General features: G+C 47.7%; 1 protein-coding gene and 1 long non-coding RNA gene across 11 annotated transcripts; one reads left to right on the top strand and one right to left on the bottom strand.

Annotated features, from left to right (window-relative positions):
- Positions 1 to 34617: 34617 nt before the first annotated feature.
- On the bottom strand, positions 34618 to 124491 carry LOC143827649 (uncharacterized). 8 transcript variants are annotated; one of them, XR_013227372.1, is made up of 7 exons: positions 120396 to 120973; positions 105705 to 105746; positions 104578 to 104752; positions 73516 to 73993; positions 62518 to 62743; positions 54172 to 58548; positions 34618 to 35255 (listed from the first exon to the last, which is right to left on the bottom strand). It is a non-coding gene; the product is annotated as an uncharacterized LOC143827649 (long non-coding RNA). The 8 variants fall into 8 exon arrangements; XR_013227373.1 differs by having other exon boundaries at positions 34619 to 35255; positions 54348 to 58548; XR_013227375.1 differs by lacking the exon at positions 34618 to 35255 and adding an exon at positions 123622 to 124491 and having other exon boundaries at positions 57242 to 58548; positions 120396 to 120472.
- NR2F2 (nuclear receptor subfamily 2 group F member 2) lies at positions 119201 to 133389 on the top strand. Of its 3 annotated transcripts, none has more exons than XM_077317372.1 (3): positions 119201 to 119719; positions 128867 to 129394; positions 132817 to 133389. In XM_077317372.1, exons 1-3 carry the CDS (start codon positions 119677 to 119679, stop codon positions 133089 to 133091), a joined length of 846 nt encoding a protein of 281 aa, XP_077173487.1. In that variant the 5' UTR covers positions 119201 to 119676; the 3' UTR covers positions 133092 to 133389. The 3 variants fall into 3 exon arrangements, with proteins under 3 accessions (XP_077173487.1, XP_077173484.1, XP_077173486.1); XM_077317369.1 differs by lacking the exon at positions 119201 to 119719 and adding an exon at positions 125099 to 126795 and having other exon boundaries at positions 128846 to 129394; XM_077317371.1 differs by lacking the exon at positions 119201 to 119719 and adding an exon at positions 125103 to 126795.
- The last annotated feature ends 9656 nt before the right edge of the window (positions 133390 to 143045 follow it).

Raw genomic sequence — 143045 nt, 5'->3', positions numbered from 1 at the left:
CAAGGTGTGAGCGTCCGTGTGCATGCACACTTCCTCAGATTCAATGCTATGGAAAGGAAGTGATCAGTTCATAATGATAGGGCAAGTGTGAGAGTAAATTAATGTACAGCCTCATGAAACTGGTTAATAGATTCCAGAGATGAATAGGAAAAGCCAGCAATTTGGACTTGTTTGTAGTCACTTGAGCTTGAATTGCATGGGGAACATTTTGGGTGCAATAAAGATGTCCACATTAAGAGTATTATGAGCAAATATATAATCAATTGCTGGCAGCAATTACCTGAGAACTTCCCCTCGTGCTCCCTTTCTTTCCTCTCAGGGAGGTACCTGAGTAATGTGGATTCATACAATAACTAGAGATGGACAGAAAGACAGATAATTTCTTTTAACAGATTTTAAAAAATAATGTCATATATCTATGACTTAACTGCTATTCCGCTTTTAGAAAGATTCCTAAAATTGGGATATATTCTTCTTCTTCTTCTTCTTCTTCTTCTTCTTCTTCTTCTTCTTCTTCTTCTTCTTCTTCTTCTTCTTCTTCTTCTTCTTCTTCTTCTTCTTCTTCTACTTCTTTGCGTTCAGAGCTTCCTGTGGACACACAAGTGCCCCATCAGATGTAGCTGAACAAAGTTTGGGACACAATAATTTATCATCTCTTTCTCCTCCTTTATTTTTCTCCTCCCCGGTGGAGGTGGAGGTGGAGATCCGGTATGTCTTACAACTTCCCCCCCTCCTTCTCCGTTTTATCCTCACACCAACCCTGTGAGGCGGGTTAGGCTGAAAGGCTGTGAGTGGGCCCTTCCGTGGTAGAGTAGAAACTTGAATCTGGGTCTTCCTGACTCTTGTTCGATGATCCTTCCCCTACAACACGCGAGGAAGTGCAAGGTTCTCCTGGTGTGTTTGCTGTGAATCGTCACATGGTTTGGCCCCTACAACTTGTTTTAGGGTGCGAGAGCTGTGTCAAACAACATATGTGTTATATTTCTATTTAGAGGGAAAGAGATGTTTTTAAAATTCTATAATATGTCATCAAGTCGCTTCCTCAGCTTACATCTTTCTGTCTACACAGTTCATATATTTTGTCTTTCTGATCATTTGAGACAAAGTCAGGTTTCCAGTGTGTAATCGCCGTAGCCCTGATCTGGTTTTCTTTTTGACATTCCTCTTCCACATTTTCTTCTTACAGAGATTACTCTGCAAGGTAGAACTTTAAAAAAAAATCCCTCTATTCTAACCCCTCCTGTCTGCCTGTAAATTCCAGTTTTGGACCAAGTTGATTTTCTAAAATTTTAGAATTTCTCAACATTGGTTTAAATGAATCTCTTTGAATTTCTCCCCAGAACAAATAAAACTTATACAGTTTTAGAAGTTTTATTTCTTTCTCATCATCTTTGTTTTATTCTTTTTATTGTTATTATTATTAATAATAATAATAAACATTATTAGCCATTTTTTTTCTTGAGGAATTCAAGGCAGATTATACTATAATTATTGTAAAAGTACATTTTAAACACATATCATTTAATGTACAATATGTAAAACAATATAAATAAAATAATTCTATAAACACATAAAAGGTGTTTGCTATAAACATAAGGAAAACAGCATTACTATTTAGAAAAGAGACTGAAAAAATACATATTTATTGTTCGCTAGTATCACTAGTATTTCCTGCCAGTTTTTTAGACATGATGGAGCAGCTTTGTGTGTGCTAGTTGGGGGGGGGGGGGTCAGACTAGCATCTGGGGAGACCCATGTTTGAACTCCTCCTCTACCATTAAAGCTGTCCGGTTTACTTTGGAATGGTCCCACAATCTCAGCCTTACCTACCTTGAAGGGTTGTTATGCAGATCTACTTGAAGAGAGGGGGATAATGGAAGCCATTTGGGTCCCTATCGGAGGGAAAGGCAGAATAAAAATGAATCAAATTAAAGTGTAGGGAGCCAAAAGGCTCTCGTTCCAGCTGTTACAAGTATTTTGACCCCAAGTTAACATCTGGGTCAGAGAAAGATAATGAATATAAGCTTCTCAGGGGCTTGGTAATTTTTGGTGTTCCCAAAGACGATAGGATCATCATCATCAGTATTTCTTGAGCATATAATATGCTCTAGTGGGCCCATACCCTAGACCAGGACCAGTTTTCTGGCATGTGTGCCCCCTCCAAACACAGCCCTTCATTTTGTCATTGCATTTTGAGTAGTACCAGTCCTAACCTGGGTAGTTCAGACCAACCTGACCTCATCAGATCTCAGAAGCTAAGCAAGGTCAGACCTGGCTTTGCATTTGGATGGGAGACCTCCAAGGGACACATGGGCTGTGAAACAGTGGCAGGCGAGGGCAAGCCACCTCTGAACATCTCTTGCCTTGACACCCCTACAGGGGTGGTCAAAAGTCAGCTGGGACCCGACCGTCCTTTCCATGCCAAATCGCCTCAATTTGAGAAGACTTACTCAGAAGCAAGCTTCCTCAAGTCCGGCAAGAAGGGAAGCTGGCTAATCAACAATGAAATGCATAAATACTAAAATAAAGTACATTTCCCTCCAGTCGCGATGAATAATGTAATGTGCCTGCCATTGTGTCACAATGCAGCATTCAAAGCTCCAGTCTTCCTTTTGTGATCTCTGGCCGAAGTACTAACCAACTCTGACCCTACTTCGTTTCCACGATCTAGGGAGTCTGCAGGCTAAATTCCGCACACGTTGGATAATGTGCTTTCAATGCACTTTAGAAGTACATTTTCCTATTTCGCACAGGATAACCCAGCTGCAAAAGCTCATGGAAAGGGCCTATATCCAAGGTGTGCTCTTAAAGATGCTACTGGACTCCAACTTTCTCCTGTTGTCATTGTCATTTTAGACCTTCTTCTTGTTAAACCCCAAATCAGAAGCCGCGGGATACAGGGCAGAGCATTAACGGAATGCAGCTGGAGAAATCTGTTGCTCTTTCTCTATCACATACTATAAAGAGCTTTATGTCAGCACACAAAGTAAGCAAGATTGGAGGGGAAACAGGTTTCCTCCTGATCCACAACCGGAGAGTACCCAGGTGCACTTCCATTGTGTGTCTATGAATTTTTTTTTTAAGAAAGATTCCTTCTTTTATTCTTTTCCCACCCCTTGAAATCGCAACTGTATCCTATCGCCTATGCTTTAATTGTAAATAATCCCCAGACATTCTTTCAATGTAAACTCTTTAAGGAGTCATGAATTTTATTTATACTCTCTCTCTCTCTCCTTGAGAGCCTTTAGCTTATTTGCTGTTTGGGTCTTTGTGAAATAACACTCCCCCGAGAAAATCCGTCTCTCTGCTTAAGGAATTAGCCCAGAGACAAAAGGAGAGAAATCCTTAAGCCATGTTTTGTGCGGAAAAGAAATGTTTGACATTTTGGTGGAGAGGCGTTTAGTTTGGATTCATTAGGTCTTAGGGACTCTTTTCTCTTTTTCGGCCTTTCAGTTTCTGTCACTCTGTGTGTGAGTGTGTGTGTGTTTTTAAATTCCCTCCCCCTTCCCCCCCCCCCTCCTTCCCTTTCGGTATTTGGTAGACTGAACAGAATTTGCCGGTTTGTGTAATTAGGTTTCCTACATATGAATAGCAGAACCCAGTCATGTTTGAAATGGACAGGGGAAAGCATCCCCCTCCTCCAACCAGCCCAAACCTGAAACCGCCTTTGTGTGGAGACAAAAACGAGAAAAAGAAAGCAGAAAATAAAGACATTTCTCTGGAGCTACTTAAAGAAGTGTTTCCCAGATTGGACGGCATTCCCCCCCTTGAATTAAATTTAAATGTGTCCTTCATTTTTACACACAGAAAGTTCCATCCCTCACTACTTTCTCCTCTTGAGTAGTATAACCTCTTGGTGGTGGTAGCAGTAGCAGAAGCAGAAGCAGAAGCAGAAGCAGAAGAAGAAGAAGAAGAAGAAGAAGAAGAAGAAGAAGAAGAAGAAGAAGAAGAAGAAGAAGAAGAAGAAGAAGAAGAAGAAGAAGAAGAGTTGGGGTTTTGTACCTTGCAATCCTGAGCAGTTTGGAAATTTGCAAGCATGAATGGACTGTATGATCTTTCCTACTATTTGCTGAAGTAAATACTGAAGATATTTGGAAATGTACTAATCAAGATCCAATCCCAACACTGCCCATTTTGGACATATTCTAAATGATCAAAATTAAGACAGAAGGACTTCTGGCATTTGGGGGACATCGGAAACATTCCTGTCAGGTGCTTATTTTGACTCTATGGTTTCTGTTTTCTGGGCAGTGGGGTGCTAGAGAAATAAGGTCCAGGATTCATAAATGTAATTACTATATTTAAACCCCATCCTTTCCTCTGGGGAACGAAAACTGGCATATCCAAGGATTTCAAGAGGTTTCCCATCAGATCGAAAACGTTATGGTTTCAGCAAAGTTGCTGTATCATATGGCTTCAGACCCTAGCCTGGCCCAGTATTTCTGAGAGAGGCATTATCCAACCAGCACAGTTGAGCAATCTTCATGGCTAGTAGCACCTGATAGACTGATAGACTTATCTTCCACGAATAGATCTAATCCCCATCTAAAGCAAGTTATTCCTGTGGTCACCTCAAACTCCACATTTGAATCACTCTCTGGGCAAAGTGGCATTTCCTTTTGTCCAACCTGAACCTACTGCCCATCTTCAGATGCCCTGGAGTTCTAGTCTTTTGGGAGAGGGAGAAAAAAATATTTGTGCTTTTTTTCCCCAACTCTCTTCATCCCATGCATCATTTTATAAACTTCTTATCGTGTTCCCTCTCTTGTCTAACTTGGAATGTCCCTGACTCTTCAGCCCTACCTCATGGAGAAGGTGCTCCAACTCTCTCATCAGCTTGGTTGTCCTCCCAGCTCTGCAAAGTCCTTTGGAGAGATGGTCCACCTTGAGCAGCAACATGCACCAAGGTGCTCTCTTGAGTAAGGACAATTCGAACCTTGTTCAAATTGTCTCTATTTTCCTTTTCAGCCAGCTTTTGGGAATGCCTGCTCAAAACGTTGGCACAGACACTCTTGGCTGGCACACATTTCAGGACTCATTCCAGAAATGTGTGTCTGAATATTTTCCAACTGACTTGGCTACACCTTCAACATTCCAATAAACCATTCGGAAACTTCGGCTGGTCCAGAATAAGGTAGCCAAGAAATCAAGGGGAGAGTTTGAGTGAAGGGAACGATTAAGGTAACACAGACAGGGCCCTATGGATATAGGAAGGAAGGAAGGAAGGAAGGAAGGAAGGAAGGAAGGAAGGAAGGAAGGAAGGAAGGAAGGAAGAAAGAAAGAAAGAAAGAAAGAAAGAAAGAAAGAAAGAAAGAAAGAAAGAAAGAAAGAAAGAAAGAAAGAAAGAAAGAAAGAAAGAAAGAAAGAAAGAAAGAAAGAAAGAAAGAAAGAAAGAAAGAAAGAAAGAAAGAAAGAAAGAAAGAAAGAAAGAAAGAAAGAAAGAAAAAGTTTTTGCCTGCTGAGCAAGACAACCATAGAGGAGGAGAAGGAAAATTGGATTTTTATACCTTGCTTTTCACTACTCAATGGAGTATTAAAGTGGCTTATAATTGCCTACCCTTCCTCTCCCCAAACAGACACCTCATTGGTGGGGCTGAGAGAGTTCTGAGAGAACTGAGACTGTCCCAGCTGGGGCAGGAGGAAGAGTAGGGAATCAAATCCATCTGCTACCCCAAACTGGCTTTCTTGAGGGAGATGGATGAATCCAGTGGAAGTTTTAAAACCAAGGTGTGAGCTTTTGTGTGCACGCACACTTCATCAGACACACATACAAAAAGCTCACACCTCAAATAAAACTTGGTTAGTCTTCAAAGTCCCATTGGACGCCAACTGTATTCTGCTGCTTCAAACCAACAGTCAACCCCTCTGAATTTCTGGGTATTGAGTTTGTTATCTGCTGGCAATGGCCAAAAGGGGAACTTCACATCAAGAAGAAGGAGGAGGAAGAGGAAGAGGAAGAGGAACTAGTTTCCAAAAGATGAAAGGCGTTTTCCCCCCCCCTACTCCTATTAACAAGGGGAACTATTTGCCACAAAATATATTATGTTTGAGGCAAGAGCTTAGTCAGGCTTAAAGTCTCAGATTATTAGACAGTCATATGCATAATGTGAACACCCACGGTTACGACGGGAGAGGATAAAACATGAATTAAGGATGTAAATTACTGATATGCTGCAGGGCAAAATCAGCCACCAACTGTTGGTAACGGGAAGGGAGGGAGGAATATTTAGGCAAAGGATATTCTTTAATTATTCCCTACTAGCATTCATGTTTTTGATAGATGTTTTCTTGATCGGTGACGAGACCAAACATTTCTTTTTGAACGGTGATCATTAGCGAAACATGATTATTTTGCTGGATGTATCAAGGAGGGGTGGAGCTCTGAGCTGGGAAATCTCTGTTTATAACTAGGGTTGCCAATTGCCAATCTCCAGCTAGGGCAGGGGTAGTCAAACTGCGACCCCCCCAAGACCCACATCCTCACTGGCATTTTGAGGGGGGAAGGAGGAGCAATTCTCTTCCCCCCATTGTTCTCCCTCACTACAGGCCCCCAACTTTTGAGCTCTTCCCCTACGTGGGAGCTCCCATTCTATTCCCTGGCCAGGGCTGGGGCTACATGTCCCTTGGGGTTGTTGGTTCCTCTGCATGGGTTTCCGGATTATCAACAGGTTCCAGAAGTCCCCCTTTTCCACCGACGGTCCAAAATAAAGACGGCTCTTTTGTTTTAATTGGCTGTTATTTGAGAAATGGAGCTCATGATGAATTACAGCACATTTTCCTCCCCATGCTTTGTTGAGCTAATTAGAGATGATGCACGATGTGAAATTAGGAGGACGAGAAATGAGAAAAGATGGAAGGAGATTCCTCTCACTTAGCACCAAGGATCCAGCTTGGGTTTCGACGGGGCTTCCCTCGTCTTTCCGTTGCCTGCATCGATCACAACGAAGAGAACGTTAAAAACCTACAGCGGGGCCACTAAACCACGTGATGCCTACGAATGGACACGGTGAAGGCAGAAGTCATTCAAAAGCCTATGACATTAAGCAGGTTGGAATCAATGTGCAGAGTGCGGGAGCGGGCACCAGCCATCCTGTCCCTGGTCTACAAGCAATCTCTGGCTCGGAGCACATAATCAAGGCACATATAATGTGTACGCACATCACCTTCCTCTCCGTGATCAGAAATGTGGGGGGACAATTCGTGTCTCCCATTGTACAAACATAGCCAGATTCAGATAGCTGTGTTGGTCTGGAGCATCAGAACAAAGCTTGAGTCCAAGAGCACAGTAAAAGGGCAATTAAACCTCTTCCTTATGCTGCATCCTAATTTATTGTACATCCTCTACTGATAAGTATGGACTGCTGATCCTCATTTTGTTTTGTCTGACATAGTGTGCCTGCACATGAAAGCTTCTAACTTGAACAAAACTTGGTTGGTGGTCTTCAAGATGCCTCTGGACTCCAGCTTGGTCCTTCTGCTTCAGACCAACACAGCTCCCCGCCTGAACCTCTCTGAAGAAGAGAGGCCTACACATCAAAGCATACACCTTGGATAAGACTTGCTGGTCTTCAAGATCTGGATTTAGGAGCAGTTCAAGCCTTCAGAGAGTAGCCCTGTGCGGCTGACTTGCCCTCTGTCTTGCAAGCTCTGAAGAACTGCGTCAACTCCAGCAGGACCCTCAGCTCTTCTGGGAGCTTTTTCCACCAGGTGACAGCCAGGACCAAAGATGACCTGGCCCTGGTCTGCAGGGGGCATAAGAAAATATACGGTCCCTCAGATATATTGGGCCCAGACGAAAAATAGTCCAGTTTTTTTTCCCTGAGATTCCAGGCAGATTACAAGATCAGAAAACAGTGCACTAAAAAAGTATGACATACCATAACAATGCAAAAAAAAAAGGCGGGGAAGAATTACAAACTGCAGTAGAAACCAGATCACACATAACAATATATAGTGTGATAAACTACCCCCCTACTCTGTCTATAAATATTTTCCTTTGCCAAAATCAGTTGAGCTATAATTGTCCGATGCGTTATCTAGAGATAGAAATGTCCACATTCGTTTTGAGACTTGAAGGGCTGGCTGGAAGCAACTCTGGGGAGAAAACATCTGCTGGAGCCTGCCTTCTTGATTCAGAACTGCGGAGAACACTTAACCCATGTCTATCCAGGGGAGCCCTTAAGCACATGTAAATGCTTTTCCGAGTAAGACAGTTTCCGAGAATGTAGGCCATGAGCGCTTCTTTCACATTCACTCACAGTAAATCAAAGAGACACCAATATAGACCTTGTCCAAATGAAATATCACATGAGGACATTTTGCCCTTGGTAGACCTCCTGCTCCTGATGGAACCTGGTTGTTCTCAGCAATAGTTTAAACGCAGCTTAATTTACTCCAGAGCAACTACTTAATTGAGCCCATATTGTCTTCCAGTCTGAAGATGCGTAGGATTAGACAAACAGAAGGATCCGATATCAAAAGGTTTAGGGGTTGAGCGCTCTTCATCCCAAGAATGTTCTGCCCACATGTCCAGGAACCACCAGGTCAACATTCAGTACTTATGGTTGCCGATTTCTGGAGAAACCTGATATGAAGAGGTAGATTTTGTTGCGTATGCAGATTATCTGCTGAAGAACTGCTGTATGCTAATGAAGGATCCAAATCTGACCAATGATTGACTCCAGGTAGAACTCTTCTATGGACCAATCAGAAGGCTCTATTAAGGGCCAATCAGGTTCCTTGGCAGACCAGCTCAAACGTATATAAGCTCCATGTGTTTACTGTACGGTATTTCTAGTGGGAGTTCAATAAAAAACTGTTTCTGAAGAAATCAGATTTAACAGATTTGAGGACCAATCGGGTGGAGCCCATTGTGAAACCCAGAAGACATGGCCCAAATTCTGTAATGGGTTCTGTCTGAATGTAGGATAGGTCCCCCATTGGACCAGGAGGTAGTAAATAAGGGGTTCCATTCTTTAAAAACCTAGATAGCTTTTAGATTTTTAGGTAATGGGCTGACCCTGATCTGGTCAGTGCTTGGATAGCAGACTGACAAGGGAGTCAAGAGCTTTTATACAGAGGCAAGTAATGACAAACTGTTGTGGTTATTATTATTATTATTATTATTATTATTATTATTATTATTATTATTATTATTATTATTATTATTATTAGATTTATTAACCACCGAACTCTGCATCCATGCTTGGGGTATCGTCCAACATCTATTTCTGCAACGGTGTTAAAATCAGAATATAAAAACTGTATTAATAAACAATAAAAACTCCATCCCAGTGCTCCATCTCAGTATATTCAGGTGGTTGAGGCCAGATACTCTAGGGCCAGGCAGGTGTAGTCAACCTGTGGTCCTCCAGATGTCCATGGACTACAATTCCCATGAGCCCCTGCCAGCATTTGCCAGCAGGGGCTCATGGGAATTGTAGACCATGAACATCTGGAGGACCACAGGTTGACTACCCCTGGGGCCAGGGATCACCAGGGTATTTGCATCTATAGATCTTAGAGTTCATCTGGGTATACATCGGGAGCAGTGTTCCCTTAGATACACAGGGCCCAGACCACGCAAGGCCTTGAAGGATAGAACTAACATCATGAGTTTGATCTGGAATTCAACCAGAAGCCCACACAGCTGCTGGAGGACTGGTTGAACATCTATCCTCCACGGGGTCCCAGTGACAACCCCCCGCAGCAGCCAGTTAAGAGAGATGTTTCTTGAGTACAGCGTCTTCCTTTAGTGGAAAACTTCATCTGAATCCAGCCCATTGTCAGCCGCGAAAAAGAGACAGCCGAACACTTAGACGGTAAAATGGAGGTCAAGATGTCAACGTTAGAGATCGAACGCAACTTGGAGTATTTCATTTATGAATGGACTATAGTACTCATTAAGCGCTGGAGAAAACCGCTTTGCAATGTTTGCTCAATTGTATTTATCTCAATGGGAAAATCATAAGAAATATCGTGCAGGCCACAGGAGTGGGAACTTCTGTCACAAAGCGAGGAGCCAGGGGGTGACTCTGGATTCCTCATCCTTGCTGTTTTGACTGCCATGACTCCATTTCAATGTCATTGTCTTCCTTCTGCAAACAGAACCGGCGGTTCTTTGTTACCCAGCCCTTTTTCTGCAAAACAGCCACACCATATAAACTGGGCATGTGCTGTGGACCCAGAGTGCGTAACAATTGTAAGCGGTGCAAACAGCAAAGAACCGCAAGTAGTTAATTTTTAAAATTAAAAATATATATATGAAAATCGATTGGAGGGGGGCATTTGCTTCATCTTACTAAAGGCTGTGAAATATGGCTGCAAATTTAATCTTGGCATTTCCCACACACGAAATAACGCATTTCCAGTCTATTTTGCATCTGGATTTTACTGTGGATTTTGCAGTGTGAAATGTCAAGAATCTACTTGCAAACTGTCACTTGGGTGGATTGAAACGGCATCATTTAGCATGTGTAGTGTATTGATTCCCCCTTCAAGGATCGCTGCCTTGCCGTGGCAAGGGGGCTTGCGTAGCTCAGTGAAGCTATGAGCTATGCCGTGTAGGGCTACCCAAGATGGACAGGTCATAGCTGAGAGTTCTGACAAAAGGTGATCCACTGGAGAAGGAAATGGCAAACCACTCCAGTATCTTTGCCACGAAAACCCAATGGACAAGTTCAAAAGGCAAAATGATATGACCCCAGAAGATGAGCCCCTCAGGTCGGAAGGTGTCCAATATGCTACTGGGGATGAGCAGACGGCTAGTATGAGTAGCGCCAGAATGAATGAAGCGGCTGGGCCAAAGCCGAAAGGACGCTCAGTTGTGGAAATAACTGGTGGCGAAAAGACAGTCCGATGCTGTAAAGATTTTTATTCCATAGGAACCTGGAACGTCAGATCCATGAATCAAGGCAAGCTGGACGTGGTCAAATGAGGACAGGAAGGCCTGGAGGATCATTGTCCATGGGGTCGTGATGGGTCGGACACGACTTCGCACCTAACAACAACAACAACAAGTGTATTGATTTGCGTATCAGACTAGGATTTGGGAGTCCCCGATTCAAATCTCTGCTCTGTCCTGGAAACTTTCTGGATGGCCTTGGGTCATTCACCCAGTCTTGGTCTATTCTAGTCTTACGGAAGTAGACAGAATACTGCTCATGCAACCACTATACAACTCAGGGCTTCTGAGGAGTTAACCAATCACAGATTAGAACTGCTGTAACTTCTGGGCCAGTCAAAGGGCCCCATTAATAAAAAGAGCTTTTTTTTAAGAACTACTGCATCTGTATTCACCGAACCCAAACTGAACACCTCCTTAAAAGGATTAAAAGGGAAAAGGGAAAGAACCTATGCTTTGGACTCCTTGGGAAAGTCAGAATAAAGAAATGCATGAAAGCCATAAGAAAACAACGGCCTTGCTAATTTTTCACTTACGTTACACCCCCTAGAAGAACATGAAACGGTCCGTTTGTTCCTCGTTCGTAACCTCCCGGTGGAGAATGCCAAATACCTTGCTTAGAACTTTCTAAGGATGGGCACGGAAAGTTTGGGAGATAACCAAAGATAATAAGATCAACAACCTTCCCAAGAGCGATGTTTACATTCCAGAACGCCAGAAGACCGTTCATTCCGCTGTGGGACAGAATAGAAACGGGAGGATAAAAATTTGCAGCAGTCTGAAGCATCGTAATCTTCTGCTCTTGAGAGAGGGGTCATGTTAACTTGTTGAATCATGTTTATATGTGTAATTTAAAAAAGAAGAAAAAAAAAGCATGTGCCACCATTCAAAACTAACCAGTTCCTAATAGAGAACAATAAGCTAGCTCTCATTTGGGGCATGTATTTCTTTAAAGAGAAGTCCTACGCTGCATTTTACACAAGCTTGTGGTGGGTTAAATAACCCACACAAACACCACGATCTGTACAAACCACCCTCTGAGAATTTTTGCTAATCTGTTCCCAGGTTTTTCTGTCCTGCCTGAAGAGAAGCCTACTGCTCATTTTGGATTTTATGGGTTCAGCTCTGAGGACGGTTATCTAAAAGCGACATAAAAGTCACAGGATGAGACACGTTTTGTGAATGAACTTTGGCCTGCCCGATTCTTACCCAGGAACCTTGGGAGAGTCCTGCTGGATCAGACCAGTGTCTCATCTGGTTCTCCATCCTGGTTCACACCAGTTGTCCTGGAGGGCCAGCAGAAGCCAAGACCTTCTGATATGGTCTCCTAACACTGAATTCCATGGTTTACTGGAACATTTGTCTATAATGGATTTATTTTAAGCTCAAACGCCACATAACCTTTTCTGCTTGGTACTAAGATGGCCTCTCCCTCTATCCAGCCATGGCAGAAGTTGCCAGGTTCAATCCCCAGCATCTCCAGTTAAAAGGACCAGGCTGTAGGTGATTGGAAAGACCTCTGTCTGAGACCTTGGACAGCTGCTACCATTCTGAGAAGGCAATACTGACCTTGATACACCAATGTTCTCATTCAGAATAAGGCAGCTTTGAGTAGTCGTGTTTGTGGGGAAACACCACAAGAATTTTGGGCCTCATGGGTAAAACATTTGCTCCATACGCAGAGGCTCTTAGGTTCAGAAAATGACAGCATCTCTGAACATCTCCTGCCTAGCAGCTGGACAATCTAAGAATCTCCTAACTATGTAACACATATTCCGTGTTATGAAATGTTAGGGGGGGAAACTGAGTCCTGGGGCACCTTGAAGACCAACAAAGTTTTATTCGAGGTGTGAGCTTCCATGGGCACGTATACTTCCTCAGATACAACGTCACGGAATGAAAGTAAACAGTTCAACGTTATAAGTAGAGTGAGAGAGTAAATTAACATACAACATCATGAAACTGGTTACTAGATTCCAGAGAATAATAGGAGAAACCAGCAATTTGGTTTTCTTTATATTCACTTGAGATTGTATGGGAAACATTTTGGGTTAAGTAAAGGGTGTCTACATAGGAAAATGATGTATATATGCAATCAGTTGCTAACAGCAGTTAATTGAGTCCTTGCCCTCTTTCCTCTCAAGCATGGAAGTATTTTTGGGCATCATCTTCTCTGAAGTGAAACATTTGGCAGTCTCACTAAACCATTCCAAACTACATTGTATCATGGTAGTCATAGTTATATTACAATCTACTTGTTGAAATCAGTTATTCCAAATAAGAGAGAAAATATAGAGGGCATTTGGCCTTTCTGGGGTGTTGTTAAGAATGCAGGTTAGCATATGTAGTAAGATAAGAAACCAATGTCCCTGTTGAGTCCTGGGATTCCATTGTTCTGAGTGTTGTAACAACTTGCATTTCAGCAGTTTCCCTGTCCATTCTGTGAGCTGACCATACAAACTGGAAAATGAATAAATACATGTAAATAAATAAATGGGCCATCGGATTCAGTATAAGCAGAGCTGTCTGCATTTTAGCTCAGGTGTTCTTCTTGTACTGGGTCAGCGTTTTAATTAGGGATGGTGCAGGATTCATGGTGAGTGGATTCATGAAATGAACACATCATTTTTGACAGGTGTGATAACTCCTTGGCCGCATCTCCGATGTCCTTGATGGAAGAGCCATCAAGTGGCGGTGCAACGTTTGCCATGTGGCAGTTTTTTCCTTATCCCAGGCAGCCCACTTCTGCACAAGCCCAGTAAGTGACATTGATTCTTCTGCACGGTTGTGGGTGTTTGGGGGCGGTGCATTATTGGTGTGGGAGGGAGTGCTAGACTGCGCCTCCCATGAGGCTGTGGGGAAAGCATGCATGCATGAGATGACCTCGATGGAAACTGAAAGGGAAATGAATGGCTTTTTTAATGGATAATTTATAGAAGCATAGAAGCATAGAGTCGGAAGGGACCTCCAGGGTCACTTAGTCCAACCCACTGTAGAATACAGAAAATTCACAACTACTTGCCCACCACTGTGACCCCCCCCCAAAAAAAAAAACCCCACAATCTCTGGCTAGACTGGCTTGGAAGAATTTCACCTTTCTGATCCCAAAATGATGATTGGCACGTCCCTGGGAAATGGAGAATTAAATCAAGGTTTAAATGTTTGTTTGTTTTTGGTACAGGTTTGATTTGTAAGCCATCCCCAAAAGAGGCAGCATAAAAATTCCTTATACAAACAAGTGAAATATGTTTAATTATATGTGTGTTAAAATGCATAATAATGTTGTCGTACCCCCCCCAAGCTCATCAGATGGGGCAGTATACAAATAGAATTTTTATTTATTTGTTTGTTTGTTTGTGTTTGTTTGTTTATTTAGGGGTGTTTTCTAAAAATCACAGTTTTCCTACTTGTTCTATTTTTTAAAAATTCCAACAAAGAAATAGACAATTAGAAATGGGGAAAAAAGATCATACATACAATTCTGGGAAATGTGGTAGGAGGGGTGGACAATACTGTTACACCTACTGCATTGCTACATCAATTTCTGGTGGGTGGGGGAAGGAAGTAACATTGCGAAGTTCTAGGAATTGTCAGAAATGCCGGCAATTCCTAGAGTAACCCTGTGTTTCTCCCTATGCAGCCAGCATCATCATCCCACACACACACACACACACACACACACATACACACACATACCTGTCTTGGCCCCAACCTTCCCACTGTTTGCCAGTCGCAGCCTGGGAAAGAACAAATCTGTGTGGAATATGGTCAGTTGTATTGTTCTGTCCTACACTGTCCTGTTTGAGTTTGTACAAAATGACCCAGCAAGCAGGTCTGCAAACTGCTTGGGAACAGCCAAACAACCTGTTGAAAAATTGGCTCTCTCCTCGTGGCAGCCGAGCGGAATGGGGACTATGCTGGTTAACATTCTGTCCTCACTAATCATAATATTTCTGAACAAAGTTTGAGTCGGACGGCACCTTTAAGACCAGCTTTGGTTGTCCTGCAAGCTTTGGTTGTCCTGCGACTTAAGCCCTACTCGGCGACCCACTTACATCTATTTTAGTATTTCTGTCAACCTTGTGTGCTATTTGATTAGGAAGGTGGAATGCAAGTTTCCTGTGTCAGTCAACGAAATGACAAAACATAATTATACATTACTTGCCAAGGTGCTCCAAGGGCTTAGGATGTAAATTCAGAAACGTTGCCAAAAATAAATCAACACCTCAATGTTCTTCGTGCCTTCTTCGAAATCAGAGCAACTGTTCCTATCGAGCGTCCCTAGGACTGCATCTATAACCAATTAATTGTGTGACTTTTAAATAGTTAACGAATTTGATTAAGGCCAAAGTCTAAAGATAATCATAGAGTTGGAAGGGACCACATGGGTCATCTAGTCCAACCCCCTGCACTATGCAGGACACCCACATCCCAATCGCTCATCTACTGTAACCCGCCACCCCTTTGCCTTCACAGAATCAGTCTCTCCATCAGATGGCTATCTAGCCTCTGTTTAAAAATTTCCAACTGATTTGGGAGTAAGCTCCAGTGAATGAATCAGACATATTTCTGAGTAAGCCTGCGTTGGAGAGGGCATCAAATCCAATTAAATATGTGTACCAAACATTCTTCTGGAATTGGCGCATGCCTCTCAAGTCTGGTTATTTATTTTGTGATTTATCTCCCGTCCTGCTGTGCAATACAGGAACTCTCTTTGAAGAGGTAGCCCTGTTGCCGTGTAAAAGAAGGGGAAACCCATTTTGTAAGATGGTGAGCACTACCTCCGGTTTTGCAGATAATAGCATTAAAGGTATTTTAAAAGACGAGCACTTTTAAAGCCTCCAATAGATAAGGTTAAGCAATCCATTAAGTAACTATTGCAGTCTTGCTAAACAACAACAAAAAACCCCAAACCCAACTTCTAGAGTGCAAGAGAAAGCCATCCTTACAGCTGTGAGGTATGTTAATAACAACTGCGTTGGAGAGCTTTAGATAAAACGCTTGCTGTGAAATTTTTGACATTCTTCTCTTCCTCATCTCCTCCCTCCCCCCTTTCTTCTCCTGCTGGCTAAGTAGAGAATATGATATATTTCGCTGAAACCAACATGCCGATTTTCAAATTTGTAACAAACCGCCATTTAATAAGTCTGCCTTGACACGCTGTCTTTAATCCCCAAGATTGCACTGTTTAGAAGCTTCTGAAAGGTGATTGCTGTCCTTGAGAGGAGAGAGAGAGAGAGAACTTGAGCTTCAATTGAGGAAACAAGGCTGCATTCCCAGTTTGGCTGAAATTGAGCGGGTGCAAGCGGATCTCCCGTAATTGCTGGCAGATCAGGGAATCTAACATTGGAACCTGAAAAGGTGGTATTTAATTGTTGAAATATGACTTGCCAGCAGCCGCAGGTATTTTGCAACCTCAGGTCTATGCTGCAGTGCCATGGTGTGCGTGCATTATAAATGAATTTTAGCTTGAAGACAAGGGAGGGAGGATACTCAGAACCTCACAAAAAGGAGCCTAGGAAAGGTAGCCAATTTTTGATGAGCCCTTGGGTTGTCTTAGCAGCCCAAATATCCCTAGCTTTTCCTGAGATTACTGGAGATTGGCAGCTAAGCAGGGTTGGCCAAGGTCAGTACTTCAATGCGAGACCACCAAGGAAGTACTGGGTTGCTACACAGAGGCAGGCAGTGGCTGCCTTTGGCTCTGTGCCTAGTCCACCTCACAGGGTTGTTGTGAGGATAAAATGGAGGTCAGGAAAATGAAGTTATGCTGTCCCAAGCCCTTTGAGGGAAGGGCAGAAAAGAAACAAGATACCTTAATATGCACATGGGCGTTTGTTCATTCTGTTCCCTGAGAGAGACCCTAAATATAACCCCTGCCATGCCTAAAGATTTAAGCTTGGTCAAGACTTTTGAGAAATGTGTCAGAGTAAAACAAAATCTGAGACCAGGGACAACTTGAAGAAAATTAGAAAATTAGCATACAGCATACCGAAGATCTTTAATAGATTCAAGAACCAAACAGGTATAACAAGCTTAGATCAGTTCATTTTCAAGTTGGCAGTGAAGTCGCTGAATGTCTGGAGGAATAAATCCTGCCTTGTTTACCATGTGTCCAGACAATAAGAATGTCATCGATATATCACAAAGGTGTGAGTTGGTGGGAGTGTAGGAAGCATTGCTCTAAGTCAGCCATGAGATTCTTAGCACACTGTGGGGCCATGTGGGTGCCCATGGCTGGACAAGCGATCTGAAAGAACAAGTGGGTGCCAGATGTGGAGTCATTATGGGTGAGAACAAATTGGCACAGTTTGGTGGCAAAGTTGTCTGTGGAAATCATTTTACTGATGGCTTGTGATCCATTTCTGTGGGGGGTGTTAAGTATGCAGGGATTCCACAACCGTGATGGCTAAAATAGTATTCTCCAGAGTAAAGTCTGGAAGAAAGTCTATCCTTCATTCCTTCTCCAGCATAACGAAAGGCCATGCTCAGCAATCTCCTTATTCATCACCCCACTCCATTGTCTCTAATCTCCATCCATCCCTGGGCATTGCCGAACACAAGCAAAATTCTCAGGGCATTCTGTATCGGCATCTCCAACTGCTTCAGACCGGTCCCTCAGCAGCCGGCTTTGTCCTCTGTGAGTCATCCACGCTCTTCATGGTAGATTTGTGAAGTTACTCTTTTATCCAGCATTTCCACTCAAAACTGACTGACTCAGAAAGCGTTCCGTCCTTCGTCACGACTTTTTTTTGCTGTAGATAAGGGACACAAATCCCTTTCTAATAGCAATCTTAATTGTACCAGAGAAGGTCAGGGGGGTTGTCTTTTGTGTGTTTAGTTCTTCCTTTGCAGGGGAGGGGAACCTTCCTGGTGGGTATTATGTGCCATTTCTTAACTCTCCTCATCTCATAACTATTTGCATGCCTAGCAACCAACACATGGAACACTTGTCCTTTATTACATTTTCAGCCTGTAGTGTGCATGAATTTCTTCCAGTAAGGTTTCAATATACTTGGATGTAGGTGGATGGGGTAGGAGATTTATGACAACACACTCCTCCTGTTGCATGCCTTTCCCCTCTCCCATGCTATTCTGGAGTTCTTCTGTACCCCTGGAATAGAATTTAGGGTAGAGACTGAAGCTGGAGGAACAAGTCAATAAAAGTCATGCTTCATGCACAGAAACCACCTCCATTTTATCCTCACACCATCCCTGTGAAGTAGGCTAGAGTCAGAATTCAAACATGACCCATGCCCTAGCAGTCCAGCCACCATACCATGCTGACTGTCTTAAGAGATGCAAGATTTGAACCAGGCCCTCCTGAATTTATAGTTCGGTTTAGGCAATGCACTAACATTTCTCGTTGAGAAAGCAAAAGAAGATATGCTTCCGCGCTTTCAAAACATAACACAACAGTGCCCTTTAGCTTGCTGGTGCAGAGAATCTCAACGCAGCGCAGAGAATCTCAAAACACGGAAAGTGAAAGGGGGGGGGGAAGGGCATTGACAATACGATGCAATCTTAAAAATAGTAAATTATCTTGTATCTAAGTGACAGCAATATGTGTTTGTGATTGAGCCAACTGCTGTGCCAGCAAAACTTAATGTGAGGTTTAGATTACTTTAATAGCTTTTGTAAATAAGGCAGTTTTCACTTGCATGTTTTATTTCGTTTGGGAAGGAGAGGAAGTTAAAGCGACGGGATTGGCACCTCCCCCTCCCCCCTCCTCCTTGAGGAAGAGTGCCTGCACACAAAAGCTCCCGCCTTGAATAAATCTTTGTTGGTCTTAAAGGCGCTATCGGACTCAAATTTTTGTGGAGACACGCTGTTAGTGTGTGTGGGTTTGCGTGTGAATGCGCGTGTAGTCAAAAGCTTAATATCGGGCCACATAATTGTGCCCACCCAAAGTCGCAAGCTCTATTGAAATCTCTGGCACCTTTTCAAATGAGCCCATTCAGCTCTGAGGAGCGCATTTCTTTCGAAGGCCTCCCTTTGAGGCCTTGGAGAGAATCAGCCTAGATGGCGAAGCAAGCCGTGGAAACATTCAGAGCTGCCCTCTGCGGGTTTGTGGCCGCATCACGTGCGCCGTGGCCCTTATTTTGGAGGCCAAACTTGGCCCTCTCCTGCAGAAGAGAACTAAGTCCCTTACCTGGATGACCTTCAGCCATCCACAGTTCTTTCAGAGCTCTCTGAGCCTCACCTACCTCTCAAAGTGTCCATTGTGAGGAGAGGAAGGGAAAGGTGTTTGTAAGCCACCTTGAGACCCCTTTGGCTAGTTCAAAGTGGGGTACAAAAAGAGCTCTTCTCTTTCTTCTAGAGAAAGGAGGTCCCTGCAAGGAAGGCAGATTTCTAGGCATGAACAGAGGCCATCCCTCTGTCGGGGCTTTGGTTCATTTGCTTATTAAAACACAGAAAGCTGCTTGGCTCTTTGACCTTCCCCACCCCCTAAGCAAAGGCAAGCAACTGGGTGACTTTTGACCTGCTGTTATCATATGACGGGTGTCTGGGCTGTCCCACCCAACATCACAGCCTGCTGAGGGAGGTCGAGTCTTCTAAATGTTTATGACAGTTGAAAGTTCAGGCTGTCTGTCTTTGTCATGGGTGCAAGGATGCAGGTCAGCCGACCGGGTTAATGAGGTGGAAATTAGGGATCCCAGGCCCCAGGTGGGACCTGAGGATCCCAACTGCCGGGGGACAGGGATCTGTTCCCTTGGAGAAAATGGCTGCTTGGGAGGGTGAGCTTTATACTCCACCGAGATCTCTCCCTGACCCAAACCCTGCTCACTCCCAGCTCTGCCCCCAAAATCTTCACAGATTTCCCAAACCAGAGCTGCCAACCCTAGGAGGGGACAAGGAGGGGACAAATGGCCAAGGGGCTCTTATATGCTGCTATTCTCTATCTGAAAGAATCTCAAAGTGCTTACATTCGCCTTCCCTTTCCCCTCCCCACAACAGACATCCTGTGAGATGGGTGGGGCTTAGAGAGCGCTGATATCACTGCTCGGTCAGAACAGCTTTATCAGTGCCGTGGTGAGCCCAAGGTCACCCAGCTGGTTGCATGTGGGGAGCGCAGAATCGAACCCGGCTCATCAGATTAGAAGTCCACACTCGTAACCACTACACCAAGCTGGACACGCAGATGAGATGGGATTGCAGGTCGCCCTGTGAGCTTCCATGTCTGCGTAGAGAGTCAAATCCAGGTTTCTCAGTTCCTCATCTGACCATGCTCTCTCTATTTCTCTCTTTCCCAAGTCGTTTCTATTCTGAATAGAACCGTTTATTTTTTTTAAGCACCCAGTGCTCAGCCCCTTTGCATATTTAAACTCGGCCTACAGTTCTATAGATTGTGGGAAAGGAGCATAATATAAGTTGCTTTGAATCTTCATTGGGGAGACAGATGGGATGTGACTGAATTAAAATAAAAATAAATCTTTGTATCCTTAAAAAAAAAAATCTGTAATCTTCATTTTGACTGCTGCTGGTCAACAATGCAGGGCTATTGGACATACATTAATGAAACATGATTGGGACCTCGAAAGACAATGTCTCAATGCTAGACCTGCAAGCATCTTGTTGGTGTTTTCTCTGCAGCAGTGAGCTTACAGATCCAACCGGGGGGCAAGAGGAAACCTGTGAGCCCAGCAACTGTTCCGACACAGATTCGAAATGTAAACACGCTGTAGGCAGTAAAACGGTCATAAATTCCTCCACCACAGAGAGCTCCTCTCAAAGGCTGCCTTGGCGATGTAACGTGAAACATGTCAAAGGGAATGTACACAGCCTAGGCGGCACATGTTTTGTGGCTGTCAGTTCTGGGAGGGAAGAGCACATCCGGCTGGTTTAAATAACATATGCAATGCAGCAGACCCAGCTGGTCTGAAGTAATTGGCAGTAATCGTTCTATCTAGGGTGGCTCTCCAGCTGTCTGTGGACTACAATTCCCATGAGCCCCTGCCAGCATAATGTGGCCAAACGGCAGGGGTGGCCAAACGGTGAATCTCCAAATGTCCGTGGACTGCAGTTCCCATGAGCCCCTGCCAGCATGATGTTGCTAGACTGCAGGGGTAGCCAAATGGTCGTTCTCCAGATGTCCGTGGATTACAATTCCCATGAGCCCCTGCCAGCATCTACTCAGACTGGCAGTGGCTCTTCAAGATCTCAGGTAGAGATCTTGCAAGTCAACTCCTGCCCAATCCTTTTAACGAGAGATGCCGGGGATTGAACCTGGGAACTTCTGCGTGCCTAGCAGATGCTCTGCCTCTGAGCCATGGCCCCTCCTATAACCCACCTTTCTCCCCAACAGGGACTCAAAGCATCTGATATCATTCCCCTTTTCTCTGTTCTATCCTCTGGACAAGACTGAATTTTAATATTAAACTTATTCTGTTGTTGTTAGTTGCGAAGTCGTGTCCGACCATTCGCGACCCCATGGACAATGATCCTCCAGGCCTTCCTGTCCTCTACCATTCCCCGGAGTCCATTTAAGTTTGCACCGACTGCTTCAGTGACTCCATCCAGCCACCTCATTCTATGTTGTCCCCTTCTTCTTTTGCCCTCAATCGCTCCCAGCATTAGGCTCTTCTCCTGGGAGTCCTTCCTTCTCATGAGGTGGCCAAAGTATTTGAGCTTCATCTTCAGGATCTGGCCTTCTAAGGAGCAGTCAGGGCTGATTAAACTTATAGCATTATATAACTGTACTGTTTTCTAAATGATGCAAAAAAATTATTTATTTCTATTTCTATTTCTATTTCTATTTCTATTTCTATTTCTATTTCTATTTCTATTTTTATTTTTATTTTTATTTTTATTTTTATTTTTATTTTTATTTTTATTTTTATTTTTATTTTTATTTTTATTTTTATTTTTATTTTTATTTTTATTTTTATTTATTTAGATTTCTATACCGCCCATTTCTTTGCAGCTCTGGGCGGTTTTATTTTATTTATTGTTTGGCTTCTATGCCACCACTCCCAAAGGCTGGTGGCAGTTTACAGTTGAATATAAGCCCATAAAACAATGTTAAAATTCCTAATTGAATCTCCTCCGGTGACAAGTCCCTCCCCCTCTTGGCTCAACCATCTGGAATGGAGCCTCTGGGAGATCTTTGTAGCTGATGACCTTCGTGAGGGGCCAGATCCTCCAAGCCCGGGCTTTAACCAAAAACCTGGCAGAAGAGTTCCGTTTTGCAGGCCCTGTAAAAAAGCTGAGAAAGGCTGGAATACAGTAAATAAATAAATAGAAGCGGAGATTTGAATTTGGGGTTGCCCAGATCCTAGTCCACCACTTTAACCAATACACCATCCTGGCTCTCATTTAGTTTGTGGTCACCTGAGGCATCCCAAGGCAGCAGCCCACTAGGAAATTTTAAGAACTTTTTCTCCTTTGCTGAATATGGGGAGAAATAAAGGTGTTCCCAAATGTAAAAGGGAAAGACAGTTTTCATCTGTGAAATGCTGGAAGGTTTGCAACATATCCATACTGATCTGTGAATTTCCGTTGAGTCTCTCTCTCTGCCACGGGGCTGCTGAAAAAGTCGGTCTGTGTGCAGCTTCCGCACAAAATCGTGACACATTCATCTGTCCCTCCAGGGTCTCTCTAGTGCTAGCAACCCCTTTGCAAAGAGGTCACGACTAGGTACACAGGCTAATACATGTAAATGTAATAAAGGAAACATGGTAGGCATAAACTTCCCCACCGCGGGTGGCACCTCGCCCTTGCAGACCCTGTAAAACAAAAACACATCAGAGTGCCAGAAGCTTTGGTATCTTCGACACTGCCTTTGAAAGATGGAGGTTATGGAACGTACCCATCTCCGAGAACACCAAGCATCCCTCAGGTTTGCCTTCGTCCACATTTGATCAGTGAAGCTAGTCTTTTAACAGCGAGGAGTTAACGCTAGAGTGTGGGAGGGAATTCTTAATGCAACATGTTTGAGAGCTGGGGGGCTACGGTTAAGGCTGCCAGCCTCAAGGTGGGGCCCAGGTATTGACCAGAGTTACAGCCTACCTCCAGACTTTTGAATATCAGCCAACAGTGTGATACAGCAGCTACATTTCTATAAATTGAGAATAAGGTATGTTGTAATACCCTTTGGGTTAGACCTCATTTGGAAAACTGTGTCCAGTTCTGGGTGCCACCATTTGAGAAGGTAATAGACAAGTTGGAACATGTTCAGGAAAGGTTGTTTGAGGGGGTGGAATGCTGGCCTTATGGGGAGAAGTTGAGAGAGCTGGGTCTGTGTCACTTGGAGAAGAGGAGGGCAAGGGGGGAATAGGATACTGTGGTGAACTACCTCAAAGGTAGGTGTGTTGAAGAGGGGGGAAACTTCAGGAAAAGCTGTTGAACTGGGGACCAACTAACTGCAGCTTTACAGACAAGGACTAGTCTCCACCCTTAAATCTTTAAAATATCCCCATCTGCAGTTGGCAAATGTAGACCAGCCTTCAGCTGGGTGAACTTGGGCTAGTCACAGTCCAGTTCAAGCAGTTCTCTCAGAGCGCTCTCAGCCTCACGTACCACACGTGTCTGTTGTGGGGAGATTCAAATGAGTAGCCATGTTGATCTGAAGTAGTACAATGAAATCTGAGTCCAGTAGCATTAAGTCTGAGGAAGAGGGCCTGCACTCGAAAGCTCACACCTTAAATAAATCTTTTTTGGTCTTAAAGGTTCTACTGGACTCTGATTTTATTGTTGTGGGAAGAGGAAGGGAAGGGGATTGTAAGCTGTTTGGAGACTCCTTCCAGTAATGAGAAAAAGGTAAAGGTAAAGGTATCCCCTGTGCAAGCACTGGGTCATGTCTGACCCTTGGGGTGACGCCCTCTAGCGTTTTCATGGCAGACTCAATACGGGGTGGTTTGCCAGTGTCTTCCCCGGTCATTACCTGGAGTACCCCCAGCAAGCTGGGTACTCATTTTAACCTTGAGCCGGCTGCTGGGATTGAACTCCCAACCTCATAGGCAGAGCTTTCAGACTGAATGTCTGCTGCCTTACCACTCTGCGCCACAAGAGGCTCTTGGTAATGAGAAACAGAACTTAACAAAAAAAAAACTCTTCTTCTAGGGACACCAGTTCCCTGGAATCACGGCTCTTCTGCAGACTAAAGCGATCAGTAACCCTGGAGAAAATGGCTGCTTTGGAGGTTGGAAATATCATACCCCACGGAGATCCCACCCCCACATTAAATACCACCTACTTGCAGCTCCTCCCCCAAAGTCTCCAGGTATTTCCCGGACCAGAGGTGGCAACCTGAGCCAGAACAGATTGCCAGCGTTAGAGAGTCTTGGATCACAGCCTGCAATGTCTCGGGTACAGATCCCTTGTGTCTGCCAAGGACGGCGTTTGTTTTGACTAACCCACAGGCAGCCCAGGTGAGAGAGGCAGGAAGTACGGTTGAGTGGCAGCTGGGGTGGGGAAGGACAGATAAGCATGACACGAAGCCAAGAGGCATGCGGAAATGTATCCCAGGGGACATGTGCAGGCGCATTCCTGGGGCTGAAGTTACATTGTCCTGCCAGGCAAAAGCAGCTTGGTGTTTCTTTCTGGAAAGATGCTACTTGGGGAGAGGAAGGGGGGTTGTTGGCTCACGCAGACCACTCCCTTCCCACGCAGGACCCAGAAGACTCAGTGCAACCCTGTCCAAAGAGGTTTAGAAACTCCTCACCGCATTTCAGAAAGTCTTGATTTACAAAGAAGCTAGCCAGGAACTGAGGGTCTAGATATTTTTAATGGATGCTCTTATACAGGGGTGACCAAACCATGGCTCTCCAGATGTCATGGACTACAATTCCCAAGGGAAGGCGACTGTAAGCCGCTCTGAGCCTCCTTCAGGTAGAGAAAAGTGGGGTATATGAACCAACTCTTCTTCTTCTTCAAAAGAGGTGTTTTTTTTAAATACCCAAAGGAGTCTCCAAGCAGCTTACAAACACCTTTCCCTTCCTCTCCCCACAACAGACACCCTGTGAAAGAGGTCTAAGAGAACTGCTCTATGAGAACAGCTCTAAGAGATCTAGAACTGGCCCAAGGTCACTCAGCTGGCTGCATGTGGAGGGAGGAGTGGGGAATCAAACCCACTTCTCCAGATTCGAATCTGCCATTCTTAACCATTATACCATGCTGGGCCGTAGGCCTTTCATAAATTCACATTACACCCATACTGAAGGGGGGGGGTATAATGCCATAAAGTCTACCTTGCAAAGCAGGCATTTTCTCTAGAGGAACTGATCTCTGTAACCTGCAGATTAACTGCAATTCCAGGAGGATTCTTGAGTGCACACTAGATGCATAGCTAGAGGGAAGTGCTCTGTTTTTTTGTTTTTTTAACTACAGTGATTCATTTTCTAAACCACAAGAAAAACTGGTTTCAGAGTGCAGGTAGAGGTTGATATGGGGGGGGAGCAGATTTGGGCAAGGGCATGTGGGCCAAGAGTCACAAGTAGGCTGCAATACTACTACAAAATTGCTGTAATTGCAAGGGGAGAAGCCAACCACAGAATGGCTGCCATGGGAAGGGGAAGAGCCAAGTACCAAATGACTACCATGAGAAGGGGAGGAGGAAACAATAAAATGGCTACCATGAGCAGGGGAGGAGCCAAGTACAAAATGGCTGCCATACGTAATGGAGTATTCAGCTACAAAATGGCTGCCATAAGTAAGGGAGTATTCAGCTACAAAATGGCTGCCATGGGAATGGGAGGAGCCAAATACCATGGGGAGGAGTCAGCTACAATTTGTCTGCTATGGGAAGGGGAGGAGCCAACTACAAAATCAGTGTAATTGGAAGGGAAGGAGCCAATCACAGAATAGCTGCCATGGGAAGGGGAGGAGTCAAGTACAAAATGGCTGCCATGAGTAAGGGAGTATTCAGCTACAAAATGGTTGCCATAAGTAAGGGAGTATTCAGCTACAAAATGGCTGCCATGGGAATGGGAGGAGCCAAATACCATGGGGAGGAGTCAGCTACAATTTGTCTGCTATGGGAAGGGGAGGAGCCAACTACAAAATCAGTGTAATTGGAAGGGAAGGAGCCAATCACAGAATAGCTGCCATGGGAAGGGGAGGAGTCAAGTACAAAATGGCTGCCATGGGAAGGGGAGGAGCCAAGTACAAAATGGCTGCCATAAGTAAGGGAGTATTCAGCTACAAAATGGCTGCCATGGGAAGGGGAGGAGCCAGGTACAATGGGGAGGAGTTAGCTACAAAATGGCTGCCATGGGCAGGGGAGGAGCCAAGTACAAAATGGCTGCCATAAGTAAGGGAGTATTCAGCTACAAAATGGCTGCCATAAGTAAAGGAGTATTCAGCTACAAAATGGCTGCCATGCGAAGGGAAGGATCCAGGTACAATTGGGAGGTGTCAGCTAAAAAATGGCTGCCATGGGAAGGGGAGGAGCCAATTACTAAATGGGTACCAAGAGAAGGGGAGGAACAAACAACAAAATAGCTACCATGGGCAGGGGAGGAACCAAGTACAAAATGGCTGCCATGAGAAGAGGAGGTGAAAACTACAAAATGGCTGCCATAAGGAAGAATGAAATCAGCTAAAAAATGGCTGCCATGGGAAGGGGAGGAACAAAGTACCATGGGGAGGAGTCAGCTACAATATGTCTGCTATGGGGAGGGGAGGAGCCAACTAAAAATTGCTGTAATTGGAAGGGGAGAAACCTATCACAGAATAGCTGCCATGAGAGAGGGAGTAGTCAAGTAGAAAATGGCTGCCATGGGTAGGGGAGGGGCCAAGTACAAAATGTCTGCCATATTAAGGGGAGGAGCCAACTACAAAATTGCTGTAATTGGAAGGGGAGTAGCCAATCACAGAATAGCTGCCATGGAAAAGGGAGGAGCCAACTACCAAATGACAACCATAAGAAGGGGAGGAGGAAACAATAAAATGGCTACCATGGGCAGTGGAGGAGCCAAGTACAAAATGGCTGTCATGAGAAGAGGAGGAGAAAACTACAAAATGGCTGCCATAAGGAAGGATGAAATCAGCTACAAAATGGCTTCCATGGGAAGGGGAGGAGCCAAATACCATGGGGAGGAGTCAGCTACAGTATGTCTGCTATGGTAAGGGGAGGAGCCAACTACAAAATTGCTGTAATTGGAAGGGGAGAAGCCAATCACAGGATAGCTGCCATGGGAAAGGGAGGAGCCAAGTACAAAATGGCTGCCATAGTAAGGGGAGGAGCCAAGTATAAAATGGCTGCCATAAGTAATGGAGTATTCAGCTACACATTGGCTGCCATGGGAAGGGGAGGAGCCAGGTACAAAATGGCTGTCTTGAGAAAGGGAAGAGGAAACTACAAAATGGCTGCCATAAGGAAGGGTGTATTCAGCTACAAAATGGCTGCCATGGGAAGGGGAGGAACAAGGTACAATGAGGAGGAGTCAGCTACCATATGTCTGCTACGGGAAGGGTAGGATCCAACTACAAAATTGCTGTAATTGGAAGTGGGGAAGCCAACCACAGAATGGCTGCCATGGGAAGGGGAGGGGAGGAGCCAACTGCCAAATGACTACCATGAGAAGGGGAGGAGGAAATGGAAAGGGGAGAAGCCATGTACCATTGGGAGGATCCAACTACAAAATGGCTGCCATGGGAAGCCATGGCAGTCATTTTGTAACTGACTCCTCCCCATTGTATTAGTCTCCTCCCCTTTCCATGGCAGCCATTTTGTAGCTGATTACTCCCCTCCTCATGGCTGTCATGGGAAGGGGAGGACTCTACAACAAAATGGCTGCCATAAGAAGAGGAGGAGTCAACTACAATATGGCTGTCATTACCTGTTTACATTTTCAGATCCTGAGGCATTTTTATTAACTGGGAAAGTCTACAGGGAAAAAGTGTTTTGAATGGAGAATAGATTAATTGTTCCTGAAGACACCAGAAATTCTGACAAAAGCTAAATGGTTGCTTAAAGAGTACCTCCAGACAAACTGCAAGGTGATTTAGAAACTCGAACAGTATGGGATGCAGAGAAAGCGGTTATGATTTTTTTTCCTTCCAAAGCAATAGTACATAGAAAAAAAACAAAAGGAATCAGAAAAACCCTCCTGAATTGCTCTGAGGGTGAAGGAGACAATTATAAAAGTGCTGCCATATTAAGGGGAGTGAAAAATTAGCCAGGGCCAGGTGGAAGGGAGGTGGTTAAAGTGGTTGTTTTTTGATCGGCTGTCCTGCACCATTCGTCTGCTCAAATACACAGCCTCCTCCTTTAAAAATACCCACCAGCGGGAGAGTTGAGTAGGACTTTATGTCATGTCTGCTTTGGTTCTAAATATAAGCTTCATAAAGAACGAGGGGGAACCATCCTTACCTGGGCTAAATACCTATTCTGGTATGTATATTATTTACGTAATATGTGCCCTAATGGGTTCTTCAAAAGCCATTACGGTGTGTAAAGTAAATACCTGTTTTGGAACCTGAGCTAATTCTGAAAGCACATTATTATATTTACATTACATTCCTCCCAGTCTCAAATCTCCTCCACCGAAGTGCCAAGTCACTGACTCACAAATGGATACTTAATCCATAGCAAGGAAATTACCTTTTAAGACCAGACTGGCTGTCTATAAGTTTAATAAATAGATAGTTGGGAAGGAGAACAAAGAAGTTTAATATCCCAATTAGATCCAGCAGAGTGCGGTCTTGTTGGGTGGGTATGCGTTGGCCATAAAGAATGTTCTGTTTAGCCAACAGGCTCCCACATCTTCGCCTACTTCGAAGAGTAGGAAGGAAATAAATAGGTACGGGGGGGGGGGTGGCAAGAAACAGGAAATACTGGGAGCTCAGGAGACCTACATTTCCCACTATAAAGGGTTGACCATTGACTGCTTCCTAGTAGGAGGAGAAACACAGAGGAAAAATGACTTGGCAGAAGTTCCCCAGTATCACTCCCATTTGAATAGCAGGAAGTGATGTCATGGGTCCCTACAATGCTCTAGCTGTCTGTGATTGGTCAGCAGGCTGAAGCTTCTTAATTGGCTTGGCTTGTTATAAGCAGCAGTCTTGTCTAGTTGTTGAGATGAGAACATTTCCCTTCCTATACCTCAAGTAACTAATTTATCCCATAATGTGTCCTAATTTATCCCAATTTATCCCATCCAAATTTATCCCATTCATAGTTCAGTTGAGTGATCTCCGGACACCTTCACTGGAAAACCCACCGCCTGGTTTTGTCTTTAAGTATGGACAAACTGGGCTGAAGAAGATGTATCTTGAACACATTCCATGCTCCTATTATTTGTGTTGTAAAGCTTTGTTCAGCAACTGACTTGGTTTGAAGGCCGCCGGGCTCCTTGTCCTCTTCTTCAGGAGCTATTGGAGTGCCTTTCAGCCTGGGGGGTCCTGTCTGCTGACCTCTGCCTTGAGACTGGGAGAGGTGCTGCCAGCCTGAGTTGGCAATATTAACCTGGAAAGTCCAAGAGTCTGATTCAGTAGAAGGTAGCTTCATTTGTGCTCGTGTGTATTTGAGGAGGGAGGGACCGTGACTCTGTAGCGAAGCACGCAGAAAGTCCCAGGTTCAATCCTTAGCATCTCCAATGAAAAGAGCCAAACAAATATCTACTGTTTGTTTTTTTATATTTAAACTTGTATGCTGCCGCTCTCGGAGACTCACGGCAGGTTTCCAATAAAAAAGTAAAAACCCGTCCCATAAAACCCCATTACATTAAAAGATGGCTATACATAAATTCGTCAGAGTCAATTCCCCATTTCCCCTCCCCTGTTCAGTTGTAGTCACGAGCCCTACCTAGCTGATTTTTGGGGACCAACTCTGGGACCTCAACCGTATGCCTGAGGGAAAGACCTCAGCCTGAGAACTTGATGAGCCACTGGGAGTCTAGTTAGACCAGGGGTAGTCAAACTGCGGCCCTCCAGATGTCCATGGACTACAATTCCCAGAAGCCCCTGCCAGCATTCGCTGGCAGGGGCTTCTGGGAGTTGTAGTCCATGGACATCTGGAGGGCCGCAGTTTGACTACCCCTGGGTTAGACAATGCTTACTGATCCTGGTGGATTGATGTATCAGGCACCTTCATGTGGCCCACACAGCCGCCCCCTAATTCATAGGCACCTTCTGAGATGAATCTTCAAAGGCAGCCCCCAGTTCCAAATTGTCATGTTGGCTTTTCTTTCTCACGGTTATTTGTGCTTGTTTCTGGTTGTTGGCTTGGTTTTTAAAATAATACTAATACTAATACTAATACTAATACTAATACTAATACTAATACTAATACTAATACTAATACTAATACTACTACTACTAATAATAATAATAATAATTCCCCCCCAAGAAGTCTGATGACCCTTGTGGGATGCAGACACATATGTTCTTAGAGGCTTTGCAGCCTGAGCCAAAGGAGGCGGGAGGAGGGGGAGGGGGAGAGGAAAGGCCCCCCAAGAAAGCAGAGGAAATTTTGTCAGACATGAACAGAACAGCATGAGTTCTGGCAAAGGGAGGAATGCGAGCCGTAATGGGAAACACTGCTTTGGCTGGAGCGAAACATCCTTGCACATGCGAGCATATGTTACCAATGTGCTTCCTAATTAAGGACAACATCGAATCGTAGGAAATCCTGCATCCTTCTCTGGATGCCGAACTTTCCTGGACGCTTTGGTGGCCCTGGATCTGTTTCTCCGGCAAAAATCAAACCCACGCAGGAGGGAGAGAAGGGGGTGGGGGGGCGGAGAAGCTAATTCAAAAGTAATGTTTTGCCAGTCATTGACTGGGTTGTCATTAAGGAGATTAATGGACATTCCTCTATACATGACCAACTGCGATTTCTCTCTCCCAACCCCACCTCCGCCCCTTTTTAAACAACCGTTCCTATTAAACCCTAATGAGAGCAGCACAATTCAAAGAATAGAGACCATTTCAGCCGGTGGAGGTGTCTTTGGTAATACATGTAAAGCTCACTGGATTATTAGAGATCTCTCTGAAGGGCAGCTGTGTGTGTGTGTGGGGGGGGGGGGAGTTCTCTCCACAGACCACAAACTCTTGGCAGGCCTGGTTGTATTTGATCACAATGAAGTGATTATTTGAAAAGGAAAGACAGACACGGATCTGCTTTTTGTCTTCGCTCCCGTCCTCTGATCAACACCCTCCTTGCGGCCAAAGTCTTCTCCCTTGAATGGGATCTTCCTTGGATTATGCCCATTAGTGTGAACACAGCTTTCGAGCACTCCAAGAGATTGCAGGAGGCAAGATTGTCAACCGGTGGGGGAGGTCAGCCCAGCGGACATTCCCAGATAACTGGATGCAGGTCTCAAAGAGTGACGGCTTCCCTTTGGCTTCAAGCACCAAAAGCACACCTAATGTGCATGGCACATAAGCGCACAGAAAAGATAGAAACCATGAACCTTCTGAGAGGTCCAACTAGCCATTCCAGAAGTTGCTGTATCTGAAGAAATGTGCTTGCACACTCAACTTTGGATAAAACTTGCCTGGAGTTAAAACTTGCCCTCAAACTTTGTTCATTCCAGAAGGGTCGAGACCAATACCACGTTAGAGCCCGACAAGAGTTTGAACACATAAGCTTTTGAAAGTCAAAGCTTCCTTCAATTTAAATGACAGCCAGCTTGGTGTAGTGCTTAAGAGCATTGGCCTCTAATCTGGAGAGGTTCAATTCCCGACTCCTCCTCTACATGCAGTCAGCAGGGTGACCTTGGCCCAGTCACGGTTGTCTCACAGCCTCACCTCCTTCACAGGGTGTCTGTTGCGGGAAGAGGAAGGGTAGACAATTGTAAGCCAGGGAAACCAGCTCTTCTTCCTCCTCCTCTTCCTCCACCAACACCTTCTTCATCTTCTTCTTCCCCTTCTTTTTCTTCAATTTGACTCTCAAAAGCTTATGCCCTAAAGCTCTTGTTGACTTCTAAAGTGCTCATGGACTAAAATCCCACTGGTCTAAGGAGGTCACCACGGCTGCCCTCGGAAACATTCCAGAGAGTATCTGTCTTATTCTGTTGAAGCAAATGCCCTCTGAAGTTTTAGGGTTAACTTTAGCAAAACTCTAGCAAAACCACTCATGAGTTTTGTGACGGGCAAAATATTATCTATGTAAACATTTTGAAGTCATAGCCAATTTCTGAGAACCCCAACTGCTTTCAAGGCAAGTCACAAGCAGAGGTGGAAACTCCAAGATCTGTAACTTCTTAAGCTAGAGAAGTCTGTCCTATATTTTAACACCTGAAAGAGCATGTATAGCAAAAGGGGCAGAAGGACTCTCTCTTTTTTTTTTTTACCCAGTTCTTTTGGTTACTTGCTCAATCTGCTGCTATGCTAAATGTATATCTGTAAACATTTTCTTTTAAATAATCTTTTAAATAAATAATTTAAAACTTCCAATGCTGGTGGTGGTTCTCTGTACCACACAGACCTTCACCCCATGCTGTTGTAAGGAAGGGTGGGAGGCTGGCAAGTAGCAAGTGGCGATTTCTCCAGGGGCACGCTCAGTGATAAATTGTCCCTTGGTGGCCAAGTGCTGAGCCGCAGGAGACACAGAAGTCAAAAGGGAAGCTGGGAGTTCTGAACTCTCAGTGGGAAATTCCATAGAAATGTCAGTGGTAGCTGTGAGTGTATGTGTGAAAAAGAGAGAGAGAGGAGCCTAGCCAAGAGCTGGGAACCTCTTGAAATGGCTGGACAGGGGCTTTCTGCCACACTGCCTAACAGGGCAAAGGTCACATTAAAAGGCTCCATACCACCCAGTTCCTATTTTGTTCGCCCAGGGAGGGAGCTCTAAAAACAGGCTCCTCTGTCTTCCATATGCATCTCAAGCTTTTTGGAGCAATATTTTGGGGGTACGGGGAGAGGGAACTTGTCCTCTTTCCTCTTTCCTCATTCCTTCCCCACGCCATCTATTTGTTGCATTGTTTTTCTTGGCTCTTTCTCACTTTCCATTTTTTTTTCATTATTAGTTCTTTATGATCTTCTGCTTCCTATCTCCTCCCCCCCTTTCTTTCGTGGCTCTTCTCCCAGTTGCTATCCTCTGAGGCCTCCCGAGTTTCCCTTAGCTAATGAAACTGGAGCTGCCCAACTCCTTTTGCAAACCAGCTGTTTCCTCTTTAAAGATAAACTCATCTTTATTCAATGGAGTTCCTGAGCAGAGCTGAGTCGGCTAAAAAACAAAGTCCACATTTGGTGACAGCTACAGACAGGGCTGGGGGGTGGTGATATGTCAGAATCAGCCCAGGGCTGGGAAAAAGGGTCCAAGGTGGAACCAGCCAGGTTTCATGGCTTATAACAGCCCTTCTAGGCTTGGTTATTATTACAACAGCAGAACATTCGCCGGTTCAGCTCATGTCCTGTTCGCCAGTGATAAAGGGGGAGGATTTTTCAACAGATTGCTAGACAATTGTTTACAGGCGTTGAAGCAGAAGAGGAGTTGTTTTTTTTAATGCCCTGCTTTTCACTACCCAAAGTCTTAAAGCAGCTTCCAGTCGCCTTCCCTTCCTCTCTCCACAACAGACACCCTAGGAGGTAGGTGGGTCTGAGAGAGCCCTGGCAGAACTGCTGTGTGAGAACAGCTCTCACAGGGCAGTGTCTAGCCCAAGGTCACCCAGCTGGCTGCATGTAGAGGGAATCCAACCCAGATTAGAGACCATCGCTCTTAACCACAGCACCAAGCCTTTCAGCAAGTCGTACTGGTGGTGCAACTGTCTTTTTTCATGTGTGTGCTTTGGAGAGGGACATGGCTCAGCAGCAGAGCACCTGCATGGCTTGCAAGAGGTCCCAGGCTCAATCCCAGGCATCTCCAGCTAAAAGGCTAAGGTGAGCTGCACCTGAGACCCAAGAGAGCTGCTGTCAGCCTGAGCAGGCAATGTAGACTTGGACGGATCAGTGGTCTGATTCAGTCTAAGGCTGCTTCATATTACTGTACGTTCACATGGGCCAGGGGTAGTCAAACTGCGGCCCTCCAGATGTCCATGGACTCCAGTTCCCAGGAGCCCCTGCCAATGCTGGCAGGGGCTCCTGGGAACTGGAGTCCATGGACATCTGGAGGGCCGCAGTTTGACTACCCCTGCATGGGCAGCCAGCCTGACAAAGTTCTGTGTGTTTAGTGCTGTCAAGTAACTTCTGATGTCTGTAAATGAATGTCCTCGAAAAACATCCTCTTGTCGCCAGGCTCACTCGGGTCTTACAGGCTGAGGGCCATAGCTCCCTGGAGGGAATCCATCCCTTTTCCACAGGGTCTTTCTTTCCTCCTGCTACCTTCAGCTTCTCCTAGCGTGACTGTCTTTTCCCGGAAGTCTGACTCCTCCCTTTCCCCAGGCTTAGGCTCTGCTTGGCAGGCAGTTGCTTAAAAGGATCAGCGACGAAACATGTACATTAGTCTGGAGGCTGGCACCCCTAACCTTCACCTTGGCATCATGAAGCAGGGGAAGAAAGCCCCCCTCCCGAAGCAGCCAATACGGGGAAATTCCCCACAAAGCCCTGCTTGGCCCCAAAAGCCAGCAGCAAATCCCATGATGGCTAAAGGAGAAGAAGAGTTGGTTTTCGTATCCCACTTTTTGCTAGCCAAAGGAGTCTCAAAGCAGCGTTCCTGTCCTCTCCCTACAACAGATGCCCTGTGAGGGAGTTGAGGCCGAGAGAGTTCTAAGAGAACTGTGTAACAGCTCTAACAGGGCTGTGACTATCCCAAGGTCACTTGGCTGGCTGGAGGGGGGAATTAAACCCTGCTGTAGTTGTTGGTTTCTTCCATTCTGCCAGGGGCTGGACTAGATGATCTTGGAGGCCACTTCCAGTTCTATGATTCTAAGATTCTTCTTTCTTCAGTGGTTCAAGGAGAATTAGGCCAAGATCACTCAACTAAAAACAAAAGCCTCGTTGTTATTCACTCGTCTAAGACAACGTGGCATGAATAATGTGTGTGCCACATGAGAAGTGGCATTTGTGTGTTTTACGGCTGTTTTTTACGTGCTGTAACTGTTGTCATGGATTATTGCTTGAGACAAATACAAAGCTGTTGCTACCAGTATTTAGAAATAAAACAGGTTTTGCATCTTGTAACTCACCTGGAGTTTCTTTTGAAAGGAAGGCAAGTTAAAAAAAAACAATAACACTGTCTTTTCAATGCAATACAGCTGATAATAAAATTAAAGCAATACAATCATGGTACAGGCCGCCTCCCACGAGATAAATAGAGACCCTCATTTATTAATTGAGAAATCACACCACGGTGTTCCCATGAGTGTGCTGGCCAAGTAGCATGCAGAGTTGTTGGTGATTCTTTCATTCACAAGGCACGTGAGCCAATGTGGTGTTTGATTTGGCTCAGGTAGACCTGGGTTCAAATTCTCTGGGTCATCTTCAGTCTCTTATCCTCTGCCCCTCTCTCTCAGCCTCACTTGTCCCTTAGGGGCTGTGGGAATAAATTACAGGTGAGTATTATTTTCTGCTCTTTACCTTGGAAAAATCTGTCTTTGTGAATTAAAGGTTTGGGATATTGGGGGTTCAAAAGAAGTGAAAGTTATCTCTCTTTCGACCAGGCTTTCTCAACCAAGGTTTTGTGAATCCTTGGGGTTTCTTGACAACCTTGGAAGGGTTTATTGAATGGGTGGGAGTTAATTATGTATATATTTTTAAAAATGGTTAAACATTTATTGGGTAATATATGGTAATGCCGACCCACCCACCACTCCCAAAATGGCCAGTGATGGGCCTGGATGAGGTAGGAAGGAGAGGGTCTCCAAATGGGCGTGTCCACAGCTCTGCTTCCCAGCCATATTCTGCCTGATCAAACCACTTCTGGGGTTTCTCAAAGCCTGAAGAATGTTTCTGGGGTTTCTCAACGGTATACAAGTTGAGAAAGATGGCATGAGAAATTAAGCGACCATCTTTTATTGACTCGCAGGAGGGAAAATTGTTTAATTTGGGTTGCTCAAACAAAATTATTTTGAGAAAATGTAAGAACGATATTACTCTTCAAAAGGTTAAAGATGCCCTTGTTGGCTTCTATGTAGCAACCCAGGTTCTCTTTGGTGGTCTCACATCCAGCTCCTTTCTAAAAAATATTAATTGCCATTGTCACAGCAAGCTTATGGCAACTCCATTGGGTCTCCCAGGCAATAGATGAGGTTTGCCATGGCCTTCCTCTGCCTAGCAGCCCTAGACCTTCCAGGTGGCCTCCCCGCCCATCCAAATACTAACCAGGGATGATTGACCTGAGCTATGAAGATATCAGACTAGTCTGGACTACCCGCATCCAATTACTAACCAGGGTCAACCCTGCTAAGCTTCTGCGATCCAACCAGACTTCACTAACTTAGGCCACCTAGGACAAGGGATATGTGCTGTTGACGGATGAAAGTAGGGTCAGGTGGGAGTCAGGATCCAACCCCCACTCTTGCCATGAAACTCTCCAAGTGTATGTGACTTCTCTCTAACTCATATGGACAAACTCACACTGGGGTCGGCCTTCCAGAGTGGGAACTACCTACATATATAAGTACCGTCAACTTGCAACTAATTTATGGCCACCCCAGCAAGGGGTTTTCAAGGCAAATGAGAAACAGAGGTGGTTGGCCGTTGTCATCCTTTCAGAGCCTTCCTTGTTCTCCCACCCAAGGACCAATCCTGCTTAGCGTCTGAGATCCGATGAGATTAGGTGATGCCGTGCTACCTTTCCTCCAGCTTTGGAAACCGGATCCATCATGACCTGACTTGGAGCACTCCCAAGTGAGCAGAAACCCATATGCGTCCCTCAAGTTCAAAAACATGCCCACCCCTGCCCCAAAGCCAACGACTGGTAAAGTAGCCAGGATCGGTGTTAGAACGTCCTTCCTGGTGACATAACTTGCAGTGACTTTCTGTCTTTCCTTCGTGGCCCTGACGCTGTGCTGATCAATGCATCAGCTGTTTGTGGCATGCTTTCCCCACTTCTGGCAGCGTGCGGGTTGAAAAGGGCGCCTGCCTTTCTAATAACTCAGAGCTGTTTGTGGCTTCTACTATGTAAATCTCTTTATCCAATCAATCAAACTTGAAATAAAATACACCAACCTGCCGCTCGGATAGTTCAGAAATCCCCAATCGCGGGACGCCTGAGAGTTCCAGGCAAGTAGAAGGTTTGTATTCCTTTGCCTTCCTCCTCCCCCCTGCCCCCTAGCCCTCCCCCCATATACACACACACACACACACACTTTCAAGGGGATCTTTGCCAAGCTCATTAGAGGGAAAATATTTGGGGGGGGGAGGTTGTCCTGATGACTGTTGCAATATACCGGGCCTGTTGCGTGGGCGAGGGAGGGGAAGAGGAGGCCTTCACCAAAATGGTTTACACGGCTCATCTGACGACATTAGCTTTATAACTGAATTGCATGATGTGAAGGGCACGGCGGAGATTAAAGGGGGATTACGGTCTACAAGCGCAGAACCAAAGCATCACAGTAAATTGACTTGACTTGGCAGCCTGCGAAGTGAAGTTGGCAAGTTTTCACTGACTAATCGTACAAAATCCAGGTCGGCGGTGTAAGTTAGACGGCCCTTTTGCGCAGGCCAGAAATGTTAAGCTTTCAAGGTGGGAGGTTTGGGAGGGGGTTTCGGAGAGGGGAGGGTGGGAGTGGGTGTTGAGAAAGCCTTTGGCAGGAGGACAAGAAGGGCAGCCTGGGGCAGAATTGGCCGTTCAGGACATAGCCACCAAGGGTCACACCAGAGGATCTGATAAGGATTACATTAAGACTGGGGGAGACCTGAAGGTCTGGGGACAGGGGTGTGGTAAGGGGCATCAGTGCTAGTGTGGCAACATTATTTCTGGGGGAAACCTGAAAATGACAGCTGGTAGTTCTATGAATCCACAGAAACTTTGTGTCTTTGCCATAGAGTTCATGGCGATTCCTAGAGTGACCTCCTGTCACTTCCTGGTTTCCTCCCAGAAGTGATGTCACCATCCTAATGTCGCTGCAATGTTTTGTTTTGTTTTGTTTTAATTCCCCAGGCTGTCTGTGGGACCGTGGTTAGGAAATTGTGCAGGATGGGGATAAGGAACACAATCTAACAAAATTTGAGGCAGAGGAGCTTTTGCGAGTTGCTGCTCATGTCTTCAAATGTAACAATGATTCTCGAAATCTTCTACCTTGCTACAAATTTTGTTAGTCCTTAAGTCGAACAAGAAGAGCTGGATTTTTAATACCCTGCTTGTCACTACCTGAAGGAGTCTCAGAGTGTCTTACAAAGACCTTTCCCTTCCTCTCTCCACAACAGACACCCTGTGAGGTGGGTGGGGCTGAGAGAGTTCTGAGAGAACAAGGTCACCTAGCTGGCTGTGTGTGAAGGAAGAACGGGGAAGTAAACCCAATTCTCCATATTAGAGGCTGCCGCTCTCAACCACGACACCACACCGGTGCTGCTGGCCTCTTGCTTCTTTCCACTGCTACAGACAGACTAAAATGGCTACGCATCTTGCTCTGTAACCATTAGAATAATATTGTGTTTGCAGCAGGCAGAAACCCAACGGGCTTGCTGGAGAGAAGCTTTCCAGAGGTTGAGGACAATCTCCAAAGAGATCTCGACCCACTGCACTGGCAACCACTTCTCCTGCAGCGATGGAGGAGGACCTCTTTGAACAGGTAGGCCCATTTTAGTGAAAGGGAGGCTCCTGTTGACAGAAGCATCGCTGCAGAAATTCTGCATTGCTTGGACCCCGTTTGTATCGATTGGGGACTGGGGGAATGGAAAAGCCATAAAAGAATATCATATCTATTGAGCACGCATGAAATATCTCAGTGTGCATACCACACATGCCAACAAGTTCAGAATACATCCCCTAAAAAATTCGCTGCCTTTCCAAGATAGGCACTTTATACACATTTTAATTTTCGGAAATATTGTTTTATCACCTCTTGTGGTTTAAGATGATGCTTTTGGGCTGGGTAGCCATATTGGGTGGCAGTAGAAAAGTCAGATGCGAATCCAGGGACAAATTAAATGCCAACTAATTGTCCATGGTTTCAGCTTTCAGAAATCAAAGCTCCATGTGTTAGTTAGAAATAGGTTTAGGATGGTGCCTTTTACGTGAGTGGTTTCTATTGTGGAGTTAAGAAATACAGTCTTCCACAAATATAGATACACACTGTTGTATATAACTTTTTCCCCCAATTTACAACACGGTGCGGAAGTTCTTTGATACAGCTGGTTCTGGTCCTGCATTTTGAACCTTTATGCAGAGAAGCACACTGCAAGACCCAGGGGAGGAATAGGAAAGATTTTCAGGCTGAGGATTCTGCCAGTACAAATAATGTGCCGGATCAGAACCGGCCACATCAGATTAAAGAAGGATGGGTTTTATTAATACGGTCAAAAAACAGCAAAGAAGGCCCATTTGATTACTTGATTGTTAACATACATCAGATAAAAATGGAAACATCGGTGAAAGGATATAAAAACACGGCAAGGGTGAAATTGCCCATTTTGTTTGAGGCTAAGAGGCAAGATTTTGGCCCCTGCATTTGAAACTGCCTTTGTCCTGGCATCCAGAAGGAATCTTAACAGGCAGCCCTCTGCATACGATTAAAGTTTTTTCAAACTTCTGTGCCTGCAGACCCCTGAGTCAGACAAGCTAGCACCTCGAAGCTCTGTTCTCCTTATGGTGTCCTCGGACTCTAACTCCGCCATCTCTCGAATTCTTGATGGGCTGTCTTGTGGGCTCTTGACCTGTTCACGCCTCTTCCACATAAACAGGCTGCCCGCAGAAATGGGGCCAGTGGCAGGCCAAACCACACTGATTGGGAACCCAGAGGGAGTCTGACTCGGAACCCGGCTTCCCCCTGCCCACCCCTACCTCCCGGAAACTCCACTGTGCCCTAGGGACATAGCAAAGATTCCCCGAGATCAGAAGGAAACAAATCACAGCAAATGGCTCAAGGATTGCTTGGGATGTTCAGCACCAGCCAATCATATCTAGGATGTGCTTGCAGGCTGTTAGCCAGAGTCAAAGTATTCGGGATATTCGGTCATCGAATACATTCCCTGAAAAATTCGCCACGTTTCCAAGATAGGCACTATAGATTCGCTTTCATTTTTAAAAACTTAAAAAAATATATATTTCATGTGATTTAAAGATGCTTTGGGCTGGGTAGCCATGTTGTCGGGTGGCAGAAGAGTCAGATGTGAATCCAGGGACAAATTAAAAGCCAAGTAACTCGCCATGGTTTCAGCGTTAGGTAGAAATAGGTTTAGGATGGTGCCTTTTACGGGAGTGGTTTCCATTGTGGAGTTAAGAAATATAGTCTTCCCAAAATATCAATCTTTACTCATGGTCTCGCTGCTTTTAGGGGATTTAATGGGGAAGCTTGTGAGCAAATAAATAAAACGAACCCATAAGCAGGTGTGTGAATGTGGATTTTTAGAAACAGGAAGCCTTTTGGCTTGTAGCTTAGAGCCAGGGTCCAGGATCACCTTAAAGACTAACAAAATTTGTGGCCGGTTGTGAGCTTTTGTGAGTCACTCCTCGCTTATTTAGAGGTTTTAGCTTGGAAATAATTTGGCAACTCATCGATCTAATCAGTCCAATAGCTGTTCGGAGGGTGTGTGTGTGTGGGGGGGGGTTAAGACAATTTCAGCTCTTGATGTGACATCTCCCTTCCCCCACATTCAGAAGGGTCTCAGCGATGAGGCCGGCTTGTGATTCCTGAAATGAATGGCATGGCATTGTGGCGATCCTCCACGGCCAGCACCTGTGCCTGCCACCCGATATGTGGGTTTCTGCCACGTCCCCCCCCCCTTCCTCCTCCATGCCTAGAGGAATGGCTATATGAAGCCGGCTAAGAGGCATTCCAACAGATTATGAAGTTCAACTATTCCGGCCCCTGCTGTTCAGAAGTAACTGAACCAGATAGGAATTTCACACATGCCCCTCATAGACCTGGGTGGGGTGCTGGCAGGCCAGGGGGGTGGGGGGAGAGACTACAATCCTATTGCCAGTAGCCCATGTGACAGAAGAAGCAGAAGAAGCAGCAGAAGCAGAAGAAGTCCACTTTTGCCCCTTTTAATGGCCCAACGTGTTCCCCATTCCTTCGTTTTGACCTCACAGGTTGGTTGCATCTGCCCATTTGCCCCCAATTTTGACAGATTTACCCTCAAATTCCCCTTTCATCAAGTTCTCTTTTAATTACCCTCCCATTTGCACAACTGGGGATTCATCTGTCCATTCATCTTGAATCTTGAATCTTTGACTATGTTTTCCCCCTAAAGCGGAACCCAAAGGAATGACCACCTTATAAACTTATGTTATTTCTGAAAGGCCCTTGGATCTGGTAAACATGGTCATGATGTTCTCAATGATTCCAACAGTAAGTCCTTTGAATGCATGTTGAACAGGTTTGCTTTTTTTTTTTTTGTATGAGTGCTTTCCTCAAATTTTGGTGGTGGTGTGAAAGACCATCAAACCACAGTCAACATATGGCCATCCCAAGTGGGGTTTGAGACCAGAGATGTTCAGTGATACATTGCCATTGCCTGCCTCTGAGTGGGGACCTTGGAGCTCCTTAGAGGTCTCCCATCCAAGGACTAACCAAGGCTGCTTAGCTTCCATAACCTGTCAAGGTCAAGTCAGTCTGGGCTAGCGAGGTCAGGGGAAATCTATTCATCTGCTAAAGCACCACTGATCCAACCAGATTGTAAGCCATTTACATTGCCAAGGACACTAACTCAGGGATAATGCAGTTCTTTGTGACTCATTGGTATGATTTGTGGCCGATTTAACCGTCTCTTGAAACAACTGCGGCAGAATGGAGCCGCTGTACCTCAAGGACGGAGGGGAGCAGAATTCTATCAGGCTGGGTGCACATGCTCAAAATGCCGACAGTGTTGAACTGTCCGGAAGGGACATGGTGAAGTAACATGCTTGAATTGCCAGGAATGGGTCAATAATGAGATGGCTCTGTCAAATCCTTGGTTGGGACTTGAGCCGGACTCCGTTTGTGCTGAACCTCAGTTTGTCAGCCCATCCATAGCTCTTCTTCCTAAATAAACATGTGCCTTCTTCAGCCTGTACGAATGCAAGCATCCAGAAGAAGTTCCTGACAGTTAGAGCAGTTCCTCAGTGGAACAAGCTTCCTCGGGAGGTGGTGGGCTCTCCATATTTGGAGATTTTTAAGCAGAGGCTGGATAGCCATCTGACACAGAGGCTGATTCTGTTAAGGCTTAAGTGGATGAGCGAGAGGGTTGTGAGTGTCCTGCATAGTGCAGAGGGTTGGACTAGATGGCCCATGAGGTCCCTTCCAACTCTATCATTCTATGATTCTATGATTCTAAGTACCATCCCACATCCCAAATACTGTCCCTCCTAAAATTTCACCTGAAGCTTTTACGGATGCCAGTTCTCCAAAGCTTATGAGTTATTTCTAGATGATTTAACCATCAGTGGAACCGAACTTTCCTGCCCCCCATCCCACTGTAACCCACTGATCTCCCCCCCAAAAGTGCTTCACCTGGATCACTGAAAAAAGAAGAAAGAGGGTCTGCAGCAAGAGGGGGAAATCTGGAAAAACTTCCACTATGGCCTGAATCTATCCCCATAAAATCCACAAAAACTCCCCAATTAATCAGGCGACCCAACTGGCCTGAATGGTGGAGTCAGTTTCCCGCACATCTTTATCATTGTTATTATTGCTTGCAAATTTGGAATTATTTTTGACCTACAAAGTGCGTAGTTGCTAACGGATTTCAGGCCACGGTGAGCCACTAATGACTTAAGTTTGTTGTTCCAGGCCCCCCGCCCCCCTCCTAGCGCTTGGCTGCAGCTGTTCCTACAAATTCTTCTCATTTTATCTAAACAGCAGGATTTGGGGACAATATTTGACAGTAAGGATGCTGATTTTCACACTGGCTTTCTCAGCCCCAGGTTCTTAATCCAGGAGTGAGTTCCAGCCCCCTTGTAGAGAAATTTGAACCTTATAGAGATGTCGTGGATTTACGAGGGGTCCGAAATCCTTCTCGGATTGCTGCCGCGAGCCTTCGGAGCAAAGCTGGCTTTCTATGCGGGTACCTGGCCGAAGCGATTCTAAAGCAGCTGAAAAAGGGCACCGCATTCATTACGCCAACCATAATTTGAGTGCAATTGGAAGGAAAAACCAGACAAAACAGAAGGAATTGTGTTCCCTTCTCATGCAGGGAAATCCACATGTATGACCTCTCCCTATTATGGTGTATGCGGGGGTGAGCCATGGGGCCTTGCAGCCGCAGCTCCCCGCAGCTAGACTTGCCTGCAAATGACACATGCCATTTTTCAGGAAATATCTGCAGGGTTGCAGTGATTTGCAAGCAGGCTCTTTAACGTTCTTCTTTGACCTTTAATGGTCGGAGGGCATTCGCAGGATTCCCGGCAATGTCAACTTACAGAGAGAGACGCACACGCATCCGAGACAAATTTAAAGGTCTCTGCGTTGCGATGTCTTAATTGTCATTGAGGGCTGCTTATGTATTTTAAGTAGCTGCGTACAGCGTGTTTTTTTTTCTCGTGATTCCACCAGTGTGACCTCGGGCAAGAAACAGGGCCACAAGCTGCAGAGAGGGCCAGAGCGGGGAAGGGTTCCTTTCGTAACGCAGCTGACATTTCAAAGGTCCGGGGCAACTGCAGCACAAGCTGTGCTCCGGGGCCTTCGGCTTGGACGGAGGCGCCACGATCCGGCATGCTTGCTGGTTATTCTCGGAGAGGGCCGTTTTGCACGACAGCTGGGAGAGCGGTTGGAATCCGGGCGAAGGGGAAGATGCAAAGTCACGGCCTCGGCCTCCAGGCTCTGCTCCTTGAGGGATTCTGGCCAGAATACTTTACTCCGGGGGATTGGATCCAGCTGAAGCAAAGGCTGCACTGATTCCGAACATTGATGGGAAGGAGACATGCCCTGAACGTTCTCCGTTTCCGCCCCTGGTTGTGGATACCGCTGCACAGGTCTCACATAGCAGCTGGCATGGCGGGCGAGGAACTGGGGCGGGAGGGCCAGATATGAATCTCCAGTCTCTGCGTTGTCCTTTTCCATCAATTCTTCATTGATGTGTGGTGTTTGGCTCAATAGAAAAGCTGGGTTCTTTGCAACCTGCTTTTTACTACATCAAGGGGTAGTCTGTGGGGTAGGTGGGACTGAGAGAACTCTGAGACAGCTGTGATTGGCCCAAGGTCACCCAGTAGGCCCCATGTGTCTCAAAGCAGCTTCCAATCACCTCCCTTCCCCTCCCCAAAACAGACACCCTGGGAGGGAGGTGGGGCCGAGAGAGCTCTGAGTGACTGGCCCAAGGTCACCCACAGGGCTGCCTGTGGAGGAGTCAGGAATCAAGCCCAGTTCTCCAGATCAGAGCCCAGCATTCTAAACCACTGCACCAAACTGGCTCAAATGGGTGAAAGAGAGCCCGGTCGGCTGCTCTGTGCAGCTGGTAAGAGGATAAAAACAGAATAGAAACCCTGATTGATAGTGCCGTGTTCTAGTGGAGCAACTTCCTAATTTACACCATATATATATTTCCACTGTGGCTACCCCAGGTCTCTAGGAGAGTAATGAAAGCCAGTGGGCCAAGGTGGTCACGCTCCTTGGCTTTCCTATTGATCCACAGACCTCCGTGCCTGCAAGGAGATGGAGCTGAAATAGCTGAGTGGGTCTCATTTGATCTTAATTACACTCCGAACGGCTCAGCCCATCTTCACGTTGACTGGCAAAAAGGCTCTCATGGTGGGGGTGGGGGGGGGGAGAGAATTCCACTCCCACCCCGCCACTTGCTTAAACAGCTGGGTTCAACCTCTCTGCTTCCAGGCTTAATGGATCGGCATGGCTGTGTTTGAGTTCCGCTAATGCCTTTGGTGCTTATTTACCGAGTCAATTAACGAAAGATAACCCTCCATTGTGCAATCCTCAATAAATCAATGGCGCTAAAACTATCTTGGAAAGTTCCCCATTATTTCCCCGAAAACTGTTGACTCTAGCCGCTTAAGAAAGGCAGCCCCCTTCAGCCGAGCTTGGCAGAGGGGAAACAGGTTTTGTTTTAGGTCAATACGTGTCCATTGGTTTGAGGGGGAGGGAGTGGGAGAAGGAGTATTGAGGTTTGTTTCAGAGGGAAAACTTAGTGCTGGATCCAAGCCCGGTGGTACCTTGAGAGCCAGTTTGGTGTAGTGGTTAGGAGTGCGGACTTCTAATCTGGCATGCCGGGTTCGATTCTGCGCTCCCCCACAAGCAACCAGCTGGGTGACCTTGGGCTCGCCATGGCACTGATAAAACTGTTCTGACCAAGCAGTGATATCAGGGCTCTCTCAGCCTCACCTCCTTCACAGGGTGTCTGTTGTGGGGAGAGGAATGGAAAGGCGACTGTAAGCCATTTTGAGATTCCTTCGGGTAGAGAAAAGCGGCATATAAGAACCAACTCTTCTTCTTCTTCTTCTTCTTCTTCTTCTTCTTCTTCTTCTTCTTCTTCTTCTTCTTCTTCTCCAATCAGTTTTGGGGTGCATGAACTTCCGAGACTCACAGATCCTTTCTTCGAAGCTTAAAAGCTGAAAATCTTGTCGGTCCTGAAGGCATCACTGAACTTGACGCGTCAGGGTCATTGGGAGTGATGCCCTGGTGTCTGGACAAAACTCTATGGTTAGAAGCAAACTCTACCAACGAGGTTTGCCCAAAAGCCAGAGTGCCATTCTCCTTCCCAGATGTATAAATATAAATATAATAAATAAATAAATGTTTCCAATGTGCCAAAGTCACTTCCATGTTGGACAGATCTTGCATCCCTACGTTACACCCAGTGACTGGCAAGTGACCATGGATGGTCCTCTGGAATTGTAATGTGGCAGCGCTGTTGCTTCTGAGCACTGGTCTTCAGAGCTTGACTGCCTCTGGATGTGGAGGTTCCCTTTCGCCACCCTGCCCAGGAGCCACTGATAGACCTGTCCCCGTAAATCTGCCTTATCCTCTTTAAAAGTAATCCCTGCTGGTGGCTATTTTTACCCCTTTAGGCACTGAAGTCCATCTTCAAAGTCTGACATCCAATTTACCCACTGTATCCAGAGCAGGACCCTGGGAGACACAACCAAACCTTAACTCCTACAGAAGCTAGTTCTTCACCATAGTGTGCCCATTTTCAGTGGCTCGTCACCTGGGAGAAGCCGATGGCTCTGTTTGCCGTCGAGTCCCCGAAGCCGAACTTTGAAGATCTGGAATGTAGTTGTGAGTGTCCGGCATAGTGCAGGGGGTTGGATTAGATGACCCTGGTGCTCCCTTCCATGGTCCGATGAGTCCATTAACTCTATACCTTTTCTGGTAGCCGTTCTGCAAAGGCAAACGAGATTTCGATCTTTGTGGCCATTTTCGCCTCGCGGGTCGGTGTCCGAGAAAGCGCCCGTCCATATAACTTCACTAAAATGGCACTGAGCAAGACGGGAGGGGACTCAAAGTGATCCCGGCCTCTCTCATTCAGCAGCCAAGTTGACTTTGAGGGAGGAAATCAATTCCTGCTCTTTTCCTCCTTGTGCTTCTGAAGTCCGCAGCCTTGACCGTAAATTGAATATTACACCACGGTGGAGAACATCTTCGTTGTCAAGCGAGGGGCTGCATTCTTCCGCTGATGATGATTGGTGGCTTTAAAACTCACATGACTGCTGGGTAATAAATGGGAACTGTCACGGAGCATGGACTGTTGTGGGCTGGATATTCTTCTCCATATTGTGCTCTGACCTCCGCGTGATGTATGGTTTACTTCAGGGCGATTTCGAAAATACTGAGGGAAACAGACAAGGACTTTTACAGGGGGGGAAAGAGGGGAAGGGAGAGAGAAAGAGAGAGAGAGCGTGAAAGAGTCCTCTAATTGGATCTCTCTCTTAGACCCTCTGTTGACCCTGTGAGGATGGGCTGTAATGGATGTATTCGTCATACGTAAAGGTAGGACTCAGGGCCAGATTTTCCCTCCCAGACAAACAGAAGCAGAGCTAGCATGGTGTAGTGGTTAAAGAGTGGGGTGCTTGAGTCTAGAGAACAGGGCTTGATTCTCCTCTCTTCCTCCACATGCAGCCAGCTGGCTGACCTTGGGCTAGTCACAGTTCTCTTAGGGCTGTCCTTGTAGGACAGTTCTCTTAGAGCTCCATGAACCTCACAGGGTGTCTGTTGTGGGGAGAGGAAGGGCAAGATGTTTGTAAGACGCTTTGGGACTCCTATGGGTGGTCAAAAGCGGAATATTTTGAAAAATCAGCTCTTCTGATTTCTGGTGAAATGTGTTTTATTTGGGGTGGTGTCACATGAGTGGGAAGGAGGTCTTGAATGGAGAGACAGCATTTGTTTGGATCCTGCCAGCTTTTTGTCTTGATCTCCTCCAGTTCATGAGCAACTACAGTCCAGATCCTAAGCAGGTTACTCTGATTCCATTGGATCGCAGAATCTATGTAGGGTTCCCCTTGCTTTGTTCTTGAATGGGACACCATCAAGAATGTGCTGAAATATGAAAGATCTACATTGTGCATAACTGAGCAGAATATAATGAATGTCCTGCAGGGGGCATCAGAGGAGACGTGTATTCACCATAGTTAAGACAGGAACTTCCTGCTGATTTTCAAATGATCTCTCTCTCTCTCCCTCTCTCTCTCTCTCTTAATACGCAGCTGTTTCACTTCATAAATAAAACTATTTTATTCTTTAAGCAGCCTGCTGCTTTGCTCTTTCTGCATATTCAAACTCTACTAACAGGAAGTCTAGGTTGGCTATGCATCCATACCCTTTCCATCCATCCCAAAAAGTGACCCTCTTCCCTATATGACCATTGGGAAACCTGGTAGGATCCCAACCCCTTGTGTAACTAAAGAATGGCATGTATTTACCACCTGTATGCAAAATCCGTGTTCAGTAAATCTAGTGGAGGCATTGGTATACATGTATGCACCAATATTATTCAGTTAAACTTTGGGCTTTTATTTTTAACAAATCTTGTTCCTTAATTCTAAAGTTGTGTTCTACCTTAAACAGGCTTGCATTCAGTCCCCTTGTTTTCACCCTTTTGCGTTCTTGATTTCGATTTGGGTCCAGGATATTATTGTTTTGCCCATTGGTTTGCCTGCCAAAACTGTTTGCGCATGGCAAACACGTGGATCGTCCCGGTGCGCAGCCAGAATGGTTAACCCCCAAGCTAGAAAGCAAGCCCAGTTGTGCCCCAAATGAGTCAGATGGTGCAATCCAGACAGAAGCCGGAGTGCAAGGCAGTTGAGAACGAGGCGGGACTTCTACCACCTTTGGGCTGAGTTCTTCCGGGAAGTTGCAATTCCACATTAACTCACCCGAGACTCTCCTCCTCCCGACTTCCTTCGAAACCCTGAGACACACGCCGAGCACATTCCTTTTTATCTTCCGCCGAGCTTTGCCGGCAGGTCAGCGTGTCAGCCGTAGCTTTTTCTCGCGGCTCTTCTCATGTTTCATCGCTGCCGCTATTTAAACATCGGTTTTTGTATTTAATTTGACAATCTTTATGTAGCGGCTGGCATGGTAATTCAGCCTGCTTGTCGTTCCCGGGACGCCAGGAGATCTAACTAAGTCAGAACGTCTTCCTGCCGAGCCCGAGATTTCTATTTATTGTCTGGTTCACTCAGAAAGACAAGTTGAGTTATCATTCGGTACAAAGAAGCAGAAAGGCATTTATATGCTTGAAGTACTGTATAACTGTCCTGTACGGCAGCGCAGTGCATCAGACAGCGCTTTAAGGCTCAGACAAATCCCTCAGCAGAAAGAGTTATCAAGTCCCCAATTGTTTTCTGCAACGGAGAGTAAGGATCCAGGGAGCGGACCTATCCACCCCCACCCCCATCGGAGTCTTCGTGCCTCTTGGGAAGAGAATGGCTGAGAGGAGATGATTCTCTGTCTTGGGACGGCTGGTCAGAGTGACAGACACTTACAAGCCCCCTCCCACTTGAACCTGACTCATTCGTTGGGACAAGACATCAGAATATGCAATAAGGCACTGAGGACATCCTTCACAAGCATACATCACGTTATCGATGGCCAAAGTGGTAGGAAGATGAAGAGCAGCCGTGGTTCAGTGGTAGAGTATCTGCTTGGTGGGAGGAAACAAGGAAGACTCAACCGCAGGTGGGTTGACTCCCTCGAGGGAGCCATGACTCTTGGTTTCCAAGACCTGCCCAAGGTTGTTAACAATAGGACATTCTGGAGGTGATTGATTTAGAGGGTTACCAGGGGGTGGAAGCAACCTGAAGGCTCTTAACACGCACGCATGCACTGTGAATCCAAAATGGCTTCCAAGACACTATGGGGTCATTTTATGAGATTCAAGTGGCCATTTTGTGCAGGATGAGACCGAAAGAAGCATGAAGATAGGGGTAGAGTAGAGAGGAGCAGAGTCGGTAGGGAGCTGCTTTGGTGGGTGGATTTATTGACATTGTGCCCCACTGAGGTCTACAGTTGTGTGTGTGTGTGTGGGGGGGGGGTAGCATTGCCAGACACGGATGCCAAATTCAAGGTGGGATCTGGGAATCCCCCCCCCCAAGTTACATCACATCTCCAGACCACAGAGAGAAGTTTCCTTGGAGAATATGGCTGCTTTGGAGGGTGGACTCTCTAGCCTTGTACCCCACAAAGATCCCTGCCCTCCCCCAAATCTCCAGGAGTTCCCAATTTGTTTATGGCAAAAGGGCTGCCAGCTCTGGGGTGGGAAATACATGAAGAATTTGGGGATAGAGCCAGGAATGGGCGGAATCTGGCACAGGGAGGGACCTCAGTGGAATATAATACTATTGAGCCCACCCTTCAAAGCAGCCCTTTTCTCCAGGGGAACCGATCAAGATGAGCGATAATTCCAGAGGATGTTCTGGTCCCACCGGAGAAATGCCCTCTCCCTAGATTCCCTCTCCCTTTTGTGGTCCCAACCTCCGAATTGTAATCCCCCGCCAGCAAAGCAAAGTTTGCAGAGGGCTGTGCAAATCGCCTGAATGTGCTTTTTATTTCGGTTTTTTGAGTGAAAAAAACAAATGGTTGTCACTTCCAGGCCAAGAGCCCAGCCTCCCATCGCAAAGGTCACTGTTGTGTAAACAGATATTAATGGTTAGCTGCGTAACGGGGACATAAACAGGTCACATTAATAATTAACACGAGCGGGAAAGCTGGACGCTTGGACCGAAGCGTGTGGAAATAAGGAGGGCACGGCCCTTTCTTTCGGAAAGGGCACGGACAGAGCGGGCATGAAAGCCACAGTTTCTCGCTTCTTCTTGCCAGCAGAGCCGTCTGGAAATCTGGAAAGTGGCGAGTCCTTGAATTGACAAAGGAAATGAGATGCACACGTCAGCCGCCGATTCTGGCCATGGTCCATGAGATCATCTTCTTGGCATCGTTGATCAAAGTGTCAGAAAGGAAAGGTTGGCCACCAGACAGAGGGAGAGGGCGGGGGGACCTTTCTCATCCAGGCTGTCTCTAAATATGTGGAACATCAAAGTAAACTGAAGAGGGTGGCCAACCTCCAGGGGATGGCTGGAGAACATTGTCTTTGGGGAGAAAGGCACTCCCCGGTCAACGGGGGCATTGAGAGCGAGTTTGGTGTAGTGGTTAGGAGTGCGGACTTCTAATCTGGCATGCTGGGTTTGATTCTGCACTCCCCCACATGCAGCCAGCTGGGTGACTGATAAAGCTGTTCTGACTGGGCAGGAATATCAGGGCTCTCTCAGCCTCACCCACCTCACAGGATGTCTGTTGTGGGGAGAGGAAAGGGAAGGTGATTGGAAGACGCTTTGAGACTCCTTCGGGTAGAGAAAAGTGGCATAAAAGAACCAACTCTTCTTCTTCCTCTTCCTCTTCTTCTTCTTCTTCTGTGGGCGCATTCCCCTGGCCAACATGCCAATCAATCAATTAAAAAGTATCCACCACTCTGATGATATTGAATATAGAATATCCTAATTTCGAAGGATGCCACCCTCCAGGTGGGACCTGGGGATCCCTTAGAATTATAGCTCATCTCCGGACTAAAGATATCAGTTCCTCTGGAGAAAACAGCTGCATGGGAGAGTGGACTCCGTAGCTTTATACTCCGCTGAGATCCCTCCCTGCCCCAAATCCCGGCTCCACCCCCAAAATCTCCAGGTCTTTCCCAACCCAGAGCTGGCAATACTTAGACCTCAACTGGAAATTTTTGCTGCATGGGCATTTAAGCTGCCTATTAAAACCACCAGGCAAAAATAATAAAATAAAATAAAAGGTGGAATGTTTCCGCAGCCCCCGTTAAAAGCTTCCCCCACCCCCCCTGCCTCTCCAAATAGGTCTGATGTTATTGGTTCTTAATGCACACCGCTAGTGTTCTTGAATAAATCTTTCGGTAATTCAAAAAAAAAAGAAGAAGAAGAAAAAACACCCTACAACAAGGCTCTTCAGTAAATAGTCGAAATTAAAGAGGGAGTCGGAGTCATCTGGTTTCCATTAGGATGATAAAATAGTTCACTTGAAACCTTTTACAAGGCGTTCTGTTGCGGGGAGGTGTCCGCGCATCTCACTCCATCACCAGCCGGTTGACACAAACATAAAGAGTCCTCAAAAGGCTGCCTGGGCCTCTTAATCAAAAACTAATTGTAATAGATATTGGGGAGTGTTAACACAGTGACCGCTGGGTTGTATGTCTGGGACACAAGCAGGAGCCAACATTAAACACAGCCCTGGGTTGATAGGGCTTATCACGTCTCCAAGTTAAGTGCTGCATGCCGTGGGCCCCGTATCGGCCGAGAGATTGCTTTGTACCACTTTGGGAGTTAATTGCAACCCTCCGACTCACCTTCCCGTACAAAATTTATGATATTGTCAGGAAAGGGGGGGGGGGGAGAGGCATTGAAGATACGGGACCGGGTGCCCCAGAGTTCACCCAAAACTACAGAGGGCTCCGACAGGGGAGAGCAGGGGAAGACAAGAGGGTATTCACTTTGTCATGGGAATGAAGTGGCTTTCGAACTCCCTGCCAGAATGGAATCCGTCATAAGTCACGGGCCCTGCAAAGGAAACCCTATTATGGGAACCTCCCCACCATGCATCAGAGAGGAGAGTTAGGGTGATATTTTCGGGTGCCCTCTCAAGCTGTATCCAGATACCATGGTATACTGTACCAGGAGAAAGTAAGAGCAGGCAGTTGTAAGCCACTTTGAGACTCCTTTGGGTAGTAAAAAGTGGGGTACAAATATACAGCACTACTTCGTAGAATCATAGAATCATAGAATCATAGAATCATAGAATCATAGAATCATAGAATCATAGAATCATAGAATCATAGAGTTGGAAGGGACCTCATGGGTTACCCCCTTCACTATGCAGGGCACTCACACCCCAATCGCTCATCTACTGTAACCTGCCACCCCTTTGCCTTCACAGAATCAGCCTCTCCGTCAGCTGGCTCTCCAGCCACTTCTCCTTGTGGTTTAAATTGTGTTTTTCTGTGACAGATGGAAGGAACCACTCCTGGTTGCTTAGAAAGTACAAATTTCATTATTACTTGCCACACATGATAGGGCTGCCAGCTGCCAGGAGGGACCTGGAGATCAGCTGGAAAGGGGCTATGGGTCAATGCCAGAGCAGCTGCTTGGCATGCAGAAGGTCCCCGGTTCAGTCCCAGGATCTCCAGTTAGAAAAGATTGAGTAGTTAGTGCTAAGAATGTTGAGTAGTATAATACAGCCTGACATAAGCAGATCTTGGATATAAAGCTGGGACAGATGGGAGATGCCATTGAGTAAAGCAATGGCCAACCTCCTCTGATTCTCAGTTGCCTTGAAGGCCCCAATTACCCTGGAGGCTTCTGGTGGCCAGGACAAAGCTGAGCCCCTAAGGATGCCAGCCTCCAGGCGAGGCCTGGGGATCCCTCGGAATTACAGCTCTATCCAAGACAACAGAGATCAATCTCCCTGGCAAAAATACCTGCTTTAGAGGGTGGATTCCATGGCATTGTACCCCACTGTCCTCCCCAGAATCTACATCTAAATCTCCAGGAGATTCCCAACCTGGAGCTGGCAACCCTACTCTCCCATCCCTGCCGGTGGCTGAAGGGACGTGGTAACCCTATAAGCCATGCTGGCAATCAACAGTGTCAACCACAGACCCTAGGGATGCCAGACCCCTGCTGGGACCAGGGGAACCCTCATTTTGGCATTACCCTCTCTGGGTTTCAGAAAGTGGGGGGAAATCCTCACCCTCTGAGCCCCCAATACTCCCCCCTTCTGCACTCCCCGGGACCAGGAAGAACATCCCTACATGCTGATGTCACTCAGAAATGATGTCACCATGCCCGGGTCACTGGAGGTGATCCCCTGACCACAACTCTGTGTTTTGATTCTGATTTTGACCATTGAGTTTTCCCAAAATTGTAATGGTAATTTTAATATGGAACAAAATGTGTTTATTATTGTGATTTTACTTATGTATGTTGAAAACTGCTCTGAGTCCATGAGGGAAGGACAGTATAAAAATGCAATCAATCAATCAATCAATCAATAAAAGACAGGTATCTCTAAAAGCCCGATATCTCAAAGAAGATAATTCTTTGCTCTAAAAGCTGCATCATTTGGACGTTACAACACAGTTTACTAATTTGCTACTAATTTACTTTCTCCTTGTTTCTGTACTATTATGATCCTTGTTCCATTGTTTAGGAAGAGCACCTGCACTCAAAAGCTCACCCCAATTTTGGTTGGTCTTAAAGTTGCCATTGGACTCCAATTCTGTTGTGCTACTTCAAACCAACACGGCAACCCACTCGAATCTACCCCCGATGGTTCAAAGCCTCCTTCATGTCCCCCCCCCCCGTCTAAACAGCATCTTGTTATTCCCCTCCAATACGGCCCTGCCATTTCTCTCCCCCCCCCTTTCACCCTTTCCACCACTTTTACTCCTGTTTCAAACAACATAATTAAAAAGGGATTCCTTGAAATGGAGACACACACACACACCCCTCCCCATCGACTCCGGAATGCCTGCACTATCGAATGTTAGCTGTCCTGTAATACCCAATTATGGTCTCTGAATGGGGTTATCCTAGGAGGGGGAAAAAAATCTTCTCCTAGGCAAGAACGTTTGGAAAAAGGAGGGAGGAACCCTCAGTCTTTTCTGGCTGCATTGGCTAAAAACCCGTAATTACCTCTAATGTCCAGAAAGAGACTGAGGAGAGCAGGGTGGGGAGAAAGAACTCAAGGCCACGATTTAGCTCACTGAAATGGCTGCTGGCTAGAAGGACGGGCTTCTGTCCCCCCGCCCCCACCCGCTGCTCCTATTAGTTTACAGTATAAATGGGAAGACATTACATAGTTTGAAATTTAATTAAAGTAATTGACTGGATTGCATTTTGCAGTCCTTACCGTCATTAGCCGCCCTGACCCTTCTGTCAGAAGGATGTGCCAGGGATTCTTTCTCGAGGGGTATTTCTTAGGAATATTAACCTCTTCGGCAAACGCTGACGACAGATTAGAATTCATTGGAAGCATTTTATGGGAGGCGGGAGAGCTCGGCGGATCGCTGCACTGGGCCGGATTACCTGTTGTGAAAAGAGCCCCCTCGAGCTGGGCTCCAGAGCCCCTGCTGTGGTCTTCAGCGCCTGGAATTTCTCATTTTTTTTTTTAAAGCAAGCAACAACACAAGACTTTGAAGTTAAGGTTCCAGGTGTCCACGACAGCTGCTGGTGCATCAAAGTCGAGGCGGTAGTGGCCAGTTTCCAGATGTATGCAAATGGAAAAGACGGGAAGTCCAACCGGCAGGGAAAGCAAAAAGCCAAAGACCACTCTCTGTAGCTACCTTTGTGTGCTCACGTCGCAGATACAATAATGTGCATGAGTCCTAGCAAAACAGGGGAAGGAAAGCTCAGCGTGGACTGTATCACCTCATGTCCTGACTCACGGGACATCAAGTGACACCCCCCTCCTTTCAAGTGGGTCACTGTGTTGGTTTGAAGCAGCACAACAAAATGAGTCCAATAGCACCTTTAAGGCCGACCAAGATTGATTCAAGGCATGAGCTTTCAAGTGCAGGCCCTCTTCCTCTGACGAAACGGAGCAAGGATCGTAAGCGTACAGATATAAGGCAAAAGCGGATTGTGGCAAATTAGTTGACTGTGTCACAATATCCCATAGGATGCCATATGACCCTTTTTTGATCAAACAGCTCCTTGGTCCTTTTGAGTTCAGTGGCAGTTTGCAAAAACATTGGAGAACTAAAACTGTCCCTGCTAGCAATTAATGGCAGACACTGTGCCTGTTGTGAAAAGAAATAATTAGAAGAGACGGGTTTTCCCTACTTGTTGTTTTGCACTGTGCAATAATGTCTCTGCTGTCAGTCCTGGCAGGCGTCCTCAGCCTTGGCAATTCCGGCTCAGCGCCGCAGCCGCAGCGGTAACATGGCTGCCCATGAATGGCCAATGGAAGAGGCAGAGTGGCTGCCCCTGCTTGGGTTGCCTGGGCTGCCAACCTCCAGGTGCTGCCTGGTGATTTCCCTCTATTACAGCCAATCTCCAGACTACACAGGTGAGTCCCCTGATGAGATCCCTCCCCTTGGCAAACCCTTCTCGAGGCTCCACCTCCAAATCTTCCAGAATTCCTCAGCCTGGAGCTGGCAACCCAACAAACACAGACACTTAGATGTATTTGATCTGTGGATCAGTGTGGACCCGTGGTTCAGCTCTGGACGAGAATCTGAGACGCCAGAGTTCGAATTCCCACGCTGCCATGCTCCAAGCTTGCTGGGCGGACGTTGGTGGCAGTCAAAAATTTCTCATCCTAACCTACCTCGCGGGGTTGTTGTTGTTGCAAAGATAACGTGAGGGAGAAAGGCATGAGGTGAGCGATTTGGGTAGACCCATCCCTGATGCAGTTGCTAACCTCCAGGTGAGGGCTGGAAATCTCTGGAATTACTGCTGTTCTCCGGACTACAAACATCTCTTATTTTATTTGTGGATTTATTGAAAACATGTATTCCACAGCTGCGGGAGAAAATGGCTCCTACAGAAGGTGGACGGTGTGGTATTACCCCCTACCAAGGTCCCTCCCCTACCAAAAACTCACCCTCCTGGGCTCCACCCCCCAAAATCCAGGTATTTTTGAACCCAGAGTTGGCAAGGCCAATTGAGGAGAAAAGTGTCGACAAAAGAAATAAATAACACGTCCCCCTTTTGTTGAAGACTAGCCTCCAGTCTCCTTGAAGGGGTGTATTTCGGCTTTGCCGTCCGTCTCCGGAGCAGCTGGCTCCCTTTCCGTGCCTTCCCTTTTGACAGTGGCGCGGTGAAAGTGGGTAATTGTATAACCAGGGTGGGCTGCGGCTGTGTACAAAGACTCTGGTTCCACAGGTGTGCTCCCCTGTGCTTCTTGTGTGCCCACAACAAACAATTCCGGGCCAGCATTTGATACCCTGAGTTTTATCAGCCGCACACCTGTCTGAGACTGCGGAAAGGAGCGAGAAAGGGAAGGAGGGAAGCAAAGCAAACCTTTTCATTATATTCTCCAAGGTGCAGGCAGGCCTTGTGTAGAATTACACCACTCACCGTGAGGTAATGGAAGCTCTCAAGCTGATTTTTGTTTTCCCTCTTTAAGGCACATGCATGGATGTGTGTGTGTGTGTGTGTGTGTTTTCCCCTGCACACTGTGTTAAGGAATTTTACAAAGAAGCATTCTGGTGGGACGAGGGGAGACTTAGCCCTGAGAAAGTGGAAAAAGTGGGCCAAAAATCTCCTCACCTTTCTCTGTTGACATATAGCAAGATCACTCCCCTGGCAAAATCAGATTTCCACTTGGACGGACCTGACTGGACCACAGGGCTTCAGAAAAACTCCAAAATGCACCTTTAAAAAAAAAGTATCCTTCCTTTAAATCACAACAGTTGACTCTAAGCATTCTTGTCTTTCTGGATTTGTCGGCATGATGCAAAGATTAAATATTCATGGCTAACTCTGGATTTGAAAGCCGAATTTTATGGGGCAGGGGGAAAATATATGGGCAGAGACAGCCTCCCGGTTGTTGCTCTTGATATGGTTTCAGTGTGGCTGTAAAATGGTGGCAGCATTCATGGATTGGGCCCCTGGACACCATAACACATTCCTTTTGGGAATAGGGTTGCCAGGATACTCCTGGCCATTAGCAGGGTGGGGCAGGGGGGTTGCCAGCTACAGGTTGAAAGAATCCTGGAGATTTGGGGATGGAATTCAGGGGGGTACAATGCCAGAAAGTCCACCTCCCAAAGTTTCCATTTTCTCCATGGGAACATGTCTCTGTCATCTGGAGATGACCCATCATTCCAGGAGATTCCCCAGGCACCACCTGGAGGTTGGCATCCCTATATGCAAAACCATATCCAATGCTGCCCTGGTCTGAAAAAAACAGACTCTAATAGTATCATTTGCTCTCATAATCCTCCACTCCAGTGAGTAAATTAATGATTCCCAGATTTTTTAAAGAGGTTACATCCGATGATTGTTTTATTTGATTTTGTGGCCACCCCCGATTGATTGACAAAAACCTAAAATATGCAGTCGAAAACAAACCAGGAGTGTTTAACAAGCCTCATATTTCATTGAATTAGGATCAATAACCTCCATGGGGTATTGCCGATGAACGAAATGTACCGATCATTTGATGCGGATAATAGGAATAATTTGCTGATTTAAATCTCTTTCTTTTGCACGTGGCCGAAGGGTCAAAAACACCTCCCTAGAAATGGACCACATAACATGTACTTTTTCAAATAAAAGGGCCTAAAAATTAATGGCTCTACTTATCAATTACCAATTAATTACTTGACCAATTATTGCAATGCCACTTGCAGATTTGCTTATTTAAATCCTTTTACATTTGGGCCCCAAGGCAACATATACCTCTTTCTTTAAATTGTTTTTATTCAAGGGCATAAAGATTTATTTTGTCCAGATCATTTTTCCGTGACTCACAAGACCCCCCTTGTGACACGAGGGTCAGAAACCTGGCATTGAGGAGAGCTACTCTGGCACGTAAAAGACGGTAATTCTTCATGCACGGAAGAATTTCTTCTCAAACATTCCATTTACAAGTCTTAAGAAAACCTCCCCAAATTGGCAGGCGGTTTTGCTTGTCCAGCAAAACAGGACTGTCAGAGGGGGTCATGATAGATAGCTCCAGACTGACCCTTTTAGAAAGGATATGTTCCTATTACATTCCGAGAACCTTTCCGATCAATAGTCCAACTCGACATTTCTTTCTTTAAAAGAGAGACCAGTCTTGGGAACTATTATGAAAGGAGGTAAAGATGTTTTCAGTAGCTCCTCCTCTACATGCAGCCAGATGGGTAACCTTGGGCCAGTCACAGTTCTTACAGCACATCTGGCAGGGCAGCTCTCTTAAAGCTCTCTCTGCTCCACCAACCTCACAGCGGGTCTGTCGTGGGGACAGGAAGGGGAAAGTGTCTGTAAGCCACTTCGGATGGGGAAAAGTGGCATATAAGAGCCAACTCTTCTTCTTCAGTAATATCAGGGCTCTCTCAGTCTCACCCACTTCACAGGGTGTCTGTTGTGGGGAGAGGAAAGGGAAGGCGATTGGAAGCCACTCTGAGACTCCTTCAGGCAGTAAAAAGCGGGACATAAAAACCGATTATTCTTCATCCAGCAATAGAAAGCGGGATATAAAAGAACCCAGATACTTCTCCTCCTCCTCCTTCTCCTCCTCTTTCTCCTTCTCCTTCTCCTTCTCCTTCTGGAATATCAAGTGAGGTTCTCTCTTCAGCTGTGGAGGCAGAAAGTTATCATGTTTGCTATATAAAAGAGACGGTAAAACAAACTTTGAGTCCAGCGGCACTTTAAGAACAACCAAGTTTTCCCCTGGGTCTAGGCTTTTGTGTGCAGGCACGCTCCTTCCGTCAGTGGTTGTCCCCCCCCCCCTTTTATAAAAAAGGCACTTAACAATCGCTTCTCATTTCGGGCAGCGGAGAGACTAGAAACCAGTGGCGTGCAATCGCGGCCATATTGCTCTTTACTTTTCTCCCCGTCGCGCGCGGCACCAGCTTGTTCCCTCAAATTAAGACAATATGCTTATAGGCAGAGGCCTCATAGGCTATCCATCTTCCTTTTCCCCGTAATCTGGCTCCCATCAACCTGAAATGAAGCCATTTCTTCTGACGGTGGCTGATTAAACACAGAGTAAACCTAGATCTCGGAGGAGGCCGTAATGATTCTCCGCAGACATAATGTCACTCCTGCACCTGCAGCTTTCAGCGTTTGCCCGTTTCCCTCGTAAAAAGAAGCATCTGTTTGGGAGAAGTGTTATCTTTTTTTTATCATTGATGGTTATCTTTCGGTTTGAATACACCTCTACTGCGTCGGGGATAAATTACAGGCTGTTGCAAAGGTAATGAATAGGCGCTCCGGAAACGCTCCGGTTATCGGGGGGGGGAAGTGGGTGGGTAGGATGAGAAGGGCAAGGGACCTCTGGCCAGAACAGCTGGCGGTTTGCAGAAACCTCTTAGAATCTTAAAGCTGGAAGGGCCCATAGAGGCCATCTAGTCCAACCCCCTTCTCAATTTCATAGAATCATAGAGTTGGAAGGGACCTCCAGGGTCAATTTCAATCTCAGCTGTGAAATACCAATGCATTTCAGGGATTGGAGGAGGCCAGAAGAGTTCGTATCTCTCTATGTGTTCTGATCCAGTGCTCATCCACCCCAATTTCAAGAAGAATGCGGTAGGGATGCCAGACTCCAGGTGGCACCTGGGAAACACACAGAATTACAGTTCATGTCCAAGCTGCAGAGATGAAAGAAAATGGCTGCTTTGGGGAGGGGGTGGACTCTGTGGCATTGTACCTCATTGTTGTCCTCAGGCCCCATTCCCAAATCTCCAGAATTTTCCCAACTTGGATCTAGCAACCCCAGCCCCCATCTTCCCACCTGTTGCTGGCCATCCTAAAACACAGAGAAGTTGGAATTTCTTTAGCAAACCTTTTAAAACAGAACAAAACAACGGTCTTATTGGGTGATGGATGTCTGGAATCAACTGCTCACTAAAAAGGAGGTATGGAACACCCCAGGTTCAAGGTCCGTTCTTCCGCTGACTCTTGTAAGTACCTGTATGGGAGATCACCAAGGATGTCCAGAGCTGCAGTGCAGGTTCAGGCAATTGCCAATCCACCTCTGTTCATTTCTCACCTTGAAAACTCACCTGTGTCTTGAGAGCACCTCCCACCCTGACCTATGAACGGCATTTGACCCCCCTGGAGAGTTCATAGCTAGGCAGGGGTCAATCCCAGCCCAATGCACTGATGCTACAGTGTACCGGTGCTACAAATGTTTCAGTTAATATGTTTGACAGTCAAGCAGATCTCCTTTATGGTGCTCAAACATGAGCCAGTCACTGGATCTGTTCCATTTTGCACTGAATGCCTCAAAATCCGTCAAACAGCTCTGAATGGTGGTTTCATTTTGTTTGGCTTGTGGGGGGGTTTGGGGGATTTCTTTGCAAACCTGCAAAACATTTGTGAAAAAGCTGCAAATCCAGATTGGCAGCCCTTACCGTCCCAAAGGGCCATTTACCCGAGCAGCAAACAGTTGGATTTTTAAATGGCTGATTTATGATTTCTGACGATTTCACGGTCGGTTTAGACAACTGGCCCTCCATGACACCCCACTAGTCCAAATCATGTCAACGTCAAGGTGTCCCAAGACGACAACCGCATGAACCAACTCCCTCATCCACAAGCCAAACCAAAATTTAGCTTTTTAAGCTCATAGACCTGCTTTAGAACCTTGGCTTTAACTCCATCCTCGCTGCCTTTACCAAAATTCTTTTGAGCATGGCCCAAACCACCATGTGGAATATCCACCATGTGTGTACTTTAAAAAGTGCTTTCAAGTTGCAACCGTTGTATGGTGGCCCCAGAAAGGGGCTTTCAACGCAAGGAAGAAGCAAAAGTGGTTTGACATGGCCTTCCTCTGCAGAGTATCTCTTGATGTTCTCCCAAGTATCAGATCTACTTATCTTCTGATTTATGGTGGACTCATGTAAGTAGCTTTCAACACAACTGAGAAGCAGAGGGGATTTGCCACGGCCTTCCTCTGTAGAGTATCTCTTGGTGTTCTCCCAAGCATCAGACCTGACTTATGGTAGACCCCAGCAAGTAGCTTTCAACACAAGTGAGAAGCAAAGGTGGTTTGACATGGCCTTCCTCTGCAGAGTATCTCTTGGTGTTCTCCCAAGTATCAGACCTGACTTATGGTGGACCCCAGCAAGTAGATTTCAACACAAGTGAGAAGCAGAGGGGATTTGCCATGGCCTTCCTCTGCAGAGTATCTCTTGGTGTTCTCCCAAGTATCAGACCTGACTTATGGTGGACTCCAGCAAGTAGCTTTCAACACAAGTGTGAATCAAAGGTGGCTTCGCTTTGCTTTTTCTGCAGAGTCTTCCGTGGTGATCTCCCATCAAAGTACTAATCCTACATTTATTTATTTATTTAGATTTATATACCACCCTCCCCGAAGGCTTCAAAGCTTCATAGCTTCAAAGATCTGACAAGAGTAATCTATATCATGCAACCTTGTCTCCCCAAGTCACCATGTCTCCCTCCGTAAAACGGTATTCCAATTTACAATTGTTTCTGCTTGGCCAATGTTTTGACATTGAGTGGCCTCCACAAATAATCAGATAACAGTCTCTTTCTCTTATTTTCTGGAGCACTGCTGTGCCAACAGGACTCTTGTTCAAACTCTTCCCATAACCGAGACTCACTTAGACCATTGGGGTCTTGCTTAGACCATTCATAGATTTTGGTTAGGTTGGCTTCGTTGGAGCTTTTAGCGTTATGGCGCGGCAATGCCCAACGATGGCCTACTAAAAATGAAATATCAGGAGCAGATGCTGGCCATTGCGCGGTGTCTTTCTGAATGTCAATAGCACAAATGTCTGAGAAATGTGGCGCTATCAGTCGAGAAGCGAGAGCCCCACCACAAAAATTGATCTTTCATCATCATATCTGTTCGCCGCATCACCAGAAATGCATTTGGACAATACATCATCGACGCTATTGATTTTCTTCCATTTAAAGGCCTTTACACTGATGACTGCGCGGTGAACAAAAGTTCTTCTGAACTATCGCATGTGGGATGGCCAATTACATGCATTACTACGTGGAGTGGATGGAACGCAATAAGTCACGAAAGAGTTTGGGCTTCAAGCACTTGCTTCAGTTCATCTATGAAATCTGTCTCCCATTGTGCCTTTCTACTGTGGTCATTGGTGACATGGAGACAACACCGGTAGGGTGAGGGATTTCACTCCTCTCTAGTCATAGCAGGGACCCTTCCAAAATAGCCACCAACAGCCTGCAGTGGTAGAGCATGGCTCAGTGGTAGACCATCTGCTTAGCTTAACTTGTTTGGAAATGTTTAAACAGAGGCTGGATAGCCATCTGATGGAGAGGTTGATTCTGTGAAGGTTCAAGAGGGTGGCAGGTTACAGTGGGTGAGTGATAGGGTTGTGTGTGTTGCAGAGTGCAGGGGTTGGGCTAGATGACCCAGGAGGCCCCTTCCAACTCTATGATTCTAGGATTCTATGAAATACTAGGGTCAACTCTACTTAGCTTCTGAGATCTGGCAGGTTTGGGCTAGCCAGGGCCATCTAAGTCAGGGACCAGGTAGCAGGTGACGTGAAAGACCTCTACCTGAGACCATAGAGACCAGCTGTTAGTCTAAGTAGAAAGTACTCACCTTGATGCATCAACAGTCTGACTCAGTGGAAAGCAGCTTCATATGTAGAAATGTCTTTGGTTGGATTTGTAATGTCTCCATTCTCCAGAAGCCCATCTCTTCTTGCACCAGGATGTTGCTTCCTGAGGACTTTTCTGGGGCTTCTGGCTTTTCGCCTCCACACCGTCTCCTGCAGTTGGAACTGGGCTGTCATCGGGTAGCCAGTTACGGTCTGCCCTGCAATAAGCTGAAGAGATGAAATGGGACTCTAAATTCAGGATTAAACAAATCAAGAATTTAGGCATCAGACACGTTGGGCCTCAGCCAGCTGGCAATAAACGTTGCAAATTAATTTGGGAAACAACAGGCTCAACCCATCCCTGGTGATTGTCAGGTATGTGGATTTCAAAGACAGGAACAGATGTTTGAATCCATTCTTGTCCATTCATTTGGGCAAAACAATTATTCTGTGCGTGGACCGCACAAGCCTTTCGCTTTCTTAAGCATGACAGGCTATCGACTTCATCTGGTACCTTTCATGGCACTCCGGTCCATATGACAGGAGTCACCTCAGTTCTTTTCATTGGTTGATTATAGTCAAAATGTGAACCTGCCTTTTATGCTGCATCTTTGGTCTATCAAGGTCAGGACTGTTGACTCAATTTCAGGGGGCTGGGAATTTCACACCGAAAACATCTGACTTTATCACATGGTTGCAATCAGATATAAGTCGGTCGCCATGTCTTTTGGCAAAGCACCGAATGGCTCAGAATTTTCCCAACCGTTTTGCATCTTTTGTCTTCAAAAGTGTGCAAGGGTGGAAACACTGCCACTTAAGCAGATCGACAGCTGTTCACATTTCTAAAAAACACCAAATGGTAGGATTTTTCAAGATACAGCATTGGCCATTCAGTTCGTGGTGCATGGTTGAAGCATGAACCGAACCACAACCCCATATGAACTGGGAGGTTGGTTCACAAACTGACTCAGTTTGTATTGGTTAAGAAGGCATTTCAAGTTAAAACCCCTGCTTTCTGCTCCCCACTCTTTTTCATGGGGAGCAGAAAGCAGGAGTTTAAATAGTTCCCCCCCCCCAAACCCAGATCTGGCAGTCTTAATAATTGAACAACCCAGGGTATAAATTCATGTGGGTCGCTGTGTTGGTCTGAAGTAGCACAACAAAAATAGAGTCCAAGAGCACCCTTTAGACCAGCAAAGATATATTCAAGGCGTGAGCTTTCGAGTGCAGGCACTCTTCCTCAGACTAAACTGTGGCTTCATTTGGATGTTGTGACACAGTTTACTAATTTACTAAAATTAGCTTTTGCCTTATATCTCCACTGTTATGTTGGTTGTTCATTAGTCTGAGGAAGAGTTCTGGCACTCAAAAGCTCACACCTTGAATAAATCTTTGTTGGTCTTAAAGGTGCTATTGGGCTCTATTTTAGCTAAAACAAGGTATAAAACAGTGTAAGTCAAAATGCAGCAACCTGAAACAGTATTGATAAAGTTATCATCTAGCAGATTAAAAAAAAAAAACTTTAGAAAAGAATCTCTCTTAAAAACAACTCTATTTATATTTATTTTATTTATAATTCAATTTCTAGGATATACATTCCCACATGTGGGCTTGGGGCAGTTTGCAGCAGTAGTGTTTTGGCAAGGCATCAGAAGGATGGTCAAGTAGATACCAGGTCAGACTACCGGGGAAGGGGTATTCCAAAAGGAAGGGGCCACCAAAGAAAAGTCCCTGTTTCTGGGTAAGGATAAAAAGGAGGCAAGGAGAATCTAAGCCACTTGGGGAGAAAGGCAGGGTAGAAATGAAAGGACTAAATGAATAAACCAGGATTTTTTTTTTCTTTCTGGGTGAAAGAAACCCCCTCTTCCCCCCTCCCGGGCCTTATTAGATAAAACAGTTCCTTAAAGCTCGGCTTCAATCAAGCTTTTCAGCAAATCCCCAGAAGGTTTGCCGCCAATTTCCTTTGACATCCGTGCAATCCCATTGACTTCCGTGAGACAACACACTCAGTTGGAAGAGAGCGCCGTCTGTTTGGTCGGCAGCCCTCTTTATTCGATAAATAATGTGCGAAAGCCAATTCCCCCCCCCCACACACACACACACCTTCTTCCTGGCAGTGGTTGTTGTGCCGCCTAGACTTAAGTAAACATTGAGCTCCATGTTCTATTTAAAGAGTTCTGGCAAAGTGTAGCCGAGCTTGAATAGCATCACGCTCTCTCCTGAGGGGGTCCCGTGGATTGGCTAGTAGATTCAGCCTCAGGTTGCCAACTCCTGCTTGGGAAACATTTGCCTGGGGACCCTGAGAAAGGAGAGACCTCAGCAAGGTAAAATTCTGAAATGCTCTCTCTAAATCTGGATTTTGGTTGTAATTCTGGCAGACCTCCAGGCTTCCCCTGGGGATTGGCAACCCTATTGCTGCTCTACAGTTCCATAGGCCTCCATTTTCCCCATTTATGGAAGAAAAACCATCTCATTTTCCTTCTGTAGAAAATGCCAGTCAAAGGGCTTTCTCAGTTTACCAGGGCAAAGGAAGAATTCCAGTGAGAAAATACACAAAAGAGCAAAGTTGTTAATAGGAACTTCACAAGCTGTTGTTTAAATTCGAGTCGCCTCAGGAGATCAGACTTTTTAGCAGAACACTCAATGTTTGCCTGGGCCTATTCTACACATATTAGATAATACACTTTCCAGGCACTTTAGAAGCAGATTTTCCTCTACCCCACAGCTCTTCCAGCTGCAAAAGCACATTTTAATGTGCATTATCCACTGTGTGTGGAATGGTCCCTGGTATCCCTTGATGCCTCACAAGCTGTAGGCTATGACTGCAATCGCTTGACTCCAGCACCAGGCAGTAAGATAGACTGCTCTGACATATGGGGGTTTCTTGCTGCTCATCTAAGCTAATAGCCAAATGATAGACTTGCTCTCCATTGAGGTTTATAATCCTTTTACAAGTCACTTTAGCGAGCTTTCGATTTCCTGTGTCAAGACCCATCCATCTGGAAGGGGATGGAAAATTTGGTCTGTGTGTGCTTTGCCAGATGCATCCTGCTGAACTTTTATTCCTCTCAACTATACTCTTTCCTTCAAAAGAACAACGTTCCTCCTCTCTTCTTTCCCTTATCTTCTCATTGCTTCATGTTCCTCAAAAGGGAATAAAGCCCACCCGAAACCCCCGCGCCTGGATCTCGGTTGCTATCTTACTTTAAAATCGCACCATTGTCAGTATTAAACTAACACTCCACAATAGGTTACAATATAATCCATTTAGCGCGAGGTATTTTCATGCAAATCCATCAAGGTGCCTCACAGGAAGCGACAAAGGAGGGGGAAATGAATGAGACCCAACCTCTGGAACAACTGAGAAAAGAAACCTTGAAATCTACTTTTCAAGCCGCGGTATGCAGCTTCCCCCCTTCTTGAGATGCAAAGGAAGGTGTGTGGTAGCACTGGAACGAGGAACACCCTGTGGTAATGTGAACAGCAGTGGCACCGAAACAGCTATTGTCCCAGAAGGAGAATGGAAATCAAACACAGAATGCGTCTCCAGGGTTTTGCATGAAAAGGTCCCGGGTTCAATCCCTGGCATCTCCAGTTAACAGGATCAAGACGTAGATGGCATGAAAGCTTCTGCATGAAACCCTGAAGAGCTTCTACCAGCCATAGTAGACAATAATGACTCTGAGGGCCCAAAGGCCTGATTCAGTATGAGGGATCCTCATTTTCAGAATGATGTGGCTTTAGGAAACGTTGTCCAGAAAAAGACAAAACACACATTTCCCCGAGATCTTTGGAGTGGTAAGCAAAGATATACAATGGATATAAAAACAGGTAGAATGTAGAACACGTAGATTAGTTCAATCTACCATGTTTCCAGCAGACACTTATAGCTGGGGAAGTTGGACGATGAAGAAATTGGACAAGAGGAGAGTCAATTTGTTTGAACTCTGGTGCTGGAGAAAGCTTCTGCCACTTCCACGGACAGCAAAAGTTGCCAACAAGGAAATACTACTGCGCATCTATCATTGGAAGGCAAAATCACGACACTCTGGCTCACTCACTTTGGCCATCTCATGCGATCCAAATCAATGGAGAGAGCAATTAGGCTAGGACTGGTCAATGGTAGAAGGAAGCCAGGCTGACCAAGAACATGGTGGTCAGAGATGATCAAAATGGGCACAGGCCAGATCATTATACAATTAAAATAAGTGGTGAAAGATCAAAAGATGTGATGACAGTAGACCCAGAGGATGGGCAAGAGCTGGACACATCATCATCAGAACAGCTTCCCTGCTGGACATTGCTGAGCGGTCCTCAGTTTTACTGAACCTGGGGGCACTGGTGGAATTTTAAGAGCCTGTAGGATGGTCCACCACAAAATGTTTACCATGGCAAGGGGATAGGGTGCTATTCCCCCCTGCTCCCATCACCCACTACTGCCTCACTAGGGATTTGCTGAAAAACTGTATTTTTTGGGTTTGGAGTCACCATCAAGAGCAAATCTCAGCATCTATGCCCTGTTGTTGGCCTTGACCTTTCTGCCCTGTTGTTGGCTCTCCAGAGGAACTGGTTGGCCACTGTGTAAGGCAAGATGCTGGATTAGATGGGCCACTGGTCTGATCTAGCAGGGCTCTTCTAAGGTTCTTATGGAGGCCTTGGCCTCTCTGCCCTGTTGTTGGCCCTCCAGAGAAACTGGTTGACCACTAAGTGATGCTGGACTAGATAGACCACTGGCAATAACCAAACACCTCCGAACATCTCTTGTCTTGAAAACCCAACAAGGGTCTTGACTTCATGGCAAGAACAACAAGCAGACTGGGTACTGGGCAAAGTATGGTTGCCAAACTTGAGTTGGGAAATTTATGGGACATTTGGGCGTGGTGCCAGGATAGGGCAGAGCTTGAAGAAGGAAGGGACCTCAGCATGGTAGAGTGTCATGTTCTCCAGAGCAGGGGGGGAGCCTAATTTCTACTGGACAGAGATCAGTTGTGATACCTGGAGATCTCCTGGTCCCACCTGGAGGCTGACATCTTGAGATGCAAGCATAGACAGAGCCCACAGAAACCACTCAAGAGCTACAACTCTGCTTTTATTGTCCACCCGCACGCCAGTCCCTGCAGGATACACCAGACAAGTAAGTAAACAAAAAGTTAATTTTATAGCAAAGAGGTTTGTGTATCACCTGTCCCCCACACCCCAAGTCAGATTCCAGCCTTTCTCCGGCTTGAAGACAGGTGGGTTTTTTTCCCCCTGCTTTCTTTTTTTTATGGTGAAGCTGTAAAACCCTGGAAAACAGCAGAGTTTATGGCAGAAGCACTCGCAGGCCCTTTAACTATAGTGGTATTCATGGTTACCACGACAAGGAAGGTATTATGCCGGGCTCGTAGTAAAGTTAAACCTGCCCTGGGGGCACTCTGAAATGCTAACAGCTCTTGCATGCACTTAAGAGGGCTGAAGCACAGGTGCGGGCCGTCCAAGTATGCGCTTGGCAGAAAATCTTCTCGAGTTACACCCCAGCCCCCCCTCCAGCATGCACCCTCTCCCCGTTATTGCCATTATTTTATTTGCTGTTTTGGACCGTAGAGCTGGAAACATTTCTCTAGTTGTGAACAACTATATTTGATTAAAAGCTGTCAGGTTTATCTGCCTAGGAGGAGAGAAGAAAGATGTGTTCCCCCCAGAAAGGAAATCAATGTGTCTTTTTGATAGATGCCAACGGGGGGGAACGGGAAGGGTGTCTCCTTAAACGGCCATGGTGGAAAACCAACCAGACACTACCATTAGCAGCGGACGTAATTGCAGGGGAGAAAAGCCGGTCTTTATATTGTATAATCCATGTTTACGGAACTAATGGGCAATGGCGAGGCAATAGAATGGGAGCCAGGGACGGGTTTCTGATAAGGGGGGACAAGTTGCGGACCGAAGCAGAATAGAAAAGTAGGGGTGGATGGAAGGCATCTTTAAAACACTGAAACATATGCTCTTGAAGGTGCCTTCTACTGAGTCATGCCACTGGTTGGTCAAGGCCTGTCTTTTCTCTGAAGTTTCCTATCTACATGTGGAAGTCTTCCAGAATTACAGCTTGTCTCCTACATTTTCCTGATGATAAGCGTTATTGTCTGGACCACGGTGGACCAAGCTAACCCCATTTCATCAGATCCCAGAAGCTAAGCAGGGTCCAGGACTTGAATGGCTAGACCAATCTCATTGGATCTTGGAAGCTAAGCAGGGTCGGCCCTGGTGAGGCCTTGGATGGGAGACCAACAAGGAAGTGGCCACCAGAGTCCTGTTTATGTCAGTCAAGGAAAACAGATCAGAGTGGTCCAAAGTAGGACCTTGAGCCAGCCCAGGGACTCCACTTCTCCTTCTGTATCATAGTCAGCAGATAGATCCTGGTGGAGCGACAGAATTTTCTCTGCAAATTCCCAGTGTGTTCCCTGTCCCGTCCCTGATGCCATTTAAAAACCACTGACCTCATGAATTAAAGGTCTAAATGGATCATCCCCCCCCCTTAAAAAAAAGGCTAAAAAACATATTCCCTCCAGTTCTGCTTGTGAAAGAGGCTAACATTAGCTGCCGATCTGTTCAAATACTCAGAGACACAAATTGAACATGGCCCACACTTGTAGTTTTATGGCCAACTTGCCCATTGCCCTAGATCAGGGGTAGTCAAACTGTGGCCCTCCAGATGTCCATGGACTACAATTCCCATGAGCCCCTGCCAGCGTACACTGGACATCTGGAGGGCCGCAGTTTGACTACCCCTGCCCTGGAAAGTCCATGCATTAATTATCAAGATATTTCCACAGTATACAACTTTTCTCCACCATCTCTTGCTCATCCCGTTGCAGATGATTTTGGCTTTCTGATTAGAAGGAAGAACAAGCAATCTTATTTATGGGGATTAAATCTCTCTGGTATCATAAAAGCTGGAAATACAGTGTATGGTCTTGTAATGAAATCGGGATTTATTTATTTTTTTTAAAAAAAATCTTACTGGCCCAAGCTGTGAAAGTCAACATGATGTTAACGTTCTTTGCGATGCATAAACGGTGCCAAAAGCTATTACAGTTGTAGTAAATTTTGATTACTGGAGCTGTTTGTTATTTTATGTCTAGAAGATAAAGCTAATATTGAAAATAGCTCTCTTCTCTTGCATGTATAAATTGCTTCCATAAAATATTATGCTTTCAAAACAATTAGAAATGGGAAGAGAGAGAGAGAGAGAGAGAGAGAGAAATTGTTTTACTGAGGATTTCTAAGCCAAAATACATGCTGTACAAAAAGTACCCAAAACGAAAACAAGCTGGCTGCTTTCCTCTGTCTCTGCTATCCTGTGCGACTTGCCCGGTCTTCTCATGTCATTACCCCCATGCGTCCTGCTCCAACCCTCCCACCAATAACATCCGGTGATTCGTGGGGTTGGGAAAACACAGTGCTTCATAATCAGACTCCACCCAGAATCCAGAATTGGAGAAATGTTGACCATAAACCTGTACGGCTCAACAACAACAAAACAGAGGGCAGTAACTAGGAAGAATAAAACCAATTAATTTTCTATTAGCTACAATAGCTAAAAGGAGCCTCTTTGTTCAGGTGCAATCTTGCAGTGCTAGATGCTGAAATGCTCAAGAAGCCAGCCGCTAATACTGTGTGGTGTCCTGCACTGACTTATTCAATGACGTATTAATAAGGACCAAAGTTTGGGTCCATGCACGTGAATGCTTATACTTTGGATAAAACTGAGTTGGTCTTTAAGGTTTCTTTGTTCTGCTGCTTCAGACCAACGCAACTACGCACCAAATCTATATCATTAAGGAAACCTCTTGTATCTGCTGGACTGCAGCAGAGCTCAAAACGAAATGGACACCTAGTGATAGCAAGGTATCTGAGATATCCATTAACAAAGTCAACAGGGTGAAGGAGGCAGCATGAAGTAACATCTAGAGGGCTGGACTAGTATCTGCAAGGCCTGGGTTCAAATCTTCACTCTGCAGCCTTCTGGTAGGGGATGGAGCCTGGAGAGGGTTTTGGGACAGGAAGGACCTCAGTAGGATGTCATTCCATCAAGTCCACCCTCCCAAGCAGCCATTTTCACCAGGGAAACTGATCTCTGTCCTCACAAATCAGTCGTAATTTCTGGCGGTCACCAGTAGTTACAACAAGCAAATAGGTAGATAAACTGACAGATGGGCTACGAAGAAATGTGAAGAAGAAACGTCTTTAATTCAAGTTAGTACATGATGCCAAAACGTGGACCGGTTAAAAGACACTCCCGTTTTCAGAACTTTCCTCGGTGGCTTAAATGAGTAGTAACATACTGTCCGCGCCAATGCTGGTTGGCAAATATCTCTGAGCAATGTATGTGAAATCGCAAAGTACGGAAATCGCAAAAAACGGAGAGTTACCGGCTACCAGTGCTCCGTTCTCCGCAAAACAGGATTTGGGGCGAGTAATTTTCTGCATATGACCACTATACTTGGTGATTTCAGATACATTGCTCAGAGACACTTGCCAACCAGCATTGTTGTGGCATGGAAAATATGTTACTACTCGTTTAAGTCACGGAGGAAAGCTCTGAAAACATGCCTTTTAACCGGTCCATGTTTTTAAAATTGGGTACTTGAATTAAGGACCTTCCTTCTTCGTAGCCGGTCTGTCAGTTTCCTCACCTGGAGGTTGACAGGCCTTGCAATGGAAATCCACTCTGATCGCACTTTCTTACCCATCCAGCCTCGCAGGGTTGTTGTGAGGATTTCCGAGGGGATGGAAATCCTTGTATGCTGTCCTCTTTGGAGGAAATGTGGGTTAAAATTCACGAAAGAAATGTTTGGTGCTGGGAAGTCTTCGGTTGCACTAGATGACCCTGGTGGCAGCGTCAAATTTTAAACTCCGATAGTTTCCCTGACATTCTGCCACAAGCTTGCAGATTGTTCCGTCTTTCCAGGATCTGAAGAGCCGGGTGACAGTATTTCGGGAGGGGGAGGGGGGAGAACAGCGATTGATAAAGCAAAGCAATTGGCGTTATTTCCTATGCATGAAATTGATTAAATGCTTCACTAAATGGCTTATAAATCTGCCTCTCATATTTCTGTCACCCACTGAAAAAGATTACAGCCAGCCTTTCGATGGCCGTGTTGTGTACAATACCAAATTACAAAAGGTTGTAAAAACTAATGTTTTGTTTAAAGGTTTGACTAGGACCATATGCCTTCGAGTGACCTTGAGTAAGCTATTCTAATTCGAAACATTTCAAAGTGGGTAAAAGACGGGGGGGAGGGGAAGACCACAAAATCCATCTGCATAATAATATTTTCTTTCAAGAAAACCCACACACACCCCTTTCGACTCGTATGGTTTTGTTTGCCAGGCAGATCTTTTTTTGAGGTACAACCCATGAAATGGCCTAATGCTGAATCAAGCCCAACTCTGACAGGTAGCAGCTCTGGGGCCTGGGGTGGAGGTCTTTCACACCCCTAACCACTTGTTCAGCTTAACTGGAGAGACCGTGGATTGAACCAGTGAACTTCTGCATGTCATACAGATGCTCTACCGCTGAACCCTCCACAAATACATGTCCACACATGAGGTTGGGTAATACTGAACTCTACCCCATACTCCCTGGTCCTTTGAACTGGAAATGCCGGGGATTGAACTGGGGACCTTCTGTGTGCCAAAAAGAGACTCTTCCACTAAGCCACTGCCCCTCCCCATAGTTCTCTAGTAAATAATGGACTTCTAAGTAACTATTATCCATCATACATATTTTGGAGTTCATGATAACACATGGTTACTTGTGTATCAGTACACGGAGCTGCCTTGAACCAACAGGCTCGTGGTCCATCAAGGTCATTGATGGTGTCTACCCTGGATTTCCTTGGTGGTCTCCCATCCAAATAGTAATGAGGGCCATCCCTGCTTAGCTTCCAAGATCTCATGAGATTAGGCTAGCCTGGCCTATCCAAATCAAGTCAAGAAACGTTCAGAGGTGGTCTGCCATTGACCCTACACTTCCCTGGTGGTCCTCCATACAAGTACTAAGTACCACTGAGCCACTGAGGACAATCCCATCACCTCCCGCCTAGTCTTTTAAACTGAAGATGATGGGGGATTGAACACGGGACCTTCTGCGTACAATGCGTTCTCTATCGAGTTCTGCATCGCTCACATGACAAGCAGGATTCAAATGCCACTGCAATACATTATTTATCGTTTCAATTACCTCATTCATATCCTGTGTCTCTCCCCAATGGGGACCCAAAGCAACTTTCCTCCATATTCCCCAAACTTTGCGAGGTACATTAGGCTGAGTGACTGGGTTAAGGTCAACCTGCAAGTTTCCATGGCAGATTGGGCATTAGAATGTGGGCCTCTCAGAACCTAGTACAGATGCTGTACCACATGGCCTCACTAGAGATGAGATTCTAATGCAAAGTGCTCAAAAATGACAAGCAAAAAATAGAAACTGGGCCAAGTTATGCTCTGAGTGTATCGCTCCGTTTGACGTCAATGTTTTTTTTTTCCATCCAATCCAAGGTCTTCTCATTCATCTTGAGAATTCCAAGAGGCAATGATGTCTCTCCCATAGCCACTTACCCCTCCCTTTCCTCGTCTTTTGTGTCCCTGGTCTTTATCACTCACCTTTTGCTGGGAAAGGTAGCTCTCCACGAAAAAAAAGGGGACGGTTCAAAATTATTGCAATAGAAAACAGAACCTATCCCGGGCTATATTAAACAATTTCACAATGAATACAAATAAACATTTCTTATCTCTTCTTTTTTTATATATATATGTATATAAGCACAACCAGAACGGCCTCCAGATTGAACCGTTTTCAATTGGGTTTTCCTCAGTGGTTGTCAAGTTTTCCTTTTAAATTATATATATGTGGCCTTTGGCTCCCAGGTTTGGGGAGGTCTAGTCAAAAGGTAGCTCTACCAGGCAGGGCCTTCTCAGGGGTGGCAGCCTTATAACGAAACTTCCTCCAAAGTGAGACTCACCTGGTTCCCTCGCTCGCAAACTTCAGACTTCTCTATTTCATGTCCAGCGTGACATGGCCGCCTGTCGCATTTTTCTATTCTGCCTCAGCCTCAACTTGATTCTCGTGACAAGAAGGGACTTGGGCGGAATGACCAAACAAGGTCAGCTGTCGAGCTTCCTAGGTGAAGCACAGTCCAGATCCTCAGCTGGCGCTCCTTCTGGTGGAGCCATGGTTTCAGTGGTAGAACATCTGCTGTGCATGCGGGGCGTCCTTGGTTCAGTACTTGGCATCCCTAATTGAGGTAGTAGGTAATGAGACTCCAGAGAACTGCTGCCAGTCAGAGTTGACAATACACGGACTAATAGCTTTACTCAGTATTCAGCAGCTGTACCTCCGCTCTCTTTGGATCTTGCTGCAATTTTTTCCGGCTGTTGAATACGTGGTGCTGCTGGCCTCATATCATCTGGACACTGATGTTAAGAATCTTTCTCTGCTTTCTGAAAGGATGGGAAGACAGCAAAATAAATTTAAAATTAAACTAAGTTGGGAAGTTCACATTCCCCTACTGGATACATGAGCCAGCTTGGTGCAGTGGTTAGGAGAGCGGACTTCTAATCTGATGGAGTCAGGTTCGATTCCGCACTCCCCATATTCTTGGGAAAGGAGTTCACTTGTAAGAACTTGCAAATCTGCAACATTTCCTTAGGGGGGAGGGAAAGGCACTTAACATGTAGCCAGCCTGAGACCGTCAGACCTCAGAAGCTAAGCAAAGTGGGCCTTGATCATACTTGGATGGGGGACCACTAAAGAAGACTGAGGTCGCTACACAGAGGCAGGCAACAAACCACTTCTGTCTTTTACCCTGACAACACCATGGGGTTACCAAAAGTTGCCTATATGGCCACATCTTCCATGGAGCTCTTTGATGGCTTCACAGATCTCTTTCTTTCTTTAAATAATGAGAGGTGAAGGTTCAAAGAGAAGCCAGGAGCTGAAAAAATTCATGGAATCCACAAGGACCTGTTCTCCAATCCCGCCATGACTTTTCCCATTTTGAACAAAAATCCTGACTCCAAACTATTTCTTTATTAACTTTATTCACACCCCAACTTTCTCCCCTATGGGGACCGAAGGTGGCATCCACCATTCCCCTCTGCTCCATTTTATCCTCACAGGAGCCCTGCGAGGTAGGTTAGGCGATGACTGGCCTAAGTCACCGAGTGAGCTGCCATGCAAAATGGGGATTCGAACTCAGGCCTCCCAGATACTGAACCTCTTAACCACTGCGCCACCCTGGCTCCCTAAAAGTAACCTCCGATCTGCAAGCCAGTGAGCAAGCTGGATAGCTAACTCTGATAAGTCAAGGACACATTTTAAAGCAATAAACTCACAACTAGAGTCACCCTGCAACAACAACAACAAAAACCCTGAAACCTCCACTCTGGAATTCCGCAAATTTGCGTCTCGAACTCTAGCAGATGCTTGAGTACACTCACAGAAAGAAGACCTTTCCCCTCTTCTGGTTTTTTGCGGGTTTGGGGTTTTTTTTTTGTTTTTTTTAAAAACTCGGCTGTGAGTGGGAGACTTTAAAAGACGCCACTCACTGGAGGGTGACAGAGACTGAATGGCTTCAAGTGCTTAAACTGACATAATTAATATTTTTAAGGGAGCCCCTGACATCCTAAGCTCTGTACACACTATTTACCTTTTCAACAGCCCCTGTAAATGCTCAGTGACAAAATATATTATTCCCGGCCTGTAATCCATTCATGAAAAGGTCAGTCTCTTACCATTATTTTGTCAACGGAGAAGTGTTACCTCTAGGCAATAAGTTAATTTTTAAATTAGAGGAGAAGAAGGAGTTCTTAAGCTTTGGGCTTTCTTTCTTTCTTTTTTCAAGCCTCAGTATTTGTTATATAATGAACAGGGCCACTTGATGCAGGTTTTGCGCTGAGGAGAAAGATGTGTTTGCCTTAGGAACACACGAAAGAATGTCACTTTTAAACTTAGAAAGTTTTTTGGGGGTTTTTTTTGGTTTGTTTTGCAGAAGGTGAAAGATTCCCATCTTTCTTGAAACATCTTAGAATGGCTGAGTGTTATCTGAAAAATGGGGGGAGAAGGGTGTTTATTGGGAATCTCAGATGTTACCCCCCCCCCCCGGGGCCTTTCCCAAAAAAATGTGCAGCCATAAGAAAGAAAGAAAGAAAGAAAGAAAGAAAGAAAGAAAGAAAGAAAGAAAGAAAGAAAGAGGGAGGGAGGGAGGGAGGGAGGGAGGGAGGGAGGGAGGGAGGAGAGAGAGAGAGAGAGAGAGAGAGAGAGAGAGAGAGAAAGAAAGAAAGAAAGAAAGAAAAGAAAGAAAGAAAGAAAGAAAGAAAGAAAGAAAGAAAGAAAGAAAGAAAGAAAGAAAGAAAGAAAGAAAGAAAGAAAGAAAGAAAGAAAGAAAGAAAGAAAGAAAGAAAGAGGGAGGGAGGGAGGGAGGGAGGGAGGGAGGGAGGGAGGGAGGGAGGAAGGAAGGAAGGAAGGAAGGAAGGAAGGAAGGAAGGAAGATTGCTAGGAGAAAGATTGCTTCATATGTTTAAGGCAGGTCTGCAAATGAAGTGGTCTTCTGCTAGGTTTACCAAAGTCAGTAAGTGTCCACTCTGGCCACAGCTCCACACCAGGGTTCCCAGTGGACTTCTTAAATAAACAGTCTTGGCGTGTTCGGCAAAAGCAATTTATTGAAAAGAAACAAACTGAACTCGTGATTTTTTGTTGTTGTTAAGTCGGATTGGCAATACACATGCAAATCGATTTATTCCTCATTGGCTCCACCCTCAGATCACATCATGCCACCTCACCGAGGAAAGGAACCTCCCCACTTTCCCAGGCACATTTGCAACACCCAGCTGTTAAGCCCAGCCTTCAAGGACAGTGTTACAAAACAACCCCACAAAACAACCCCTAGCCACTACAGAAATCAAAGTGAAACTATAAACGACCCCCTACTTCAAAACAATCCCTTCCTCCAGAGAACACAGAAATACAAAGCATGCACATAGTAAAAACATGGCAGGATGCACGTGCCAACACGGATCCTGACAGCAGAGGGCTTTCACATCTCCAACCACCTGTTCCTTTTAACCAGAGATGCCCGAGATTGAACCTGGGACCTTCTGCATGCCAAGCAGATGGTCTACCACAGAACCTGCCTCCAAATAATGTCTGCATGTGTAAAGCTACTTTAGGCTGAATCGGTTGACCAAAGTCCATACTGCTGCTTTGACAAGCAGTAGCTCTCCAGGGCCTCAGGCCTTTGTCTTTTTCATCAACCACTACCTGATTCTTTTAACTGGAGAGATTGAACCTGAGAGCTTCTGCAGGCCAAGCCAATGTTCTAGCGCTGAGCCATGGCCACATCTCATGAGTCACCCGCTGGGTAGTTCCAATGCAAAGTTGTCTTCTTCAAAGCTAAGCAGGGTTGACCCAGGATAATACTTGGATGGAGGACCTCCAAGGATTTGGAAGCTAAGCAGGGTTGACCCTGGATAGTACTTGGATGGAAGACCTCCAAGGATTTGGGTGGTAGGTCCTCCAAGGAACACTAAGAGAGACAGGCAATGGCAAACCGTGTCCAAACATCCCTGGCTAGTATTTGGATAGGAGACATCCAAGGATTTGGATAGTAGGTCCTCCAAGGACCACAAGACGTCAGGGAATGGAGGCAGCCAGTGCCAAAACCACCTCCAAACGTCCCTTGCCCGGCAGCCGGACAATCCTCCAATCTGACCACACTACACATGCCACACGATAAATAAATAATACTCCGCTGTGGACCGCCTGCTCAAGGCACGCCGAATGCCATGTGCCTCCTTCGTCCAATAACTTGTCTTGTAATTGGCGTAGTGATTACAAATGTCATCGTGTTCCAGTATAGAGAAGCCCCGCCCTCCCTCGGTCCCTCTCACAGCCGCCCAAGAAAACGCTCTTTCATCCTCAGGGCTCCCAAACTGGCTTGTGTCAGGTTCTGCTCCAGGCCTCTGCAGATAAAGATCAAGAGATGATTGGACACACACACATTCTTAACATGGCTGACCAGGGCCTCTTAGGAGGCAACAAGGAACCTGTCATTATCCCCACAAAGCTCTCCTTTCTTCCTCCCCTTATCTCTCCCAGATGAGGCTGAGATTCTTATTAACTCGTTAATGACTGAAGATGTCATTCAGTCATGGCGAGAGGTTAAAAGGCAAGGGACGGGAACGTATTGGCTTGTTTTAATTAATGGAGCTCAAGTTCTTTTAGGAATTTTTTAAAAAAATCGTTTGGATTCCACCTTTGAGGAGGGATGAGAGTGCCCAAGTGTTGTTAAATGATCTGTTTGGGAGGCCTTACAAACAGCCCTTGAAACTTCATATTAATGAATACTGATCAAGGTTTGTGACAGTGAATTTAGATGCAAATAGGATAGGGGGAACTGTGAGATTTTGTAAGGAAATATCTCTATGGGGTGAAAGCATGCATGTGGTTGTGTGAATATGTTGTTGTTATGTGCGAAGTCGTGTCCGACCCATCGCGACCCCATGGACAATGATCCTCCAGGCCTTCCTGTCCTCTACCATTCCCCGGAGTCCATTTAAGTTTGCACCTACTGCTTCAGTGACTCCATCCATCCACCTCATTCTCTGTCGTCCCCTTCTTCTTTTGCCCTCGATCGCTCCCAGCATTAGGCTCTTCTCCAGGGAGTCCTTCCTTCTCATGAGGTGGCCGAAATATTTGAGTTTCATCTTCAGGATCTGGCCTTCTAAAGAGCAGTCAGGGCTGATCTCCTCTAGGACTGACCGGTTTGTTCGCCTTGCAGTCCAAGGGACTCGCAAGAGTCTTCTCCAGCACCAGAGTTCAAAAGCCTCAATTCTTTGACGCTCGGCCTTCCTTATGGTCCAACTTTCGCAGCCATACATTGCAACTGGGAAGACCATAGCCTTGACTAAACGCACTTTTGTTGGCAGGGTGATGTCTCTGCTTTTTAGGATGCTGTCTAGATTTGCCATAGCTTTCCTCCCCAGGAGCAAGCGTCTTATAATTTCTTTGCTGCAGTCCCCATCTGCAGTGATCTTGGAGCCCAGGAAAATAAAATCTGTCACTATCTCCATTTCTTCCCCTTCTATTTGCCAGGAATTGAGAGGGCCGGATGCCATGATCTTTGTTTTCTTGATGTTGAGTTTCAAGCCAACTTTTGCACTCTCCTCCTTCACCCGCATCAACAGGCTCTTTAGTTCCTCTTCACTTTCTGCCATTAGAGTGGTATCATCTGCATATCTGAGGTTGTTGATATTTCTCCCTGCAATCTTGATCCCAATTTGTGACTCTTCTAATCCCGCATTTCTCATGATGTGCTCTGCATACAAGTTAAATAGGCAAGGCGACAGTATACAGCCTTGCCGAACTCCTTTCTCAATTTTGAACCAGTCAGTGATTCCATGTTCAGTTCTCACTGTTGCTTCTTGACCTGCATATAAATTTCTCAAGAGACAAATAAGATGCTCTGGTACTTCCATCTCTTTAAGAACTTGCCACAATTTGTTGTGCTCCACACAATCAAAGGCTTTAGCATAGTCAATGAAGCAGAAGTAGACGTTCTTCTGGTACTCCCTAGCTTTCTCCATGATCCAGCGTATGTTGGCAATTTGATCTCTAGTTCCTCTGCCTCTTCGAAATCCTGCCTGTACTTCTGGAAGTTCTCGGTCCACATATTGCTGGAGCCTAGCTTGTAGGATTTTGAGCATAACTTTGCTAGCATGAGAAATTAGTGCAATGGTGCGGTAGTTTGAACATTCTTTGGCATTGCCCTTCTTTGGGATTGGAATGTAAACTGACCTTTTCCAATCCTGTGGCCATTGTTGAGTTTTCCAAATTTGCTGGCATATTGAGTGTAGCACTTTTACTGCATCGTCCTTTAAGATTTTGAATAGTTCAACTGGAATGCTGTCACCACCACTAGCTTTATTGTTGCTCAGACTTACTAAGGCCCATTTGACTTCACATTCCAGGAGGTCTGGCTCCAGGTCAGTAACTACCCCATTGTGGTCATCAGGGATGTTAAGCTCGCTCTTGTATAGTTCTTCTGTATAATTTTGCCACCTTTGTTTAATCTCTTCTGCTTCTGTGAGGTCCCTACCATTTTGGTCCCTTATCATACCCACCTTTGCATGAAACGTTCTCTTCATATCTCCAATTTTCTTGAAAAGATCTCTGGTCCTCCCCATTCTATTGTTTTCTTCTATTTGTTTGCACTGTTCATTTAAGAAGGCATTCTTATCTCTTCTAGCTTTTCTCTGGAATTCTGCATTCAATTGGGTGTATCTTTCTCTTTCTCCCTTGCCTTTCACTTCCCTTCTCTCCTTAGCTATTTGTAAAGCTTCCTCAGACAGCCATTTTGATTTCTTGCATTTCTTTTTCTTTGGGATGGTTTTAGTTGCTACCTCTTGTACAATGTTGCGAACCTCCGTCCATAGTTCTTCAGGCACTCTGTCTATCAGATCTAATTCCTTAAATCTATTTGTCACCTCCACTGTGTATTCGTCGGGGATATGATTTAGTTCATACCTGAGTGGCCTAGTGCTTTTCCCGACTTTCTTCAATTTAAGCCTAAATTTTGCAACAAGAAGCTCATGATCTGAACCACAATCAGCTCCTGGTCTTGTTTTTATTGACTGGATAGAACTTTTCCATCTTTGGCTGCAGAGCACATAGTCAATCTGATTTCTGTGTTGACCGTCTGGTGATGTCCATGTGTAGAGTCGTCTCTTGGGTTGCTGGAAAAGAGTGTTTGCTATGACCATTGTATTCTCTTGACAAAATTCTACCAGCCTGTGCCCTGCTTCATTTTGTACTCCAAGGCCAAACTTGCCTGTTATCCCGGTTATCTTTTGGCTTCCTACTTTAGCATTCCAATCCCCCATGATGATAAGCACATCATTTTTGGGCGTTGCTTCTAGAAGGTGTTGTAGGGCTTCATAGAACTGATCAACTTCATCCTCTTCAGCAGCAGTGGTTGGGGCGTAGACCTGGATCACTGTGATGTTGAATGGTTTGCCTTGGATTCGAACTGAGATCATTCTGTCATTTTGGAGATTGTATCCCAAGACTGCTTTTCTTACTCTCTTATTGATTATGAAGGCTACTCCATTTCTTCTGCGAGATTCTTGTCCACAGTAGTATACCTGATGGTCATCTGAATTAAATTCACCCATTCCTGTCCATTTTAGTTCACTGATTCCTAAAATGTCGATGTTCAGTCTTGTCATTTCTTGTTTAACCACGTCCAGCTTGCCTTGATTCATGGATCTGACGTTCCAGGTTCCTATGGAATAAAAATCTTTACAGCATCGGACTGTCTTTTCGCCACCAGTTACTTCCACAACTGAGCGTCCTTTCGGCTTTGGCCCAGCCGCTTCATTCATTCTGGCGCTACTCGTACTAGCCGTCTGCTCATCCCCAGTAGCATATTGGACACCTTCCGACCTGAGGGGCTCATCTTTCAGCGTCATATCGTTATGCCTATTGGAACTGTCCATAGAGTTTTCATGGCAAAGATACTGGAGTGGTTTGCCATTTCCTTCTCCAGTGGATCACCTTTTGTCAGAGCTCTCAGCTATGACCTGTCCGTCTTGGGTGGCCCTGCACGGCATAGCTCATAGCTTCACTGAACTACGCAAGCCCCCTTGCCACAACAAGGCAGCGATCCTTGAAGGGGGACGTGAATATGTAGATAGGTGTAAAACTACTTTTAAAAAATCGACTTAGCTTGTGTTATGGTGGTGTTCCTTTGCATTCATTTGTCTTCACAACACCCTGGCAAAGTAGGATCGACTGAGATACAGCAACTCACTGAAGGTCACCTAGTGATGTTTCATGGCAGAGTAAAGATTTGAATCTGGGGCTCATTCCGCACAGGTTGGGCAATGTGCTTTCAATGTGCTTTTGAGCAGGAAAATCTGTTTCTAAAGTGCATTGGGAGTGCATGATTAGGCATTGGGAGTGCATGATGTGCGGGATGAACCTTCATCTCCAAACTTCTAATCCAGCACTCTAACCAGTATACTGCACTGTCTCTCGAGATATATTTCATCTACCAGTTCCAGAATTTTATTTTTAAAATGTGTTTGTTGATTCTAAACCACTTTGTTTGTCACAAATACCTCTGCTGCTTTTACGTTTAGAGCTGAAGCATGAATTCACCTCAGATGTTGGGTATTTTTTAATGATCCCCCCCCCCCCGATTTAATTTATATGTAAACTCCCTAAAGCTTCCAGTAAAACAGCATCTCTGGTGAAAAACGACCTCAGAATTGCAACCACATTAAACCCACGTTTTCACACAAATTCTATATACTTTCCCTCAAACTGTTCAAAGATCCTGTTAGCGGAGATGATAAATGGAGATTGTAATTCCTTTTCAGGAGAAGATCTGGCAAAAGATAAGGTGCTGGAGAAGGAGGCATATGCATAAAACTTTCGGTGTCATTATGGCTGTTTTGAAGAAATGCAAGAAGGTTAGCCTAACTCTGCCTTCACAAAACAGCAGGCATTCACAGTTGTCACAGGACTTGAAAAATACACTCGTCAGTTTTTAAAAAGAAAATAAATCTAGTTCAGGGGGGAGGGCCCGGAGCTCCGGTAAGAGTGGATGAGAACGACGTCTACCTAAGACCCTGCCAGTTAGAGCAGAAAATACAGACTTTGGTCTGATTTAAGTCAGCTTCACATGTATAGACACTGACTGGATGTGGGTTCAGTGCTTGGCATGCAGAAGTTCCCCAGTTCAATCCCCAGCATCTCCAGTTTAAAGGGCTAAGCAGGAAGTGATGGGAAAGACCTCCACCTGAGACCTCAGCCCCACTTTTGTCCATGTAGGTCCCACCATGTTCCCCAGCTAGGGTTGCCACCTGTGGGTTGGGAAAGACCTGGAGACTGGGAGTGGGAGAGATCTGGGGAGGGAAGGACTTCATTGGAGTATTGTGCTATGGGGTCCACCCTCCAAAGCAGCCATTTTCTCCAGGGGGACTGATCTCTGTCACCTGGAGATTAGCTGTAAAACTGGGAGATCCCCAGGTCTCACCTGGGGACGGGCATCCCTATCCCCAGCATAGCTCTTTTGTTATCAAAGGGTACCTCCTCCCCCATATTCCACAAGCAGGATGGCATTCAACCCATTATAACAAAAAAGAAATCATTAAAAAAAATAAACTTGAGAAAGTATCCCTGGCAAAATACCATCCAGGAGCACAATTACAACATAAGAATAACAGGACATAAAAGCAGACTCCAGCAGCTATAAAGCAATTCCGTAGAGGACATAAAACGGCTCTTGTGACAGGCCATAAAAGCAATATGCTGAAAATGTTTTGCCCGGCCACTTCAAGGACAGCAGGGGAGCCTTCCAGGGGCGAGGAGCCGCTGTGGAGAAAGTCCTGTCTCTGGTCCCCAGCAGCTTTCACTTCTGCACGCACAGGCAGAGAGAAGAAGATGTGTGTTTGGTGGTACAATGGTAAACTGTCAGTCCCAAAGGAAGAACTTGATAGGACAAATCAGGGAGAACTTGGAGGTATACGATGCAGATTTGGCTTTCCTTTGGCTCACCTTCTGAAGGTCAACCTCTACCCTTGGGCCATTCACCCTCCCCCGAGAAACTGAGGAGATGGAGGAAAAAATGGGCAGGAGCAGAAAATAGCCACCATGATGATGCCCTAGGAATCTCCTACTGTCTTTATGGTCTTTGCCATGAAGATGATGGGAAGTTCCTAGAGCATCTCCCTGATGACGGAGAAAATGGCACTTTGGGAGGTGTCAACCCTTGCTTGCTGCCAAGAAAAATAATTTTAAAAAACTAACAATGTGTGGCATCACTATATCACTTCTGGGTTTCTCCCATCGGGAAGGAGAAAAAGAGGAAGGAGAAGGAGAAGAGGGAGAGGAAGAAAAAGGAGAAGAGTTTGTGTTCATTACCCAAAGGAGACTCAAAGTGACTGACAATCTCCTTCCCTTTCTCATCTCTCTAGGAATCACTACAAACCCTATGGTTTTACCATAGAAGATTCTGGTGATTCCTAGAGGTACCCTACATCACATCTTGGGTTTTTTTTTTCCACCACCAACATCGCCCCCACAAACACAGACCACATCCCCTTCCCCAGCCTCCCCATCAGTTGACCCCCCCTGTCCTGGGGTCGCCTCTTCCACAGTCCGAAATCCAGTCAACACTCCAAGAGATACAGGGGAGGGGAGGAAGTGGCTTCCCAAACCGAAGTGGGGGGAAAGGTGCAGGAAGACGATACAGTAAGAAAAGACCATGACAAGTCATGATAAATGGGTCGTTATAAAATTCATGTTTAGGCTGCTCTGGTCCAGGGATAACACCATTCGTCATAGCAACACTGGGGCACTAATGAGCCCTCATTGCATATTCATAGCTGTGGTGTGTGTGTGCGCTTGTGTATGTGTGTGTGTGTCCCAGTCTTAAACCCCTGCCTGGTAAACATCCACACCTCCAGCCGAAACCCACTTCCCCTCTCTCACACTTTTATTTGCGATGCAGCAGCAATTACACTATAAAAATCCTGCCCAAGATTGATTGCTCGGATCTGTAGTTCAATTGTAAATTAGAATGCACGTCCTCCCGGGGGATTCGCGGGCCCCCTATTTGTGATTAAGAAAAAAGCCCCATAATAGACTAATAGCCCAAAGTTCTCTCTCTTTTACTTTCTGGCAATTAGCTTGATGAAATGGCCTCTTTCTGTGTACCCTGGAAGTGTAAACTGATATCATAATGAAGTATATGATGTTTATTTTATTATTTTCACCTTCGTGTGGATGGGGAGCGGGTGGCGGTGGGGGGAGGGGGGGCATAAGTAATGGGCTGCTTTGTCTGGAAGGGGAACTAATGGTCGAAAAGTAGAACTCTTTCTTAAAGGGGCAGTGCATCTCAGGCAGTGCCTTTAAATGGAGCCAGATGGGACTTCCGGGATGGGCAGGGTGACGCCAAGGGATTCTGCAAAGGGATTCTGAGACTGGGTTTTGGAGCATAGGGAGCTGGCAAGGCATCTCTTCACTGAGGGAACGGGACATTTCTCAAAAACCAGCGATTGTTCACAAGTGAGGTGGGCCTCTGTGGAGGGAAATAAGGGGGCGTTTCGGCGTCTCTATTCTGCACACTAGGATAATGCACTTTCAGTGGACTTTAGAAGCAGAGTTTCCTCTTTTGCACAGGAAAACCGGGAGCAAAAGCACAATCAAAATGCATTATCCAACTTGTGTAGAATCCTGAGCAGAATAGCATTTGCTGGCAGGGGCTCCTGGGAATTGTATTCCATGGACATCTGGAGGGCCACAGTTTGCCTACCCCTGGCATAGATCCTGCCTGCCTGCCTGCCTTCTGTTCTCTCTCTCTTTCTCTCTTTCTCTCTTTCTCCTTTTCCTTCCTTCCTTCCTTCCTTCCTTCCTTCCTTCCTTCCTTCCTTCCTTCCTTAATGTAGTTGTTTTTAGGTGCAGGCAGCTTTTGTCCTCCGTACCTATAAAGGGAGGGAATTCACTTCTCAGCCAGTCGTGCAGATTCTCTGTGGCCATCGGGAAAGCGTTCACAGCAGCTTTGAATGGAAGAAGGAAAATCACCAGCACATGGTTGAGGCCTAGTCCTCAGAGTCCTCAGAGCAAAGATATTTTGTCCCCATGAGACTTTAGTCCCATTGGCCCTCTCTGACAACTGGTTGCTCTAGAACAGGGGTAGTCAAACTGCGGCCTTCCAGATGTCCATGGACTACAATTCCCAGGAGCCCCTGCCAGCAAATGCGTTCGCTGGCAGGGGCTCATGGGAATTGTAGTCCATGGACATCTGGAGGGCTGCATTTTGACTACCCCTGTTCTAGAAGGTGGGAGAACAAAACAAAGGCGTTTGTCGTGGGAATGAGCATTCTTCTCTGCCGAATGAAGTCCAAGTCTCGGGACACCTTGAAGAACAGCAAAGTTGTACTCAAGGTGCACCCAAAAGTGTACACCTTTAAAAATAAAAATAAGAGTTGGTCTTAAGGGTGACCCCAGACTCAAGCATTGTTCTGTTGCTCCAGGTCAACATGGTGAGCCACCTAACTCATTCTTCTCCACCCCATCTTGTATCAGGCTGGTCACAAGCTCATCAACCCCTTGCCGTGGAAGCGGAACAGACGTTCAGCCTCTCCCGTGTCCAGACGCCCGATGCTCCCCTGTTTCTGGGGGGCGCGATTTGTACAGGCGTGTCCATCACTGTCTGTACGGCTGACAGTCGCAGCATTTAAAATATGTTTGGGGTGACACAATCCTTTCACCCAGCACAGGCATATATCACCAGCAGGATGTTCTCATAAACAAAGCACTGCAGGCTGAGATCTTATCGGGGTCACCTCTTCCTTCTTCCCGGCTCCCTTCAATGACAAACATGCCTTTCTGTTCAACTTTGCTCCACTTTCTGCTGGGGTGGGGAGAACGGAGAGAGGGGGGTAAAACTATGCTGCAGATCCTGACTGTCAGGTTGGGGTGCGGGTGGGCAGAAATGCAGGGCAGTTTGGGCTGATCGTTGGAGAACGTGTTTCTTAAAGAAATCCCTGTGCTGATAATTGCTTGGGAGAAACCGTGCAGGGGAGGATATTCATGCAATCCTCGAGATAGTCCGAAGAAACGGAATGAAGATAGAGACCAGGGGCAGGTTGAAGGTCAACAAAGCTTCATTCTGGGTATAAGCCAGGGGTGGTCAAACTGTGGCCCTCCGGATGTCCATGGACTACAATTCCCATGAGCATGTACACTGCCTCGGACAGTGAAACGGGGATCATCAGAGCGCAACTACAGGAAATTAGCGGGAAATCAGTATGTTGTTTACATTCATTTACTAATTCCCTGCTAATTCACTCTGTCCTTCTAGCTGCACTCTGATGATTCCCTCTTCCTTGTCCGGGGAAGAGAGCCTGCACACGTAACCTCACAGCTAGACGAAAACTTTGTAAGTCTTAAGGGTCCTGCTGAACTCCAACTTATTTCTGATGGAAATCAGAAGTTTTATAAATCAGAAGTTTTCCTTTTTCCCCCGGAAAACAAAACATTTGTGCACGCAAAAGGGCTTTGCTTATTTTTTTTTTGTTTGGCACTTTGCACGATTCCACCTTTTTTTCTCCGGCAATATAATAAAACATGCAGCTGTTAGCAGCTTTCTCCCCTCCCCCCCCCCGCCCCTCTCGAGTGGTAGGAGCAGAGCTTTGCCAAAAGTTAATTCCTTACAATAAAATTAATCCCAGAGGTGTAAATATCTTTAAGATCTGCCAGGTCTTTTAAGATGTGCCAACGGCAAGAGCAGGCAATTAGGATCTTTCCCCATAAGTGCGGGGAGCCTTGCAGCCTTCATAGATCATTTTAATGGGGGCAATTTTTAAAATTTGTATTTAATTTGCATGATTAGGATGCTGAGTGTGCCCGGACAACTCAGTCGGGGAGAGATATATTGCAGCGGGGCCGCTGTGTGTGGCGGGCGGCGATCTGAGCAAGACATTTTAAAACCGAACGCGCCTGTAGATGTCCTGGAAGCATTTCGGGTGGCGGCCCCTGGGAGCGTCTGAGGATCTTCACAGAGGCTAGGTTGCTGTAGGGACACCTTTAAGGCCAACAAAGATTTAGTCAAAGATTTCGTAATTTAGCTTTCATGTTCGCACGCACTTCCTCAGAATCCAAAATGCTCTGGCCCCAAAAAATGAGAAATTGGCTACATGAAAGGGAATAACCAGCTAGGATCTGTTTCATGGAGTTTACGAGGTGGTTAAGCCCTTCAGGAATCCAAAGCAGACAAGAAATACTGTTCAAAATAAAGTGGGTTGCTTTATTTACAGAATAAGACAAAAGAACAATCATTCTGCTCAATCATATTGCACATGCAACCTGAACTACCACAATTCTTCAGGGCTTGCAGAAGGGAGCTCCTCCACCAAGCATTTGGCTGAGACCAACCAACCCAAAAACATCCACAGGTCTTCCCCCCTCAGACACCTCCTCCATGGCCTAAACTGGCCTGACCTCTCTGGGGGTGTCTATCTAAGTTGTTGTTCCTGTTACATTATGGTCGATCGAAACCATTGAAATGATGTTCATTGAGATTGGATTATTGTTGGTGTTATTTCCAACTATGTTCTATGCTTTGGTCGTTCCACATATTGCCCCATGACGTTATATGTAAAGCACCCTGAGCCATGTGGAAGGGTGGTATAAAAATCTAATAAATAAGTAAATAACTGCAGTAGGGAAAATGAGATTGGACATTATTAAGTTTGGGGGGGAAAAGGATTCCTCATCTTGCACAGATGAAGGACTTGGGTGCATTGCAGGAGGGAGTCCATTTCCATGACATTGTACCTGAGGAAGTGTGCGTGCCCACGAAAGCTCATCCCTTGAAGAATAATTTGTTGGTCTTAGAGGTGTTACCCTGGACTCTAAATTTGTTCTCCTGCTTCAGACCAACATGGCTACCCGCTTGAATCTATCTACTATGTCGCTGTGGCCACTCTGGTAGCCGTGGATGGTGGATCAGGATCGTTGTGTGCTCAGGGCATTTAGGAGAACTGAGAGGTCGAACATGGTAATGGTACCTACTGAGATGCAAAATCCATGAGTTAAGAGCAGCGTCCTCTATTCCAGAGAACCAGGCTTGATTTCCCCACTCCTCCCACACATGCCACCAGCTGGGTGCCCTTGGGCCAGTCTCAGTTCTCTCAGAGCTCTCTCACCCACACCTACTTCACAGGGTGTCTGTTGTGGGGAGAAGAAGGGTAGGTGACTGTACCTTGCTTTGAGATTCCTTTGAATAGTAAAAAGTGGGGTACAAAAAAGCAGTTTCCCTCCTCCTCCTCCTCCTCCTCCTCTTTCTTCCTCTTCCTCCTCTTCCTGAGATTTAGCACAGCCTTACCTCTCTCAGCTATCAAATGCAAGCAGGAAAATATTGTTTTAAGCCATGGAAATCAAGCTTCATTGCGTGCCAAGTGCCGCTGTCAACAGCTCTTGTGAATGTTGGCCAAAGTGCTCCGAAAACATCTGGAGACGAATCTGTGTGCGGAATTTTTCCAAGCTGGGCTTGGAGAGTTTCGCAGAACAAATGGGCTTCAGCTCATGTTCCTTTGCACCGTGGCGGAGCATCTTCGAGGGGAAAGGCTGGCTGTTGCAAAAGAATCCCGATGCATCTCTTAATCTGATCGTCTCTTGGTTCAGTTTAAGGGAATCTTTCTAAAGCCGAAGCTTCTGATTCCAGAGAATAGAAATACAAGCAAAAAAGGGGCAGGCATTCATCCCCCCCCCCTTTTAATTCATTTGCTGCTATTGTTCTTGCTCACCTCCTCCCTATTCCGAGATTCGCTATTTGAGATATTCTAGGCCAGGGATGCCCAACCAGGCTCCCTGGGAGTTATGTGGCCTTTCCCAGAAGTTTGGACAACCCCTGACATCATTGGACATCACTGGAGTCCACTCCCCTGTTGCCCTACAGGCCTCATCTCTTTCTCCACAGTGTAAACAATGATTGATTGATTGATTAATTGATTGATTGATTGATTGGTTGGTTGACTCCCATATCTTACTTCCGCACCCACTTCTCTGAAAGGGCCTGGCTCCACTCCTGGGCATCCTTGAAACCTAAAAGATATTTCAGAGGTTCTTCCATGGTCCAAAGGTTGAAAAAGGCTGTTCTAGGACAATCAGGGATCGCCCCTATGCTGCGTGTCTGATCAGACTGGGTCGCCGGCAGGTGAAGGAAACGAATAGGCAAACTGGGGGAGCAGAGCAGAAATAGCCCTTCGAAAAGTGTGTGGCATCAGCCCCCGTTGACCACCAAAGATAATCTTGGTCAGAATTCCTCATAATCACATGCCTTTGGAGGGAGGGGGGTGTTCCTGCCCTCCCCCTCCTTTCTCCTGAAAACAGCCCCTATGCAGGGTTTCCAAAAATAAGCCCAATTGTTCAGAAGGATCGTCTTTCAACAGATCGTAATAATACCACCACGGTTCTTCGTTTTCGTGCTCACTAAGGCAGAAGGTCTTCTGAGCAGGACTTCAGCACTTTGGGCTTTCGTAAACATTCCCATGTGTGTTCTTTTCCCCGTTTATTACTGGCACAAGGTGTGTCCGATCAAGAGCCTGGTGGTCTCTGAGAGGGAAAATAACCACCCCGGCTACCACGGGTTTCAAGATGCCCACGTAGATAACGTGTGCACTGCCCAAGGAAGCACAAGTATTTAAAAGGCTCCCATGTTGAGGATGGAGCAGAGCTATTCTCTCTTGCCCCGGAGGGACGGACCAGAACCAATGGGATGAAATTAATTCAAAAGAAATTATGTCTAAACACCCGGAAGAAGTTCCTGACAGAGCGGTTTCTCAGTGGAACAGGCTTCCTTGGGAGGTGGTGGGTTCTCCATCTTTGCAAATATTTAAACAGAGGCTGGAGAGCCATCTGACGGAGAGGCTGATTCTGTGAAAGTTCAAGGGGGTGGCAGGTGGCAGTGGATGAGCAATAGGGTTGTGAGTGTCCTGCACAGCGCAGGGGGTTGGACTAGATGACCCAGGAGGTCCCTTCCAACTCTATCATTCTATGATTCAAAGATAGCAAAAGAAATATTCCTGATGTCATGGGGTACAGGTTAAGAGTGATGGCTCCTAATATGGCGAGCGGCTCACCAAGGTCTCAGGCAGAGGTCTTCCATATCTCCTACTATCTGATCCTTTAACTGGAGATGCCAGGGATTGAACCAGAGATTTTCTGCAGGCCAAGCAGGGGCTCTGCCAGCAAACCCTGGCACCCAAGCCACTGCTCAGCACCCCCTGTGGATCAACTTTTGCGGTTGCCAATTGGGGCCAGTCTCCTGTTCTGTGAAGTCCGTATCCCAGGTGCAACTTCTGAATCGTGCTGCCCTTTTAGGACGACGTGCTGGATCTTGGCTTGACTTGACTGTGGAGACGTTTTGTGTGTTACCCTCTTCTTCCTGCTTTATTATTCTTAGTCGTGATCGGCCTGCAGTCTTGGGGCCAAAAGCAAATGAGAGAAGAAGCACGTCAATGAAAAGTGTCGTTGACTTATGTTGAGCCCACCACCATGACAACCTTCTGTCTGTCTTTTCCCACCGTTTTAAACACGGGGGCGATAAGTGTCTTGGGGCAAGGGACTGCTTTTCTCTTCTGATGTAATCTTGTAAAGCAAGGGTGGCCAAACTGGGCCTCTCCAGTTGTCCATGGACTACAATTCCCAGGAGCAGGGGCTCATGGGAAATTTAGTCCATGGACATCGAGAGAGCTCCAGTTTGGCCACCCCTTTTCTAGGTGGTTTCACCCTTACTTCTACGGAATTGCGTACCCCGCTCCCTGGGCAGCGTCTTACCATGTGAAAGTCATACATCCACAAGCACACCATGTCCTGCATAATATCCTCCTTCCTCATGTTCATTGGCCAGTGTGTCATTGCAAGCAAGGTCAACTGGACCTTCGTTCTTGAAGCACGACACTTCCGGTGCCCTTCAGCAATCTTTGCGCTGTGTCGAGGAGGCCCCCTTCCTGAAAGGGACCCGAAAACGCCGGCGCCGTCACTTTTTGAAGGAGGCCATCCGCTGAGATTTATCCCCGCCTTACCAAGGGTGAATGTCGGCTGGGCTGTTTTAAGCTGTAATGGTGATTAAATCATAGAACATTTGCTATTGTGTGTCCCTCTGATTTTTATCTCCATCCTTTTCACATTTCTATTCACTGAGCGGAGGCATGAGGCTTAATGTTGTATTTCTGAAAGGTCCCTGGACAGATTTAGTGCCGGGAAGGAATATATATAGACAGCTGGAATGAGGTACCCGGCTTTTACTACGGAGGATGCCTTGTATTTTAATATGCTCTTCTAGGCAACGCTCAGAATGCCTTCCCGGCTTGTTCTCCTAAGGTCATTTGTGTTATTTGGAGGTTTCAGGCCTCCTGGATTCGCTCGGCGACTCTCCCAGGCTCCGTCGATCAACAAGGAGGCCACAAAATGAAATGAGCAGCCGGCTCAATCCAGAGTAGACACACTTTCCTATAAGCAACTGGAGAAACGGCCTCTAAGAAGGAGAGATTCATCTTCATTCCTAAATGCTACGTCCCAGGTTCGATCTCCAGTAGAAAGGATAAAGTAGCAAATATTTTGAAAGGACTCTGTTCGGGATCCTGGCTGTCCTAGTAGACCAGGGGTCTCCAGCCTTTTTGAGCATCCTGACGTGTGTGACCACAAATGGCTGCCGAAAGGGGCGGAGCCAACAAGAAAATGCCAGGCCATGAGGCCATCTTACACAGCAATCCTTCCACGGTTCAGGCCGAAGCTCTGTTAGGCAGGACACCGTTTAAAATTAATGCATTGTTTCATTTTTCCCCCCTCCCTTTTTTCTTTTTACCTGCACACGGCTTACATTGCCATGCAGTGAAGATCCTTTTTGCGCTGTTTGGACAGCTGCCGCCAAAGGAACTTTCAGAAAACATCCGCAGCCAATGAGATCTGCCCTGGCCAAGCGAAAGCTCTACTGGGGTTAGGAGCTGAATGGCTTGCCCCTTTTCTAAAACAAACAGACTCCTTGGTAGACTTGAGGGAAGTTATCTGTGGCTGCCATGAAGCAGACAGTCCATAGAATAATAAAATCATAGAATCATATAGTTGGAAGGGACCTCCTGGGTCATCTAGTCCAGCCCCCTGCACCATGCAGGACACCCACATCCCAATCGCTCATCCACTGTCACCTGCCACCCCCTTGAGCCTTCCCAGAATCAGCCCCTCTGTCAGATGGCTATCCAGCCTCTGTTTAAAAATTTCCAGATGTTGATAGACATGTGTTCATGTCTTCTGTGGTCCTTACCTGATGTGGCCAGATCAAAAGTGGGTTCTTTTGACACTTCCAAACCCACCAGCCATGTAGGATGTTAAGAGCTGAACCGCCTTTTTCCTGGGGGATCCCCAGACATGCACGGAAGACTTCACAACCAACTACTTACAATGTAAAATTCCAAAGTGGAAGGTTGTTTTTTCTTTTTCCTCCATCAAATCAACATTACAGACTCATAATACGTTCTTTAATTAGACATTGCTATTAACTGGACTGCTGGTGATTTAGATCTAACTGTTAATCTCCCTCACTCTACGCTGCCGTAGTTTTTATGACATCTAGTCAGTGACTCCTTTATGCACTAATCTAGCTGCAAACCACCTTATTTTCCCCTTTCTTTCTTCCTCCTCTTCTTCTTTTTTTTCAGCAGAATAAAGGACAAGAGACTGAAATGAAAGCTTCTTCTCTTTTTTTTTAAAGTCTGTCCATTAGTAATTTTCTGCTTAGTATTTGAAAAATGGCTCATTTTAATTGCTTCACAGAGGAGAAAGCTATCAAAGCTAATGTTCTTTCTTTCCAAACTTTTGTAATTATTCCTCGCGCACTCTTATTTGAAATGGCTTGAAAATATTTTCATTAAAATGTAGATTTCTCTCCCTCTCTCTCTCTTTCAAATGGACTTTTATCCCCTGGAGATTTTCTTTTTTTTCCACTCCCCCCTTCTCAGTACGTATTGATGAAAGCCAACATCTGAAAATGGATTTGCCATTAACATGGCTAATAGTCAATGAAATTCCACCAGGTTTCAATTGAATAAACGACAGACCTTCCGAGGGAAATAAAGGTCTACGGCATGGGAATATTTACCTGTTTTCCCAGAGTCTGGAAATCCACAGCACAAGGCTGACCTCAGTCTCGTGAACTTCATTATTAGTTCAAAATCCTTTGCAAACGGCCACATCGTTTTTTCCTCTCCCGTCTTCTCGCCTGTTAGATTTCGCTGCGAGCTCTTTGCCAACTACCACTCCCATCATGCCTTGCTGCAGCCACGAATCTGGTTTGTTTCAGGGCAGTGCCAGAAATGCCTGGCGAGGTATTCTCCGTCCAGCGAAGAAATCCAGCCAGGCTGCTCTGAAAACTTGGAGACGTCCAGATGGGCAAACAGGCTTTCTGGTTCTAAAGAACCTGGGATTGTTTTCAAATAATGCACGGGGCGGGAACTGGGAGGCACAAAGTCGCTCCTGATCCGGAATCTGTTCAGAAGCATTGAGAGCTATTTTGAGTTCTGTTCTTTGTGTAGCAATCGGAGAGTTGCTGTCAGCAATTAGGACTTTTTGAAAGAGAGAGAGAGGGAAGGAGAACTCCTAGCTTGATATAAAAGCTAGTGAAAAGGCCAGCGGGATTCTGAGTAAGGCCTGCTTTGGACTTCACTGTTAAACAATTAATTCTGCAGAATACAGGAGTAGAGAGATCACTGGTACAGTACAGCACAGAAGTTCCTCTTCTTTCTCTCTCTCTCTGTATGTGACACACTCAGGGTGATGACACATTCACAAGTTGGGTTTGCTAAACTCTGGAGATCTCCTGGTAGAAAAAGAGCTAGGTTTGTGTGCCCCCACTTTTCACACCCTGAAGGAGTCCCCAAGTAGCTTACAAACACCTCTCCCTTCCTCTCCCCACAACAGACGCCCTGCAAGGCAGGTGGGTCTGAGAGAGCCCTAAGAGAACTGTTCTGCAAGAACAGCTCTGACAAGATTGTGACTAGCCCAAAGTCCCTCAGAGGGCTGCATGCGGAGGAGGAGTGGGGAATCAGACCAGGTTCTCCTGCTGAGACGCTCTTGACCACCACGCCATGCTGGCTCAGGTAACTGAGATCAGACCACCTCAAGAAAATGGCCTCTTGGAAGGGTGAGATGTATGGCCTCGTGGCCCCATAAAGCCCCCCTCCTGCCCCAGATTCCACCCTCCACAGGCACTGCCCCCAAATCTCCAGGGATTTCTCAGCCTGGAATTGACCAGTCTCAACTAAGCTGCAACGCATTGTCCTTTCCACCCACCGAGCGAAGAGAGAAAAGTACATCCCGTAAGCTTTTGCCCCCCCCCCCATCTCCAAGTGCCTTCCCTGATTCCCATCCCAGTGGATGACACGTTTAGGATCTTCCAAGTGATGTGATCGAGCCAACAAATTCAAGGAAGAGGATGTAGAGATGTTGGGGTGTCACCGTTATATTTTTAAATATCAGGGAAACAATTTGGGTCTTAAGGCCCGACAACAGCAGTGACTCTGTCCCAGAAGAACCAAATTTGGGTCCAGGGGCACCGTGAAGAACATCCAAGCTGTATTGTGTATTTGTGGTGGGTCTCAAAGGTACCCCTGGAGTCCAACTTGGTTCTGCTGCTTCAGACCCACACAGCGCCCCACCTGATTTCATTCTGGGCATAAGTCAGGGGGGGAGCCAAACTATGCCTTTCCAGATGTCTGCAGACTACGATCCCTATGAACCCCTGCCAATCGGCCATGCTGGCAGGGGCTCATGGTAATTGTAGTCCATGGGCATCTGGAGAGCCATGGTTCTGCCACCTCTGGAGCAAGCTTCCCTGTGCATCCACATTTCTTGAAGACCAAAAGGACAGGCACTGGAGAGAAAAACTGAGAACAGTTCTGCCATTTTTGGAGGAATTGCTCAGGACCTTTCCATTGAAACTTATCTCATTTTTTAATCCTATCCTCCCCCTGCCCCCACCCCAAGGAGCTGAGGGCAGCCAACTTAATCCTTCTCTCCTATGTTTTATCTTCACAACAACTGTGCAGGGTAGCTGAGCCAATTCAAGGTCACCCAGGGAGCTCCAGGGTCGAATGGGGACCTCTCTCCCTGATTCCTAAAGCAATCCCCTAGCCCTTATTTGACTGCGGGTCCGCCCTGGGTCCCTAAAACACAATGTGGAAATGACAATTCTAGAAAGATGGATAGTTTTTAAAAGAAAAAGAAAGGAAAAACCCAGTGGCTTTTCAGACTGCTAATGCATAGTTGCAGCGGTGAGCAAACAAACTTTTGCAAACTCCAAAACAAAACAGTCCCTCCGTCGGAAAGAAAGAGCTGTGTTTCCTGGCTAATATTTGTACAAGCTTGTTCTGGCCCACGATGGCAAAGTCCCTCGAATGAGTTTCTCGGAGCTATTCTTCCTCGCCTCCTTGGTGAGGTTTTCTTTATCAATCACAAGTTACTGTTTAAGCTGTAGCCACATGATAAATGGGGGTCATGCTGGAATACCTGCATGCGTTAAAGCAGAGATGCCCGGGACAGTTTGGGTTTCTGATAATTTTGCAAGGCCTTTCTAAAAGGCACGCAGATCACGGTGGTGATTGCAATTGGAGGGGGAGAGGAACAGAACAAAAAACGAAAGAGAAATCTGTTGACTTTACATGTCTCTCTTGTTTTATCGAGTGTTTAGAAATGCGCTCACCGTTCCCTTGGCTGTTACACGCACCGTATATTTGCTCCTTTCTTGGCATCCCTTTCACGTTAGAACGGCTCCCCCCCCCCCCCGTTATTCTGGAAGGACACAGAGAGCTGCCAAGATCCAGGTGGGGTCTGAGGACGTAGTGATGGCCACAGGCACGGATGGCTTTTAAAAGGGATTGGACTGCGCATGGAGGATAGATTCATCAGGCATAACTAGCTCTGGTGATGAAAGAGAACCTCTACATTCAGAGGCAGTAAATCTCTGAGTAGCAGTGCCAGGAGGCGACATCAAGGGAAGGTCTCATTTCTTATGCCCTGTTGTTAGATCTTCAAACTGGTTGTCCACTATGTAGGACACGATGCTGGACTACGAGGAACTCTGGTCAAACTCAGCAGGGCTCTTCTGATGTTCTTATGAAGGCCGTGGGCTCTGTGCCCTCTTGTTGGCCCTCCAGAGGAACCGGTTGACCACTGTGAGAGAGGACACTGGTCTAGATGGACCTCTGGGCTCTTCTGATGTTCTTATGAAGGCCGTGGGCTCTGTGCCCTCTTGTTGGCCCTCCAGAGGAACCGGTTGACCACTGTGTGAGACAGGACGCTGGTCTAGATGGACCTCTGGGCTCTTCTGATGTTCTTATGAAGTCCTCGGCATCTATGCCCTGTTGTTGGCCCTCCAGAATAAGTGGTTGGCCACCGTGTGAGACAAGATGCTGGACTAGATGGACCACTGGTCTGATCCAGTAGGGCCCCACTTATCTTCTTATGGAGGCCTCAACCTCTGTGCTCTGTTGTTGGCCTTCCAGAGGAACTGGTTGGCCACCGTGTGAGACAAGATGCTAGACTCAATGGACCCCTGGTCTCACACAGGAGGGCTCTTCTTATGTTCTGATGACTGTGAGTCGGGACCCATCTTGGAGTTATCTTTTCTCCTTCCATGGTCTCAGTGATGGAGGAGACTAAAAAAAATATAACCTGGTGAGAAGATCAGGTGAATCACATGGACATCACATCATTGCTTTGCCACAAGCTTGTCAATCTCCTTCAAGATGAGTCACCCAATTTTAGGGTTGCCAAGTAAGTGGCAGAATGGCCATCTAGTTTATCAGGAAATTGATCCATGGGCCACTGACTTGGCCAGGAGGAAGCACCATGAAGGCCCAGAACGGAGGAGTGAATTATGCATACTTAGATCAGGATCTTCCTTGTATTTTTCAAATAATCTCCACTGAGTCAATGGAAGACTTCCAGCTCCGTAGAGCTCACTTCTGCCTTGATGACCGTCAGACTGTTAGGACTACCCCCTTGCTCTTTACAAAGTCGTTTCTTCTTCTACAAACAGTCCCCCTTTTGCATACTGAAACTATGCCAACAGTTGGAACAGTATCAATGGAGGAATTTCACATGAAATAACCTCTGAGTTTTCCAGGGTTCTCATGCACATGTACCAAAGGTAAGCATCTGTACCAAATGCACGTCCTGCCTCTGCCCGTATCACATTGCTTGTACAGCAAGAGGATCATGGGCAATTAGGGTTGCCAGCTTCCACATGGTGCCTGGAGATTTCTCAGAATTACGACTGATTCCCAGATGCCAGAGATCTGTTCCCCTGGAGAAAATGGCTGCTTGGGAGGGGGGACTCTGTTGCATTAAACCTTGTTAAGGACTGTTGTCTAGCCCCGCCCATCTCAGGCTCCACTCCCACAAACCTCCAGGAATTTCCCTGCCTGGAGCTGGCAACCCTATGAGTCAGCCATGCACAATTGTCATGCACAATCCCTGCGTGTAACAAAGGGATCTCTCTCCCACCCACCCACCAACCCACCCACTGCCCGCCTGCCCACATCGTCCTATTTCTAATTTGGAGATATTGCCAGGGCTGGAAAGTATGTTAATCTACATGCTTTTAAAATGCAGGGGAAGGAACTTCTAAATCCGCGGCGTGCCATTTGCGGTGGTCATCTCCAGCAAGGCGGCTCCATGATCCTTTCCCCCCCCCCCCATTTGGAATGAATGAGGCTAATTAATTTCAGGCCATACTTGATGAGGTCAGCACCATACGACGGTCTGCGTGCGAGACATGGCTAATCTCTTTCAGTGGAGGGGGATGAATTAAAGATGAAGCCGGCCTTCACAGGCCTAATTTAGAATGTATATCAAAAAAAAAAAAGAGAGAAGAAGAAAAACCTTCAGCAAATAATGCCCTACCCTCCACAACAAAGCCAAACTTGTCCTTGCAAGCTCTCGTCCACTGCTGGTTTGGAGGGAATCTCCAATTTGCTTTAGGAGCTGAGCTGCAGATGGGTGGAACAGATCGGAAAATCTCCAAGCTTTACCTGTCTTTTCCCCACAGTAGCCTGTGAATCTCTCTCTCTGTGTCTGTCTCTCTCTCTCTCTCTTTCCAGTCAACTTGTTATACATTATGCTTTTTGGTGGCGACCTAGACTCTTTTCGGAGCATTTCTTGAAAACACCAAATGGGAATGCAACCACCCACCGGTTTCGAGATATGACTAGCAAACAGAGAGGTTCTTTGGAGTGCCAGGGTCGGTGGGCAAGAAGTACAATCCTGAACAAAGCTTGGCTGTTGAATTGAAATGCCTTCTTGTCATGGCCCCGGGTATAGGTTTGGGGGGTGGCGGGGGGTGATGGTGAGCTGTGGGTCATTGTGTGGACGGTGGTAAGGGGGGTGGTTAATTATTTTATTGGCTTTATGCAATTTTTGTTGTGATCCACCATGAGCCAGCTGTACTGAGAACAGTGGGATGTGAATGAATGAATGAATGAATGAATGAATGAATGAATGAATGAATGAATGAATGAATGAATGAATGAAATCTTGTTGATCTTCAAGGTGCCATTCAAAGTGCCATCCACTTGAATCAATCCTGAACAAAGTGCTAAACCCACTGAAGTTAGTTGGTTTAGGAGGGTAGAATTCTCATCCTTTCTTTATCTCTTAAAGCTACCGCACTTTTAGTGCCCTGCGGAATCTGTACAGTGGGATTCTTCAGGAGGGCATTTTTCTAAAGGGTCTAAGTCGGTCATCAACTTCAGTGAGACATTTAGGCATCTCCAAGCAGCCCAGTTAAGGTGTTGCACTAGGACCACCAGGAAAACACTAAGTTTTATTTATGGTCATTCAGACCAAAGTTCAAATGTACAATTAAAATGCAGTGAATCTTCACCTGTGACCGAGGCTGGAGAGCCACCTGATGGGGAGGCTGATTCTGGGAAGGCTCAAGGGGGTGGCAGGTGACAGTGGATGAGCGATTCGGATATGAGTGTCCTGCATAGTGCAGGGGGTTGGACTAGATGACCCAGGAGATCCCTTCCAACTCTAGGATTCTAGGATTCTATGGCTTGGGCAGTGAATACACAGGTTCTCTTGAGAAGGCCTTCCAATGCTATGAAGATCGCGACCAGCGGCTTGCGATACGGGGGCAGCTTGCCTTTGTGCTGCAGGAGTCCTCATTAGAAAGAATCTGTTTTTAATTATGTCCGGTGTACATGTTGAATCAATCTTTCGATCCTTTGATTGCTTCTGAAAATATTTATATTGCTTAATAACGCACATTTTCTCCCTGCGCCCTGGGCTGTGATTAAACCCAGACAAGGCCCGCTGAAGCCCGACAAATATGCAGGGGGGGTGAGCTCTTGGGGGCAGGAAAGGGGAGATAAAGAGCACAGGTTTTTCTTATTCGGGACCCATTAGAGTCAATAAATCTGGTCAATTGAGTTATAGACCAGGGGTAGGCAACCTCTGGTCCTCCAGATGTCCATGGACTACAATTCCCATGAGCCTCTGCCAGAAAACGGGGCTCATGGGAATTATAGTCCATGGACATCTGGTGGACCACAGGTTGACTACCCCTGTTATAGACACATCAGGGTGTGGTTGTAATAAATACAGATTGCAGCATCATGCTCTCCAAATCGATGCCATGGATCATGGCCCATGGCTCGTGCTCTGAAGCTGCACCTGAAGTCCTATCCTTCATTGCAGCTTGGAGGCTTTTAAAATTTCGGAGGGAGCATTAGGCGACTTGGGGGCGTATCTCTTGGTCCTAACTGTCCACCGAGTGACAGAATGAGATCTTGGAAATAAACCAAAACAGTTTTCTTTTGAAGGGAGCACATTTCTCTTGCGTTTCCGTGTATACCTGCGTTTGTTTACTGCTAGTGACAGATTCTGGCATGGGGTTTGTGAGGAAGGAAGGGTCTACCTGTTAGCCATCATTTATTTCAAAATAAAATTAAAGGATTGGAAACAAGACGGCCAGGACTGCAATGTGCTTGTAGAGATCCATGCTGTGGCCTCAGTTGGAATAGTGTGCATGACTCAGGTTGCAGATGTCACGGTGTGGGGAAAGTTTGGAATTAGGCAAGCCACTTACTTAAATGTGGACCCCTTTCTCGGGAGGAGAACCGAGGACTTTCCTGTCTAGAAAAAAAGATGATAAAAGAGCAACATGGTACAGGATTCTAAAACGATGTAAGGGTTGAAGAAAGTGGAGGGGCAGGATTTTCCATCTCCGATAATCGTGGAACTTGGATGGCTGCCAACCCCAAACTGAGAAATTCCTGGAGATTTGAGGTGGAGCCTGAAGGTTTGGGGAGGGGAAGGGAAGGGCCTCAACTGGGCATAAAGTCATGGGGGGCTGGCCAAACTGTGGCTCTCCAGATGTTCATGGACCACAATACCCATGAGCCCCTGCCAGAGCTGCTGGTATGCCCCTACCTGGTAGGAAGAGCTTCTGGAGGAGATGCAGGTCCTGCCAGTGCTTATGCAGTTCCTCAGGGGCTGTGAAACAGAGCTCTTCCAGCAGCCATTTCGTTGAGGTCAGGCTACCCAAAACATCTACGAAACCTCCACACAAACACACACTGCCCATGAAGCACTCTCCCTCGTAACATCCTGAATGTGGCAAATAATCTGGGACCATAATATGGTGAGCCACATGAAGAGGCCCGGTAGCCAGGGGTGCCGGCTGCTATGAGATTTCTTAATGATCATTGTTTCATTTCACGCTGGTTTTCAATGGCTGTACGGCACCCTGAGACGGCTGGCCCTAGAGGGGCCATCCTATAAACCCAATTATAAATAAAGAAGTAAATTCTAGGAGGTCCCCATGGCCCGCCTGGAACTTGGCAACTCACCTTTATGCACCACCTATTGGTGATAAGCAAACAGGCTTTTGTTTGGTCACTACCATCTTCCCCCCAGCTGGCCAGCATCGGAGGCCAAATAGTGGACAAAATAGATCCTCGGTCCGATTGAGCCGGGCTCTTTTTTAGCAAGCCTTGAAATGAATGGAAGAGCTGTGGGATTTTGTGTGTGTGTGTGTGTGTGTGTGTGTGTGTGTGTGTGTGTGTGTTTGGCAGGAGACGGGCAAAAATCTGTTTGGGGAAGTTAAAATTACTGGGACGAGTGAAATTGCATGTTATCTGACAAGGTCTCTCTGTGTCGCTCTGTCGCCTTGAAGTGGTATCTCTGAAAGGAACTCTTTCATGTATTAAGAGCTTTACAAACTAGCCCTTGTGTTTCAGGCTCAGGCGCAGAGAGAGAATTGTCCCCCTGCCACGTGTTTCTATATTTTAAAGGGCTTAAGCCAAAAGGTGTGCATTGCCTGGTTGGGATGTGTGTGTGTGTGTGTTTTCTTAAAAAGGGGGGGGGGCGAAATTCTGATTGCAGATAACTGCCCAATTTGATTTAGTGTCGAATGATAGTGATAGCGTTGATAACGTGGCATTCATCGGTAATTCATCTTCTGCTGGTAGAAATTTACCGCAAAGCCGAGCTTTCCCAACACTGACAAGTCCTATTAATCTTCCTCAGACACATTTCAGTAGGTGTCTCCAGCTAGGCCCTACATCTGAAACACTCCCAAACGTCGCCAGGGATCAGGAGAGGCCCTCGTTTCAAGCTTCACTCATACAGGAAACTGTGTGGCACTGTTTTATTTTGTTTGTTTCTTTAAGTCTTTCTGCACTTTAATTATGAGTTTTTGCTTGCTTCCCCGCCCCTTTAAAAAGACCAAAACATATTAAGCTTTTGAAAGTGATCAAGTTTAGACCTATAACAGAGTTGCAAATGGAGGCTACCCAGTCAGGACTGCACTTTTTAGAAGCTTAGGTGTGCTATACAAACAGCTGAAGGACTGTGAAGGGTTAATGCTTCACAATAACAGAGAGCTTTGAGTAATAGGCTGTCCAAGAGATTGGATCAGTTAGCATCAGCTGAGCTTCTGAATTGGATGCTGGGGAGGATTCAGTCTGATTTCAGCCTTAGCTGAGAAGAATGTAGTACTGACCAATTTAGGATTCAGCTCTGAGAGCAGTTTAACACAGACAGGAGAACTGGGGAAAGTTGGCAAGGATGAGTGGGTAATTGGACCCAAAAAAAGGGGATAGATCTTCTAATAAGAGGATGATTTTTCTACCCAGTCAAACAATGAGTTAGCTTTGAAGAGTGCAGAGATACCTGGTCCGGTGTGGTTAGAAACTGCCTTGGGAGATCTTAAGAGTCAGTTAAAGACCCAACCTGGATTTCCCAGGTGAGCCCGATCCCATCAGATCTTGGAAGTTAAGCAGAGTCATGCACTTGGAAGGGTGACCTCCAAGGAATACCAGGGTCATGCCACAGGAACAGGCTAGGATGTCACTGCTGAAGGATCTCTCCTCCATTAATCCATCAAACCCTCTTTAAAAGCCACCTCTGCTTGTGGCCATCGCTACATACATCCCGCCATTTAATTATGCAGTGCGTAAAAAAGTATTTCCCTTAGTTCTGAAACGGTTGCCCATCAACTTCAGGGGAATCAACTTGGTGTGGTAGTGTAGTAGTGAAGTGGTTTGATTCCCTGCTCCTCCACAAGCAGCCAGCTGGGTGAACTTCAGCTAATCACAGTCCTGTTAGAGCTGTTCTCACAGAGCAGTTCAGTCAGAGTTCTCTCAGCCCCCCTCAACCTCACTGGGTGTCTGTTGTGGAGAGAGGAAGGGAAAGTGATTACAAGCTGCTTTGAGACTCCTTCAGGAAGTGAAAAGTGGAGTATAAAAACCTAGTCAGTTCTTGAGAGTCAGTGTGGAGGAGAGGTTAAAAGCAGCAGCTTCTAATCTGGTGAGCCAGGTTTGATTCCTCACTCCTCCTCCACATGCAGCCACCTGGGTGACCCTGGGCTATAACTGCCCTTTTGGGGTGACCTTTTTTGGGTCCAAATAGAAGTCTCTGTCTAATTACCCACTCATCCTTGCCAACTTTCCCCAATTCTCCTGTCTGTGTTAAACTGCTCTCAGAGCTGAATCCCAAATTGGTCAGTACTACAGTACTACAGACCTTGGGACAGTCCTGATAGAGCTGTTCTCACAGAGCAGTTCTCTCAGAACTCTTGCCACCCCACCCATCTCGCAGAGAATCTGTTAGGGAGAGAGGAAGGGAAGGCAATAGTGAGTCACTTTGACTCTTTTTGGAAGTGAAAAGTGGGTTCCAAAAAAAAAAAACTCTTCTTCTTCACTCCCACAATCTAGTATTACACAGGAATATTCTACTCTCTCTCTCACTCTCTCTCCTTCACTTTGACTACCTACCCCATGCATAATTCCAGTCCTCAGTCTATCATGCCCCTTTGGTTGGGAGGAGTGCTGGGAATTCAAGCCCTTTCCTTCCTATCCCTTTTTTGTTTTTAAAGCACACGTTGGGCAAACGCCCACTTGAGCTCCCCGATTCCACTCCAGAACGAAACCGGAGGCTAATGCGGCCGCTCAGCTGACTCCTCCACAGCTCGAGGGATTCCCCCCCCTTTTTTTTGTTGTCTTTATATTAGCTTCCAAGGCATGAACAAATACGGCTCAGCCAAATTAGACCAATCGTATTGAAAGACAGATTATGCACCGGGATCGTTGAGGTGGGCAAACAAGATGGGTGCAAAATGGCCGTGTGTGTTTTTGCCAAAGAGCTCGCAGAATTTAAATGGGGTCATTTGGAGTTTTTTTTGTTTGTTGGAGGGGAATCAAAACATGGAATGGGAACTGGGCCGTGTCCTTTGGAAGCTGCACCTCACACCCCGCCCCGTAGCTTTTGTCTTTGTGTCTCTTCTGTATCTTCATCTGCAGTAGAGCCAGCATGGAGCTGTGGTTAGAACGTTGGACTGGGATCTAGAAGACCCAGGTTTGAATCCCCATTTAGTTTATTTGATTTATTATTTATCCCCTGGCATGGGCCATGTAGCCAGGGACATTTGGAGGTGTTGCCATGACCTGCCTCCATGACCCCTAGCATTCCTTGGAAGAACTATCACCCCAGTTCTTGGAGGTTCCAATCCAAATACCAGGCAGGGAAGTTGGAAGGTGGTTTCCCATTTCCTGTTTCCGCGTTATGGCCCTTCATGTTCCTTGGAAGAACTGCCACCCATTGCCCGGGCTAGCCAGGTTGGGTTCCACCCTGAACTCTCAGCGTGTGACTTTGAGCCACCACACAGCATAGCCTACCTTGCAGGATTGTTGTGAGGATAAAATGGAAACCACTTTGGGTCCCGACTGGGGGAAGATGTTCAGTATAAATTGGAAAGAAATACCCGTGGGGGGGGGGAGGATAAAACGCAGGTCGCTGTGGAATTGTTCCCAAACTCACCTCATCGCTAAGAACAGACCAACCTTCATAAAGAACAAAACTGATGGTCTTTCCACCAGCATGGAGACTTGATTCACATACCCTGTACAGACGTGCCTCAAATATGCACACATTCGCAGGCCTACAAAAGCTTTACCTTTTTCAAATGTGTTTACAGAGTTGGGACATGTTCCGCAGTTAGTTGGGGAAGACCCTCAGCCGGGAGATTTTGAAAACGGTCCCTCGAACGTTTTGTGGCTCCTTCTCCTGGCTCTAGAGGATGGGTGGATCCATCCCTTGGCCTCTTCTATTAGCACTCTCCTCCGGAACTCCTGAAACAAATGCAGAGATGTTTCTTTGGTGCAGGTTAGAGGCGAAGAGAAAGAACGGTGGTCCAAAATGGCCCCCAGGGCAAATTCTGGAATCTGCCATGAGTATCCTGCAGAATCTTAGGTGGTCCGTGCATTCCCTCTCTAGCCGTTCCCATTTGCAGTGTGAGGGAAAACGATACTGGCCTACTTTGCAGGCTGGTCGTCAAGAATGCCGTACTTTCAAGACTAAAAGTGGCTTAAAAGTAGCAAGTACATTTGTATGGTATCCTTGTTTATGAAATGCAAAGGTTTTATCTGCACCATCAGCAGTTAAATGGCTGACATAGGTAGATATATCCCCTTCTAAGTTTTGGGGCTTTCTTCTTTGTTTTATTTAAACTGATTTCCCCCCCCCCCCCGTCTTTTGTAAGCTGCCCATGGTCTTGGGTTCATCCTTGAGTTGGTTGTAATAATTACTGAGAACAGAAGAAGAGCCCTGCTGGATCAGACCAGGGAGGGCCCATCCAGTCCAGCATCCTATCTCACAGTGCGGCCAACCAGTTCCTCTGGAGGTCCAGCAAAAGGGCGTTGTTATTATGATTTGAGTCCTTTCATTGAGTAAAATGGATACTAAACATTAAATGCTCATTAAATGAGCAAATAATTCTGCTCAGAAAGGTACCACAAGAGACGGAGCTGTTAACCGGGAAGGAGCGAGTTCTAATTCTGCTTCGGTCATAACTTCAGTGGGCAGTGCAGTACAAACCTCAACCCACTGTGGGCCTGATCATGCAAAGGGACCTTGAAGGACTGTTGGGGAAGTGACCAAGATAAATTGTGCAAGGCAGGACGAAATGCTTTGAGGTACGAAAGACAGACAGACAGAGAGGTTGAGTGTGAGATGGATGACAGACAGACAGACGGCATGAATTTTCCCCTATTACCCCTCCACTACCTTTACTGAACCACATACTTAAAGTCACGTGCGTGGACTTCCTCCTTCCACTTGGGGTGCCTAAAAAGAAAGAATTAAATTTTACTTAGTCATAATTTGTCATAAAGACCTGACCTGACGTTGAAGACAATCCGTGCCATCTTAAGTAAGAACCCTTTCCTGGGAGGAAACCACAGTAAGCAGAGTTGAGTAAGGTCCAGAGGTCTTCATCAAACTTTGCAGACCGGGGGGGTGGGGGGGGTAGGGGGGAGAGATTTGCGGAGCAATCCAATTCAGACTTTGCCCCCTTTGCAAACTCTTTGGTTTCGATGGATTTAGTAAAGCGTAGCTCTGCTTAAGAGCGTTGGCTATCACGTGAAACCAACACAACGTTTTTAATGGTATTTTAGAGAAAAGGCAACATTCTCGTTTTCATATAAAAAAGGACCCTCTCAGAACTCCGAATCACAATTGTTCACATTTCACAGATGGGAAAATGAAGTTTCAAAGCAGCATTCTGCACATGAAACCGGCCAGAGAATACCGACCAGAGCCACTCAGAAGTAGCTCTACAATCTAGGCCTTCCCCCCCACACACACACATAGTTGCAGCCCCCCCACCCCCAGCATGCCCCCCCTAAGAACACCTTGCAAACTTTGCATTCCTCTCAAGTACCCTCAAACTCTTTCCCTGAATTGCGTGAAAAGATCTCAATGACCTTATTGTAGGTGGCAAGCGTAAATGTACCATATTAATAACTTCTTATCCGAGACAAATTAAGTCCTTATGTGTCAAAAGCACTCGGCTCTGGAATACCTACAAGAGAAGTATTTATTGAATAAATGTTGGATCCAATTTCATTTTAATGTGAGTGACAGGAGGCTCGGGCCTCGGCGAGCGAGATAAAAAACACGCCAACCTGAGATTCAACGGCAGACTAACTCCTAACTTGTCTAGTTCTATTATGGTCTCCTTAAAAAGTGTGTGTGGGGGGGGGGAAGTAGTGGTATCAAAAGGGTTTGGGTAGTGGGTAGAGAGATATTTCTTTTTCCCCCTCCCTCCTCCTCCTCCTTCTGAAGAGCAAGGAGAGAGATAGAAAGGAAGGGAGAGCAACAGAAAAAGCGCTGGCGTCCAGCCTAAAGAGAAATCATTGAAACAAATTAATCCTATGCTGTTTAGATTGACATGGTAATCCATCATCAGCAAAGCTAACTCCGAAACCAATCTCCAATCGGCAGTCTTCTTTCACTGCCCCTGAAGGCACAAAGGCAGATAGTAGAAAAGAGAGGCGGGAGGGAAGAAATATCAAAAAAAGAGGGGGGGGGACAATACTGTGAGTACGGAGAAAGGAGAGGGAAGAGGGATGAAAACGCCATTGTGTTCCTCCTAATTTGGACCACCGCTCGCCTCCCCCCGGAAAAAAACCACCGAATTCTCTATAATCTTGACTCATTGCCCTGTCATAATCCTGATATTTTGTCTCCTTGTCGATTTGCCTTCTGTTTACAGACTGCAGAGATCTCAACGGCTCGGGCATCCGGCGGGTGAGGCCTTCGGTATGGGCGCTGCCCTGAGAGACCCTGTCCCACAGCATCCTTTGGCTTATGCACGGAGACGAACCCCCTACCCACAAACCAAACCGTAAGAGTTGATCGGCAGGGGTGCGGATGTTAAGGGGGGGGATGTCTTCCCCTTCAGACGCTGCCATTCAGATATAGCAGCCAGAGAAGCTGGTGGGAGCCGTTTGGGGAGGGGGCCGGATTGCCCTAGGGATCCTGAGAACTGTTCAGTTGAAGGGGGACGGAGAGGGGGAGTCTTCCGGGAGGCTGATTATTGCACTTCAGACCAGCCTACCTCACAGAGCTGGTGTTAGGATAAAACAATAGAGACTCTTCCCTGAGCTAACGTAAATGAGAAGAATATAATGGGCGGGGAGGGGGGACAGAGATGTTGCACACAGAGTTTCCTAATTCTTGCTAATAGTGGGCCGAAGTCAGTTTACCTTGAGGCCAGTGCTTGGAGTGGCCACCGAGGTCTTTCACATCACCCTTTAAGTTGGGATGCTGGGGGTTGAACCCAGGACAGCCTTCATGTGTGGCTGATGTTGTACTACCGGGGTTCTGCAACCTTTCCCAGACATTTGGGTGGCCACTGACATCCCTGTATACCTCTGGGGCCCACATCCGCTGTTTCTCTACTGGTCTTGTCCCTTACTCCACATTGGAAATGGACAATGATTGACTGGCATCTCACTTCTTTGAAGGGGCATCTCCCCACTTCCAGGTTTCCTGAAGCCTGAAAAAGATTTCAGGGGGTTCTTCATGGTCAAAGGGTTGGGGAAAGATGGGCTACCACAACGCCATGGCAGTGGCTCTCCAAGGTCTCAAACAGGTCTTCTACATCTCCCCCTGCTTGTTCCAATCATGGAGATTCCAGGGATTGAATCGGAGATGCCCTGCCCCAAAGTCCTGGCGTAAGGAGTCAAAGAGAGCCTCCTAGTTATGGACCCAAAACACCAAACTGCCTCCAGATATGGACCCAAACAGATAACTCGTGGCAAGAGACCAACAGGAGTAGCTTACCAGTGACTTTCTCAACATAGTAGCCCTAAGGCCAGGGCTGAGCCAGCTTGGCTTGAAAAATCTGAGGAGATCAAGCTGCCTTGGGCCGTCCAGTCCAGGGCTACGTGGAACAGATAAAATGCAAAGGAGCAAAGCAGCATTCAGCTTCCTAGGATCTTTCCGCGCCTTTCTGTCCTTTCCCATTCCAGAGGAGTGAAAATGGGTCAAACACCGTCTTCTCATTGGGGACCCAGTAAAATTGCCTTGCCGGATTGGATTACCTTTGTGGGCCACCAGCTGGCCATCTCTCCCCTGGAAAGGAGGAGGAAGAAGAACTGGCTTTATTCTACCTCCCATTTTTCTACCTGAAGGAGTATCATAGAATCACCTTAGAATCATAGAATCCTGGAATTGGTAGCGACACCCGGGTCATCTAGTCCAACCCCCTGCATAATGCAGAAACTCACCTGCCCACCCACAGCCTTCCCTCCCTCTCCCCACAACAGACACCATGTGAGATAGGTAGGGTTGAGAGAGCTCTGAGAGAACTGGGACCAGTCCAAGATCACCCTGCCAGCTGCATGTGGAGGAGAGGGGAATTGAACGTGGTTCTCCAGATTAGAGGAGGAGGAGAACTGGCTTTTTCTATATCCCACTCTTTTACTACCCAAGGGAGTCTCAAAGCAACTTACAACCCCCTTCCCTTCCTTTCCCCACAACAGACATCCTGTGAAGTGTGTGTGGCTGAGAGAGCTCTGAAAGAACTGTGAGTGGCCCAAGGTCACCCAGCTGGCTGTATGTGGAGGAGGAGGAGTGGGGATTCAAACCTGGTTTTCCAGATTAGAAGCCGCTGTTTTTAACCACTACACCAATGCAGTTGCCAGGGTCCTCACCGGCACATCTTGGAGGCCCTCCTCCAGCCAGTGCTGAGGCAGTTGTATTGGTTGCTGGTCTGGATCAGGTTCAAAGTTTTGGTTTTAACCCTCAAGGCCATCCACAATCAGGTCCCCACTTTTCTGAGGGACCGCTTGCCTCATTGGCCCTGCAGAATGCTGCGCTCCATGGAGCTTATTTACTGATAGTCCCTGGCTCGAGGGAAGCTTGCCTGGCCTGAACCAAGTCCAGGGCCTTTTCAGTCCTGGCCCTAACCAGGGCCCATTCTGCACACAAAGGATAATGCACTTTCAATGTGCTTTGGCAGCTGGATTTACCCGTGCAGAACAGGAAAATCGAAAGTGCATTGAAAGCGCATTATCTATTGTGTGCAGAATAGGCCCTGGTAGAATGAGCTCCTGGGAGAGCTGAGGGCCCTGACGGAGCTTTCAATTTTCCACAGGGCCTGCAAGACAGATCTCTTCCGCCAGGCCTTTGGTTGAGGCCGGAGTAGTTAAGATATGGGCTCCCCTCCTTATTTTTCCTTATTTTCACTGATTAAGATCTAGGTGGCTCCTCTAATCCCCCCCTGTCTGTATGAGCAAGGAGATGGGAAGAGTTAGCAGTTGCCAACTGGACTGGCTTCTTGTTGTTGCTGTTGTTGTTGTTGTTGTTGTTGTTGTTGCTGTTGTTGCTTTAAGGGGTTTTATGATGGGTTTTAATGTGGCTTTACTCGGATTGTTAGCTGCCACAAGCCAGTCACAAGAGCAGCAGGGTGGAAGTGGAATTAACAAATAATATTAAATAATAAATTAAGAAGCTGGTTCTCACGCCAAGCTGGCTCTCTGCTTCCTCTTAAGGTGCCTTCAAAAGCTATTGTGGCATAGCAGTTAGAGTGTCAGTCAAGGCCTGGGTTCAAATCCTCATTCAACCATGGAACCATGGCTGGACGGTTGTAGCTGATTTGCTCTCTCAACCTACTCACCTGGCAAAGTTCTTGTGGAAAAGATGTAAGGGAGGTTGGGAGAAAGGACTATGTTGTAAGCCACACAGGGTCCCTATTGGGGACAAAAAGAAGGGTATAAATCTGGGGCCATGAATAAATAACCAGTAGAAATAGCTCCACCCTGACCTGGAAGGCCCAGTCTTGCCGAATCCCATCAAATCTTAGAAGCTAAGGAAGGTCGTACCTGGTTAGGACTTGGATGAGAGGTTGCTATGTAGAAACAGCCAATGGACAACTATCTCTGTTCCTCTCTGCCCTGCCTTGGACGGCTCGTTAGATCTCATCGGATCTCAGAATTAAGTAGGGTCAGCCCTGGATCATACTTGGATGGGAGACCACCAAGGTAGATAAGGTTGCTACACAGAGGAAGCCAATGGCCAAATACCTCTGCTCAACTCTTGACCCGAAAAACCTGCGGGGGTCGCCAGACGTTGGCTGAGACCTGGTGGCACCTTCCACCACCAGTAATGCCTCCATGCCCGCTGCAATAATTTGGCAGTCAGGCTAGGATTCCTTGAGAGAAGAAGACCCTTTGAAAGAGACCGAGCAAGGCCTCTGTGCTCTGGCTTCAGAGAGCTGCGTTACCCGGGACTTTTTAATCAGCCTCCAGTTCTGGAGGCCGACATTGCAGAACATATGTCACCGAAGTCATGCCACTCAGATAAGCGCGGCCCAGAAAGTTAAGTCGAACAGAGAGCCGGCTTCTTTGCCTTACATACAGCGAGCGGCAAACATCTGACACCTTGCAGTCAACAGCGGAGAGGTCAAAGAGTCCGTAATATGAACCATATTCAACATTCGCCCTACTTTCCTTCAACCGGGGGTATGGTTTCGTCTCGTTTTATTATTCAGATAAACACGGCAGGAACCACACACTCCCTGATTTAAAAAATAAATAAATTCTTTGGGGGACTAAAACTGAGAGCTATTAAAAGGCGGAGGAAATCATAAAAGGAATTGCATCTTGCCCCCCCCCCCCCCGACGACCAAGCTTTTATTTTCAAAACAACCAAGTTTTCAAATGCTGCTGTCGAAGCGCCCCCACGCTTTTCTGGACCTGAAAATAAGCCAAAGAAACGGATGCTTTCATCGGACACTATTAAGGTGCTTTTGAAATTAAACGCGTGGGCCAAATTAGGCCGTGGAGGTTGTCAGGGTACACGGTTTGAGACACCTGTAGCTTTTCATGCCAGCTATATTTGCCCTTTAAATGAAATGTGTTTTTGTCCTTAGACCAGGGAGGACACAAAAACTTAAAAGGACATGCTCATTCTGGTATAAGAGAGCCTCTTATAAGACCCTCCAATCGCCCCGCAAGAGAGCTTTGTTATTTATATCCCATAACTTGATATGAACTATCCTAAAACAGCAGCTCTGATGTGGGTCACCAGAACAAGGCAGATACTGAGAATGGTCAGGGAAAATGGTGGCAAAGGGAACTTTCCAAATGGTAGGCATTAAGGGGAAAGAGAGCTTCTCGGGTTCATTTCAACGGACAGGAGAATTTTCCACTTGGGCTGTACCCCCAATCCATAGTGAAACCTTTCGGAATCTGAGCTGGAAACAGTAGAAACCAAGCAGAGCGTATTTATCTGTGGGGTATTTTATTATTCTTTTTCTTAATATATATGAGCGTGAAAGGGCACACTGATTTAAATATTAAATCGGTTGACCAGCCGAGAGGGCCCATTTTAACCAATGCAGAGTTTCATGCAAATTTTCCTATATATTTGCATGCATGTATTTTTATATATATATTTGCATTATTACATTACAAGTTTTTTTTACAAGCTATCTTCAGCGAAGTCTTTTGACTTTTGCATAATCTACAAATGACAGCATTGATCAATTCATTTGTTGATGCAAAAGGGGTCAGTTTTGAATCAATTCTAAATTATTTCATTAGGCAGTGATTTTTATATTTTACACACACATATAGACGCACACACATATAGCGGTTATGGGATTATCACACAGGGGGGAGATTTTAAGAACCCCCAAATCTGGAAGAAGCAGGCCTGCAACTGGCATTCCAAACTTATTTTTCTAGAAATGAATTTCACAACCACCTTGTCAGAGACTCAAAAATGCCACTTCACCCCACAAAGTCTGATACCTCATTCTTTCTTGTTACAGAATCTAACTTTAATATTTCCACACATTACCGTCTCCCTCCAATGTGCCTCAGTCAAACAGGCAAGACCATTTAGGGATGAGGGGAATTAAAGTAATATTTTTAAAAGAAACAGCACCGGATTCACCTTTGCTATGAAAGTTGGGGCCACTGTAAGGAAGGACGAAACAGGGGGGTCCTTTAAAAATGCTTATGGCTGGCAGAATTGGACCCTGGTTTGAGAAGAGTTCTTAATGTAGTTGAGGAAACCTCGGACACCTAAAATATTTCTGGGGAGATTTTAAAGTAAAATGAACAAGCCACAAGGGGTGGTAAGAGGCTGCATCATTTTGAATCAATTCATCGGCTAAATTCCTCCAGCAATTTCTTCTCAATGCCTCTTCCGTATGGACCAAGGCAGGTTTCCCCTGAACCCTAAATGCTGCATCTTTGTTTAGCTACAAGCTCACCTAAGCCACGGAAAATGATAAAACGCCATTTTGAATTCATCAAGGGTGCTAAGCATCCATAGGGGATGCTGGTGGAGACAGAAGCACCCCTTGCAATTTTACAGTTCAACAATATGACAACATTTTAAGGGGAAGAAGGGAGGGGGGAGAACACAGGGAGAAATGCTGTATCCACTTAGGATTTCAAAGCTGTTGGGGGGCAATTTGGCTTTTGAAGACAGTACTAAGAATACCTGAAGCCCACGTAAGGACTGGATCAGTCTCAGGTTCCCCAAAAAGACTCTGCTTTGCGGATAAAATGTGCATATAATGTAATTTATTTCCAGATCAGCCTTTCATTGTGGAGTGACCTCTCTTTTCCAGAGAGGAGCAAACTAGTTAAATATGTAGTTAAGAGTATATTGGAAGGATTGGGGGTGGGGGGGGTAGAACCTGCTTTTTAAAAATACCCACACACATACAGATGCAGGCCAAAAAGACTATTCTCCTTGACAATGAGTTTATAAAAGGTTTGAGGCTGATCTATTAGCATCCACTTCACTTAACTCCTCGGTGAATTCACAGAGTCCAATAAATATGGGCCTGCCATAGATAAATGACACGGTTTCCTAACAGGTAAGGTTACTCCCCTCGAATAAAGAGAACTTCTCCCTTGCAGGTGAGTAAGACCATTATAATGGTAGGCCCCAATCCAGCCCTACCCCTCCTTCATCTGCTAGAAGGGCGAAGAGGTTTTAAGATTGTAGGGGCAGGGGGGATCCTGTCCCCTCACCTCTCCTCTGACACACACCCGGACTGGTCTCTGAAACCAGGGGGATCATTCCAGGGGGATCCTTCCAAGAATTTAGATTCCTTTGCAGCTGACTCCAGGGCTGAAATTCAAACTGCGCCGTCCCCCCTCAAATTGCCTAGCCAAGTTTGACTGGGGATCAACTGATGCCTAACTCCAAAGTTGGTTCTTGGGGACAGCTGGGAGGGGAGGGGGACTTTAGACATGGGTTGTGTCCCCTGCATTGCTGGGGCTTTTAGTTTAGGCTTGGCCAGAGGGGGCTCCCCTTCCATGGGGATCTCTGGACTCCTTAATTCGAACCCAAATCTGCTCTTTAAAAAATAAATTTTGCATTTCGGTATCTGCACAAACGCTCCTTCTGGGCTCCTTGAGCCAGGGGTGAAACGGGGAACCCAAGAGGGGCAAAAGGGACCAAACCACCGGCCCCAAATCACCCATATGTGTCTGTCGAAACCCACCCCCCTTAAAAACCGATAGCCCGGCCACTTTGAGGGGCTCCAGGCGCTCTCCTGATCACCTGCTCCGTTACCCCAAAAGCTTTAAACAGGCAGACATCCCCTTCCCACCTCTTGCTCAAATGTGGGCAGGGGGCCCATGAAGGGGGGTGTGGGGGGAGGCTTTCTGCATGCTCCCCCCAGCCTCGTGGCTCACTTGGCGACCTCCAGGTGTGGACCCCGACCCCTCTCTCTTTTCCCTACATCTTTCTCTCTCTCCTCTCTCACACCCTGCTGGTTTCTTAGAACCCCCCCCCCCTGCCATACATGGTCAAGAACCAGCGAAGGCAACTCCCGCCCTACCCCCCCCCCCCCAAGCGAAGGTGAAATTGACACCCGCAACCCGCATAGACTAGTTCGCCGCTTTGGCCAGGGCCGAGAGGAGAAAATTTAAGATGACGGAAGGGGGGGATCCAGTGAGAGTGAAGGGGGCAACTCTCGCTCTCTCGCTCTCTCTGCACTCCGGCAGTCCCTAATCACCTTCCGGATCGATTTCGCGAACTCTTTTCATCCCTGCTGCGGACACAGCTTAAAACCCTCCCGCGGCCAGTGCGCTCCTGTCTTTATACACGCTGATGGTGATAAAATGACTTCGCCCGCACCGCTCCCTCCCTCCCTCTGCTCCCACCTTTGCCGTTTACCCCCCCCCCCAAATAAAACCCGTTCGAGTCCCCCGGCTATTCCGGTGGGATTGGATCCACATTCGGCGTCGGGATCGCGCCGCCGCCTCTGGCGGATCGCTAGCCCCGGCCCCGAAGTCGAGAGGCCAGGCGGGCGTGGTGGTCCGGGCAGGGGGCTCGCTTCCCCCTCCCTTGCTCCGACCGGGCTGAGCGGCGCTTTGCAGGCCAGGCCGCGTTTCCTCGGGAGTAAGCGCCGCTGAATCCCGCGGGATCGACGCGGCGGAGAGATCAGACAAGCGCGCCGGGGGATCCCCTTTCCCCGGGCCAAATCCAGACCCGAAGAAATTGCCCAAGACTCTTTCGCACGCGCCGATGTACACGGGAACATTGTTTCTGCCCGTTTGACACGGGACGGGCAATTGCCCTCTCCCTGGCCGCCTTCCGACGTGCGCGCGTCTGCCTGGGGAATCTCCGCGTGTCAGGGGAGAGAACGGCGTTTGACGCCAAGCGCTTTTCTCCCTTGAGCCGATTCCTGGCTTCCCTATGCTGCGGGGGAATCGTCCACGAGATTTGCTGGACGCTCCTGTCCGCGGTCACGCGTGTCGTGTTCCAAGCGATGCGGATAGGGGGGGGGGCGAAGGGAAAGATGCTTTGATTGATTGATTAATTAATCAACTGGATGCATTGATTGATTGGTTATTAACTCCCCGCAGCTCCGGCCCAGGTGGAGTCCCCCGCCGCCGCGGCCGGGACGGCTTTCGAGCCGGCGTCAAACTTCCAGAGAGGGACGGCTGCTCGGGAGGCAAGAGGCGCGCCGGCTGCGATCCCTTTTGCTCGCCCTCCTCCCGCCGCCGCCGCCGCCGCCGATGCCGTATTTCCAGCGGCAATCAATGCGCTCGCACGAGCGGGGGAGCCGGCCAGCCCTGCGGGGGGGAACGAGAGGAGCGCACATCGGACGCAGAAACCGCGCTTTTAAGTGCAGAGTGATAAATGGACTTCCCGAACACGTGTCTTTATACACTGCCTGCCTGCCTGTCTTTATCCTGGACAATTCATCTTCCTTCCTTCTTCTCCAGAGTTTTCTCACTCACTCACGCTTTCTCTCTCTCTCTCTGGCCCCGGTTCGGTCTCACCTCTTGCAGGGAGACCGATCCCAATCCTCGGCATACGTGTTTGGTGAATCCTTGGGGCATTACACCCGAGCATGAAGCGTACACCTCTGGCGCTCGTGTGCCAGCTGCCGTGTGAAGCCAGGCCAGCAGGGCAAGCCGCCTATACGCGATTAATCGACCCCTTTGGCTTTGCTGAATGGCCCCAATCCACGTGAACCCCTAGAAGCGCCAGGCCTCCGTTCTCAGAAACCCCGGGAAGGGTCGTGTGAACTCACGTCTTTACTCCCCTCTATGCCCCCCAGTGCCCAGATTTTCCACCTCCTCTTAGAAAAATATCAGCGAGTGCTACTAGAATTGCCTGTCCAAGCTGGTTTACCCGGGAGTAAACCCCATGGCGTTTATACCCGGAGGCACATGCCTAACCTTACATTCTTAAAATGCCTACGCGTCGGCAGGATCGTGTCCCATACGCCTCACCCTTACTCCCGGGGGTTTACTATTCCTGTCTGGGTCGCCAAATTCCCATATTCGTCCCCCCCCCTATACAGAGAGATTCCCAAGTGACAGATGTGCGTCTGGAACGGCAGAAGGAAATGCACGTCTAAAAACAAACATAAATAAAGCGCCTAGGTGCTTGCACAGCTCCTTGGCAGCCTCCTGCTCTCCCGAAGTGCCTTGGCCCGAAGAGCCACGGTCGGTCGTGTGAAGGCACATCGCTTTGTGTTTGGGGGCCCCAAACAAAAGGGACGAAACTCTTCCGCCCTCCGTTGTTCTCCTTAGACAGGCCTTTAAAATATATATGTGTGTAGTATTATTATTTTATTTTGGCTCTTTCTACAAGCTAAACAAACTGGCAGGTGTCTTCAAGATTTGGCTGGGTGGGGCGGGGGTGTCTTTGGCCTCTTAAAAAAAGAAGGCGAGAGAATCCCTTTCTTCCAGCCAGGTGAAATGGCCATAGGGGAGAGGGGGGACACACAGAAGAAGCCCCCCCCTCTGCGGAAAGGACCCTCTGCGTGGTTAGACGTCTCCCCTGATCCCCTAGAATCTTTCTTTATACTAAACAGGCCTGTCGGCTGCTCGGATCAAACAATTTAATTAGTGGTCTTCCTTGCACAGGGGAAGGGGTGGGCGGGGGTGGAAGAGGTAAGGCTCTGTGTGTGTGTGAGTGTGGGATCTGCCCCGCATTTATTGCACCTCGCAGGACTACAGGCAGCCACCGTCGCGCAAGTTTTGTGGTTGAAAGAGCACCTATGCGCTCATTGAGAGGCGCTGATCCGCGAAGCCGGCGAGGACAAGGGAAAAAATCGATTGGCCGGACCGTCTCTGTCCGTCCCTTTCACACCCACCCACCCCTTTCTCCAAGACAAAGCCCCCCCCCCCACGCTCCTTGGAAGGACTGCGCCGAGGGGAGAGAGGAGAATCTCCCGGGCTTCCCTGGGTATTGCTTGCTTGGGAGGGGCGAGGGGGGTCATCTTTGTTTTATAAACGCGCGCGTGTGTGTGTGTGTGAGGGTGCGGACATATATATATTTATGAGCCGGCTTCCTGCTTTGTTCAGGAGGGGGGCACTCCTCAGAACGCGGGCTGTCCAGGGGAAGAGACGGCCAACGTGGGTCAAAATAGCCCCTCACCTCTGACCCCTTCCAGAGCCGAGCCTGGACAGTCCTCAAAACTTCAGTCAAACTTTGGAAAGCACACGCACGCGCGGGGAGGGCAGAGGGAGTTTACACCGGGCTCGGAGACTGAAATAATTTGTAGCCCGCTGAATTTCCACACACACCCCTGCCTCCCAGCGCGAGCCCTCCCCACAAACGCCCCCCCCTCTTCCCCACCGGAGCGCTCCTCTGGTCTCCCAGCTGGACCACGGGAGACGCTGGGAGTGGGGTGCGAGGCAATCATAATCTCAGGTTGGACGGCCTGGGTGGGGGGGAAAGGACGACCGGCCGCCGAGTCTCCCCTTCCCGCGACCCCCACCCCAAAAAGAGCTCTTCCCGGCAGGGGGGCACGTCTGTAGGACAGGGAGGGAGTCCATATGAATCTTAAAGAGAGCTGGGCCCAAGCCACACTGGCCGGGTCATGCACTTCTTCCAACGTGCTTTCGCAGCGCGGGAGAGAAACGTGTAAAGCGCCTTAAAAGTGAAGGATCCACAGTGTGGTCTCAATCGTGTCTGCGCCGCCAGGACCCCCAATAGCTGGTCTGGATGCTTCGGGTACATGTATTCCTTCGCGGGGAGGAGAGAGGGGGCCGGATCCAAACGTTCAGCATTATTAAGCATTGTGTTTTTCCCCACATACACACACACACTCTCACACCCATGCTCTGTGGTCTTCGACACCCTGCAGAGCCAAGCCAGAGTCCTTTCGGAGGTCTTGGCCTGTCAAGAAGTCCCCCTTTTCCCCCCTCCCCTTCCCTCCCCCCCTCCCCTTCCCTTGATCAATACCGGGCCTGGTTCGCCTCCCTCTGCTGCAGAAAGTATTTAGACCTGCTTTTCGAGTTCGCCAGCATTGTCTGAGGTGGGTGAAACCCATTGGTAAAATTCATTAGACCCTGTAAACATGCAATTAGCTCTCCTGTGGGGGGCTGGAGCTAATTCCCTCTTTTAAGACCAGAGGAGGGAAACTTTGCGCCAAAAAGAGGGGGGAAGAGGGAAGCGATGAACCTTTTAATCACCTGTAACATTTCTTGCCAGTACAAATATCCCAGCCTTATGGGGGGGGGGGTGCTTACCCCGCCCAGATCGGGACATTAAAAAAAAACATTTAAAAAAACTTATTTTAAAAACTGGGAGAGAGGAGGGGGGAGAGAAAAGGGATTAGCAGTTGTGGATTTTTTTAAAGGAAAAATAATTACCCCACATCCCAGTAAGAAGCCCCTCTAAGGAGGGCAGGCGGAATAGGTTTCCAAGGAGAGACGACGCTGGCGGTCGCCCCTCCCCAAAGACTTCCCCCCCCCCCCCCGCCCCCCAAAAGTCCTACAAAGTAATACACATGGGACGCCAGTTTTGTTATTGTGGGTCGTCTTGCACTGAAATTCACACTCCTATGAAGGATGGGGCAGGGGTCACTTTGACTTCGATTTGGGGGGGGCGGTGCTCTAGTAGAGGGGGGGAATGAAATAAAAAGTAAGAGGGACAGTCCGGAAGTCTTGACCTTGGCTCAGGTTGCTCAGCCCCCCCCCCCTCTTTTGGGTTTTCTGCTCAGTACTAAACTATTATTTCCTTCAATTGGACCCCAATCTTTGATTCTCTGCTGCGCCCCCCCTTTTCCTCCACTGCCTGGCAAAACCAGACACCCCCCCACACACACACACACACACACACAGTCCGGTCTGGCTTTATCCCTTTCAGCTTGGATAGCGTCTGTTGTAGAATGTGAATTAATTTGAGGGCCGGTCGTCTTTCCCTCCCCCCCTTCCCCCCCCCCAAGTCGGGGAGGGGAGATGGCATGAGCGAGCGTGCCTTTCCCAAAGCCCCAAAACAAGGTGTAGCCTTCTAAGGAATGAGAAGAGAGGCAGAAAAGACGCAGCGCCTACCTTCCCAGTTGGGTGGGGCTTCTTCCCTCCCCCCCCCTTTCCTTAAAGGCGAGTCCTGCATTATCCCACTACTGTGGGGGAAAATTCTCCCCCCCCCCCCCAGCAGTTTAAACTTAAGTGTGCATATAGACGATTTTTTTCGCGGGGGAATCACCATTATTTGGGGGATCCCCCCCCTTAAGGCTTAATGCAAATTTCTTTCTAGATTGAGAAAGATCTTTTCCTTCCCCCTCTCCCCGCAGCTCCCCCCCCCCCCAGACAGTAACCTCCTCTCGCTCGCTCGCTCTCTCTAAAATCAGTTTGCACAATCGCTTAGATAAACACCAGGAAAATACGTTTTCATTGCCTAAGGGGGGGGGGGTTCTTTTGGCCAACCACAAATTTCTTTTTCTTAAAAAAAGAACGCTCCTTGCCTGACGGCTGCCTAACTAAAGAAGAAGATGCAAGCGATCTGGGATCTTGAACAAGGCAAATATTCTTTGGGTATGTTTGAATGCTCGTTTTGAATTTCTGTCTTTTTCTCACCTCTCCCTCCCTCCCTCCCTCTCTCTCTGGTTTGTGATTATGCGGGTCTCCGTCTTCTCTCTTTCTCTTCTCTCCTCCTTTTCAAAAGGATAACGCCGAAGTCTTAGACTGTAACTTGGAAGGTGGTCCCCGCAGTGAAATTCAGGGAACTTTTCCGAAGTCAATGCTCTTTGCGGATCGGGGGGGGGGGGGGATGGGGTGTAGGCGGTGTGGAGGGGGGGGGATACTCAGCTTTCTAAGGTTATGTGGGGAGGGCGAGAGAAGGGAAGGGAAGGGAAGGGAAGGGGGGGGACCTCTGCGCGGACTCTGGATTCTTTCTCTGCGAACCCGGTCGTCGCGGTTTGCTTTCCCAATCCGGTTCAATTTTGTTATTTGGGGGAGGGGGGGGGTTCTCTTGCTGCGTCCGAATCAATCGCAAAGGTCGCCTTGGGGTAAAAGCAAGGGTTTGGGAGGAGGGGGGGGCACGGAGGTTACGATGAAACTCCCAGGATTTTGAGCCACGTGCGGGCTTCATTTAGTTCCTAATTTAATGTTGTTATTTTTTTTTTACTGAAACAGCCTGACTTTCGCGTGCCTCCCCCAACCCCAACCCCAACCCCGAATTTCTGATGGGTGGGAAAGTCAAGGTACTCACCGTGGCGAAGTCCGGGAGGTGGGGGGAGAGAAGAGAGATCGTCTGTCAATCCAGGATGGCGGCTCAAAGTTCTGTCGCTTGTAATTGCGGGGGGGGGGGGGGGGAGAAGAGCCATCATCGGAGGCCACTTTTAAAAATCCGCTTCAAAGACCCCGGCGTGGGATGGGGGGGCTGAGAAAAGACCCTCACGCCTCTCCCTCTAAAGCAAGAGGGGGAAATCCCCCCCCCAAAAAAAAAACGTCTCTCTTCTCAACCCCCCCCCTTCTTTAGAGAAAGGGGGGGCGTTTTCGGCAGCAAAGCCCGGTGGTTTTGTAAAGTCCTCCGCTAAACCGGGACCGTCTTATTAATTGGCAATCCGTAGGAATTGGAAAGGGGGGGGAGGTAGAGAAGTTTGTTGACGGGGGTTCTCCCCCCCTCTTCCCCCCCCTCTCCCCCCCCCTCTCCTCTCCCTCTCGCCTTGCCTACGTGTGCCCCCCGCGCTCCTTTCCCTTTAAGAGCTGAGATTCTTTGAAAGAGAAATTTGTAGGGACTGGTGTAGGACTTTACGCTAGGGGGCAGACGGATACTGTACTTCTGGCATCTCCTAGCAGGTTCTCCCCCCCCCCCCCCCCGCTTCCCCCTCCCCCTCCCTCCCTCCCCCCCCTCTCTATCTCGTAGCATATGTTCTAATTTAGCACTGTAAATTTTTCAGAGGCCCCCGACTCTGACAGCCCCCGGTGGTTTTCAAAGTACCACAAGCCAGTGGTTAAAAATTACATTGACTTGAAAGTTCAGAGATATATACAATGAAGGACCACTTTCGCCCCAGTCATAGCTCTTGGGACGGAGGTGAGCGAGAGAGAATAACACGGGGGGGCGGGAGAGAAAGAGGGGATTCGTCGTGGCGCTTCTTCCGCCCAACCCCCACCCCAGACTTACTCGACCCTAACTGGACTTCAAAGGGAGAACCGAGGGTTTGAAGCTCCCTTTTGGAAAGCAAACAGATAAATATGTTTTTGTAATTATATATGTGCCAGCACGCCGTGGTAGGCAAAGGGGGTCGTCTAAAGCAAACCAGTTTTCTCATTTATTAAAAAATAATAATCAAACTTCTAGGATGATTTCAGTTATTTTTCGCAGCCCAAATCGCTTCCACCCTGCCCTCAAAAGGGAAAAGCTGGCGGTTTTGGGGTTGGGGTTGTTGCTGTTGTTTATGCTTTATTTTAAAAAATGGATCTTATTCCCCAAACGGACATCATAAATCTGGGCTTTTGAAGCCATATAAACAAGATTCCTTTAAAAAAAAATGACAGTTACTGATGAACCGGGTGGACAACCTTTTTCTCACCCGGGATCTCATCTTCTCTCTCCCTTCTCTGCGTGGTGTGTCCCAACACACAAACGCAGCACCCACTTTTCTGCTAAATTTTCTCCCTCTCTGGTATACACAACGCACGATGGTTATTACTTGTAATATTTGGACGCGGGGCTTCGGGGTTTGGGAGGATGAGAAATCTGCTCCAGCGCTCATGGGCAGAAATCTTGCATTTTTTTCCTCCTTTTCTTTTCCCTTTCTTTTTCTTTTATTTCTTTGGGGGGGGGGGCATTCAGGAAATCTATAAATGTACAGAAAATCTGAGAAGGGGCGGGGGACGCTTGCTTTTAAGAAAGCTCCTCTTTTTTTCGGTGGTCTTTTTGTGGGGGCCGAAAGGAGTGGGCAAAACAGGTCCCCTGCTGCGGATGGGCTCTTTGGTGGATTTCCTCGGAATAAGGTTTAAAAAGGGTGAGGGGGATTTTGCTTAGACTATTTGCGGTCACGGCCGAGTCTACCAGGGCTCTATCCACCCTCAACTGCATGGGAGCCCCGGTGTGTTTGGGAAAGGTCTTTGGGGTCCCCCTGGGCGTTCCTATAGGTCTCTGCCCTGCCAAGGGGCATCTTTGATGGCTGACTTTGGGGGGGGGGGGAGGTGAGCCCTGATCAATAGAACATGTCGCCGCTCCCTTTGAAATTGACCAGATGAATCCGAGGGCCGGGCCCTTTATGGTGACCACGTTCCGCTCTTTCGCTGGACCTGTGCATTTCGCCCGAGGCATTTTCACCTGTACCGTGGCGGGGCGGGGTGTGGGGGAAGAGGGAGAAGGTCCTGTGTGTGTGTGTGTGTGTGTGCATGGCAACATGACGGGCATTTGTGTGTGGCAGAGAGGAGGGGAAAGTGATACCTTTGGAATCTCTGTCCATCCAGCTGCATTTGGACTCTTGCTAGTTGTTCTCTGTCTCTCTGCAAATATATTTCTGTTATGCCCTGTAAGGTCGGCCAGCTTTGCCCCAGAGAGCAAGAAAGACCTTTAGACTTTCTTTCCCCCCTCTTTAACCAGGAGCAGGACTTGAACTGAAAACTCGTTTCTTTCTTTCTTTCTTTCTTTCTTTCTTTCTTTCTTTCTTTCTTTCTTTCTTTCTTTCTTTCTTTCTTTCTTTCTTTCTTTCTTTCTTTCTTTCTTTCTTTCTTTCTTTCTTTCTTTCTTTCTTTCTTTCTTATCTCTATTATTCACCCATCCTTCCTGTTAAAAGAAATATGCCTTCTTAAGGGGGGTGCTGGGAAAGACCTCTGGATTTTCCCCTTTCAAGATGCCAGAAGACAGTAAATATGGGTATGCGTTTTCCACCGCTGCATTTGATTAAACCTCTCCCCGGTGCTTTCTCTCTGCTCCGAAGCATCTGGGTTAGATGCGTCGCCAGTTGTGAAGGTGTACAGGCAGCTAGGCGTTGTGTGTGTGTGTTTGTGTGTGTGAGAGTGCCTGTGTGTGAAGCAGGAAGTTCCTCGCATAGGAGAGTCTCCAAGAAACAATGAAGTGGATGTACGCGCCTCTTGTCGGAGGCCACATCCTCTGATGTCTCTCTCTGTCTTCCCTACATTGATAGATGTCTATCTAATGTGTGTGTCAGCCAGTCTTCGCAGGGCCGGGACTTTTAAATCGAGACACGGGACTCTTTTCCATTTCAAAACACACACACACACACCCCTTAAAGCCTCTTTCCCAAACACACCCGCACGTCCATATGTATATGCTCAATATTAGGATATATACGAAGCAGGACTCAGATCTGTCTGAGACTGGAAAATCTCATTCTTAGAGGTTTAGGGAGGTTTCTTAGGGCTGGGACGGGGGGGGGGGGTCAGGAACTGTTCAACATATATTTTTTTAACTACTGTCGGTCGTCGGCCAAGGAAAAGTTAAACCCACCTACCTGTAGGACTGTCATCCGAACTGGGCACCGTTTGGGGTGTATTGAGTGCCAAGGTAGCAGGCCGGTGTAAAGGACTGACTCGGGTCCCCTCCTTAAGGCCAAGCACGTCGTGTCTCCCCGTCCAAGCGCTCCTCGGACGAAGCAGCCTTCCGCCGGCCCACCAGCGAGTCAGGACACCCCCAGCACCCAGCACCCCCCACCCCCACCAGGTCCAGCGGCCGAAAGAGGGCAGGGCTGGTCCCTACCCTTTCAGCAGGAGAAGGACGCGAGGAGGGGGTGGGGGGTCTCCCGGCAGAGAGTTCAGACAGGCGGCTGCCTCACAAAGACCCCTCCAGCGAGCATCCCCCAGTCCTGTGTGTGTGAGTGCGTGCGTGCCCTACAACTTAAATGCAGCACCCAGTTATTATTATTTTTTTTAAAGGAGGTCAAGCCCACAAGTCAGAGCCCTCCTAATAAATATTGCTAAAACCAGGACCCCCCCTCCCCAACCGGGGGGATGCAAAACACGCGTCTCACTTCGGGTCGCTCCGAGTTCCCAAGCTGGGTTCAAGCGATCGGGGGGGAGGGAAGCAGGAGAGGGAAGGCAGAAGAGCCGCAGAGGGTGGGGGAGAGAGAGAGAGAGAGAGCGGCAGTGAGAATGGACTCGCTTTAGGACCGGGCGGGCATCCCTCCGCTCCAGCCATGCCAGCCGTAGTACAAGGCTGAACTGCCCAATAAGGGGCGAGGGGAGGTCCGGGCGCTTTTGACCAGTCAAAGGCAGCCTCTTGCCTTATAAGGCGAGCGGTCGCCATGGCAACGTGCGCTAAGTTGCAGCCGTCGTGTCAAAGTTCACTATATAGAGAGCTCGGCGAGCGGCGCGCGGAGAAAGCGCCCGACACTCTCCCCGGGCCCGCTCCTATCAATCGCATTCACGCCGCTGCCCCCCCCCCCCGCCCGTCCGCTCCTTAGCATATTTGATCACTGGGATTCTCTGGTCTCTCTGCTTTTTTCCCCCTCGCCTCCCTCCCCTTTCTCTCCCTTCTTTCTCGCCTTTTTTAAAATAATTTTGCTCCCCTCCCCTCAACCCCCCTTTTATTTTATTTTGCAAAAAAAAAAAAAAAGAATTTATCCCTCTTCTTATTTTGCAATCCCCACCCCCGCCCGCCCCGACTTTCGCCTGCATGCAAAATCCAGCTTCTGATCTTTATTATTAATTTTTTTTTGGTTGGGCTCCCCCCACCCCTCCTCCTCCTCTTCTTCCTCCTCCCCCTCCTCCATCCCTTTTATCATTCTTCCCGGCCGGGGTGGGTGGGGGGGGGGCTTCTGAGCTCGGGGAGAGTTTCTCGCTATCTCCGGCGCTGCTCTTTCTCTCCCTCCTCCCTCCCTACCCCCCCCCCAGCCCGCCAGTCCTCCCTCCCGCCCGCCCTCCCCCCAGCCGCCCCCCTCCTCCCAGCGCCGCCACCGCCCCCCCTCCCCTCCCCTCCCCTCGCCTCTCTCCTCCTCCTCCCCTTCTCGCCCCATGTGTTGTGCGAGGAGGCAGCTAAGCTAAAGAGACCCACTTGCGAAAGACACGGCAGCGGCATAAGGCACGGGCGAGCGGCGGCGGCAGCAGCAGGAGGAGCAGCAGCAGCAAGCGCCATCCCGGAGCACACGAGCACAGCCGCCCCGCCGCCGCCGCCAGCCAGCCAGCCAGCCGGAGGAGCCGCGAGAGGAGAGAGGCGGAGGGCAGAAGCGAAGCGGAGCGAGCCCGGGAAGAAGAAGGAGGAGGAGGAGGAGAGGAGGAGGAGGAGAGAAAGGGAAGCGGAGCGAGCGAGCGCCGGAGGAAGACTTCCGATTGTGTGCGTGTGTCTGTGTGTGTGTGTGTGTGGCTCGGCTCCCCCCACGCGGCCGGCCCTCCTTCCTCTCCGGTTGATGTTTCTTCAGCTTTGCCAAACTCCCAGCCCGGCATCCAAGCTCCGCCGCCGCCGCCGCCGCCGCCGGGGCGATTCCCGCTGGGCGGCCGGGATCTTCGGGGGCTCGCCCGCCGCCCGCTCGCCTCTCTCGGCCGGCCGATGGCGTTCCTGAATGGCTGACTGCGGGCTCCTCCGGATCCGGCCCCCCGCCGCCCGCCGCTCTTCCTGCCAGCGCCCAGAGAGGGAGGGCGGGGGAGACCCTCGCCCACAAGCGCCGCTCGCTCGCTCTCCCCCCGCCGCCCCTTTTTGAGCCGCCCCCCCTTCGGGGGAGACTTCCCCCCCCCCTTTTGCAAGCGGACAATCGCCTCCAGCGCCTTCCTCAACTCCCTCCCGCGACCCCCTTCTCTCTTTCTTTCTTTCTTCTTCCTTTCTTCCTTTCTCTTTCTCTCTCTCTCTCTCTCTTCCCCCACCCCACCCCCTTTCTCGGTCCACTTTTTTTTTTTTTTTTGGAGGGGGGGACGACGACGCGCGGCGGCCCTGCGTTCTTGCAAGAAGCAAAAAGAGCGACCTGTATATTTTTGTTCCCAATTATTATTCTTTTTTTAAAAAAAAAACAACAACCACCAACCCACCCAAACCAGCTCTAAAAAAAAAACCCCACGCGAATCGCGCCGCGCCGTCCGCGACCTGCATGAATTGAGAAGAAAGGGACGGAGCCCCGGCGCCCTCCCGAAGCCAGGCCCGCTCGGTCAAGGTGAACTTTTCCGTCGAAGGTGGACGGGACGCCCGGCGCTCGTCAAGGTCGCCCAGCGGAGCCGCCGCGCAGCCAGAGCCACGGGGGGGCGAGCGATTTGGTCAAGGGGGCCTTTAGATATGGCAATGGTAGTCGGCGCCTGGCGAGATCCGCAGGACGATGCCGCCGGCCTGCAGGGGACGCAGCCCTCCCAGGCCCCTCCGGTGCCGGGCCCGCCGACGGGAGCCCCCCACACCCCGCAGACGCCGGGCCAAGGGGGTCCGCCGGCCACCCCCGCCCAGCCCAACCCGGGCAGCCAGCAGAGCCAGGGCGACAAGGCGCAGCAGCAGCAGCACATCGAGTGCGTGGTGTGCGGGGACAAGTCGAGCGGCAAGCACTACGGGCAGTTCACGTGTGAAGGCTGCAAGAGCTTCTTCAAGCGCAGCGTCCGCAGGAACCTCAGCTACACGTGCCGGGCCAACCGGAACTGCCCCATCGACCAGCACCACCGCAACCAGTGCCAATACTGCCGGCTCAAGAAATGCCTCAAAGTGGGCATGAGGCGGGAAGGTATTGGAATTTCATTTGCTTTCCACCCGGTAGGGAGCGGCGGGAGGGGGGGTGGTGGAGGGGACTCCTCCGGCTTCGGCGCGCCCGCGGATGCGTGTGTGAACAGCGCGGGGATGGGAAGCAGGCTCGCCCTCTGTTTTCTATTTATTTGGGGAGAGGAGCCCTGGAAAAAACACAGCTCTCTCGGGTATTTTTATGGTCGCTCTTTTGCAATGCCTTGGAGGAAGAGGAAGAGGAAGGGACGGGGAGGGGGTTGATGTCCCCTTTGGCAAACTGTGCAGGAGTTTAGGGAGACTTTGGCGGCGGCGGCGAGGGGGGGGGGGAGAGCAGAAGTGAAACAGGAGGGAGGGAGGGGGGGCGGTCCGGGCCCGATGTGGCCTCCTTGGGGCGCCGGCTTCGCTGCTCCCTCGAGCCGAGCCGTTTCTCCCATCCCACCCCCTTGGCACTGTACTTCGGGGGTGGGGGAGGTCAAAAGGGGAGCCAGAAGACATTCCGCCTCCAACGGCTCCGGGTCGTCCCCGGAGCCGGCTCAACGTGCGATTCCTCCGGTGACCCTTTAGCCATTTGCAGGACAGATTTCCTCCCTTTCTCTCTCTCTGTCTCCCCCCCCCCCCCCCCGTAGTTCTTCTTTTAATCAGAACCTTTGCAATTGGCCCCCGATTTGCCCCTCGGCCGGTCCTGCCTCCTTCCCTCCCTCCCTCCCGGCTGGGGTTTGGGATTCCGGCCGCCTTTCCCCCTCAAGGCCGAGAGGGAGAGAGCCGCGGCCGGCCGAGCCCTTCCCGTGCTTCGAAGCAGCGGCCGACCCCCCCCCCCTCTCCGCCCGGTTCTTTCTTGTTCTTTTCCATCCCCCTCCTCCTCCTGCGCTGCTTGGTGTTTGCAGCCGGGGCTGCCGGGGCGAGAGAGCCCCCCCTAGCCAAGAAAGCAGGATTCCGAGGGGGACCCGGGAAAAGGGGGCTGGGGGGTCTGAGGCCAAAATGGAGCTTCGCGAGGCGGCAGCTTGAGTCGTGGGAAGGCGGCTGGCGGCCGCGTCCTAATGGCGCTTCCCTCCTCGCCCGCCTCCTGCCTTCCCTCCTCCCGGCCTCCGCTCTCCGGCCTGGGCTGTCCTTTCAGGGGGGCTCCCTTCTCTTTGGGGACCCCTCCGGCCCCTCTTTGGTGCCAGATCAAGGGCTTCTCGCCTTCCTCCCCCCCTTCTCCGCCTCCCTTTCATTTTCTCGCTCTTGTCACCGGGTAAATTTATGAAGCCGACCAGAGGCCCACTTTCCCAGGAAACGGCCGAGGCCGGGGGCTTTCGGGGGGCTTCTGCCCCTCCCCGCCGCCCTGACGGCGCAGATGAAACCCCAGAGCCACCCCGAATGCAAATTGTAGATCCACATGCGTTTGCGAGAGGCGTGTAGGAGGCATTTCCAGCCCCCCCCCCTTCCCCTCTTCCAGGGCCTTTATTCCTCGCTCGTTTGAAAAATAGCAAAAGCCAGACCTAAGAAAGCCATTCTGATTTGCTGGGCGGGGGGAAGGAAGCATTGGGGGGAGATCAAGGGGGTCGCTTCATACACCCAGATCCCCCCCCCCAAGAAAAGAAAGGGGATATTGGAGGAAAATAAGAGACCGAGGGAGAAGATTTTCCCCGAGGCTGAGATTGTTGTTGTGCCGAGAGGTTGACGGAGGGTCTTCGCGAGAGCCGGCCGCTGCGTTTCCCCGGCTGCCTCTGTCAAGGGGAGGGGGCCACACAGGAGCCCCCCCTCCACCCCACCCCCTCCTTGACCCTCCGAGGCTCTTGCATTTCCCTCCCCGCCGCCGTCTGGATTCGACCTCTCCGGCGGTTCGCGATTCGATTCACAACAGAGACTAGGCCGGCCCTTGTGCCTGTTGGCCGGGGACGGGGTGGGGGAAGCCGGAGAAAGGGGCCCCTGGCACTTGCCTGCCCCCTTCGCCGACCTCTGGGGTGGTCCCCCCTGAACCCTCTGCCCCCCTCCCCCCACTGTCCCCTCTCCCCACCCCCGTGGGCCCCTCTCGTCCTTGCGGGCCTTGGCAATGCAGGTATTAACTGCTGCAGTTTCTTCTTTATTCACGGCAGCCGTCCAGAGGGGTCGGATGCCGCCCACACAGCCGACGCACGGCCAGTTCGCCTTAACCAACGGGGACCCCCTGAACTGCCACTCGTACCTCTCCGGATATATCTCCCTCTTGCTGCGGGCCGAGCCGTACCCGACCTCGCGCTTCGGCAGCCAGTGCATGCAGCCGAACAACATCATGGGCATCGAGAACATTTGCGAGCTGGCCGCCCGCATGCTCTTCAGCGCCGTCGAGTGGGCCCGGAATATCCCCTTTTTCCCCGACCTCCAGATCACAGACCAGGTGGCCTTGCTGCGGCTCACCTGGAGCGAGTTGTTCGTCCTCAACGCCGCCCAGTGCTCCATGCCCCTCCACGTCGCCCCGCTCCTGGCCGCCGCCGGCCTGCACGCCTCGCCCATGTCCGCCGACCGCGTCGTCGCCTTTATGGACCACATACGGATCTTCCAGGAGCAGGTCGAGAAGCTCAAGGCCTTACACGTGGACTCCGCCGAGTACAGCTGCTTGAAAGCGATCGTCCTCTTCACCTCAGGTAAGGCCGACCCAGCTGGCCAGGTGGGCTGGGACAGGGGGGACTTGGGGGACAGACGGGGACAACTCTTGCACCCCCAGTGGAAAAGAACTTGGGAACTTTTTTGGGAGGGGGCCAGGCGTCCACAGGGCCCAAACCGGCCTGTGTTTCTTGGACATGTCCCTCCCTTCTTCGGGGCCTTGTTGTGGGGGGAGACTTGGGTAGTAGCTCTAGACCTCCCTAGTTGGAAAAAAGGGGGAGGAAGCGGACCTGGGGGAGGGAGGAAGAGCTTGGGGCAAAGCTGATGACCCTTGAGAGAACCTTCTTGAAACAGGCCTGCACGTCTCCTTTCCTGAGCCATCCCCGGGTCTTGCGCCGAGAGAGAAAGAAAGAAAGAGGCAATGCTAGACCATGAATATCCCAAATAGAACCACCTCTCTGTGTTTTTGCGATTGAAGAGCCAAGCAGGAGAGAGTGAGCTGAGGTTCGGGATTTTTTTTTTAAAGTCTGCTTTAAATAACAGTGCAAATGGAGTCCAAATCAAGAGCTCTTAGAAGTGCTCAGAGAAAGGGCAGAATATGTATATATTGTCAGGCAGAAAGGATCTAAAATGAAAGGATGCCCTCTGGGTTCTCCTGTTATCCAATGGTTTGGGGTTGAACAGGCAAAATAGTGACTAGGGGTCCAATGAGGGGGGGATGGGGGATCCAAATCTGCCCGTCCATTCTCTGCGGGTTTGGCCGGGTCCGAGTTTCCCAACCCTATTGCCGCGAGGATGGCCTTCGCCATCAATAATAAAGTTCCAGGGAGGACAAATTTGGGAGTCCCCCCATCACCTTTTTAAAAAAAAGCCATGCCAGGAGAAGAGGGGGGGGGGCTTTAAACAATGAAAAGTGTCAAGGCAAAAGAAAGAGAGAGAAAGAGAGAGGGAGATTTCTCTGCCAACTTTCTGCTGCATATAAATAGCACTCCAGTTATAAAACAATACTGGAATGTATGATGAAATCTAATTAGACCCGGTTCAAGCCAGGTGAATAATACATCCGATACATTCACGCTGGAGGCCAATCCTTCCAGGCGCGCATTGCTCCCCTCCGCTTTTTAAAAAACGATCATTCCCCCAGCCACCCCCCACCAACGTGTCCAGTTGACACTAAATGACCATAGACACATAAGCTTGTTTTGTGAGTCTAGGGATGGGGGCAGGAGGCCAGCCGAGCTTCCTGGGAGCAGGCACGAGCATTTCGAGCCAGAGGTTTTTAAATATATGAAAAATAGAGATCTAGCTGTAATTTTAGGACTCACTGATACCAGGAAACGAGTCGAGGTGGGGGAAGGAAGAGACTTACAATTCAGGCCTTGTTGTGTTAAAGGAGGTTTGGGGAAATCAAACCGTTTTCTGGACTTTGTCCAAAATTTAGGTCGCGACCCAACTTCCCTTTTTATATTATTGCTGCTTTCTACCGTGACACCCTCTTCCACCCCCCCACCTAAATTACTTGGCCTCAAGAGGTGATCGATTAGACAGAACACAATACCAGAATTGCACAGTTAGACGCTGGAAAAGGGAAAGTGCCTCCCCAAAATACCCCCCTATGCCCCTTGTCTTTTTTTGTTGGGGGGGGTGTCTTTCTCGACTTTTGCTAGGTCTCGGAGGTTTCCTTCGCCAAAGGATTATTATTATTATTATTATTATTATTATTATTATTATTATTATTATTATTATTATTATTATTATTATTATTATTATTATTATTATTATTATTATTATTATTGCGGCGGCGGCTGACGTTATAAAAGCAGCCTCGCGAATGGGGAATTCTCCTCTGCTGTTCCTTTAAAGTGTCGAATTTATGATCCTTTGCAAAAGGTGGCTCTCTATGTAAATGGCCTTCCTCGCCTAGATAAAGCGCTCTGTTATCTGATCTGGTGGGGTTATAAAAGGCGAGGCAGGCCTGGCGATCGGCCTCTCCGGCGCCCGGATCGCACGTGCGTGGCCAACACAGAATATTTACTGGGGAGATGGATGCGGGGAGCGCCAGTGCCCATGTATCCCGGGGCCTTTCAAAGCAGGCCGTTTGCTCCTGCAGCTGGGGGGGGGGGGGAGGTCAGGTCAAAACCTGAGCCAAAGGAGTTTCTGATCAAACGGACCCTCCTTGCATTTTGGCCTTGTCGGGAGGTAGGTAAAATAAAATATAAAATAAAATAAAATAAAACACACGTAAGCACATGTATCTAAGACAGATATTTTTAAAAATGTGGCTCAAGGTAAACTAAGCTCCCTTTTTGTCTCTTCTTCTTTTCTGTTTCTTCTGGGTGCTTTTCAACAAAATAAATGTTTGTGTGATGGGGAACGAAGGGGGGGGGAGAAGAAAGAAGACCGAGAGAGAGAGGAGAGGGGGAGACCCAGAGAGAAGCTGCCCTAATGAAGAGAGAGATCAGAGTTTGCTTGACTGGCTTTGAATAGGCTAAACTGACAAGATGAGTTTTAAAGAACCACTTACATCACTTTCAAAAACTGAGAGAGAAACTGCGGCTGTCTCCTTTAGGAGGAATCGCTTCTTGGGTGCGCCGCCTCATTATCCGAAGCTCGGCATGTGTGTGGCTTTCTTTCTTTCTTTCTTTCTTTCTTTCTTTCTTTCTTTCTTTCTTTCTTTCTTTCTTTCTTTCTTTCTTTCTTTCTTTCTTTCTTTCTTTCTTTCTTTCTTTCTTTCTTTCTTTCTTTCTCGTCTGGATGTGTGTCTTGGGGGTGGGGGGAGATGAGGCTTTTCCTGCCCTCTTCTCAGCCCCCAAGGCGAGGTGTCTTCCCCCCTCCCAAGTATCCCAAATGCAAGAGAGACCTCTCCAAAAGCTCTTAAAAAAAAACAAACAACCATCCGGACAGGCTTAGGAACTGAAGGCAAAAATCAGAGCAGAGAGTGATTCCCCCACCCACCTCCCAGCACGTGCTGAACTTTCTCCCGTGGATCTCTTTTTAAAGAAGGCGTGGCAGGATCCCACGCGTGTTTACTCGAAAGTAAGTGCAACGGCGCTAGACCAGGCCAGCTCTTTTCCCCCCACCCAGCACCAAGGAATGCCTGTCCCCTTCCTGGTGGCTGGATACAGCCCTGTAGGAAGTCCAGATCATTGGGAGTAAGATGCATCGCACAGAGGGACTAGGGCTGAAAAGGCCGAAGGCAGGGCGAGACAGGAACGCGATCCACAGCCGTATTATGCAGGTGTAAAACCAAGGATGACAGAGGGCTTCACGGGGGTGCTTCTAGTAAAGAAGTCCCCTGGATTTCTGAGGGAGATGTGTACGGTGTGCGCCTTCTGTTTTGGTCATCTGGGCCCATAACCTTTTGTCATTTTCAGGGTGGAGGGGAGAAGCGTAATTGGTATTAAACTGACGATGGTCCTCCCCCACCCTCCACCCCCTGTTTCTCTTTTGCCCTGTCTTCCAGATGCGTGTGGTCTCTCTGACGTAGCCCACGTCGAAAGTTTACAGGAGAAATCTCAGTGCGCGCTGGAGGAGTACGTTAGAAGCCAATACCCTAACCAGCCCACCCGCTTCGGGAAACTCTTGCTACGCCTTCCGTCTCTCCGCACCGTCTCTTCTTCAGTAATAGAGCAGTTATTTTTCGTCCGTTTGGTAGGTAAAACCCCGATAGAAACCCTTATCAGAGATATGTTACTGTCTGGAAGCAGTTTTAACTGGCCTTATATGGCCATCCAATAAATATATATATATAAGAATATATAAATATATTGGTGGAGAGAGGAAAGGAAAGGGGGGGAACCACAAATCAGAAAAAAGAAATTGGGAGGGGGGAAATACTGGGAATGGATTCAGAGGATTTGCGAATGACTTTTGGGGGTCTGGCGGTTGCCTGGAGGTCCAGCTCAGAAAAGGATGTTTCATTCAAGGAAGAGACTAATTTGAATGGACTGTGAATTTTCAAACAAACAAACAAAAAAAGACTTGTGAAGTGAACTTTTTACAGAATGCATTGGAGAAAAACAAACAAACAAACAAAACACCCCCACCACCCGTCTTTCAGAAGTTACTTACCTATCTAGCTTTCTCTCTCTCTCTCTCTCTTTTTTTTCTTTTTGGGTTGTTGACACACAAACACACACACACACACACACACACACACACAAAAGGGAAAAAAGGAGGAAAAAAAGGTCTCTTTTGCAATCTGTTGAGGGGAGCTGTAAAACTTTGAAACACACTCTCTTGACAAAAGTGCTTTTCAGGGAAATCTGGAGAAAATTAACAAAAGGGGGAATGAAGTCTTTCTCACTTCCCACTCCCCCAAATATTATTTGTCATTTGTTGTCTGTTCTATCTATGGCTCCCTCACTCCCTGGTTTCAAACCAGTTTATCCTGTGGTTCTATAATAATTTTGATATAATCTTGGCTTTTTTTTTAATGTGTATCCTTAAAAAATATATATATATATACGTTCTGAAAGAATTAAAACTGTATTGGAAAGGTTGTTGGGGAGATATTAAGGACACAACATTAAAAGACCACAGCCCAAAACCACTAGGGAAATGCAAAATAAATCAAAACGCACTTAAAAACTGGTCAAGAACTTCTAGCTCTAAGCAACCATAGTTATAGAAACTCAAAAGAGCCACATCTTTCTCTCCCCCCCCCCAATATTTACACTTCCCTCCACTCCTTGACCAGTTTTTTTTATATATATAAATATTTTAAACCAGAGTGGGGAGAAAATACGGATTTCTCAGAGGGAGACGGAATTGTGTCTAAGACACAACATAGATTTGATGAAAACACACACCACCACACGTACACACACCAGAGAGAATCATTACAGTGGTTTTTTGTTTTTTTTTTTGGTTCTTTTTTTTTTTGGGTAATTTGAATGAAATTGGGTTTGACTTAGTTGTTCTGACTTGTTAACGGAGTTCCTCTATCTGTTTGTATATTTGCAAGCCCTTTGTATGATAATACCTGTTGATATTTTCCCTTTTTTAAAGAAAAAAAAAGAAAAAAAAACCATCGAATTCAGCATGACAAAAAAAATCGAAAAAAAAAAGACCTTCCTACTGTTGGCACTTATAGATAATGTGTTTGATTCAGTATCTTAGAGTTTACGGTTTTTGTGTTTTAAAAGAAAAAAAAGCTGAAGGGTTTTTTTTTTTTTAATTTTAAGTGCAACATTTCTGTATACTGTAAAAGTTATAATAACTGAAAAAAAAAAACCTGTTTGGTCAAGTCTTTGTGTGTTATATTCCAAGGAAAAAAAATGAAAGTATTCAGAAATTAAAATATTATTTGATATCTGAAAACTTGTATGGCTCTCCTAAATGGTCGGGTAGCAGGGAGACAACCCACCCTTCTTTCCTTAAGCGTTTTTGGTCCTTAATTAAATAGATGCTGGATGGTCAGAAGGCGAAGGTGACAGGTCTTTAAATGCCCCTGTCCCCCCCCCCCCCGCCCCCCTAGCCGGTGGTCCAGCCCTTTGGTTCCTGGCCCAGATGGTGGTTTTAGGAGATTGCCTGCTCAATCCTAAGTAAGTTGACTCACAAGTAAATGTGGCGGAGGAGTGAAGGGACCCAGCACTGCAGGCCGAGATGAAGCCCGTTGGTCACCTCTTCCCCTCTAGTTAAATTAAAATAAATTGGCAAGGGGGGAGAGTTTCAAAGAAGATGCCCTGATATTTATTTATTTATTTTTTCCTTGTGTGCTAGGTGGAGGACAGGGAAGGGGGAGTGACAATGGGTCAGGATCCACAGGGCTAGCATGATAGGGAGGAATCTCCAGAACCAACCACCCTGGCAAGGTGGGTTTTCTTGCCGTTATTTTAGGCTGCAGATGGAAATTCTGAGATGGGCCGGGCCGGGCCGGAGCAGGTTCAAATGATGGCAGGTCAGAGAGACAGAGAGAGGGATAGCAAGTATTAGAATACAAACACCCGCCTTATTATTACTCGTATGGATTTTAGTAGGATCTTTAGTTGAACATCACTCAAGTGAGGCCTACAGACTTGAGTCAAGGATCTGCATGCCCAAGGTTTTGCATTTCTAAGGCCTGAGTCTGGGATTTGGATTTCCCCTCCCCCCCAAAAAAAGAAAAAACTTTTGGTAGTCCCTAAAAGGACACTAAAACAAAGCAAGTACCACCCCCCCCCCAAAAAAAAAACATGCACACTTAAATGTGATCTAGTTCCGAAATGCGCCAATTGTCCGCCTGTTGTTTGTGCCGGGGATCTACCTAGCAAGCCCAGGTTTGGGGTAGCGACCCCCTGGGTAAGGTTCTAGCCCTCATTGTCATTCGCCCCAGCAGCCCCCTGCCAACTTGCAAGGCTGGGGCCGATGGGCCAAGACCATGTGGTTGGGCTGTCCGCGGGGGCTTTTGTATGGAATTGTAAGATTGTAAATTTGGTTGGTGGAGATGGTCGCCCATGGGTCTTGAGGTCTTTCCATGCCCCTGCAGGGGGGCGGCTGGAGGTGGAGAGCATGACCTGGGGAGGGGGGAGTTGTCTCCTTTTGCCCACTATCGGTTTGGGAGATGCGGAAGAGCCTTGTCTTCGGGCTGCAAGGCTTGGTTCTGGGGAAACGGGCCTGGTAGCATTGGGCAAAGCATTGATCATGGCCCGATCCATCCGAAGGGAGGGTTGTGGTAGTTCTGAGATTGTGGATCGTGATTGTGGGGACTGGTGTATTCCGGTTTGAGGGTACTTGTTTGTCTCAAGGCGTTATGTGGGGGATGCGGCCATGTTTGCCCCCTTCTGTTTTTTTTGGAAACCCAACTGAGGCTGCTGGTGGAAAAGAGACAGTGGATGTCCAAAAGGGTCCTCCCCCCCCCCCCGCCCTCCTCCCAGGTCTATGGATTGAGAGGCTGTTTCTCGGTGGCTCTTGAGCTAGGCGTAAGTTTATGGCATTTGTTAGGGGAGTTTTTCTTTTCATGCTGATGTGGAAAGAAGGGGCCTCCCCCCCCCCCAGGAATTGATCTGGACAAAGGGAAGTCAGCCGGAGGGGGGGAGTTCAAAGTGAAATTGACAAGGTGCGCCTTTTATTTTTTTTGAAATTGACAAGGCCGGTAAAAAAACAAAGGGCAGCCCTCCCCTCCTTTTTGAGAAAGGCTACTGAATATGTCCGTGAGTCTTCTTTCTTTTTTCTTATAAATCCGCAACCCCCCCCCACACACACACAGACACACACACAAGAGAGAGGGAGAGGCTGGGATCTAGGGCTCAGCCACAATTTTATTCTGCTTATACTGCTGAGGCCAGCTCCCATCCCACCCCCACTCTGCCTTCCTTAACTCCCCCCTTTCATTTCCCCTACCCCATAGCAGTTTACTTCGCTACCTGGGACAAGCCGGGGAAGGGGAGCGGGGGTCCTATTGCTACAGTGGAAACAAGAGGGTGGGGAGTGACCGAGAGACAGCGTGTTTGCAGAGAAAACACAGCCAGCGTCTTGCCAACCCGAGGCCGATGCCCCCCTTCTGTTTTGTTGTTGTTTGAAGTTGGAAAAGCAAAATCGCCTGGACACCCCTTCCCTGACGCCGGCTACCCGGTCCCCCCCCCCACGCCCCTTGCAGAAGGGAGGCCGTGGCTGGTCTCTCCGTGGTGTAGATCCGTGCGCTACGGGGCATGGGGGGCGGCGGTGTAGGGGGCTGGCGAGAGAGAAAGAAAGAGATGAAGCGTGTGAAACTATCGCCTTGAAGCCGGGTTTGTCCGATTAATTCATTCAATATGGCGTCTCCCAGAAGGGCATTGCAGGCAGAGAGAGAGAGAGAGAGAGAGAGAGAGAGAGAAACCAGAGGGGGAAAATGTTGCATTGAAGACTGGGATTTTTCCCTCCTCCTCTTTAAGGGCATATAAGGCCAGCTAATAATAATAATAATAATAATAATAATAATAATAATAATAATAATAATAATAATAATAATAATAATAATAATAATAATAGCAGCGGCCTCTAAGGGAGAGTTCTGGGCTGTCCCCACCCCCTGCCCCCATCAAATCCGGACAGGTCGAGCTGTCGCTTGTCCTTTGAAGCCAGGCTCTTTGTTGGGCTGGGGCCGTTTTCACACGAGACAGACGCCTTCCCACTCCTTTCGGGCTGCCAGCGAGCCGCTTCCTCGTCGTGGACATCCTTGTTCCTTCCCGCCGGGCCTGAAGCAACTTCTGCTAAGGCCCTTCCATCTTTGACGTCAAATGCCAGTCTTAAAATTTGGACGGGTGAACAGGCGAGCGGTCTGTCCCAGTGCATTTTGTCCGGGTGGTGGCAGGCCCCTGGGAGTCGGAGCGGGTGTCTCTGTGTGTGTTTGTGGGGAGGGGGGACCGAGATGGATTTGTGGAAAACCTGCAGGCTCAGGCTGGGCTTTCAGGCGCTCGCTTCCATTTCGTGGGAGAAGGGACTTAAAAGAGATTTCGTATGATGAGTCCGGGCGGGAGGTGTCAGCGGGGAGCGGACAGGAGTGAGTAAAGACGTCCTTATTGCCGGGGGAGGGGTCTGGAGAGGATCTCCCCTAGCAGTTGAGACACACTCCCGACTCTCGGTTACCTGAACTGGGAGGGGAGAGGGGAGAAAGTACCCCCCTAAAAAAATAAAAGAAAGAGAAACACCAGAAACAAAACTCGCTTCAAGTCAGGAAGGAAAAGGGAACAGGTCAGGGGTATTTATGCGACACGTTGGTGCAAAAATTAGTGTGAAAGGGTCGGGTGGGGGTGACGGGGTGGGGACAGGTCCCTCAAGAAAAAGTACTCGACCACAGAGACGGCAGCATATGGGATGAGACCCCTCCCCCAGAAAAAAAATCAATAGAGAATTCGAAAATCATTATTAACATTGCATTTAAAACCTGAATCGGGCCCTGCGCTTGTGGCCATCTCTGGGTAAAAGGCGAAAATGGCCTTCCAGGGTGGATGGAAATTGGGATGGGGGGCGTTACAAAGAACTGCCGGTGATTCTTCTGTTCTCTGCCCCCCCCCAACCTCCCCCTCAATTTTCTCTTTTATCTATCAGCCTCCCTGCCGAGGGGATGTCTAGTTAATGGTAAATTTTCACCTCAATCTAATGATGCAGCCATTTTAAAGCGATTAGTCCTAGGAGCCGGTTTGTAACAGATGACTACCTTTCTCTCGCTCGCTCTCTCTCGCCTCCCCCCCCCTCCCCAAAGTTGGACGCTTCCTTTCAGGTTGGGGAAAGGGGGGATACTGGGATCCCAAACACCTTTGAGCCGATGCGCTCTGGGAGGGATTACTCAAGAGTAAGCCGTGAGTCCTTTGGGCTCCCTTCCGGATTGACTATTCCAAGGAAGGAAGGAAGGAAGGAAGGAAGGAAGGAAGGAAGGAAGGAAGGAAGGAAGGAAGGAAGGAAGGAAGGAAGGAAGGAAGGAAGGAATTCTTCTCCTAAGATGTTACTGTGAAAAGGCAGGGAATTTTCTTGCAAATCAGAGGAATTACGTGCATGCGGTGAGGTGGGTGCGGGTGAATATTTCGCTGTCCACTCCGAAAGTAACTTTGCAGGGGGGGGGGTTAAATCGAGGTGAACTGAGGTCTCCTGAATAAGCCGGCTTCGCGGGTGGTGTGAATAACTCCCTCCTTAATAAAGTGTGTGTGGGTGGAGGAGGGGGGAAGGGACTTCAGGAAAGTCTGGGGAGGGGGGGGAGAAACTCGGTTCAGCCCCTCCCCCCCCCCCGGCCGCCATCCTCCCAGCCTAGCAAAAGGCCCGGGGACCAGGCGCAGCCTCTCAGATCTTCCCCTAATCCAAACCAGATTTCTTCCATTGTTCGACACCGGAGCTGGGGCCTGAAGAGTTATAAATCGCATTGCCCTTTTGATAACGCGCGGGTGTAATCAGTTAGCGCGTCGGCCGGGCCCAATTGTAAAACTGCCTCTTGTAATATGTCAGCGGAGCCATTAAAACCCATACCTAGAGAGAGAGAGAGAGAGAGATTCTCAACGCGTCCTTCCTCTCCGCCTCTTCCCTGAAGGCTTCGCTCAAAGGTTTAGGGTGTGGGGCATTTCCAGCCGCCGGCAGAGTTCCCTTTCCCGGGGGTCTCCCCTTCATCCTCGCCACAATCACGATCCATACACGTGTGAACGGCCAGGACGCCGGAAGGGAAAGCGGGACCCACCGCGAAAGGTGACCGTCGCTTCCCCCTTGAGCTGAGCTCCGTGGGGTTTGCTCCGGAGTGAATGCGAGGCGGCTCCGGTTCAGAAAGCCTGGGAGGGCGCGGGAGGAGATCAAACAGGCTTCGGATGAGGGAGCGTCACTCCGGATTGTCTCTGTGAAGGAGACCGAGAGCGCGAGAGAGCTGGTCTTGGGGTGCGCCGACCTGGGGCGCGGGTATTTGCGCCCACAGAACTGCCGCCTCCCCCCTCTTCTTTTCCATTTTGGGCTATTTTAAGAGTTCCAAGGTCAGGGGAGAGAGCGCTGGGGTGAAATTGCAGAGGGGTCTGTTTGCCCCCCAAAATGGGCTTCTCACTCCCCAACCAACCACCCCGGGTTTGCCTTCTTCTGCCGACACGCGTCTGGAGAAGAAGGGAAAGCGATTAGCTCCTCTTTGCAAGCTGAAGGCATCGCTCTTTGCTTTTCCCCGACCGGGGACTCATTCAGCCTTCCCCGCCGAGAGCTCTCTTTGCTCTTCTGTCCCCAAGACCCCAATGGCGGTCCAGGTTAGCTCCAATTTGCCTCAAACGCCGCGCTGGGCTTGATTTCGGTTGACAGACTTGAGTGTGCGGGGAGGAACTCCCCTGCCCTTCTGGTCTTTTATTAGGCTCGGGAAAACGAACTAATGAGCTTTCCTCGTAGTCCGAGGGTCTCTCCGATTTTTTGGAAAATTTCATTCCCACCCTCCCCTTCTGAGGACGTTGGAGATATGGGGGCGGTGAAGCCGGACTGGCCTGGAGGCATCTGACCATGGAGACCTCCCGAGAGGAGGCTGGTCTTTCTAGACGCTTCAAGGTCGTAGGGAGAGCGTCTTGGTCTCCTCAGAGAGGAGTGCCCTCTGAAGCGCAGGGTCCAGCACCCAGTCCCTGAAGGTCTTGGGGCTGTCACTTGTAAGCCCCACACTTGAATGAGTCTCCCCCGACTTGCGATTAAGCTTTGGGCAGGAGATTCGAGAGGCAAGCTGGTCAGCCCTTTGAAGCCCGTGGGGTTTACTTCTGAGTAAGGCTCGGGTTGCTTGCTCAGGCCCCAGCTAGCGCTGAGATTTTGGAAAGGACTGTCCCTTCTCTCAGGAGGAGAGGAGAGAGGAATAGATCAGAGACCTTTCCCTTCCGGGCCTTTTGTAACTCAAGAGAGAGGTGGTCGGGAAGCAGCTAGAAAGTTGGGGATTTTGGCCCCCAAATAGAAACATGCCCCCAAGCCACAGGATTTACAACGGGCTTCATCCCTCCTCTCTGGAAGGCTTCATCCCTCCTCTCCCAATCGGTTCGCCAATTTCTGTAATAAATCGTGACTATATATTTTTAGAAGAAGAAAAAAATATATATATATGGTCACTCTTCATTGGTTCCTTGAAGTTGCCTTTGAAGCGAGCCCTTTTTTGAAGGGGGAGGCAGTCCTTGGGGGACCCTCCTCTGGAAACAGGGGTATCTCAGCTTGATACAAATTTGCTTCGGTCTCGGGAGGATTTTTCCCGAGGAGGAGGCGGAAGTTTAAGAGTTCAAAGCTTACCAAGGGAAACTGGGGAGGGGGGTGTTGCTGGATCCCATCTAAACCTCCCATCTCGGCCTCCCATCACAAGAAATGGGATATAACAACAACCACACCCGTGGTGACAAGTTCATATTAGAATATAGTAGATGCACAGATAGACTTCGGTTTCTTTGTCTGGAATGGGCACATTATTTGGGGGGAATTATGCACAGCCTTCCGGAGGGGCATGCGGGGAACAGAATGCAAGGCGGAAGTTTTCACAGCCCCCCTCCCCCCCAAAAAACTTTGTCTCTTCCTTCTTTTTGGAAACCTTTCCGCCTCTCTCTGTTCTTCTGCCTCCTCCGGCAAATCGACACAAACTGGTGTCTCTTAGACGCTGCCTGTAATCAGATGTAGTCCCCCCCCTCCCAGCCAAGCATTTAATAAATGTCTATTAAGCGCTCCGAACGCAAGGTAAATTTACTGCCTCTTCGTTTCCAAAGCGGTATTAATGATAGATTTATCAACACGGACTGGCTTGCAGCGCTGCAAAGCGAGAGGGGAAAAAGCACTCGATACAAATGCCATAATTTATACGGTGCGCACAAAAAGAGACGGGCTTGGGTGGGTGGGAGCGGGGTGGGTGGGAGAGAGATTTCTCTGGCAAGGTGTAAGCCGAATTGAACCGGCCCTGGCCTTTGTGCACAGAGGTGGGGAGCAATGACCCATCCCCCCTGGCCAAAGTTGAGAAGGATCTGATTGCTGGATCCCCCCTCCTCCCCTTTCCTTCTCCTTTCCTTTTCCTTTCCAGGGGGCGGATTAAGTGACCCCAGGAAGCCAAGCAGTTCGGATCCCGACTGGGTCCAGCCGGATACCCCCCCCCCTTATGGCTGCATACCTGGAAAGGTTGAGAAAGGGAGGGGAGGGGTCAGGAAGAAGGGTTAGGGGCACCACCCGCCAGACCCAATTCGGCAGAAGTTAAACCGGGACCAAGCGCCCTGAAGGACTGCGATCCCTCCCCTTGCCAGTGCGGTCCTTTTTAAAAAGCCCTGGCCCCAGCAGCAATGGACTTTATGTATACTCGTTCTGCACACCTTGGATAATGCACTTGGAATGTGCTTTTGCGTCTGGATTTGCCCGTGCAGAAATAGGAAAACCAGCTTCTAAAGCACTTTATCCAAAGTGGGCAGGGGCGAGTTCCTCATCTCCCTGGGGTCTTTTCCTAAGTCGACCAGCTGAGCCGGGTTGGTAGGCACCAACCTTTTATTCCTCAGCCAGGACCATCGATTTCGGAGTCACTCTTGTGTTCATGGCAAGCCCGGGTTGCATCCGAGGTCGGCCTTCACCGGACCTAGACAGAGCTCTGTTGTGTGTTTTTGGGGGCTGGGGGAGGGAAAGAACATGGAAAAAGACGCTGTTCTTTTCTGCAATTCAGGGCTCATGAATCCATCCGAGGAGGAATTCTCCAAAGGACGCTCCTTACAGGTTCTTCTCCTCGACTGGACTTTATTTGCAGGTTCGGCGACGGGGAAACGGATTTCTTAGGCCTTTAGCCGTCTCCCTTTGCTTTCCACAAACTTTATTCTTCTTTTTTCCTGAACTGCCGGCTCTCCGAAGAGGCCCACGGACGTTTCTCCCGCTTTGCTCTGAGCCCCCCTGGAACAATGTCTGGATTTTGAAGGGTGGGGGGAGCTGTACCTATTTGCACTGGACACCATGTATATATATATATGACTTTGTATTTTATTTATTTCTCTCCCACCAGCATCTGTAGGGATTTTAAAAAACCCTCCCCCAGCAATTTCATAGAGATGTCTGCTGTAGGGCCGTGTCAGTGATCTGTGTTCCTTTGAAATAAAGGGCTTTTAAAAGGACTTCTGGCTCCCGGCTTGGTCTTCTCTTTCGAAACGTTAGAAAATTGTGCCATCTACCCGCTATTCTAAGTACTGTCGCTCCCGAAGACCTCCGGAGACCTCCGAGTCGCTCGGCCCCCGTGCAGCCGTGTCAAGGGGCTGGGCGGACAGGAGGGAGGGAGGGAGGAAAAGAACAGAAAGACGGTCCGGG

Source organism: Paroedura picta, chromosome 18 (genome assembly GCF_049243985.1).
Source record: "Paroedura picta isolate Pp20150507F chromosome 18, Ppicta_v3.0, whole genome shotgun sequence".
In the NCBI taxonomy this organism is placed as follows: Eukaryota; Metazoa; Chordata; class Lepidosauria; order Squamata; family Gekkonidae; genus Paroedura; species Paroedura picta.
This window is presented reverse-complemented; position numbering and strand designations above follow the sequence as displayed.

Coding starts and splice junctions, on each gene's coding strand:
- NR2F2 (XM_077317369.1), top strand. CDS start 126,366: ATGGCAATGGTAGTCGGCGCCTGGCGAGATCCGCAGGACGATGCCGCC. Junction 126,796..128,845: donor AGTGGGCATGAGGCGGGAAG/GTATTGGAATTT, acceptor TAACTGCTGCAG/TTTCTTCTTTATTCACGGCA. Junction 129,395..132,816: donor GATCGTCCTCTTCACCTCAG/GTAAGGCCGACC, acceptor CCTGTCTTCCAG/ATGCGTGTGGTCTCTCTGAC.